At 36.6% G+C, this 132658-nt stretch overlaps 26 protein-coding genes, 1 long non-coding RNA gene and 2 pseudogenes across 42 annotated transcripts; 17 read left to right on the top strand and 12 right to left on the bottom strand.

Moving 5' to 3' along the window:
• Nucleotides 1-409: 409 nt before the first annotated feature.
• On the bottom strand, nucleotides 410-1272 carry LOC147289419 (uncharacterized). Its single transcript, XR_015121509.1, has 2 exons — nucleotides 872-1272; nucleotides 410-767 (listed from the first exon to the last, which is right to left on the bottom strand). It is a non-coding gene; the product is annotated as an uncharacterized LOC147289419 (long non-coding RNA).
• A 5699-nt stretch (nucleotides 1273-6971) lies between these two features.
• LOC147289420 (PAR1 protein) lies at nucleotides 6972-8294 on the top strand. Its single transcript, XM_086237549.1, has 3 exons — nucleotides 6972-7140; nucleotides 7302-7631; nucleotides 7870-8294. The coding sequence occupies exons 1-3, from the start codon at nucleotides 7065-7067 to the stop codon at nucleotides 8067-8069; spliced, it is 606 nt and encodes a 201-aa protein (XP_086093675.1). The 5' UTR covers nucleotides 6972-7064; the 3' UTR covers nucleotides 8070-8294.
• A 632-nt stretch (nucleotides 8295-8926) lies between these two features.
• LOC147289421 (tubulin alpha chain pseudogene) lies at nucleotides 8927-9337 on the bottom strand (annotated as a pseudogene).
• Nucleotides 9338-11323: 1986 nt separating this feature from the next.
• On the bottom strand, nucleotides 11324-14455 carry LOC147289422 (tubulin beta-1 chain). Its single transcript, XM_086238587.1, has 3 exons — nucleotides 13807-14455; nucleotides 13287-13556; nucleotides 11324-12562 (listed from the first exon to the last, which is right to left on the bottom strand). The coding sequence occupies exons 1-3, from the start codon at nucleotides 14198-14200 to the stop codon at nucleotides 11883-11885; spliced, it is 1344 nt and encodes a 447-aa protein (XP_086094713.1). The 5' UTR covers nucleotides 14201-14455; the 3' UTR covers nucleotides 11324-11882.
• A 1737-nt stretch (nucleotides 14456-16192) lies between these two features.
• On the top strand, nucleotides 16193-18890 carry LOC147289423 (VASCULAR-RELATED NAC-DOMAIN 6). Of its 2 annotated transcripts, none has more exons than XM_086237388.1 (5): nucleotides 16193-16585; nucleotides 16995-17136; nucleotides 17953-18044; nucleotides 18211-18313; nucleotides 18526-18890. In XM_086237388.1, the coding sequence occupies exons 1-5, from the start codon at nucleotides 16283-16285 to the stop codon at nucleotides 18708-18710; spliced, it is 825 nt and encodes a 274-aa protein (XP_086093514.1). In that variant the 5' UTR covers nucleotides 16193-16282; the 3' UTR covers nucleotides 18711-18890. The 2 variants fall into 2 exon arrangements, with proteins under 2 accessions (XP_086093514.1, XP_086093515.1); XM_086237389.1 differs by having other exon boundaries at nucleotides 18535-18890.
• A 98-nt stretch (nucleotides 18891-18988) lies between these two features.
• On the top strand, nucleotides 18989-20488 carry ADF10 (actin depolymerizing factor 10). Its single transcript, XM_086237391.1, has 3 exons — nucleotides 18989-19006; nucleotides 19724-19974; nucleotides 20338-20488. Exons 1-3 carry the CDS (start codon nucleotides 18989-18991, stop codon nucleotides 20486-20488), a joined length of 420 nt encoding a protein of 139 aa, XP_086093517.1.
• An 889-nt stretch (nucleotides 20489-21377) lies between these two features.
• Nucleotides 21378-24823, bottom strand: LOC147289425 (uncharacterized). The gene is made up of 6 exons (XM_086237387.1): nucleotides 24244-24823; nucleotides 22898-23478; nucleotides 22509-22701; nucleotides 22352-22416; nucleotides 22035-22245; nucleotides 21378-21890 (listed from the first exon to the last, which is right to left on the bottom strand). The coding sequence occupies exons 1-6, from the start codon at nucleotides 24415-24417 to the stop codon at nucleotides 21528-21530; spliced, it is 1587 nt and encodes a 528-aa protein (XP_086093513.1). The 5' UTR covers nucleotides 24418-24823; the 3' UTR covers nucleotides 21378-21527.
• Nucleotides 24824-25248: 425 nt separating this feature from the next.
• Nucleotides 25249-29097, bottom strand: LOC147289426 (uncharacterized). Of its 2 annotated transcripts, none has more exons than XM_086237386.1 (6): nucleotides 28584-29097; nucleotides 26999-27576; nucleotides 26409-26601; nucleotides 26197-26261; nucleotides 25894-26104; nucleotides 25249-25756 (listed from the first exon to the last, which is right to left on the bottom strand). In XM_086237386.1, exons 1-6 carry the CDS (start codon nucleotides 28773-28775, stop codon nucleotides 25394-25396), a joined length of 1602 nt encoding a protein of 533 aa, XP_086093512.1. In that variant the 5' UTR covers nucleotides 28776-29097; the 3' UTR covers nucleotides 25249-25393. The 2 variants fall into 2 exon arrangements, with proteins under 2 accessions (XP_086093512.1, XP_086093511.1); XM_086237385.1 differs by having other exon boundaries at nucleotides 26999-27582; nucleotides 28584-29095.
• A 3368-nt stretch (nucleotides 29098-32465) lies between these two features.
• LOC147289427 (Heavy metal transport/detoxification superfamily protein) lies at nucleotides 32466-33507 on the top strand. Its single transcript, XM_086237390.1, has 3 exons — nucleotides 32466-32532; nucleotides 32630-32708; nucleotides 33092-33507. The coding sequence occupies exons 1-3, from the start codon at nucleotides 32527-32529 to the stop codon at nucleotides 33424-33426; spliced, it is 420 nt and encodes a 139-aa protein (XP_086093516.1). The 5' UTR covers nucleotides 32466-32526; the 3' UTR covers nucleotides 33427-33507.
• Nucleotides 33508-35656: 2149 nt separating this feature from the next.
• On the top strand, nucleotides 35657-36625 carry LOC147289428 (Copper transport protein family). 2 transcript variants are annotated; one of them, XM_086238116.1, is made up of 3 exons: nucleotides 35657-35788; nucleotides 35908-35986; nucleotides 36150-36625. In XM_086238116.1, exons 1-3 carry the CDS (start codon nucleotides 35777-35779, stop codon nucleotides 36365-36367), a joined length of 309 nt encoding a protein of 102 aa, XP_086094242.1. In that variant the 5' UTR covers nucleotides 35657-35776; the 3' UTR covers nucleotides 36368-36625. The 2 variants fall into 2 exon arrangements, with proteins under 2 accessions (XP_086094242.1, XP_086094241.1); XM_086238115.1 differs by having other exon boundaries at nucleotides 35698-35788; nucleotides 35905-35986.
• A 2317-nt stretch (nucleotides 36626-38942) lies between these two features.
• Nucleotides 38943-40954, bottom strand: LOC147289429 (pentatricopeptide repeat-containing protein At1g55630-like). Its single transcript, XM_086237866.1, has one exon. The coding sequence runs from the start codon at nucleotides 40623-40625 to the stop codon at nucleotides 39180-39182; it is 1446 nt and encodes a 481-aa protein (XP_086093992.1). The 5' UTR covers nucleotides 40626-40954; the 3' UTR covers nucleotides 38943-39179.
• A 1570-nt stretch (nucleotides 40955-42524) lies between these two features.
• Nucleotides 42525-45159, bottom strand: LTI65 (CAP160 protein). Of its 2 annotated transcripts, none has more exons than XM_086236577.1 (4): nucleotides 45023-45159; nucleotides 44756-44932; nucleotides 44191-44652; nucleotides 42525-44099 (listed from the first exon to the last, which is right to left on the bottom strand). In XM_086236577.1, exons 1-4 carry the CDS (start codon nucleotides 45060-45062, stop codon nucleotides 42715-42717), a joined length of 2064 nt encoding a protein of 687 aa, XP_086092703.1. In that variant the 5' UTR covers nucleotides 45063-45159; the 3' UTR covers nucleotides 42525-42714. The 2 variants fall into 2 exon arrangements, with proteins under 2 accessions (XP_086092703.1, XP_086092702.1); XM_086236576.1 differs by having other exon boundaries at nucleotides 44756-44935; nucleotides 45023-45136.
• A 2319-nt stretch (nucleotides 45160-47478) lies between these two features.
• Nucleotides 47479-58140, top strand: SHOC1 (shortage in chiasmata 1). 2 transcript variants are annotated; one of them, XM_086236604.1, is made up of 10 exons: nucleotides 47479-47823; nucleotides 48612-48695; nucleotides 48778-48864; nucleotides 48969-49040; nucleotides 49501-50742; nucleotides 50892-51410; nucleotides 52088-53752; nucleotides 53905-54021; nucleotides 54102-54217; nucleotides 58062-58140. In XM_086236604.1, exons 1-8 carry the CDS (start codon nucleotides 47503-47505, stop codon nucleotides 53998-54000), a joined length of 4086 nt encoding a protein of 1361 aa, XP_086092730.1. In that variant the 5' UTR covers nucleotides 47479-47502; the 3' UTR covers nucleotides 54001-54021; nucleotides 54102-54217; nucleotides 58062-58140. The 2 variants fall into 2 exon arrangements, with proteins under 2 accessions (XP_086092730.1, XP_086092729.1); XM_086236603.1 differs by having other exon boundaries at nucleotides 53905-54217.
• On the bottom strand, nucleotides 54486-59186 carry LOC147289432 (Myosin heavy chain-related protein). The gene is made up of 7 exons (XM_086236605.1): nucleotides 58332-59186; nucleotides 57962-58162; nucleotides 57751-57873; nucleotides 57583-57620; nucleotides 57342-57444; nucleotides 55169-57192; nucleotides 54486-55020 (listed from the first exon to the last, which is right to left on the bottom strand). Exons 1-7 carry the CDS (start codon nucleotides 58395-58397, stop codon nucleotides 54810-54812), a joined length of 2766 nt encoding a protein of 921 aa, XP_086092731.1. The 5' UTR covers nucleotides 58398-59186; the 3' UTR covers nucleotides 54486-54809.
• Nucleotides 59187-61001: 1815 nt separating this feature from the next.
• Nucleotides 61002-65157, top strand: ACYB-2 (Cytochrome b561/ferric reductase transmembrane protein family). The gene is made up of 4 exons (XM_086238349.1): nucleotides 61002-61434; nucleotides 64042-64090; nucleotides 64235-64434; nucleotides 64732-65157. Exons 1-4 carry the CDS (start codon nucleotides 61291-61293, stop codon nucleotides 65029-65031), a joined length of 693 nt encoding a protein of 230 aa, XP_086094475.1. The 5' UTR covers nucleotides 61002-61290; the 3' UTR covers nucleotides 65032-65157.
• A 5209-nt stretch (nucleotides 65158-70366) lies between these two features.
• Nucleotides 70367-72573, top strand: LOC147289434 (remorin-like). Its single transcript, XM_086235436.1, has 5 exons — nucleotides 70367-70728; nucleotides 71254-71304; nucleotides 71405-71492; nucleotides 71815-71896; nucleotides 72188-72573. The coding sequence occupies exons 1-5, from the start codon at nucleotides 70524-70526 to the stop codon at nucleotides 72386-72388; spliced, it is 627 nt and encodes a 208-aa protein (XP_086091562.1). The 5' UTR covers nucleotides 70367-70523; the 3' UTR covers nucleotides 72389-72573.
• A 371-nt stretch (nucleotides 72574-72944) lies between these two features.
• LOC147289435 (SNARE-like superfamily protein) lies at nucleotides 72945-74552 on the top strand. The gene is made up of 5 exons (XM_086238388.1): nucleotides 72945-73434; nucleotides 73590-73750; nucleotides 73884-74027; nucleotides 74147-74214; nucleotides 74315-74552. The coding sequence occupies exons 1-5, from the start codon at nucleotides 73244-73246 to the stop codon at nucleotides 74411-74413; spliced, it is 663 nt and encodes a 220-aa protein (XP_086094514.1). The 5' UTR covers nucleotides 72945-73243; the 3' UTR covers nucleotides 74414-74552.
• Nucleotides 74553-74778: 226 nt separating this feature from the next.
• On the bottom strand, nucleotides 74779-76352 carry MYB19 (myb domain protein 19). 2 transcript variants are annotated; one of them, XM_086236695.1, is made up of 4 exons: nucleotides 76211-76352; nucleotides 75504-75633; nucleotides 75075-75421; nucleotides 74779-75041 (listed from the first exon to the last, which is right to left on the bottom strand). In XM_086236695.1, the coding sequence occupies exons 1-4, from the start codon at nucleotides 76350-76352 to the stop codon at nucleotides 74779-74781; spliced, it is 882 nt and encodes a 293-aa protein (XP_086092821.1). The 2 variants fall into 2 exon arrangements, with proteins under 2 accessions (XP_086092821.1, XP_086092820.1); XM_086236694.1 differs by having other exon boundaries at nucleotides 74779-75421.
• A 3973-nt stretch (nucleotides 76353-80325) lies between these two features.
• On the top strand, nucleotides 80326-82179 carry LOC147289437 (pentatricopeptide repeat-containing protein At3g29230-like). Its single transcript, XM_086238343.1, has one exon. It carries the CDS (start codon nucleotides 80396-80398, stop codon nucleotides 82094-82096), a length of 1701 nt encoding a protein of 566 aa, XP_086094469.1. The 5' UTR covers nucleotides 80326-80395; the 3' UTR covers nucleotides 82097-82179.
• A 230-nt stretch (nucleotides 82180-82409) lies between these two features.
• On the bottom strand, nucleotides 82410-85355 carry LOC147289438 (Cleavage/polyadenylation specificity factor, 25kDa subunit). The gene is made up of 7 exons (XM_086236796.1): nucleotides 85058-85355; nucleotides 84888-84933; nucleotides 84149-84242; nucleotides 83958-84031; nucleotides 83493-83579; nucleotides 83239-83349; nucleotides 82410-83060 (listed from the first exon to the last, which is right to left on the bottom strand). Exons 1-7 carry the CDS (start codon nucleotides 85174-85176, stop codon nucleotides 82992-82994), a joined length of 600 nt encoding a protein of 199 aa, XP_086092922.1. The 5' UTR covers nucleotides 85177-85355; the 3' UTR covers nucleotides 82410-82991.
• Nucleotides 85356-87095: 1740 nt separating this feature from the next.
• On the bottom strand, nucleotides 87096-88634 carry RUP1 (Transducin/WD40 repeat-like superfamily protein). Its single transcript, XM_086237680.1, has one exon. It carries the CDS (start codon nucleotides 88472-88474, stop codon nucleotides 87209-87211), a length of 1266 nt encoding a protein of 421 aa, XP_086093806.1. The 5' UTR covers nucleotides 88475-88634; the 3' UTR covers nucleotides 87096-87208.
• A 4396-nt stretch (nucleotides 88635-93030) lies between these two features.
• Nucleotides 93031-99552, top strand: MSH3 (homolog of DNA mismatch repair protein MSH3). Of its 3 annotated transcripts, none has more exons than XM_086236467.1 (13): nucleotides 93031-94033; nucleotides 94291-94482; nucleotides 94819-94983; nucleotides 95582-95680; nucleotides 95771-96022; nucleotides 96286-96540; nucleotides 96648-96779; nucleotides 96884-97144; nucleotides 97439-97510; nucleotides 97914-98063; nucleotides 98310-98783; nucleotides 98863-99185; nucleotides 99309-99552. In XM_086236467.1, the coding sequence occupies exons 1-13, from the start codon at nucleotides 93053-93055 to the stop codon at nucleotides 99310-99312; spliced, it is 3360 nt and encodes a 1119-aa protein (XP_086092593.1). In that variant the 5' UTR covers nucleotides 93031-93052; the 3' UTR covers nucleotides 99313-99552. The 3 variants fall into 3 exon arrangements, with proteins under 3 accessions (XP_086092593.1, XP_086092592.1, XP_086092594.1); XM_086236466.1 differs by having other exon boundaries at nucleotides 98863-99181; XM_086236468.1 differs by lacking the exons at nucleotides 98863-99185; nucleotides 99309-99552 and having other exon boundaries at nucleotides 98329-98566.
• Nucleotides 99553-100678: 1126 nt separating this feature from the next.
• On the top strand, nucleotides 100679-103659 carry LOC147289441 (F-box/LRR-repeat protein At3g48880-like). 3 transcript variants are annotated; one of them, XM_086236876.1, is made up of 3 exons: nucleotides 100679-100815; nucleotides 102043-102450; nucleotides 102902-103659. In XM_086236876.1, the coding sequence occupies exons 1-3, from the start codon at nucleotides 100778-100780 to the stop codon at nucleotides 103458-103460; spliced, it is 1005 nt and encodes a 334-aa protein (XP_086093002.1). In that variant the 5' UTR covers nucleotides 100679-100777; the 3' UTR covers nucleotides 103461-103659. The 3 variants fall into 3 exon arrangements, with proteins under 3 accessions (XP_086093002.1, XP_086093003.1, XP_086093004.1); XM_086236877.1 differs by having other exon boundaries at nucleotides 100685-100815; nucleotides 102046-102450; XM_086236878.1 differs by having other exon boundaries at nucleotides 100796-100815; nucleotides 101950-102450.
• A 1676-nt stretch (nucleotides 103660-105335) lies between these two features.
• On the top strand, nucleotides 105336-107089 carry LOC147289442 (F-box/LRR-repeat protein At3g48880-like). Its single transcript, XM_086237818.1, has 2 exons — nucleotides 105336-105816; nucleotides 106260-107089. Exons 1-2 carry the CDS (start codon nucleotides 105428-105430, stop codon nucleotides 106846-106848), a joined length of 978 nt encoding a protein of 325 aa, XP_086093944.1. The 5' UTR covers nucleotides 105336-105427; the 3' UTR covers nucleotides 106849-107089.
• A 496-nt stretch (nucleotides 107090-107585) lies between these two features.
• On the top strand, nucleotides 107586-108575 carry LOC147289443 (F-box/LRR-repeat protein At3g48880 pseudogene; annotated as a pseudogene).
• Nucleotides 108576-109971: 1396 nt separating this feature from the next.
• MSBP1 (membrane steroid binding protein 1) lies at nucleotides 109972-112048 on the top strand. Its single transcript, XM_086236249.1, has 2 exons — nucleotides 109972-110353; nucleotides 111497-112048. Exons 1-2 carry the CDS (start codon nucleotides 110052-110054, stop codon nucleotides 111840-111842), a joined length of 648 nt encoding a protein of 215 aa, XP_086092375.1. The 5' UTR covers nucleotides 109972-110051; the 3' UTR covers nucleotides 111843-112048.
• A 6448-nt stretch (nucleotides 112049-118496) lies between these two features.
• Nucleotides 118497-122466, top strand: MBD13 (methyl-CPG-binding domain protein 13). Of its 4 annotated transcripts, none has more exons than XM_086237131.1 (6): nucleotides 118497-118758; nucleotides 119787-119918; nucleotides 120021-120116; nucleotides 120311-120451; nucleotides 120584-120734; nucleotides 120992-122466. In XM_086237131.1, exons 1-6 carry the CDS (start codon nucleotides 118675-118677, stop codon nucleotides 122176-122178), a joined length of 1791 nt encoding a protein of 596 aa, XP_086093257.1. In that variant the 5' UTR covers nucleotides 118497-118674; the 3' UTR covers nucleotides 122179-122466. The 4 variants fall into 4 exon arrangements, with proteins under 4 accessions (XP_086093257.1, XP_086093258.1, XP_086093259.1 ...); XM_086237132.1 differs by having other exon boundaries at nucleotides 120995-122466; XM_086237133.1 differs by having other exon boundaries at nucleotides 118498-118758; nucleotides 120590-120734.
• A 3116-nt stretch (nucleotides 122467-125582) lies between these two features.
• Nucleotides 125583-126289, top strand: LOC147289446 (chromosome transmission fidelity-like protein). Its single transcript, XM_086236869.1, has 2 exons — nucleotides 125583-125938; nucleotides 126039-126289. Exons 1-2 carry the CDS (start codon nucleotides 125599-125601, stop codon nucleotides 126083-126085), a joined length of 387 nt encoding a protein of 128 aa, XP_086092995.1. The 5' UTR covers nucleotides 125583-125598; the 3' UTR covers nucleotides 126086-126289.
• An 86-nt stretch (nucleotides 126290-126375) lies between these two features.
• Nucleotides 126376-129247, bottom strand: GB1 (GTP-binding protein 1). 3 transcript variants are annotated; one of them, XM_086236868.1, is made up of 7 exons: nucleotides 129091-129247; nucleotides 128174-128386; nucleotides 127914-128054; nucleotides 127611-127719; nucleotides 127394-127455; nucleotides 126882-126985; nucleotides 126376-126683 (listed from the first exon to the last, which is right to left on the bottom strand). In XM_086236868.1, the coding sequence occupies exons 2-7, from the start codon at nucleotides 128264-128266 to the stop codon at nucleotides 126575-126577; spliced, it is 618 nt and encodes a 205-aa protein (XP_086092994.1). In that variant the 5' UTR covers nucleotides 128267-128386; nucleotides 129091-129247; the 3' UTR covers nucleotides 126376-126574. The 3 variants fall into 3 exon arrangements, with proteins under 3 accessions (XP_086092994.1, XP_086092992.1, XP_086092993.1); XM_086236866.1 differs by having other exon boundaries at nucleotides 126882-126988; XM_086236867.1 differs by having other exon boundaries at nucleotides 126882-126988; nucleotides 129085-129238.
• Nucleotides 129248-132658: the final 3411 nt, after the last annotated feature.

Consider the following 132658-nt stretch of genomic DNA (forward strand, 5'->3'; position numbering starts at 1 on the left):
ATCAGCAACTAAAAATTAGTTTGAAAGATCAATAGCCACCCTGCAGTCACTCTTAAGCAGTAGGTTGCAGAGAAAGGGGTGGCAAAGTGGCTACCCAAACCAATTTTTTGGAATGGTGGAATTTGGAGACAAAAACTATCTAACACTGCTGACAATTTATTTCTCCACCAATGTTGCAGGTAGTTGCAAGTATAATAGTGGATAAAAGCAATTCTCCCACCAATGTTCAAATATTACAGTAGCATTTAGTTACAAAAGCAATTATATATGCATTCCATTAAATCTTGCAGTACTCACTGCATGATTATTGAGCTGCTATAATTAACCATCCTTTAATTTTCCTGTCTTGCATCTAATACATCTTAAACACTAGTGTTACACTTAATGATAAAATGGAAATTCAATAGCAGAACTTGGCAGAAAGCATCACATAAACTTCATTGATTACATCCAACCATCCATCTAACAACTGATTTACAAATACAAATGAAGATACCAACCTGTCATCTACATTACATCAACCATCACTAACATACCCACAATACAAAAGAGAGTTTCTCAACCAACTTTACAATGCGAAATCTATACTATACTATACAAAGAGAGTTTCTGAACAAATATTACATAGAAGTTAATTCCACAACCATGCTATAATCCGAAAATTGACTTGCACTAAACCCTAAAATAGATTTGTACAATTTGCAAATAACTAAAAAATATTACAAACACAACCATACCAAATCAAAAATCGATCTAGAGAGTGAGACCTGCAAATGAAAAAAAAAATTATAATGAAAACATAGAAGTTTAGAACAAAGAAAAATTATAAGGAAAAAAAAAATTATAATGAAAACAGAGGAGAGGAGTAAACCCCGATGAAGATCGCCGGAATCTGCCGCCTAGATCGCCAGAAACGACGGAGGAGGGTCAGGGCTGTTAGGGTTTCGAACCATCACGTACGGCGGCTGAACGGGCTGGGTGTTTACACCATTGAACTCAGCTCACCCAGGGGAAGATTTCGGGACCAACTCGACGGCAAAAGGTCGCCGGAATTAGTGACCCATCGGAGAAGAAGGCCGGTTCAGGTTCGGTTTAAATCCATGTTTTCATTGGGTTGTTGGGCAATCAAAAGGCAGGAATAGAGAGAGGAAGAAGAGACAAGTCGATTGGAGTCCATGTTGCCAGCGATGGCTGCCGGACGAGGAAGAGATGGCCGGAGAAAGCTCACGGCAGATTAGAGAGAAGAGATAGAGAGAGAAGGGGGGTGTGCGGCTGCTGAGGAGGAAAATGAGAAAAAAAAAGGGTGAAGTTAGGTTTTATAGTAAAACCCTAGCTGACGAATTTACAAAATTGTCCTTTAACTTAAAATACCCAAAACTTGATGGTTGTAGCTCCGTTTCACGTCTTTTTCGTGTCTACGCGCTCGTACTCCCGAGCCCTATCCAAGTAGATCAAAAGATCGTTTAAAATCTAAACATTTAATTTTGTCAAAATAAAACCTTAAACCAATTGACAAAAGCATCTCTTTTTAAAACAAACAATTTTATAAATTCATAGGAAAATAATTTCAAAATTTTCTATAATAAGTATTTAGAGTTTTTTTTTTTTTTTTTTTAATGGGAATGGGCTAGTGGTAGGGGTGTGATTTAGATTGGAAAATCCAAATCTGATTGATTCCAATTCGAAAATTTTCAATTTTGGAACGCTTGATTCAAATCTAAAAATGCCGAAATCCAAAAATTCAAAAGAAAAAAATTGGATTGGAATTGGAATGTTTCTATAAATTCCGATCCGAAATTTTCCTAAGGCATTCTGATCCGATATTTCATAAATTATGCCAAATTTATTTGTATTTATATTAAATATTTTATCATTTTTTTAGTTTTCTACTATATGTTTCAATAATTTTTTATTTGTTTCAAACATACACATACATATATATTAAAAAAATAATAATAATAATTAAGACAACTTTTTAATACCACATTTGCCTCTTTTAGTTGGAATTGTTGTGGGAAAGGAATAAATCTCCCACCAATTTTCAAGTTTGGTTACTATCTTTGTGTAGCTACTTCTTAGTCAACTATTGTACAAATTAGTGGATCATAAAATAACTATTAACTCCACTAAAATTTTTTAAAACAACTAAAGTATTAATTGGTGACTCAAAAAAATGTCATTGGTCACTAATTTCAATTTAGTTTCAATTCAAGGTGGCTTTAAGCCATATTTGTTGTAGTGTGATGATCAGGCCAGGGATTATAAAAGCAGCTTTAGTACGTAACAGTTGATTGGAAAAAGAAGCATCTCATAAATGACTATATGAGTCATATACAGACGTCTGATGATATCACATGCATTGTGCAAGCTAGCTAGCTAACTTCCTATCTCACACGAAATGTATGAACAATTAACATAAAAGAAGCCAAACGCAGCCAACCTTTGTTTTCTTTATATAAATACCAAGAACCCAACCCTCCAAAACCACTACTTAATTAATTCGATCTTGGACCACCAATATTCCATACCCCGGCCATATGCATGTATTATGCATATGTATGAGATATATGATCGATCGATTCATCAGCAGCAGCTGCTTCTTGAGAGATAGCTAGAGCAGGTGGAGGCTTCCAAAGGGATCGCATTGATCTAATTAATCAAATATATGGATCACCTCGATCCATCGCACGGTGGGTTTTTGTTTGCTATTGGATCATGCGATCTCTTGGGAATTTTCCATCGTGACCTCTAATCCTGCCATCCAATCCATTTATATTAATTTCCAGGTAAGAAATCGAAACAAAACCCTTGTTTCTGTGTGAACTAGCTAGAGAATTTGATAAATATATATATATATTTCACTCGATCTAGCCCTCTTGATTTTTTTGGTTACATATTCCATTTCAATATCTAGATTTGTTGTTATTTTTGGGGGCTTTGTTCAGCTTAATTCTGAGGAATTTGTGCAAATAATATGTTCACATAACTGCCTGATTAAGCATAGAACTGATCATGAATATATATGTCTCATTATTATGAAATTATATATGTAGGTTGATCGATCATATTCCTAAAAGCAAGAAAATAAAATGAAATTAAGCCTATAAATTACTACTTTTATTACTCCTAGTCCTGGTGCCGATTAATTGTTGTTGTTTGCTCTTGTTACTTCCTTATAATTGGCCTGGGTTGCTAAGATTTTCAGATCGAATTCAAGATATATGAAACTGCAGGAAGCACAAGAGATTCTCTCGCAGTCTCGCTCCATGTCTTATTTTACATGAGAAAGAGAGATATAACTATTTTTAAATTAATACTAATTTCCAAGTTAGAATTGTTATCTTGAACCCAGAAAAAAGAAAATTGTTATGATCATATAAAATTCCCATCACAGCTTTTGCAATCATGGAATTCTCTCTGTTACATAATCTTCAATTCCGCATAGTCGCATAAATTCAACATACATGCCCTGATCACTAGTCGGTGCTAAAGATCGATCGACCTACTCAATCCGATTTAAATTTGCTGAAAGGAAATATCTTACACAAGAAATCTTGCATGAGATTTTCTCTGACACAGATTGATGGAAGGCACAACAAGATAAACCAGCGTGAATGTTTTGATTGACAAATCCAGCACTAAAAACAGTCAATATTGTCGGATAATTTCAAACCCCATGGGCCATGGGCCATATATATGATAGCTGAACTACTTTAAAACTTAAAAGACATGCCAAGTGTGAAGCAAAACCCACGTGAATGAATACTCAATAATCATAATGTGTTCAATTGATATTCATGCACCTATAGTATTCACCATGTGTAACCTAGCTCGGTATTGTAATTATATATGTCCCAATATATATATATATATATGGGGAAGTTGATAAGAAGATTTAATTAGTTTCCTGCAACTACAGAAGAGTACTTTCACTGTGTCAATATATATATAAGTACTTTCAATATATATATAATTAAGAAACTAGCTACTTCATGTGCAAATTGACTAGAAATTACAATGACTAACTAAACTAGCTAATGTGTATATTATTGCAATTAGTTATAAAGAGAGGGAAGAGGCAGGCATGAGAAAATGAGAGCCACAGAGATGGCCTTTTCTGTCTCAACAACGTTAGAGAGAAAAGCTGAAGCCCAAACTATCTTGACGATAGCCCAATAGGTGAAACCCAAACTATCGTAGTTATAGCCCAATAGTCGAAGACCATGGATGCGGGCCAGCCCATCCAGTAAAATTCTGGGCTTTATAATTCATGTCTTCTAGATGATCTCATCGAAAGATTCAGACTAGGCTTTTTTTTTTTTTTTGAGGTCGAAATTCAGACTAGGGTAAGTCCAACAGAAAGTGACTGAAAGTAAAATAAGTAAATCCCATCCCACTGTTTCCATAGTTAATTTCAAAAGGTTGAAAAAATTCAAAGAATTGTGAAAAGCATGGTTTTTCCTCGTCTCTCATCATTTCATGTACAAAGATTGAGATTTGAAGTTGAAAGTCCAAAGTCCAAAGAGATGTCTCTGTCGATTGAAAACAAACTCTGCGCCGTACACCATGGCCCTAAAGTGTGTAACTAACTCAAGCATTGACTCCGCAAACAACGGAAGAGAAGAAGGATCCATATATGTTAGAATATTATTTTTAAGGACAAAAAATACAAAATTTTTAACTAAAAATTAAATTAAAAGCCATTATTTCCGCGTACAAATAAAAACTACGAAACAAATAAATTTTTTTTTTTTGACCCAGAATAAATTTAGATTTGAAATGAATGAACCTAAATAAATTAAAAATTAATTTTGAACACAAGGTGCACTGCAGTGGTCTTCCAGACTTCCGTATAGTAGAAGTCTAAACAGAAGCCGGTCTGCGTTTTTGCTTCCAGATTTTCTCTTGTAAATGCCAAAAGCAAACTTCCAGGAAAGTAGTAAACATTTGTCTTCATATGTGTTTCAATGTTTTAACGCATGCATATATAGACCGACTATTAGAGATGGCGAATTCCATCTGAAAATAGGAAAAAATTAATTAACCAAAGGACCACACAGAAACAAATTAACGGTATGATATGGACTAGCTATACAATAATACATAGAGTCCATTAATTATAAGGTACTGACAAAGCAAAATATTAACCAAAACCACTCAATCTATTTTTATTAACTTGCGGACACTATCTACCAGCCCCCCAAAATACAATATGCGGACACCTTCCAAAAGAAATGCATCATAAACAAACCAACTACACAAACAGCCCAAAACTGATATTTTTTTTTTTTTGCCAAATCGATCTCTTTCTTCAACTTTACCAAATCGCCAATTGTTCATCTTCACTCACAAGCATCGTTCTGCAACTGCAAGCCTGCAACTCCAAAAAAACTGCAGTTTCAGTTCGCTTTGCAGTTTCACTTGCAGTTAGTAATTGCAGCTCCAATAAACTGCAGTTTCAGTTCACTTGCAGTTTCAGAAACTGCAGTTTCACTTACACAGCAACTGCAAGCTTGCAACTCAAATAAACTGCAGTTTCAGTTCATTTGCAGTTTCTGAAACTACAGTTTCAATTCATTTGCAATTTCTGAAACTGCAGTTGCAACTCAAATAAACTGCAGTTTCAGAAACTGCAGTTACTAAAACTGCAAGTGAAACTGCAGATCCATTAGAAGGCTTCGATCAAGCACAGAGAGAGAGATAGAAAGAGGAAGTCGGTGGCATTACTCCCCTTTCTTGCATCGATTTGCTGCAGGTGGCGGCCAGCCGGCAGCGGGGAGGGTGGGTTGAGTCGGCGCCGGTGTAGGGAGCACACCGGTGGTCGCCATTCGTTGGGGGAAGGCCGGAGCAAGAAGCTTCGGTGTGGAGCAGTGTGGATCGCGAGAGAGAGAGAGAGAGAGAGAGAGAGAGAGAGAGAGAAAAAAAAAATAACATATTTTTTTAATAACATATTTTTTTAATATCATAACTTACAAATGTGACCTTATTGTTAAATTTGAACAATAGGTATAGTAGAAGTTAAATAAAATGTTTGTCATGTATCTTAGAGTAATTAATTCTAATACATATGCAATTTCGTGCACGTACAACTCTCTCCTTGGGAACTTGGATTCCTATTTTGGTTTTTCATCTGAATATATAGAAAGGGATCTCTCACACAATAAGGAATATATACAAGAATATTACTACCTTGTACTACTTCAGGCACAATTGTGAAACTTAACGCATCCCCTCTAACAAATTAAATCCCTAAATTAGTAATTAAAAAATTTAATCACTATTGGCCAAAAAATAAATTAATCACTAATGAAGACGATCAGTGATCTTCAATTAATTTTGTAAATAAAAGGTTCAAACATGAACAAATAATTAATTAACCTATTGTCACTTTGATCAGTTGATATCCAATAATCCAAAGTTGATACCTCTAGTATTACTAAAAGAATATAGAGTATAGTTAAGTATCAAATGCGCCGTATCCTTAATTAAGTGGGCCGGCGAACACTTGGACCAGCTTTGTTTTTTAGGTCTCATAAATATCTGATTCAATTAAAAATGTCTAATGATGCGGTTTACTGAAGTAATTGATAATTTATGATGGTTTTGAACCGAACTTGGAAGAAAATAAGTGCAGGGCAAGATTCGTAGCTAATAGATGGGTGTGGTGGCATCGTATTATACAGCGATCAGCGATGCATATCTACGCCGTTGATAGCGGGCAGACATGGCCACATTGACTAGTATGTTAATTACTTGCATTAAGGTCATAGAAACCCCTCCAGCAAGGCCCTTTCACGTGGGGTCATTTCTCCACTAAAATCCATTTTCCATGCACATTGCAAGTCCAACATGTCCATCCTAATATTAAGGAAACTAGCTTTCTATATGCTACAGTATAGTACCCCTCCAAATTAACGCCTATATAATGAGTCAGCCCACCCATGCATTTCCACAACACACACGCTCCTCCTAGCTTTCTAAACTCAGCTACCTTCTTCATTATACTATACTTTCACACCTTTTCTATTCCGTAATCACATTATTTGATCATTAGCTGTGCAGTCATGGCTTCCAACTTGTGCTTCAAGGCCCTGGCTGTGCTGGCTCTTGCACTTGTCATTTGTGTACAAGGCACTCTAGGTTTGCCAACGTTTAATCTACATAATTATCATTTACATAGAACATGTAGAAAATAGAATTTAAATCTTGCGTTCCAATATATAATGTCATATATATATATATATTGTTTTGTTTCTACTCGGGTTATAAATTTGTGGGTTATTTACTTTGGATGCGCGCAGGAGGAATCACATGTGAGAATCTAGAGCAGGGCACATGCGCATTCGCGGTGTCATCATCAGGCAAGCGTTGTGTGCTGGAGAAGCACGTGAGAAGGGGCACCGGAGAAGAAGCATACACATGCCGCACATCAGAAATCAAAGCGGAGAAGTTGAAGGACTGGATCGAGAGCGAACAGTGCATCAAATCTTGTGGGCTTGACCGCAAGTCATATGGAATCTCATCAGACTCTCTCCTCGAGTCTCGCTTCACACACAAGCTTTGCTCGCCCCAGTGCTATGACTCCTGCCCAAACATTGTTGACCTCTACTTCAATCTTGCAGCTGGTGAAGGTATAATATATAATAAATATGACCCTCGTTCAAATTTGAGGCGGTCAAGTCAACATTTTGTGTACTTTTTCTAATAAAAATGAGGTATAGATAGATAGATCTCACCTTTATTATTAGAGTATTATTAGAGAGGACGTTGAGTTGAAATGATGCAAATTGTAATACTCAAAATGTTAATATATAATAGTTGATTAGTATTAATGATAATAATTGTTGTGCATGTTTTGGTTATGTGTAGGTGTGTTTCTTCCAAAACTGTGTGAGGCTCAAGGAGTAAATGCTCGTCGAGGAATGTCTGAGATTCGCAGCTCTGGTTACGTTGCACCGGGACCAATAAACTCAGCCAACTTGGTAGCACCGGGACCAACGAACTCGGCCAATTTGGTAGCACGAGGTCGACCAGTTGTAGAAGTTGCTCCAGCACAGGCACCTTGCTGATCAATACACACACAGATCGATCGGGCTTGATTTACACCACTATCATAGAGGCTATAGCTAGCCGTGTGTTATTTGAATCAATAAGACATATGTATGTGTAACTCAGAAATAGTACTACATCGATTAGCTAGGCATGCTAAATTGCCATGTGTATGAAAACGTGTAGTATATACAAAGTTTGTGTTGTAGCAACCATAAAAATAGTTATATATCTAGCTTTAATTATATGCTTAGACATTATCGATTAAAAAAATAAGGTTATTCTACAGCCTTTACACTCAGACAAATTCAGCCTTTTTGATTCCCGTGATTATTGGAGGATAACAAAAGAAAAGAAAATCGGATCTATAATATTCACCTGGAGACTAATTAATTAATCATTTAATTTATTCTATCATAAAAACAAAAAATCAAGTCATGTGCAGCAAATACTATTTTCGTTTGACCAATAAGTTCGCCCACCTTAATAGTATGGTGGAAAAATGTTAGCAAAAGGACTATAAATATACCCCTATTTTTAGTTGAGGATCACGATTTCACTTTGATTCAATTAAGGACTATAATTTTCCAAATGGCTCAATCAAGTACATTCCGTCATGTCTGTCACATTTACTGTTAAAAACTGGTCACGTGACCAATTTATAAGGGCAAAAAAGTCTTTTCTCCCCTTCCCTCCCTTCCCCTCCCCTCCCCTCTATTTTCTCTTGTATCTCTGCGCGCCATCCCCCCTCCCCCACCCGTCCCAGCCTTGGCCCCATCCAGCTCCACCACCCCAACCTAGCCCTGGCCCCGTCGTAAAACCCAGTCACACCCAGCCCCAGCGCCATCTCTCATATCTCTACGCCTCATCCCTCCCCCTACACAGTGAATCCAAGCTGAGACTTCTTTCCGTAATCAACGAAGAGATCCTCCAGGAGAAGCGAGCCGAGACCCGACTCGGTTCCTCCACCGACAGCATTGAAGACGAGGAAACCCTGGAGACCGGTACAGTTGTCAGCGAGCTTATGAATGCGGTCGAGGCAGAGATCGACGATCTCTTTGCCGATGGTGTAGTGGCCGCGGGCGAAGTTGTTGGCGGCGTCGTCCTTGCCGCTGATGAGCTGCTCAGGGTAGAAGAGTTGGCGGTAGGTGCCCATGCGGACCTCGTCGATGACGGTGGGCTCGAGGTCGACGAAGATGGCGCAGGGGATGTGCTTGCCGGCGCCGGTCTCGCTGAAGAAGGTGTTGAAGGCGTCGTCGCCGCGGCCGATGGTTTTGTCGCTCGGCATCTAGCCGTTGGGCTGGATGCCGTGCTCCAAGCAGTAGAGCTCCCAGCAGGCATTGCCCACTTAGTGCTGATGGGTGTGGTGGACGGGGCTGGGTTTGACTGGGTTTTGCGACGGGGCCGGGGCTGGGTTGGGGTGGTGGAGCTGGATGGGGCCAGGGCTGGGCTAGGACTGGTGGGGGAGGGGGGAGGGATGGCGATGGTATAGGGGGAGGAGGGGACGGGGATGGGTGACTGTGACGGGGAAGGGGAGCTGGCTGGGGGGCAGAGAGAAAAGAGAGGGGGGAGGGGAGGGGAGGGGAGAAAAGACTTTTTTGCCCTTATAAATTGGTCACGTGAGGGTCACGTGACCAATTCTTCTCTCACGTGACCAATTCTTAACGGTAAATGTGACAGATATGACGGAATGTACTTAATTGAGCCATTTGAAAAATTATAGTTCTTAATTGAATCAAAGTGAAATCGGGATCCTCAACTAAAAATAGAGGTATATTTATAGTCCTTTTGCTAACATTTTCCCATAGTATGGTACCCAAGGCCCAAAATTGAAAGGTTAATTAAAATTGGAGGGCTATGAACCTTCATTAATTCCTTGTAGCTCAGGTAAGTGGATTGAGGATGAAGTACAATTCAAGTTTTGTGTGCTTGTTGTGCAAGCGACGGTATATAGGATTGTTTTGTTAAATATAGGTAAGGCCGTAAGGGACCCAATCCTTTTTTTTTTTTTTTGGTCTGATGACCCAATCTAAATTCCAAACTAGCCAAGTGGTACAATTTTTATGATTAATTGGTCCTTGTGGCTTATTGGTGTAGGATTGTAGGAAAGGTGTACCCTGGCCTCTCCCACAAAAGCAAAGGTCTCTCAGTGTTTTAGTGGTTGTATCAGTTAGTGTTGGCCGGTGGGAAACTGGGAATCAACCCCACAAAATAAGGAACAGCACCACATCGATTTCAATGGTAATTGGGTTAGGATGGGGTACTTAACTATTTCTTGATTGGCCCATTAAGTCAGAATTAAATATGTCCCAGAAATATTGCTTTCCGAACATTAAATAATTGAGACTGAATTCTCTGTTAAAATTTTTTGTACTGATATCGAAAACCTTTTTATTTTAGACTTATATCGAAGACTAATTTGGAAGCATTTATAGGCATTATCTGTTGGTGGTTTTGCCCCAGGGACCCAGATGATAGAGACATCTAACTGAAAGCAAAGAACAGTTGGGTGAATTTGATTTCAACTTACGGACCTGGATCCTCTACCAGTTTTTCTCAACCAGACTGGTACAAGGCTTCTAATTATAGCCATTCAAAATATCCAAGAGATAGGATTGTGCCACGTGTTAAAAAAATCTGAGTGCACTTCCCTCTCATTCTTTCCTCTTCGCCACTTTCTTCAGCCGCCTGCCACCGCCCTCACCCTCCCATTTTCTTCTCTCCTCCACCCTCTTCCCTTCATCTCCTTCCCCAAAATCTGAGGGCTCAAGGCCTCAAAATGGTATCAGCCGGAGCCACTTTCTCGCTAACCATACAAAACACAAAACACACATAGCAAAACAAACCCATTTAAACCCTCCCAATTCTAAGCCCCATCTGCCCACCATTACTTTACTACCATTTTTCAGATTATGAGGCCTTGAGCCCTCAGATTTTGGGAGAGGAGATGAAGGGAAGAGGGTGGAGGAGAGAAGAAAATGGGAGGGTAAGGGCGGTGGCAGGCGGCCAGAGGGAGTGGCGAAGAGGAAATGATAGGGAATTGAAGTGCACTCAGATTTTTTTAACACGTGGCACAATCCTATCTCTTGGATATTTTGAATGGCTATGATTAGAAGCCTTGTACCAGTCTAGTAGAGAAAAACTGGTAGAGGATCCAAGTCCTCAACGGACTTATTGCGTCACCTAAAGGACCACATATATCTAATTTCATTTTCATTTTCCAGTAACCCTTCAATTTATTAGGCAAGCACAAAATATAGGTGAAAAGTGATCGTGAAATGAATAATGCCATTGCTTTGCTCCATCAAAACCAATTGAGCTAAAATACAAATATAAAGGAATAAACATCGATAAAGTTTTGCAAGAAGAATCTTTGCAGCCTTCAACTCACAGCCAGCTTGTGGGCACATGCAAACAATTCACTTTGCCAGAAGTTCACATGTCATCTCTCAGTTTCTTTTGAACTTTCCAGCAATTCATCAATGAAAAGGAACGATCAACTATTTGCAAGTTGCAACTACATTCAACACCCAGAAACCAGAAACCATGCATAATCTACCATCAGAGATTCAAACAAAAGGGACATTTAATCATCCAAATCTTTACTGAACACCACCACTCTCTTATAATAGACATATCTATGAACATCTTACTACGCATATTTTCAGACTACTACAACCTAAACTACAGAAAAATAACCAAACATCCAATAAAGGCCGAAGGGACTAGCCTGCATCCAACAATCCAAATCCCAAATAAGGTATTAAGGAACAAAACCAGATTCACTCCACAACATAACCACAACAAAAAAGGAGAACAGACAAGAATCAAGATCAAGCCTCCTCTTGAACTTCCTCCTCATCTTCATAGTCATAGCCTTCCTCATCTGCTGTAGCATCCTGGTACTGCTGGTACTCAGAAACGAGGTCGTTCATGTTGCTCTCTGCCTCGGTGAACTCCATCTCGTCCATTCCCTCGCCTGTGTACCAATGCAAGAAAGCCTTTCTGCGGAACATGGCAGTGAACTGCTCACTCACCCTCCGGAACATTTCCTGAATGGATGTGGAGTTGCCAATGAATGTTGAGGCCATTTTCAGACCAGTTGGGGGGATATCACAAACAGTAGACTTGACGTTGTTCGGGATCCATTCAACAAAGTATGATGAGTTCTTGTTCTGCACATTGATCATCTGCTCATCAACTTCCTTGGTGCTCATCTTGCCACGGAACATTGCTGAAGCAGTCAAATACCGCCCATGTCGAGGATCAGCAGCGCACATCATGTTTTTGGCATCCCACATCTGTTGAGTGAGCTCTGGAACAGTAAGAGCTCTGTACTGCTGGGATCCACGGGATGTAAGTGGAGCAAACCCAACCATGAAGAAGTGCAACCGAGGAAATGGGATAAGATTAACAGCAAGCTTGCGGAGATCCGAGTTGAGCTGACCAGGGAAACGAAGGCAGCAAGTAACTCCACTCATGGTAGCAGAAATCAGGTGATTCAGGTCACCAACTGCAAACAAGTGAAATCACTGGTCAGCTTATGTCATGTCTACAATGTCAGCATTGTTTGTAACAAGGACTATAATATGAAAACCAGCATCTAAAGATCCCTGTTTCTGGAAAACATAAGCCTAAACCCTCAATTATGCCAATCTTACAAGACCAAAAAGAGTGTGCAGAAACAAATAATGAAACCAAAGAATGATTTGGTTATTCTCATGCACACAATCTATAAGATAATTTAAAAGGCCTTTGAATACTGGAGCAGCAAGCAGTGAAAACTAGGACCCCTGAGAGGCTACAGTCCCACATGTGTATGTACAGGTTTGTGCATGTGTTCCAAAAGTAAGACCAGCTAGTCCAATGGTAAAATTTATAAAATATATGGTAACCAAACTAAGGACAAAGTTGTCAGCAAGTGAACAGAAATATCAACGAGATGGATTTAATGATATTTTATCAAGACAGGACCCAAACAAAAATCATAAACTCAGAGACCATAGCTGAAAGTGTATATAGAATTTGATTGTCTGAACATTCACCACAAGTAAAAACAATACCCAAACCCCCCAAATCAAAATTTCAATATCATTTTACTAACATTCAGCATGGCAAATACAAGACCTAAATACTAAAACACAAAATCAATGCTGGACTAAAAGGGTGTATAACAAAAATCTTTTCTAAAATGAAATTGTAACAGGGCGGAAAATCAATAAGGAGAATGAACTCACAGCTTGGAGTGGTGAGCTTGAGTGTTCTGAAGCAAATGTCGTAGAGAGCCTCGTTGTCCAACACCATGCACTCATCTGCGTTTTCAACGAGCTGATGAACAGAGAGCGTTGCATTGTAAGGCTCAACGACAGTGTCGGACACCTTTGGGGATGGAAACACAGAGAATGTGAGCATCATCCTATCCGGATATTCCTCTCGGATCTTGGAAATGAGAAGGGTTCCCATTCCAGACCCAGTGCCACCTCCAAGAGAGTGACAAACCTGAAACCCTAAAATAATAGCAATACAGAACAATTAGCATACTCCACAACATAGACAGTGTAACAAAACAGAGAAATTGAAACGTATAATCAAAATTCCACGATATTTCACTTCAATTTCTAAGCAACATATCAGAAATGGACGCAGATCTAGCAATTCACTACAGTAAGGACCTCAAAACATGTAACTAGATTTCCGGAACACAAATATACAAAAAAAAAAAAAAAACAACAGAAAAAACAAATAATGCTTGAATACCTTGCAAGCAGTCGCAGTTCTCAGCCTCCTTCCGAACAACATCGAGAACCGAGTCAATCAACTCAGCGCCTTCAGTGTAGTGACCCTTGGCCCAGTTATTTCCAGCACCGGACTGTCCGAAGACGAAGTTGTCCGGGCGGAAGATCTGGCCGTACGGTCCAGATCTGACGCTGTCCATGGTGCCGGGCTCCAGATCCATGAGGACGGCGCGTGGGACGAACCTTCCGCAGCTGGCCTCGTTGTAGTAGACATTGACGCGCTCGAGCTGGAGCTCGTTGTCGCCCTGGTAGCGGCCGGTGGAGTCAATGCCATGCTCGGCGCAGACGACCTCCCAGAACTTGGCGCCGATCTGGTTGCCGCACTGGCCTCCCTGTATGTGAAGGATTTCACGCATTTTCGAGAGCGTTTGGGAGAGTAAGAGTTAGGGTTTTGAGGAGGAGATGAAGGTTCTCTCAGAGATGATTGAAATGCTCAGACAGATGAAGACGAAGGGTTTTGAGAGTGAGAGGGAGTGACGTGGGGGGTTTTATAGCGGGAGAGGTGACGGTGGAATTTGACGGCGCCGTTTGCTTCTAGTGGGAATTTGAATTTTGAAAAGCGAAAACGTCATTTTGAGTGGGGCTAGGGAGGATCGGGGGTGGCTACGGTAGGGTTTGTATGAGCTCTGAGGCGTTGATTGAGTTGGTTGTGTTCAAGTCAGTTTGGATGGCGGTTTAACGTTCGGGAACAGTTGGGAGATTTGACTCCACGCGCTGTCAATTGGCTGATGGTTACGCGCCAGCGGCGTAGTGGGTGTATTGGATTTGGATGAGGGACGGAGAGAGTGAGTCTGTAGAGTGCACATGAGGTTCGCACCGGTAACACGTGATTGGAAGAGAGGGTCATGTGACTAGAACTTTAAACATCTTTCTTTTTTAAGAAAACATTTTTTTTTTTAAGAAGCACTTACAACAAATTTAGTAAGCATATTCCCTAATTTTAATATGAGTATGGTTGTACCAAGTAAGTTATCAAATTTTGTTCACCAATTTATGTTTTTTTGTGTTGTTCATTTATTTACTTTTCAACTTATTCTTAATTACATTTATTTCTAACAAGATAGTAATATCTACATTAACACATGACATTTCAGTTATACACAAAAAAATTATATTTGATAACTCTAGCATTACTATTATTATTATAAAATTACTCTTTTTTCAACAATAATTCATACACTTACAAAAATTATAATCAAATAGTGTGTCAATACTCATATGAGTCATATTAATAAACCAACACATCATTTGGTGGGTATAGTTATAATTTTTTTTTTCCATTATGTCGATCCTCACCATTTGGGCTAGCTTGAAGACTTCCCCTTCCCCTTCCCATTCCCATTATATAGTTGAAGTTGGATTTTTTTTGTTGGAACTTGAAATTTGTATTAAGTACAAATGAGATCGTTACAAAAATATAATTTTAGATGTGTATATTAACACTCTTTACTGTAGAGTTGCAAATTCGGGTTGATGATTAAAAGGTTTCAAACTTTATGATCATGTTATGAAATATAAGTTTAGTTGTCACATATCAAACTCCTTATTTTCTTGTCCCAGAATTGAGATCCTTGGACCTATACCAACCGTACCTTTCACTCAATCTAACTTCTAACACTAGTGGAGTGGCCCCGTGATGGCTTAGATGAACAAAAGTAGAAAGAAGCAATGTTATCATCACCATAGTTTGACATCAATTGCGAGCAAATGTAGCCATCACTCAACCCTTGGGGACAAAGCTAAGAAAACCAAGATTTATTGGTAAGACTACCAAGATATGACATCCCTCGAATAAAGGACACCACAAAAATCTCTTATATCGTTAAAATTTTATTTGATTACATTCCCATTGCCTAACAATTTATGACAGTATCTGTTTGCAGCTTTAATGAGATGAAACTCAATAATTTAGCAACACAGAGTTAATCATTAAAAATAATCTTATAAGAAAATCATAAAAAATAACATATTATTAGAAAATAAAAAAGACAGCAAGAGGCCGCTGGCCAAGAGCTCAAAAGCTCTGACATTCTGTTCAGTGTGCCACACACTTACGCTTTAGTTTGCCTGCATATCAAGCAAACCTAACATTCATTTTGTAAAATGCCATGGTGTCAGATCAATTTGGAAGAAAAATCTGCTCATGGGATGGTTTTGGACTTGAGATTGTTATTGGGCTCAAGATTAAGGCCCATTTAGTGATCACTTCAGACCTTGATTAAAAAAATATTTCTCTTCGTATAACTGGACCTTTAGGCCCATCACGAAGAGTGGCGAGGTACATGGAACCGCAGTCCACAATGTTTTGACACCTAAGAAAATTACGATGGTTCTGAGCGCAGGTGATCCTCCTTCTTGAACCCTTTTGTGTCACGCACAGAGCTGCCAAAACCCTCTCAAACTCCCAAACTGTATTCTCTTCGCGTTTTCAGACAAAAATGGTGAACCAAAGACAGAGAGAGGCTCGCAAGAAATTCAGAGCTGAACACCCAGAACTGGTTCGAAAGCCAGAACCGAAACCTCGAAAAGACCCAATCAAGAAGAAGGAGGAGAAGAGCAAGTTCAAGCGCAAGAAGGCCCAATCTGGAGAACCCAATGACCCGAAACCAACCAAAAAAGTTCATGGAAAACACCCACTTAGAGTCCCTGGTATGAAGCCTGGTGAGAGCTGTTTCATTTGTAAAGCCCGAGACCACATTGCCAAGCTTTGCCCTCAGAAATCTCAGTGGGAGAAGAACAAGGTCTGGTTTCATGTACTAATTTTGATGTAGTTTGAGTTTTCTTTATCTGGGTAATTCCCCAATTGAAGAAATATTGAATAAGTTATCCAATTTTATGTAGGTTCTATATGGGATTGGTGAATCATGTACATTATGCTTTGTGAATGTGGCAGTAATTAATGAATAGTTAAAAAAATGGATTCTAAACGTATATATATTCGTAGGTCTGTTTTGTTTAGCATGTAGTATTGGAAATGCTGGGTGTGCGCTTGAACCAAATATGGTTTTTCGCTTTTTTTTTTTTGGTAAGATGGTTTTTGCTTTGTTATTTGTTGCAAAAGCTAATGGAGTTGAATTTTTATTGGAAAATGGGTAAGTCATGATGTGGAAACAACTTATGTTAAATTTTTTGCGTTTATGATGCTTGCAGATATGTTTATTATGTCGACAACGTGGGCATAGCTTGAAGAATTGCCCTAACAAGAACGACAGCACTATGGATATGAAGTTATGTTATAATTGTGGGGAAACTGGGCATTCACTTTCTAACTGCCCCAAACCTCTTGAAGATGGTAATTTACCCTTCGCTCCATTTAGATTACATCAAGTTGGTTAATCTTTGAATGATGAGTGCAGAAAATTATTAAGTGGCTTTATTTTAGTTTGCTTGTGAAGTGATGTATCCAACATCTCTGATCAAATGTTTTTTGTTCAACAAGACAGCATGCATATGATGTTTACATGAATAATACAAAGGTTTATAGCCTTACAAGATATACATAAGTGGCAAGAGCTAAGTTTGGACAATTTTCCAACTGAAATCATTTACCTTTCCTGAATTTAGTAATCTTTCTAAAATTTATATTTTTAGAATTGGCATTTCTATTGATTGATTATCCAATATTTTATCATGAAGGGACTTCAGAGTTGTTTGAATATAGCTTCTTAAAGATACACAAACTTGAATATTTAGAAAGTTTCGAAATAAAATTATTGTGATCTAGAACTACATGCTACTGAAAAATAAAAATAGAAAACAAGATAGTTGAGAAGGATTGTCCCCCTGTTCTCTTTGGCTGCTTCTTGTCTGTTATGCAAATTAATTTGTATGTGTTCCTCCATCTCTTCCCCGGTAGTTCCCCCCTAATTTTTCAGTTTGTATTTTTTTTTTTTGTTAATTCTATTGGGTAGTACACATGATTTAGATAATCATAAATGGGGTATTTATTTTGTGACAATCAAGTTTTAGATCATACGTTTTGAGTTGCATATGTGATGTTTGAGTATATATGAGCTTTCCAACCTATGTACTCAATCTGAAGATCAGGACTTGTTTACTCTATGGTTATGTCATTGCTATGCTCATATTTGTTTATCTGGTGATGCAGGAGGAACTAAATTTGCCAAGTGCTTCATTTGTAAGGAGTCTGGTCACTTGAGCAAGAACTGCCCTAAAAATACTCATGGGATTTATCCTAAGGTAAATTAATCAACATCTGTGATTTTGACTTTTGCACAACATCAATACTATAATCATAGCAGGGGAATCAAGTTTACAGGATATAAATGTTATTGATTCCTTTTTGAGCCTTCCAAGCAGATTTCCTCCATGAATTGAATCTTACATTTTTCCAATATGATCTTAGGGTGGTTCTTGTAAAATATGTGGAGGTGTAACACATTTAGCAAAAGATTGTCCTAACAAAAGCAGCAGAGATTCAGTAGCTGTTGGCAAAGCTTTTCAGTCATGTAAGTTTTTCATAGAAACTCCTTGGTTTGCATTTTCTTTGAGTTCTCAACATTTAGTGGGGTGAACAACATTTCGATTTACTTTGTTCAGACATCTAATCCTCTCACTATTATGAAGTATTCTCATTTATTTCAACTAATTTGTAAAAGGTGCTTTGATCATTTTATTTAGTGGCGTTGTACTAAGTTTACCTTTTTTTTTTCTTTTGCAGGGAAGGAAGATGAAAGACCAAGAGGAAAGGTCACCAAATTTGTGAGTGGAGATGATCTTGAGGACGATTTCAGTTTCATAGATGAGAAGGCAGCTGATATAGTTGGTTCTTCTTCTCAACCACAAGAAAGTAATGTAACATCAAGGAAGAAACATGGACCCAAAGTAGTGAATTTCGTTGGATGATGTTGAAATTCATGTGAATTTATCTGTCATTCCCTTTTATGGTACCATGCAATTGCATTGCCTTGGCACCATTCACAATTTTGCTGTAGTCCAAAATTCTCTCTGTCAGTCTTTAGATATATTTTTCTTAGTTCTAAATGTAACATTATTTTCTCAACATCATAATTTATTTTGTGTACACTTGCCTAAAGGAAATGACTGTTCCTACTCAGTCTTTAAGGTTGAAGAATTGTTGATCATTCAGATTCTGTTTCCTTTTGAAATTTTGGAGATAAAATATGGTGAAAGCAAGTATGGTTGGCCATGGCATGCAATGATATATAACGTAACAGGGTGATTGGTTAATTGTGGACATGATGAGCCATAGAAGCTTATAGAATTCTCAACCCTTGTTTTGTCCCTTAATATTCTCTCCGTTTCCGCATTTTTCTGACCCCTCATGCCTCCCCAAAAATAAGGATCTCTCCTTCTGCTATACTCTCAATCTCTCTCATTCTTTTCTTCTTTCTTCTTCATTTCGCACAACACTTCCTGTCTCTTTCGGACGACAAAATGGTATGTCTGATTTCTCTCTCTATCTCATCTTTTTCAACATTATTTTTGTGACAGCGGAATATCGAATAAAAACATTGATCTGAGCCCTGTTCTTTGTTTTTGGATCTGAATTGATTTTTTTGTTGTTGTTATATTGGAATGGAACAAACCTTCTACCTATCTTAATTCTAACAAATTTCTCCATCATTCCTCACTTTAGAACCGATTTACTCTTAGTTGAGAATGGTCGCGATCCATTGCATGTACAGCCATGCAATTATGCCATTTTGATTTGAATTTTTAAAATTCCCACTTCCGACAATTACCTATACAATTTGACATGAACTTTGGAATTAACTATTAGCTAAACTTTGTTGTTAAGCATATAATTACTTATTTATGAGGATTTTTGTTGTGAATTATGCGTACATATGGTTTTGTTTTGTTTTGGTGTTGCTTAAAATGGATGATTGGGGTAGGCGTCTGGCATGGCTGTGAGTGATGAATGCAAACTGAAGTTTTTGGAGCTAAAAGCAAAGAGAAACTATCGATTCATTACATTCAAGATTGACGGCCAAGAAGTGGTGGTAGACAAAGCAGGGAGCCCAGATGAAACTTACGACGATTTCGCGGCATCGCTGCCTGCCGATGAATGCCGCTACGCTGTCTTTGATTTTGATTTCACCACCCCTGAGAACTGCAACAAAAGCAAGATTTTCTTCATTGCATGGTAATTCATTCATTAATTTATTTCAAATTTTCTTCATTTCTTCATTGCTTTGCAACAAAAGCAAGATTTTAGAGTCTTAAAAATCAAGGGATCTTCAAGCCCTTCTCAAGTAGTGTTCGAAACCCCTCAAACAGAGCTCAAACCCATTGAACAATCATCTAGTCCATTTTTTGAAGGCTTAAAAATCGGGTGATGTTTGAACCCTTCTCGAGTAGTGCTTGAACCCCCTCAAGCAGTGATTGTTTGAGCATTAGTCGATGGGTTATCATATATAGCTCATAATTACTAATAATAATGTACATTATGTGCATGAAACTTGATTTTCTTTGTTGTGATAATTACTAATAATAATAATAATAATAGGTCACCTGATACATCAAGGGTGAGAATGAAGATGGTGTATGCTAGCTCCAAGGATAGATTCAAGAGGGAATTGGACGGCATTCAACTTGAGTTGCAAGCAACTGATCCTAGCGAAATGAGCCTTGACATTATAAAAGCGCGAGCTCTTTGAACTACTCATCAACCCCTTTACTTCACAAATAACAATTTTTTGAGCAGCAATTAATTAAATTCTCTTCTCTTCTCTTGTTGTTGTATGGGTTGCATACCAATCATGTAGTTTAATGTAATATTATGAATTCTTTTATCAATTTCAAACTTCTTACATCATGGTCTCTGATTTAGTCAATACAATAAGTCATCTTGTACGTTTCAAGGTCTACTAATACACTGCTGCTGCTGATTTAACCTCCTTTGAACTTCAGAAAATATATTTTCTTTTTCTTTTTTGGTTTGAAGAAACAAAAAACACACAACTTCAAGCAAAGTCTTCGGAATAATCAAAGTAGTGAGGATGGGTGCAGTTTGGTTAACCGAACTAGTAGGATCAAATCGGCAAACGAACCAATATTAATTAAGTTTGGTATGATAGATTTGACAACTGTATCCGAAACTGTTGGGATTTAATCGATAGGTTTGGTTAACTGAAATTCTCAATTTAATTAGGTGATCAGTTTAGATTGAAATTTAATTAGTCCATTAATTTTTTAAAGTCTTAATGTAAAAAGCCCAAATTCTGGGCTTTAACACGTAAAGACCAAAGTTAACTACAACCTGATAGTAAACACCAAATGCCGCCACACGTGTTAACCTATAAAATTTTAATTAATATTAATATAGTCTATTCCTAATTCCTATCGGTTTTATCCAGCGGCATGGAGTATTAAAACTAGATAACAAATCGGATCTTTTGATTTGGTTTGATACTTTGATATATAACCGAAACATATAAAAATATTCTTTCATTTTTTTGGCCTCGAGAAAGTATTCTTTCAAGCCTCAAATTAAGTATATACTCTCAAGTAATCATAAAGCACAACTTAAATCAAAATCAATAGAAAAAAAAAAAAAAAATCTTTATTTAGTGGAAAATGTGTCTGCTAATAATACGTACCCAGAAAGGAATTATACATAAAAAAAAAAAATAGTTGAGGTAGTACGTCTAAGTAGTCAACTAATTAATCGGTATCCATAAACCTACATAACCCTCTCTATGATTGCTTACTCTGCTTGTCCCAGTATTTCTTCTCCCATGTCTCTACTTGTCTAATTGAATTTTCTTTTCTCCTGAGTACTGCAAAAAGGGATTGAGGATCATAAGGAGGAGGCATGGTGCATGGGTTACTGACTGCAGGACCCTTCACCATAGATTCCATCATAAATTGCTTCACTGATCCTTGTGCTGGGCATGCCATTGCCTCCGAGCAGAGTTCTGTAGCATTTTCAGGTATGGTGGGCTTGAATTGTAAGAGCTTTGCGTATTCGTTTAAGAGATGGAACATGTAGTCATACACATAGTCCATCTTCAACTCCTCTTGAATTAATTTACTTGCTGCCTTTCCAATCGCTTGTGCCTGCATGATCAAATCCATGAAACCAATACAATAAGAAAAAGAATATATATGTAATAGATTTGAGCTTATAATATATATATTCTTGATTGATGACATGATCTGCATGCAAAAGAAGCCCACTTTCACGCACAGAGATTATATTACCTTTTTCTTGTGGCTGTTGCCCCAATTAACAGCAAACTTAATAGATCTGCACTTGTCATCTGCCTTTATGGGCCAGTAGTGGTGCAGTGGCATCAAACCTCTTGTGAAGAAATCATAGTAAAGGGGTTTTACTATTAAGGTAGGCGAATCACAAGCAAGAATGTATTTGTCACTGACAGACCAAGCAGACCCTTCTATGTAGATTTTATACCTGCAATATATATAGTTGTGCATGGAAGAAACTAAAGTCAGGCAATTAGTAACAGAAAGACAAATTAAGCAAATGAAAACTTGGATATATGGTGGGATCTTTCTACCTATGAATGCATTGGCTTGCCAAATCTGATTGCTTGAAACCTTCATTGTATTCTTTAGACCAATCCTGAAGAGATATTCAAGGAAATGGTCATTTGCAATTGTAATGTAAGAATAGAAGAGTTAAAAGAAGAAGGAGATGATCTTAATTAATGGTACCTGAGCATAAACGCGAGCATTCCAGTCGTGTTCGTTGGAAACATTGCATTTCATGAGGTCTTGCCTGGTTTCAGCAACATCAGGATTTCCCTTCCAATAAGCATAAGGTGCTCTGTCTAGCCAGCTACTCCTCTTGTTGCCTTCCTCCAGCTCCTTTAGCAAACTCTCCCATGGCTTTATATTGATTTCAGCCCTACGTACACAAATCAAAACGGCAAGCTGCATGTCATTTTCTGCATGCACGTTTAATAATGTATCATATGAAGCTATATTATGATAGTTTCCTTGTTTGATTTCCTTTAATGTTTATTTTTTTGATAAATCAATTTCCGCACCAATTACTTTTTTTTAGTTCAGGAAAAATAAAAAGTGAAGAGGTCTTTAATTACCATCCCCAAAAGGACCAATCAGGGAAGACAATATCAAGTGTGTGGTCATCCCCACAGTAGCGAAACAACGGTGGTGGGGCCGTGGCATTCTGTCCACTGTATTCGCTTGATGAAACGACTGGCCAGTCAACGCAGTCAAATATGAGCTCCAGATCAGGCACTTTTCCTGGGTACCTCCGTAACAACTGTAGGATCCCCCACAGCGTAAAATCGTCTCTGGTCTGAAACCCCTTCACATATTGCTCCACGTAAGCCTTGCCATTCACAATCACCAACTTGAAATTGGCCATACGCTGGGCCCTCTGCAGCATGTCCCTTGTGATCCCTGTGTGCGCCCATGGCCTTAGGTCTTCGTGTATCCAACGGAAGTGTTCCGGACACGTGGGTGGTGATGGACGGTCAGGATCTTGCTCTGGGTCGAAGGTGGTGGGGTAGTTTGAGGGGCAGGTACATGTGAGTTTGTAGGCAGTGCAGTTGAGTGGAATTTCCAATTGTTTTGGGGGATTTTTGGGAATATCAAGGGTTTTGTAAGGGTTTATCTGGGATGTTATGGTCGTTATTATCGGATCTTGAGTATGTGTCTGTCACATGCACAATAAGGTAAAAAACAGCTCATGTCACTAATTGTACCAAAAAAAGAAAATAGCTCATTTCAATAACGGCCAATAGCCTAATGCTAATGTAAATGCTATAATGTATAGCTCGTGTCAACTTCTAATGACGATTAAAAACTTTTTTTTTTTTTTGGAAGTAGTAAAGTTAAAGCTATAGTAATTAAATAGATTATGTGAAAAATAACATATATTGCCAAATTATGTGTCATATCACTTGGTGAGCAAAAGTTGGGATAAGTCTTTAATGCCCAATATTATTGACATGATACTTATGAGTAATGCTAGATTCACCAAATATCAAATGATGTGAGAATATTTCATTTATTCAATTTTAGATTAATTTTAGATATTATTTATTTTTAACAGGACATATATTGTAACACATCATTTAGTAAATTGGTGGCTCAAGTATTTTCCTTTCTTTTTCTTTTTTAAGAGAAGTCCGATTATCAATTACAAATGTACAATGTAGTTGATTAAAATAATTATTTAATGAAAATACAAATGAATGCAGGTGAATAGCATGCTAGGCCCATTAATCAACTTGCTGGACTTCCGTAGTCAGCATTGCTGGGCCTCGACATATGGCCCATCAAGGCCCACATAAACACGTTACCGACAGTCACGGGCCCCACGGCACATGTTAGGCCTAAGAATACTCTCCCGGGTCCCGGCATACGAAATCGACTTATGCTGTTTTAAGAAACGAGGTTGAGGAAGCGCGTCACTTACAGTGGAGTTGAGGAAGCGCGTGCAGACAAATGCACCGACGAGGAGGAAGAGGAAGACGAAGATAGCATAAAATCTTGCAGGCGACTTCATAAATGGTCGCAAGAATAAAATTGTGCGTGTGAAATGACTATAAAGCCCCGACGACACTAACCCATGGCTCTGCAAACTCTGCATATTACCCTTCTCGATCTATCATCGCTCTGCAACACTCTTTTCAACTGCTTTTTGTCGTTTCAAGTTCTCTGACAACAATGTTCCTGATTTTCAACAGCGGGAGATCAAATTCCACGATTTCAGCAACTGGGCACTTGTTTCTTTCCTCAAATGGAAATGACTTTGTTTCAGTTTTGGCTGGTTGAGGCTCTAAGTTCCTGCATTATTCTCTTTGATGCTCATATGAAGCTTCAAGCTTGCATTTTTCTTGGTTAATTCGGTTAGAATTTATGCAACAACAAGAAGCAAGACAAGGCAAAGAATACGATAGAATTTATGCCACAGAGCTGGTAAGAAAATTTGTGGCCTTAATAAAATGATATTTTAGGTACTTACTAAATCTGGCTGGTAGCGGATCAGAGACAGAGGAAAACAAAAAGAGGGGATTAAAAAGTTACATTGGAAAAAAATAAAAAGGAAACAGAGAGAGAAAGAAATAGATGAGAGGAGTGAAGAGAAAAGTTGGTGCACAATTGACAATACAATTACAATCTTTTGAGCAGCAATTGTTATTATTTTTTTAATTCTCATTTTCTTCTCTGGTTGTTGTACGGGTTGCATACCTATCTTGTAGTTTAAGCCTTTAAGGTAATATTTTGAATTCTTTTATAAATTTCAAACTCGATTCATCATTGTCTTTCATTTAGCCATTAGAAGATGTCATCTTTGTTTCAGGTAACAATATGTCATCTTTGTTTCAGGGGTCTGCTGCTGCTGCTGAATTAAGCTCCTTTGAACTTCTGAAAGTATACTTTAAAGTAGTCAAAAAGACACTAATGAAATCAAGATCAATAGGAAAAAAAATATTTTTTATTTAGTAGAAAATCTTTCTGCTAATAATACCCAGAAAATAATTATACATAAAAAATAAAAAAAATAGTTGAGCTCTAAGTACTCAAACTACTTAATCTGTATACATAAACCTATATAACCCTCACTAGGATTGCTTACTCTGATTGTCCCAGTAATTCTTCTCCCATGTTTCTACTTGTTTTATTGAATTGGCTTTTCTCCTAAGTACTGCAAAAAGAGATGGGGGATCATATGGCGGAGACATGGTGCATGGGTTACTGACTGCAGGACCCTTCACCATAGATTCCTTCATAAATTGCTTCACTAATCCTTGTGCTTTGCAAGCCATTGCCTCCGAGCAAAGTTCGATAGCTCTTCGAGGTATGGTGGGCTTGAATTGTAAGAGCTTTGCGTATTCATTTAGAAGATGAAACATGTAGTCATACACATAGTCCATCTTCAACTCCTCTTGAATTAATTTACTTGCTGCCTTTCCAATGGCTTGTGCCTGATGAAATCAATGAAAAGCAATGAAACAATTGAAAAGTGAGGCACTTCCAAATTTATATATGATTAGTAATGGCACCAGATTTGAATGAAATAAGACGACATGATCTGCAGAAGAAGCCTAAGTACTTATATTACCTTCTGCTTGTGGCTGTTACCCCAATCAACAGCAAATTTAATAGATCTGCACTTGTCATCATCCTTTATGGGCCAGTAGTGGTGCACTGGCATCAGACTTCTTGTGAAGAAATCATAGTAACGCGGTTTTACTATTAAGGTGAGTGAATCACAAGCAAGAATGTATTTGTTACTGACAGACCAAGCAGACCCTTCTATATAGATCTTGTACCTGCAAGGGTTGTGCGTGGAAGAAACTAAAGTCAGGCAATGAGCAACAGAAAGACAAAGCAAATGAACACTTTGACAGTGGGATCTTTCTACCTATGAATGCATTGGCTTGCCAAATCTGATTGCTTGTAACCTTGTTTTGATTCTTGAACCCAATCCTGCAGTTGATATTCAAGGGCATTGTCAGCTTCTATATTTTGCTACATTAATTTGACTCATTTCCAATTGTAAATTAAGAAGGGGGGTAAGGCAGAATATAGGTACAAATAGAACAGTTAAAGGCAGAAGGAGGTAAATAAGGGTACCTGAGCATAAACGCGAGCATTCCAGTCGTTTTGGTCAGAAACATTGCATTTGAGGAGGTCTTGCCTGGTTGCAGCAACAGCTGGATTTCCCTTCCAATAAGCATAAGGTTCTCGGTCTAGCCATCTGCTCCTCTTGTTGCCTTCCTCTAGATCCTTTAACAAACCCTCCCATGGCTTTATATTGATTTCAGCCCTACACAAGTAACAAGGTGAGGCTACAAGTCATTTTGGGATTGAAACGACAAATGCAATTATAAAAATGCACCTTCAACAATGTATTTTATGAATCAATATTCAGGACCATCAACCATGGTTTGTTTCAACCAGAATGCATGGGTGCACCATGCACCATCTGAGGGTAAGACTTCAACTCTGATTATTGAATATGATGATGATGATATGCTCAACCATGGGAGTTAGAAAGCCAAAAGCCAAATAAATTGAAAAAATTCATTAGCATTACTAGTTGTAGGTTCATAACTTCATTAATCCACAAAGGTTTGATGTTATGAATTACGATATGATATGTAAACATAATTTTTGAAAAGGAAAATTATGAATAAATTAAAAAAAAAGTGAAGAGGTCTTACCATCCCCAAAAGGACCAATCAGGGAAGACAATGTCGAGTGAGTGGTCATCCCCACAATAACGAAACAATGGTGGTGGGGCCGTGGCATTGTGGCCACTATACGCCCTTGATAAAACCACTGGCCAGTCAACGCAGTCAAACATGAGTTCCAGATCAGGCACTTTTCCTGGGTACCTCCGTAACAACTGTAGGATCCCCCACAGCGTAAAAACGTCTCTGCTCTGAAACGCCTTCTGATATTTCTCCACGTAAGCCTTGCCATTCACGATCACCAACTTGAAGTTGGCCGTACGCTTGGCCCTCTGTACCATGTCCCTAGTGATCCCTGTGTGGGCCCACGGCCTTAGGTCTTCGTGTATCCAACGAAAGTGTTCCGGACACGTGGGTGGTGATGGACGGTCAAGATCTTGCTCTGGGTCGAAGGTGGTGGGGTAGTTTGAGGGGCAGGTTCGTGTGTGGTCGTATGCAGTGCAGTTGAGTGGGATTTCCAATTGCTTTGGGGGCTTTTTGGGAATAGCAGGGATTTGGGATGTTCTGGTCGTTATTATAGGTTCTTCATCTGAGGAACCAACTAGAGTCTGTGGCTGTCGCGCGAAGCATAAGATCAAACAAAGTTAAGGGCCAATAGTAATATATATACACTACAAATTTTGAGTAGTACTGTTTGGACCATCTTAACTTCACAACTTTGTAGACTACCTTTTTAATAAAAGTGGGACGTGTTCCATTTTTATTCTAAGATCATAACTAGTGTTATACTCATCAATTTGTTTGGATTATTACTTATCTAAATTTGAATTTACTTGATTAACAACTAATAAATAAAATGATGACATATATAATGACACTTCATCTTATAAAATAATTTAGCAAGCAAATTTGGAATATTAATATGATTTAATTAGTATATTGACTAATGAAAAAAAAAAAGGGAAATATTTTTAACTCTATTCCCTAAACACAATGCCAAAAAAGTCGATGATTTCTTAGGTTAGCTAGTATGTCTGGAAATGTACATTTGAATTTACCATATTATTTTGTTAACAGAGGTCCAATTATCAATTGCAATGTAGTTTATCTGTTTATACCATGCTTACTGCTTACGGTTAAATAATTATTTAATGAAAACCTAATAAAATTATCAGTAATGTTACATTTATCATATTTTTATACTATAATTTTATACTATTTTACATAATATTAATTATTAGACATTAAAAAATAAAAAAATAAAAACATAAAAAAAAAAACATTTCAGTAAAATAATAACACATTAAATGAAATATAAATATAAAAAAAAATATAAATATAAATATGTGAAATAATTAACATTATTAATAATAGAGATGAATAGCATGCTAGGCCCATCAACCAACATGCCGGACCTGGACACATAGCCATCAATGACGATGACAATGACGATGCCCACAAAAACACGTTACCGACAGTCACGGCGCTTGTTAGGCCTGACAATACAGTGTAGTATTGTACTTTCTAGTTCTGGACACCACCATTTATTAAAAAATAAATAAAAAACGATTACTGGAACAGTGGAGTGTCAATGTAGTATGAGTGTATGACTTACAGTGGAGTTGAGGAAGCGCGTGCAGACAAACGCACCGATGAAGAGGGAGAGGAAGACGAAGAGAGCTGAAAATCTAGCAGGGGACTTCATAAATGGCCGCAAGAATATGATGGTGCGTGTGAAATGACTATAAAACCCCGACGACCCGTGGCCGTACCACAAGTAGTTCCTCTGGCTCTGCAACCTCTGCATATTACCCTTGTCGATCTCTCCTCTTCTCTCTGCAACACTCTTCTCAACTACTCTTTGCCCTTTCAAGTTCTCTGACAGCCATGTTCCTGATTTTCAACAGTGGTTGATCAAATTACACGACTTCAGCAACTGGGTACTTCGTTTCCTTCCTAGAATGGAAATGGGTTTGTTTCAGTTTTGTTCCTACATTATTCTCTTCGAAGCTCATGTGAAGCTTGCTTAATAAGATAGAATCTATCACCTGTGAATCTAGATCGTGCCACAGATCTTGCTTAATAGAAAGGTCTTTTAGGTAATTAATAAATTTGGTAAGGACTAGTGGTGGATCGGAGAATGAGAGAAAGAAAAGGTAGGGTTTAGAAAGTGACATCGGGAAGAGAGAGAGAGAGAGAGAGAGGTGGTAATTAAGTGTACAATTGATAATACTATTTCAAACTTTTTGAAGGAGGAATCTTCGTGACTACGCCGCTTCTTATTAATTCTTAGACTTATTTGCACATTTGCCCTCTAATTTTTAGATTTTTTTTTTATTTTGCCCCCTCATATTTATTTGTTTCATATAATCCTCTGAATTTTTATGTCGTTTCCCACATTACCCGATTCCGTTAACTCCGTCTACACCACCGTTACAAATGCTGACGTGGCGTCTACGTGGTGGGGCAATTTCGTCTTTTTAGCCACAGAGGACCAATCTTTGCCATGTGGTCATTTGTGGGACCCAATATGCCATGTTGGCAACCTTACCACATTTTTTTTAGGCTTATTTGCAAATTTCAGTTTTATGTTTTTAATTAAAAACATAAAACTGAAATTTTAATTAAAATAAATAAATCTTTGGATTGTGGGTTTGAGGTGAGGCTGGGGGAGGGGGTGTGGGACGGTGGGAGGTGCTGGGTGGAGGCGGGCGAGGGGGAGGGGTTGGGGGAAGGGCTGGGCCGAGCTGGGGCTGGTCGGGGAGGAGCTGGGTCGAGCTGAGGCTGGGCGGGGGAAGGCTCGACTGTGTGAGGCGGATCGGGGCAGAGCGAAGGTCGGGCTAGGCTGGGCTGCGTGCGACGAATCGGGACAGGGTGAGGCTGTGCAGGGCGGGGGAGGGGTTGGGTGGGGGTGGGCGGGGCGGGGGTTGAGTGAGGGTGGGGGTGGGCTGGGATGGGGCTGGGCTGGGCTGCATAGGGTAGATCGGGGCAGGGTGAGGCTGTGCGGGGCAAGGCTGGGCTGGGCGGGGCGAGGCGGGTCTAGGGCTGGGTGGTACGGGTCTTGTGGCATGTGCAGGGAGAGAGAGAGAGAGAGAGAGAGAGGGAAAAAGAATGGAGGAGGTTGTCGGCATATGCAGTGGATGGAGAAGGTGGGGTGGCCGGAATGTGCATAGTGTGGGAAGAGTGGGATGGCTGGCATGCGCAGTGGATGGGGAGGGAGTGGGGAGGGAGGGGTTTGGTCTTTTTTTGTTTTTTTAATTTAATTTAATATAATTTTAAAAGTTTTATTAGTTTGTTAATTTAAATATTGTTTTAAATATATTTTTCGAGTGAAATGACAAAATTACTCTTCCACGTCAGCATTTCTAACGGTGGTGTAGACGGAGTTGATGGAATCGGACAATGTGAGAAACGACATAAAGTTCAGGGGGTTATATGAGACAAATAAATGTGAGGGGCAAAATGAGAAAACACTTAAAAATCAGGGGACAAATGTGCAGATAAGCCTAATTCTTATTTATTTGTTTGATTATTTGTATATTTAGGTTTCAAATTTTTATTTTGAGTATGGGAAATTACAATGCTACACGACAAGGTGGGTCTTGGAAGTTGAAAGATGTTGCTTAAGCAATTTTCTATCGGATGCTGTTTTAACTTTTATCATAAATTGGGTCCTGTAACTCCTGTTTTAGGGATTTTAGTTATGTACTTATGTGTCTTTGTTTGGCAATTGGCACCTTCAGAATTTTTTGTTGTCATTTATTGCACAAATGAAAACGGACTTTCAGAAAGGTGATGTTATGGGCCTTTTGGCAATAATTATATTGCTCTTGAGGACTCCTTGAAGTTGATAGTTGATACCTGAATTGGATTTGAGTCCATTATATATAGAGCAAAAGGTCTACCGTATACAATTCTTTTTGAAGTCCAGTATATATAAAACCACTAGGGAATTATGCAGTCATTAAAATTCTGATATAATGCATTAATGCCTTCATTTAGATTTTAGACAATCAATTGGTGAAAGAAAGTAGGCAAGTTAGTTAATATCTCTTTGCTCTGTTTGACAGAAATAGCTGTGCATCTTAACTTGCGAATGTGTACAACCCAACATTTTTTGGTTTACTCACTATTTGTTCTTGAACAAAAATAAAATTGTGTACCTACCAACCTAACTAACTACAAAAATTGTAAGTGAAATAGGATATATAATACTTCTTTTACAATAATTAATCACATAATGGATGAATATGAGAGAAATGTTGTATGCAACCGCTACACTCAAGAATTTCTTCAACAAATGAGATATAAAATTTCAATGAGTAATGCAAAACAAATCAATCATGTTACATAAAACTTAAAGCATTTATACAAATACAAATACATAATTCAATTTTCTCATATCTGTTCTTAAATTTGGAATGCTTGAATGCCACCAACAAATCTTTTCCTCGAAAGAACTATTGCTATTATCATTATGCTCCAAAAGAAGCATTACAAATTATGACAGATTGACAGTGTTAGTTACACCAAAATTCAAAAATTGAAAGTTGGGCAAAATTAACCCGTTAACTGATTTTGAAAAGACAGAACAGAGAAGTGAATATTTCGTATTAGAAATCCAATTCCAACATATCATATACAATAGTTGTATTCTTTACCTCATAAATACACTTTGACTAGTGCTTGTCCAATTGCCAGCTTATGTCACGTACATATATAGCTTTGTAGTTTGTTCTAGGAACTTTTTCGTTTTTGTTTTTGTTCCCAAGTAAACTTAAAAAGCTGCAAATTCTGAGGTTCAGTAAAGTTGTGTTTAAAAGAAAAGCAGATTCTATAAATTAATATGATCATCATGATCAGTTCTTTGTAATTATGTCGTGAAATTCTTTTGGAAGTGCTAAAGCTGATGATGCAGTTGTGTTCTGTGTAAACAGTAGAGACAGAAAAACAAAAGCTGCTGATCAACTTCTGAGCGCAGTTGAGACATGGGCTTGACCTTGACGTGTATAATTCATAGATGGCTTTCTCTTTGATAAATGTAAAAGACCAAAGAGCATTAATCACAACAAACAATCACATTTAGACTAGAAAGTTTGGAAACCAGCTGCTAGCTAGAACTAATTGAATGTTGGAGCACCTCTTGGTTCATAATTAAGTATGAGGTGCATGGCCTACATGTCATATACAACTAGGGTTATAGCAATGATGGTTTTGATTTGTGACTTGTAATTGTGAGTGTGCTCCATCATTCCTCAAGAGCGTGTCATATTGGCAATTGAAAATTTACTGTATACTTAGTTTTTAAAAGTGATACAGAGGAAGAGGATTAGCTTTGGGGGTTGAGCTTGCACAAATCCACGCCTTTTCCATTCACGCGTGACCCCTCTTTCTCATGTTCTCTAATTTCAAAACCCAATATATATATATATAACCCTCTCTGTCTCTCTCTCTCTCTATAGCAGCTTGCATATAACATGCACTAGCTAGCTAGAGTAGTGGTCTCTTGCTTCCTTCATTAGGCAGGTCTTCATTTTGTAAACACATTACAGAAAAATATGTCTGTGAGTCTCTCTCTCTCTCTCACTCTCACACACACACACTCACTCACTCACTAAGGAAGTAATTAAGGCATTGACAATGTAAGTTTTGCTTTTACAGATGGTGGAGGTGAGAGTTCCAAACCTTGACTGTGAAGGATGTGCCTCCAAGTTAAAGAAAGCTCTCTTCAAGCTCAAAGGTACATATATGCCTTCTTTTGAGTGGCATACACAATTCATTCCTGCAAACGAACTGCATTTTGCAAGTTGACCAAAAAAAAAAGAACTGCAATTTGCAAGAGGCTCTGTTGAGCAATGAGCATTACATTTGAGGGATTCTTTGGTGACCCAAGAGTGTTCTTTGGACACCCACCTTAGGTGGGGAAGGTCCACTAAGGCAATACATACTTATTCATGTTGAGTTTTGGGCCTATAACTCAATGCTCCTATCATACAAGACTTGGGCCACCTTGAATGAAGCCCAGTCACAAATCATAACATGGGTATTCGAGTGGGTTGCCCAAAGTTTAATGATCAAACCCAAATCAGAAAAATGATTTATTTTTTTTATATTTGTTTACAGGTGTAGAAGAGGTGGAAATAGAAATGGAGATCCGAAAAATAAGCGTGAGAGGATATGGGTTGGAGGAAAAGAAGGTGGTGAAGGCAATTAAACGAGCTGGAAAAGCAGCAGAGCCATGGCCATTTCCTGGATACTCTCATTTTGCCTCATTTTACAAGTACCCCAACTACATCGTCAACCATTATTACGACACATACAATTACAAAAACGACACCGCATCTGGTGTCCACACCTTCTTCCACACCCCGGCACTTTACTCAGTCGCCGTCGCATCTGATGAGCCCATCGCCTCCCTTTTTAGCGACGACAACCCACATGCTTGCACCATCATGTGATCGTTTTTTTATTCTATTTTTCTTTAATTAATTTCTTATCTTATGTTTAGTTTCATGCTTTAATGTGTTTGAGTTGTTTATCTTTATAAACAGTTTACGAGGAAGTTTTGCACGTTGGAAATATTGAAATTTTTTTAGTGTGAATTGCTTCTTTTTTCTTAGTAAGATCCCTAACAAATTGAAGTTGAAAGAACGTCAAAACTGGTGAACCCCAAGTCTAGTGTGAATTGCTTGACTTATAGTATTGTGGTTGTCAATTTTTTTCTTGTACCACACAACTATATAATATACTATCAATGCTCTTTCTCATTTTAGTCAAGGGCCTATTTTGACTATATTAACTCTCTTAAGTTTAGGCTTTGGAAATTTAACAAACTATGATATGGCAAACATAATTATAACCTTCATCTTGGAAAGTTCACAATTGGACATCTCTCATTGTGGTGAAGTCATCATGGATTTCAGCAAGCTTAATAAGTCAATTACTTGGATATTGATCGAACTCCAAATTCAAATTTGTGCCTTTGTTGCAATTTAGGAAAATATAAAATCCATTAAGTTATCCATTATAGGAATACTCTTGAAAAAGTGGTCACGACTCATGACCATATTTACCAAAAATTCAACAGAATTAACAACATAAATGATGAAAATTGAAAAGGTTTATTTGCACATTTACCCTTTGAAATTATATTTTTGTCATACTTCATTCTCTTAAAGTTTATTGTTTCAATTTAGCTTTATAAGTTTTCTCCATGTATTTTCAAACAAACAAAAAATTTCCTATGTATCTCACATAACTCAAAAATTTTCTGTGTTTTGAATTATTGATGTAGCATCTATTTGTCATTTATGTGCCAGGAGATTAGTTGACGGATTTAACAATTTCAAATTATGTGAGATATGGACAAAACTTATAAGAGATAAACTGAAATAACAAACTTTGAATAAATAAAATAAGACGAAACTATAGTTTTAAAAAATAAATGTGAAAATAAGCCAATTGAAAAATGGTTATAATTTTGAAGACGTTGCTATAATTGAGCCCATCAAAATTTAATTCACAAGTAGAAAATAATAATATCCTAGGACCTACCATCACCACAACTCGCCAGTCCCCACTGTGGCACTGCCGTTGCTTTCAAAATATCTTCACCTCCTTTTATAACATGTCTCTTTTTCCTTTGCTTCTTTTTCTCTCTTTTCACCTCAGTCAAGTCACATGTACTACAAAGAGAAAAAAAGAGAGAATCAACGAGAAAGAGGAAGGAATGCCATGTCAGTGAAACTTGGTTTTGAGAAATTCTTCTCTTGTGCGATACATCGTTTTGAATGGAGAGAATCTTTTTTAGAGTAAACACAAGCCGTCCTCCTTTCCAATAGATGGCATGGCCCAGCCAACTAGCCTACCAAAGCACACCGACTCTTGTTTTCGACCATAATTATGAAAGAGAAACCCCAAAATGGAATTTGATTTAACATTTCATATACTTGCCACGTGGGAATAAAGCTTGAATTTTATTTTAATTTTCATAGGGGAACAAAGCTTGAATCTGGAAAATATGTGTTCAGTATCCACAAATTAGGGTGTGATGTTACATAATTAGTCTTGAAAGAGTGGTATTAGAGACATCAATTAATATCTTAATTTGGATCTTATTTATTTATTAATAGCAAGTAGAAAACCAACGTATCATCTCTGAGTCACACCAAAAATTGATGAAAGAGTTAGTGCCTCTAATATTATTGGTTTTGAAATTATTTAAACTAAACGTCTAAAATTCATCATGAAATTAAATTTTCTAGTGATATTTTGATGTTATTGTTGTATTTATATTTAAAATTATGTATATCAAGTGTTTATATAGAACTTGGGAAACATAGTATTAGGTTCTTAAATTACTAAACTCACAAATTTGCAGGTCTTATTCTACTTAACATCAGATTATGCAATAAACTTTGGAAATGTGTGTGTGTTTTTTTTTAAAGAGAGATAATTTAAATTTAAAACCTCTCTAATATTGCTGTACTTCTCTCCACGATAAAGAAAATTCCTACCATTCAAATGGTGCAAAACGGCACCACCATGCCAGACATTTGTCTAATGCAGTAAAACGATATTGCTATGTGGCCAAAGACTGTATTTAAAGAACCATCTGTTGGATGTGTAACTCTCACGCAACAACCCCACCCCCCAGTCCCCACACACACAAAACCCAAACCCAAACCCAAACCCAACACGCTACAAAATCACAAATTCTCTTGGTTTCATTCTCTCTCTCTCTCTCTCTCTCTCTCTCTCTCTCTCAAGATTCTTTTTCATTTGTGCTCTTAAGTTCTTCCTCTTAGCATGGCAGCTCAGGTGCTTTTCCAACTCTAACATGCTCTCTTCGATTCAATCTAGTGTCATGTTTACAACCTTGTCTAGTAACATAGACTGTAACCCATGTTTTAATTTGCTTTTAACTTAATTTGTAGCAGAAGGTGGTCTTGAAGGTCTTGACTATGACTGATGAAAAAACAAAGCAGAAAGCCATTGAAGCTGCCGCCGATATATATGGTATTGTTTTTTATCTTTTTAAGTTTTGCTTGCAGCTTCAAATATCCAAAGAATTCTCAAAAACTTCCTTGTTGCTAGTGCCATATCACAAGAGAATTTATAGATCATGTTTTAAACATTCTCTGTTTTTGTTTTCTTCATTTTTTGGTGATTTAATGAACAGGGATTGATTCAATCGCGGCGGATCTAAAGGACCAAAAGCTAACAGTGGTGGGAATGATGGATACAGTGGCAGTGGTAAAGAAGTTGAAGAAGGTAGGTAAAGTGGACATAATATCAGTTGGTCCAGCCAAGGAAGAGAAAAAAGAGGAGAAGAAAGAGGACAAAAAAGAGGACAAAAAAGAGGAGAAGAAAGAAGAAAAGAAGGAAGAGAAGAAGTAAAAATAAGAAAACCCAAATTTAATTTATATCTCTCATCTCATTGTAAAAGGCAAATGTTTATGATGCAATCATGCAATTTGGCAATGTATTAAGATTTATGAGTTTATTTTCTTGGCGATGTAAATAAAAAGTTGGGAATGGGTGTAATTTGAAACAGTGGAACTGTTCAGATTCAGAGGTATGAATGTATGATATGATATTATGCAAGCAAATGGCTTGCTTTGGTGAAGTGGTGATAAGATCGTCAATTTTGTCTTAGTTTTTTTTTTTTGGTCATGAATTTTGTCTTAGTTTGGAAAGTAAGAAAAGAGCAAAGAATATTATGTTGAACAATACTTGGGTCGCCCCTTAGGGTATCTCAAGATCACCCCAACTCCCCAAATTATGATTTCGGCAATGTTGGTGTATAATCGGAACCATTTAATTTTTAGATAACATATTAAAAATCATCTCTGCAAAAAAAATCAAATTAATTAGAAATTGTTTGGTTATATAACTGTTGTCAATTAAATAAAAAAAATCAACAGTTTGGTAAAAAAATCACTCTTTAATTGAAAATTATTTTTTTATTTATTTAATTGACAACAGTTATATAACCAAATGATTTCCGATTGATTTGATTTTTTGCAGAGATGATCTTTAATATGTTATCTAAAAAATGAACGATTCCAATTATGCACTGACATTGCCAAAATCACGATTTGAAAGGGATGGGGTGACCTTGAGGTACCCAAGGAGTGAACCAAGAATTGTTCTATTATGTTGCCATCATACATGCATTCTCAATTGAAAAGAGAAAAGAATATTATGCACGTATTTTATTATATTTTTGTAATTGTTGAGATGGGTACGGTTGAAATTAAGCATTGAATTATTAGACAATTTAGACTGTGCCGGAAATGATGACTCTGCTGAGTCATGGCTCATGTCCTGTCTTTGTGATCTGTTACTGTGTTTCAACTTTGATAGTGATTGCTGAGTAAGCATGATCTTGATTCATTGCACCAATATGCAATAGATTCGGCAACATGAAATTAGCTTAGGCAGCGATCCCAGCTCCCAAGTGGTGAGGAATTCTTAACAGTCCAGTATAATTTGTACATTGACATATCCAGGCAAATAGACCCTTCTGTTGGTTTGTCTTGATGCCCATAATGGTATTAAGAACCTTGAAAAACTAATGTAAACATTAGGTATTGGTTATATGACTTATATCCAATAGAGCAGGTGACAAAATGACATAATCTTGTTTCTACCAGATGGGTACAGCGTGCAGCATTGCGATTGAATTATTTATTAAAGATTGTTCAACAACTTTTTAGGCCATTATTTGTTTGTCTTGTTAGGCCGTCATGCTTAACCTGTAATAACTACAACACAAGGCCAGCCATGGCTAATGGCCCTATGCTACAGAATAAAAATCCTTGCTTAGCTGGGAACGACTAGAATGGGAAACGTACTATGACCTCAGTTTTCAACCCCTTGGCCAGCAAATTGCATTTGAACCAACTTTAAAAATTAAAAAATTCCCCGAAAGGGATGTTTATAGTAATATTACAAAATGATGACGATTGCAGAGAATAGAATATGGTTTCTGTTAAGTTCCAGCACTGCACGCAGCATATAAATACCTTAGACCTCAAGGAACTGTTAAAATGCAGAGCTCAAATATGTGAGAAAGCAACACAAACCAATTTACTCATTGCATGTCCTAAAGTGATAATGACAAAAGAACATAACTGAATTAGAAACAAGCATAGAGTCATTAACAATATAGGTAGAATCATATTGTTTGCACCCCTGTACCTTGGTAAAATTCTATTAAAAGGCACAACTTTGCTAGCATTTCAGTCTCCTTTAGCTAGGAGGCTTCAATAAAACTTGGTCAGGATAAGTTGAGCTAACTTCATGGCCTAAGGAAGAAGAAACCTTTCATCCTCAAAAGTTTGATTGATAAGGGGGAAAGTGTGTTAAGAAGAACATAGTTTCCCAATATAGTAGAACTTAAAAGTAAGTAAATCTCCTCTGTGAAAATCATGTAAGCTTACCACTGCATTGTGCCAAATGACAAAATAATACATGCCAAGGACAATAAAACAAGGTAATGCTTGCAGCACTCATAATTCAAAGCCACTAGTGTAATAAAGACAGCAATGTACTCCATTTGTATCCCCTAACTGATTTCCATTAAAACGGTGCCAAGAGTACCAAGCATGAAAATCTATCAAACTCTTCACCTTCTGCTTCACAGAACTAAAAACAAAAATGTCTGTAGTTATGCATATGTGCACCCATAATGCATACATGTGGGTGTGTGTGTGTACACATTATGTATGTATCTAAGAATGCTTACCCTAAAAGTGAAAATGAGAGACAGAAATAGAGAGATCGGGGAGAAAGAGAGGAAGAATCTAAGTGAAACCAGAATAGTATACTATTTAGTTCCTTTGACTTCACAAGGCCAGGAAAACAACAGTGACATTTCTGTATATGGGGGGCCAGAATATATGTTCTCGTGAGGGCATTGCCACTTTTTTGCAAACAATATAATGACAGCATCAGTGCGAAAAAACAATGAAGAAAACATGGACTAACTGCAGTTTATATATGTTAATCAGTTCACACTAGAAAATAAGCGACAAAAAAAACTTGTGCATACTTTACTTTTTCCCTCCCAAGACGACTGAAACAAGCTGTTGGTACATGGTGTAACGGAGATAGCCTGGAGCTACATAATGTTAATTGATCTAGATCAATTAGTTTCTTCTTATGAGATTGCAAGTAAATACTTCAAATAACAGAATCTACCACTTTAACATCTCCTATATCTCTTGAACTTTGAAAGCAGATGGGCATACTGTCCCTTATCCACCATATCTCTTATTACTTCATGAGCTTCAGAAAGCTTTCCAGCATTTCGCAAATAACTTACTAGTGTGTTGTACACAGTAAAATTTGGATTACAGCCTCTGGATTCCATATCCTTAAGCATGGAGCATGCTTCCTCAAATTTTCCAGCCATACAAAGCCCACGAATCATAGAATTGTATGTAAATACATTAGGAGCCTGCCCATTAGTGATCATCTCAACAAACATTCCTTGAGCCTTCTCAAGCTCCCCAGCCACAATATACCCGGTGATCATTACAGTGTAGCACACAACATCTGGCAAGCACTCATACTTTATCATCTCATCAAAAAAATACTTGCAAGCATCCAAATTTCCAGCCCTGCTCAGTCCATCTATCAATGTTGTGAAGTGAAGAACCTTTGGATCGAAACCCACTTCCTTCATGTGATTTAAAAGATTAAGAGCTGCAAGTGGTTTGTCTCCCTTACCAAGTACATGAAGAAGAATGTTATAAGTATGAAAATCTGGAGTGAATCCACTCCTACCCATTTCATCAAGCAGTCTGTGAAATTGATCCAACTTCCCCAATCTATATTTTGCACACATCAATATATTATAAGTTAGAATATTCGGGGAGTGACCCTCTGCCAACATCTGTTGATAAACCCACTCAATCAACTTGTACTGGTTCACCACGAGAAGGGAATGTAAAATTGCGTTGTATGAGTGTTCAAATGGCCTATAGTTAAACGTCTTTGATTTTATGAACCTTTCCACAACTTTTCTGGCCAAGCCTAACTCACCACAAGTACATATCAAAATGTAGAACGTCTGTGCTGTAGTTGGATACCCTTTTTCAATCATCTCATCAACTAGCCTCCACATTGCTTTAAACTCTTCACACTCAGCAAATATCTTCATCATTAAATGATATGTGCTTGTCGTGTGCCTGTAACTTTCCTGCTGACCACACCATACAAAAAACTTGTACCCTAATTTTGCACACCGCATTTTATTCGCATAATTTACTTTTTTCAAAATTTCGAAAAGAACTTCCCTCACAAGAGCCCCTGAAACATCTAAATGCAAGTCATCCAAAGCCACTTTTGCATCAGACCCAGGGCCATCTTGTTGAAGAACTTCAAGAACCCTAGTGGTATAAATCTTCACATCCTCCAAAAAATTCCGTCTTGCCGAGAAATGTTCCCGGGGGTGGCTCTCATACTCATTCAAAATTGAATCAAAACCTGAACTTCTCCGCATTCTCTTCAAGGGTTCCTCAATAAACTCATGCCCAGTATCCCCTTTATTGCCACTAAAGGGCCCATCGGACAATTTTCGTGCTACGACCACATAACACGAAATTTTGTGAATAACCCTTGGACCAAACAGAGATATAGAGTTCATGGTTGGTACCCATTATCTCTGCAACTTTGCACTACTTATTAAACCCAAGAAACCCACTAATAGACTGAGAATTAAAGGCACATAGAGCTTGAAAAGCTTTGTGTTCTCGAATTGAGAGATGCCCATTAAACTGGAGGGACCAAATTGCAGACAAAGTAGTGAATCGAGCAGAGACAGTTCATTGAGTTACCTATCTGAATCTCCAAAGTGTGAAAGAAGGCAGAGGAGGACTTACCTGGGTTGAGCAATCTGATAGGGCGATATGTCAGTATTTTGAAGCAGCTTGGGTTTCAAGTCCCGCCAGAGGTTTTAGTTGTCGTAAGGAGAGAAATCCGTACCCTTCCAGCGAGGGGGAACTGAAAAGGGATTTCGTATTTCCAACAGCAGATTCATCCTGTGGAATTCCAATTACTAAACGCCACCGTTGCATAGAGAGGTTTTTCTTTTTTATTTTAACATTAAAATCTTGATTGCTATAATTTGTCACTTTTTATTTTTTATGAAGGGACCTTTTTCGATTAAATTTCCCTAATTTTAATTCTTCCAAAAAATATCCTATAATTAATAGGAGTTGCAATCAAAGTTAAATTAGATATTTTATCATATTGCTCGTGTCTATATATATATATATATATATATATATGTAGTTAAAGAACACAAAATGGCCAATAATAGCCTTACATGCAAACAATATGTGTGTATTATATTAATTTAAAGGAGACTTAGAGTTTAGTTCATTTTATAAATCTTTTTTATACTAAAATCGGTAGTGATTTAGCGTTTTTAATTAAGTTCTTTTATTTTTCTTATTTGACGGATTTATGTTAGGTTTTAACTCTGAGATCCAAAATCTCAGAGTTAAAACCTAACATGCCCACTTTACAAAATCCACTCTACACCCTAGGAGGGAAAATACCTTTCAAATCGAGGAAGAACTTTATTATAAATTAAAAGAATTTTATTATAAATTAAAGAATTTTATTATGAATTAAAAAGATTCTCTTATAAATTATTATGTTTTAAAATGATTTTCTTATAAATTTTAAAACACCTCCACTTTTCATCTAAAAACTTTTTTTTTAAAGAACTTAAGTCTAATTATTTCTTAATTTAATTGACAGAAATTTTTAATTAAGATTTACAACTATTATTGACTATATAAACTTGATTGAAAAAATTAAAACTTCAAAAATCTAAGTGAAAAATGAAGCAAACTATACAGTGTGACATACACTATTATAGATTTTATATTAGAAGCATTGCTATATATTTGTTTGAATTCTTATTGTGTACGAATTTGTGTTGGTGAGTTGTACTTTGACTAGTGTTTTTTACAAGTTATAATTTCTATGGTGTTTATAAGTTATAATTTTGTACGAATTTTTATTGTGCACATATTAATTTCAATAATTACTCACATTGAATTATCTAAATTCAACTATATCCCATGTCATTCTTTAATATTTTCAAATCGTTTCTCACTATTGTTATTCATCTTACAATCACATTGTTGGTGTTGTAGCAAAGAAGGTCCTTGATGTAAATGTCTAGCTCTTTCATAAAAAGGGAAAATTCGGACTCTTGTCTACAGTACTTCATTCATCTTACAAAAGGGGAAAGTACCAACCCCCATTGTTGGCTTTGCTTTAATATGACGCAATAACGCTCTTATTTAAGATTTTAACGTCTAATCCCATTGCATAATTAATTAAAAATCCAAGTTCATGTTAATTGAAACACTTTCCAATTCAATACCAAGCAGGCAAGCACAAACCTCGAAGCTTAATCGATGCCGTATACCAGTTCTCCCTGTGCCACTCATTCATTTCGTAAATATGGTGACCATTTATAAATAATAGATCCACAATCACAGTAAGATGAAAGTATGAAACACTAGTCAAATTATAACACAAACTGTATAATAGTATAATACTAGTCAAACTGTATCTGACCAAACAAAAGGTAGAAAGTAGAAACTGTAAAACCCCATACAAAAAAAAAAAAAAACTTGACACAAGTAGAAATACCAAATACATTCCTCATCGCTTAATTTATTCACTAAAACACTTGAGCGGCGTCGTTTTCAGTTTCAGTTCCCCGACACCTGAGGTCTTCGGTCCTCAGCAACGTGGCTGCGGTTGGGCTCTGTTTCTCCAGCACCAGCAGAACCTTGCTGATCACCACTTTTCCCAAACCACGAACCAACAACGCCTTTAATCCTATCCACCACAAAATTCTCATTCCCTTCAGTATTACCCAAACGATTCTTGACCTCCTCCGACTCGGTGACCTTCCCCACAGGCTTAGCACTGGCCGCTGGCTCCTCCGGCTCATCCGCCTTTCGCTTATGCAACGAATTCGAAATCACCTCCGACAGCGCTTTGTCCTCCTCGCCAGGCTTCAATTTCTCAGCAAAATAGTCCTTCACAGTCGCTCCTTTCTCCTGCCCATCTTTATTAACCCCACTAGTACTATAATCCCGGGACTCTTTTCCAGTACCACCAACCTTCTCATCCTCCTTAACGGTGGCCCCAATTGTCTTACCCTGTTGATCATGTGCTGAATTAGTACCACTTTGATCACGCAATTGATCATGATCATCACCAGTCCCGCCATATCCTAGCTTCGAAGCAACAACGTTCTTAGCAGATATTGCCCTGTCAGTGATTGTAGAGGTCGCAGATGAAATTTTCTCAGTATAGCTGCTGCTCTGGTTCTGTTGATCAGGTGCTGATGATCCAGAGTTAACAGTACCACCAACTTTAACGTGATCCCCACTTTGATCATGCACTGGATCAAGCCCTCTTGACTGCTGATCATGATTCTGATCAGTCCCGCCATATCCAAGCTTTGAAGCAACAACGTTCTTCGCAGACACTGCACTGCCAGCGATGGCGGATGAAATTTGCCCAGTATAGCTGCTGCTCTGGTTTGATGGTTTCTCAGTGTCATGTGGGCCCTGAGAGAATTGGTCATGACTTCCGGTAGATAAATTGGAGACCTGGTTATGTTGTTGATCACTCTCGCCGCCATATCCTAGCTTGGAAGCAAGAACATTCTTTGCAGACGCTGCCTTGTCAGCGATTGCAGGGGTTGCAGACGAAGTTTTGTCAGTATTAGTAGTGCTCTGGTTTGATGGTCTCTCAGTTGCAGTGCTGTCATGTGGGCTTTGAGAGAATTGGTCATGGCTTCCAGCGGATAAACTGGGGACTTTGTCATGTTGTTGATCACTCTCGCCGCCATATCCTAGCTTGGAAGCAACAACGTTCTTTGCAGACGTTGCCTTGTCAGCGATTGCAGGGGTTGCAGATGAAATTTTGTCAGTATTAGTGCTCTGGTTTGATGGTCTCTCAGTTGCAGTGCTGTCATGTGGGCCATGAGAGGATTGATCGTGTGGTTTATGTTCTGCCACACCATGAAGGTTCATCTTACCAAATGAATGAAGAATTGGTGTGATTCCTACTCCCTCACTCCCTGTTACATGTTACCAAATTACAACAAAATTAAAAATTTATTTAACAATATTCTAAATAAATAAATCTGGGGTCTAATATTCAATAATTACCTTGGCTGGTTGGATCAGTGGCTTTGGTCTTTGAAGGAGTGTAAGCTTGAGGGTTGGCCCTAGGCGCGTGGGGATCCTCCTTGACCCTGGATTGTTCAAAATCATGTCCACCCTCCCCGGTAGTCTTCTGATTTGCAGGGGTATTCTGTGGCGCGTGAGGTTCCTCCCCCAAATTGATCTTAGGTTGCCCTGCAATTTCTTCTCCCGTTGTTGGGCCACTGAAATTGGGCTTCGGCCCAAGATTAAGATCCTCACGTCTGACTGCTGGTCTTCCAAAATCAGCATGCCCTGTACTTTGATTTTGCCCAGGTACATGGTCCCTTGGTGCTATAGGATCGTCACGCGCGGCTTTTGTATCGTCCGTTGGCGTCTTCAAAATGTCTCCTTGCCGAGTATCTCCAAAAGTGGCCGCTGGTGTCGTCGAATTGTGTCCTTGCCGAGGAAGACCAGTGTTCGTAATCACTGCAGAATCGTATACAGCCGGGCACATAAAATTTGATCAAATGTTTAATCACAAATTAAATAAATATGGTTATTATGTGAAAATTAAATCAAAGCAACTTACTTGGTGCATCATGCAGTTCTGGGTCGTCGTCCTCTTCATCAGCTTGATCATCGGGAACATGATCATCGTCTTGGCGGCCGTGCCCTTTGAACGTGTCCTTGATCTTCTTCGCCTTCGCCTTCACTTTCTTCAAAACCGACTTCTTCTCATGGTGGTCCTCATCTTGGTAAGCACCTTCTGCTAGAAACAGAGAGACTCACATTAATTAACAGATAGAGAAACAAAACAAAGATAGTAATCACATGAAAGAAATGAGGCTTTTCTTACCTGGGTTTTCCTCATGATGATGTACAATTTTGGATTCCATGATTCAAATCTGTGAAAAAACTTCTGAAATTGATTGAAAGAAAAAACTGCCTCTTTTTTTGTTATGCTTGAAGTTGCAGAACAGAGTGTGTGTGCGAAAACAGAGAGCAGAAACTGAAGGTTTATAGAGAATGGCATAACAGGGAGTTTTGCCACCTTGCATGCACTGTGGCTCTCTGTGAACGAGCCACGTTAGGAAATAACTGACCACGTCTCATTTGCTGCCACGTAGCCCGTAGCTGCTGCACACGTGGCTGAAATGGTATTCTGATGGGTTGTGGATAGGGACAGTGGACTTTCAGCGTTACAGCGTCACCAATCAAATTTACAACTATGTTTGGTGAAAGGAATCCCATAGGGCGGTGAGTTTGAGTTGTGGATACTGGATAGGTATGTCAGGAACACGCGTACACCGATCAATGATGCTATATATGAACTTAATCAAAATAATAATAATGCTATATATGCAATAACGGTGATGACTGATGACACATTGAAATTACTTTCTGTTAGCTGTAAATGTATGGACACTTTTGAGACATATATGCCCCTTTCAAAAAGCTGTGGTGCCGACTGCCGACAAATCTTTCTTTTATCAAATATCCAACACAATAGACTTTGGTATCAAATTCTTGTCTAATAATCTCATTATATATAAATAATCTATTTATTTATAATACTATTTGCAATGCATGAGTTTAGAAAACTCTAGCCTAAGTATAGCGTTCCTTTGTTCATTTTGGTGACGTATAGTGTTTCATTTGTTGATGATAGTTTATGTGTTAGGATATCAACCATTTATATTATAACAATTTTAACTTTCGAGATTAATGGTAAACTAACACATATATCATCATAATAAAGTAAAAGATTTTAGAAAATAAACAATTTAATAAACATGGTGAAAGCAAAGTGTAAAATCCACAAGATACACCAAATTTGGATTTACTTTTAAGGAGAGTAGTTTCATATCTTTAATTACTATTATAAAGCCAGAATAAGAATTTGGTGTTACAAACTTCACCAAAATTAAGATTGCCTAAAATATCTATTATTCAACAAAACATTCACATAAAAACACATAATAAATGATAATATAATTGTAAAATACAAACATTAAAATAAAATTTTAAAAATAACAAAAGACACCTCACCACTTTAAAACGTGAAAAGAATGATAATAAGTTATAAAATAATAATAATAAAATACAAAAATAAATAAAACATAGTGAAAATATCAATTGACACGTGTGAAGCGCTTGCCAATAGGTTAATTTTAACTAATATGAAGGAGATTACACTTACATATATTAGCTTAGGTAAAAACTAAAAACCATAAAACAAACAGTGAGATTAGATAGTCCGCTCTTATATATATATATATATATATATAGAAGTGCTATAAAGCTAATCAGTTATCAAGTTAATACGAAGCTAACCATGTTTTTGAGCCTACTACATAACTAATCTCATAATATGAGCCATCAATTACTTAGGCTCTACATCAAAGATCATCATTACAAAAAATTAACTAAATCGAAAATTATGTAGTCATCTAATTGAGATCAAATAAATAGACGATTAATATTTTCGATAAAACCATATAAATAGTTATTATTATAATCAAATAGCTAAATGACTTCCGATTTTGAAGATTTTTTACAGGGATGATATTTGAAGTAAGACCTAAAAAATAGACGGTTCAGATTTTGAGATTATATTGTACAGTGGGCCTAACATGGTGGGTAGCTTTGCATTAACTTATTAACCAATTAATTTTAGAGCATATATATATATATATATATGAGGTGAGCCTTCACTCTTGTATTTCTCAAATGTGGGAGGAAGAAGCCTTATATCATATTAAGGAGATATTTCTTCTTTTAATAATTTGATGTGGGATTTCAGCTTAGGCAAAGACCATATAAACAAATATCTACTTTTAAAGAGGAGTGTAAATTTAAAGATTTAAATAGAAACATCTAATAGAGTATGGTTTCTTAATTCTTAGTATATATATTGATTACATTAATTTTACTATGCCCATCAACACAACTAACAGTCTAACAATATGTGATTTAGTACGACAACAATGCATGACACCCAACACTATCGATCGGTTTAATCCATTTTTTTTTATAGGCCGAGCCGCCGAAGTATAGCTATTGCAGGGGTTACAAGAGCAAACGATTGTAGACAAGATCTTCCATTATGATCAAATCCATGCCGTTGAATGTGTGGACCTTCTTGATCCAGTCAAGGGTGAGCTACTGAGCTTCCACGTTCAAGTGCATGATGCGCACCACGGCGCAGTTTAGCAGAACCCAGCCCACCACCCCCTTTTATAAACGGCTGAAATTTATACCGCGAAATTTAATTCTTCCAAAACCAAACCAGTCCGTTGCCAATCACTGCCTCACAGTTTGATTTCTGAAGCTGAAATGCGAACTCGCTTCCTCAACATCGACTACTTCACCGCCACTCCAATTCAAGCCCTAGAATCGCTGACCTTCCTTCACCTCCCAATTCCTCATATTCCTAACTCTAATCTCTCCACCTTCGCTGGCCTCCATGTCCAGCACTTCGATTCCGTCCTCAAAGTCTCGCTCCAAGTCGAACAATTACCGATCGATGCCGCTCTCTCAATGTTTTTCTCCGGCGTTCTTCCTCAGAAAATCGTTGTCGATGTTGCAGACTTCGAGATCGCCGTTTCGTCTCCGACTCGTACAAGTTTCGGTAGCCATGGGTTTCAGTTTTCGGAGGTAATGCACTGAATCTATTAGAAATTTGGTGATTATTCATAATGTGTTGATTATGAAGTTGCTCTTGAATGAAACGTTCAATTATGCGATTGTTATGTACTTATGTTTCTTCTTCTGCAAAGAAAAAGCAGATTACGAGTTTGAACATTCAATGTAACTATAGGCTTTGTTTGGCTGCTAGCGTATTATGTATCAGAATAGGCTACCAGAGGAAAATTCAATCCAGAATTCTCATGAATTATTTTCCTATTTTTTCTTTTCCTTATTGTAGTTTGAAATTTAATTTGTTTAGCTAATATCATTTAAAAGAGCAAGGAAAATAACTAATGAAGCGATCATTGGTTAATTTCGATTTCTTACAGTATTTAAGAAATGAAGAAAGTTTATAATCGTTATTTTCCCCTTTATTTATCATTGCTCATGCTACAGACTGTTATTATATGTAGAATTATTCCGCTATCTATTATGTACAGACCAAGGACAATGAGGAATATTTACTTTTAGTCTTAATTTTCATGTTTGGAAATCTGAAATCAGCTTGAGCCTTGCATAATATATCTTTTCCCCTCTAGTTATTTCTACTTGAGGTTTCAGTTTGTGCTGTTTAGTTGACAACTTTCTAAGGCAGCTCTAACTTTGATGGCAAAGTTGATAAAGATTTCTGAAACTGAACTTATATGTTAAGTTGTTTAATTTGCTATATACGTTTCGAAGTAATTCTAAAATACCTGTGAATTGTGCCTAGTTGTGATTTGTATATTATTTTGGTTTGTGGTGACCTGCAGCAGAAAGCCGAGGTTCTCAGAGAAAAGAAGGAATTGGAGAATCAGATAACTGTTGGTTCTGAGTCTCTGGAGATTGAATTTCGAAAAGTATGACAATGGCACCCTCAGACTATAACAGCTTTATATCATGTTTATTTTGCTCTGAAAAGTGAAACTTATGTTACTGTAGAAGGATAATGGCAGAACAGATGGGGATAAAGATGCACTCCAATATGAAGTACTCCAATTTGAAACACAAGAGCTGGATGTATTCTTGGTAAAATGAATGTCTACGAACCAAGTTGGTAAATATACAAGTTAGTTCCACATCTACATGTGAATACTAAGCTTAAATAAATATGTTTTGTCTCTTATGTGCAGGAAAATGCTTACATTTATGAGAAAGATGAGATCCCGATTCTTTCTGAAGTTCCAGAGATTGAAACTAATTTAGTAATGTCTCTTATAAATTTATAATTCTGTTACTCTTCTATAATTCATTTTCCCTCATATACTTAACTTCAATCTTTCTGAGTAGCTGATGCATGACAAATTACACTGGCACTTTCCAACCTCTGGGTGAATTGTCTTTTTTATATTTGATATTAAATTTTACTGGTGAATTTAATTTTTGGAAGTTCTAATAATTATAACAGTAAAATTTTTTATGTCATTATTTGGATAGTCCTTTGACAAGGAAGGAGTGGATCTAGGAATAATTATTGGTATGAAAGGGGTTGGATTGACTAAGATCCGTTTTGATATGTGTTATATCAATTTTATTGTACAAATTTGTTCTTTTGCATTGGTTGTTAACAAGTTACTGATATTAAATTTTGTCTGAGGGTATGTGCTTCTGATCCTTAATTGTATAGTTTAAGGAGGGTTGTTAACGAAGTCGTCTTTCTTTCAGGAAACACTCAATGTTACAATGCAGTATCCTTGGGGAGTTCATGAATCAGTTCATACAGTTGAAGACTTTCATTCAGAGTATCCCATGGATCAAAAGGCTTATTTGCTCGAAGATGATGGCTCTTATCAGGACCAAATGCACTTTTATCAGATACCTTTCCCTCTACTAGAAGTAGATGAGATAACTCTGAAAACTTTGACAGGTTTGTCTGTAGAGGATGAACTCTCTTCTGTTTATGAGAATATTGAGCCCCAACATTGGGATGAAAAGGATAACCTTAATGGCAAGGAGCTTTTGGGTTCAAAGGACTACGGGATATTAGAGCGTCTTTCAGATAATTGTCTATCAAAGCAGTGTCTTGGATCTGATCTCGGTTCCCTCGACATTACCCCTGAAATGGACTTACTAAGTATGGTGGAAATGTCACCGATTCAGGGAAATATCACATGTCAAGGGACGTGCTTAGCTGCTTGTTTTCAATCGCCAAGCCCAGTTGTTTTTCAGGAATTTCAGATTCTTGATTTGGACTCCTCTCAAAATTTTGAAGTTCTCTTTAGTGCACAAACGGTGAATGAACCAGAAACGTGTGACTGGATGTTTAATGAAGACATGAACTACAAAAATTTCAACAATTTGATTGTTAGTCATGAGCTAGCCCTGGCTGATGACACATTCAAATCATTGCCTGTATCTGTTCTCTCTGAAAAGATAAGTTCATCATATGTTGTTATTGACGAAACACTAGCTGACTTAAAACCACAGCCCCTATCAGCATCGGATAGGATTTACTTGGATTGGCATTTTCTCGAGAAAGATAAATGCAATTGTCAAATTTATTCCTCCCATCAAAAAATGTTGGAGGATTTGAATTCACTCAGCACCAGTTTTGATTGGGATTCATTTGATGATGGAAAGTTGGTATATGACTTTGCTTTCTCCAATGATGCTGTAGATGGGTTAAACACAAAAGAAGACAAGGAATTGCAGGAGTTGCTTTCTGATATTCCTATGCTTACTGGTCTTCTTGGAGATGCTTCAAATGAACTGTCAAGCGACAGTTTTCGACAGCCAAAAAATGGAGAGAATACAGATAAAAAAAGTGCCGAGAGGGCTTCATTGTTTTTCAAGTCTATGTCACAATTCAATGATATTGACTTTTTCTTGAATCCTCGGAAGGCCTCTACAGTTGGAAATAGTAATTGTGCAGTTACGGCAGTTGATAATGTTGCTACATTTACCAAGGTTTTGCCCAGAAATTAATTGTTAATTATTTGGATTTACCTGTCTGTTTAACCTCATTATTTATTTATTTTTCTTTCATATATTGATTGCTTTATTAATTCACAACTAACCACTTTATACAAATATGCTAACACCAGTTGTATCCCCAGGGAGAACCGTCTTATTCTATACTTGCTTCAGTTAAGAATATGAATGAGCAGAAGTCAAAGGAACTCTTGGACATTTTTCCTGGTGAGGAAAAGTATGATATGAGATCTAAAGAAGATGCAGATGAAGTAAAAACTAGCAGAATGCCCCTACCTATTCCTTCTATGACATCTGCAATGCAAGCTGAGCGTTTTCAGCAGAGCATGGCGTCTTTCCCTGAGACAGTCATTATTGTAAACACCCAAAATTTTGATAAGGAAATGATAGTATCTAGAAGAAGTACCTACCGAAGAATTCTGGCAATGGAGAAACAAGGTGCACAAGTTGTAGAACGTGATTCAGATCTCCCTGTGGATATTATAATCAGTTCTGCAATTTGTCTAGTGTGGTATGACTGCAGAAACATTGGAAAGAAATCAACTGCTCTCGATGAAGCTTCTTCATGCTTACCTTTGTGCATTGAGAACATTGCCACAAATGTTTTGACTTTGCTGAGTTTTACTTTCAGTGGCTGCATTATGGTAATTACCGTAATCATGTTTGCAGTTATTACTTTTTTTGTTTATTTATTTTCTAAATCTTATTTTCAACTGATCTATGGAGAGAATGAAACAGTCAGAAGTTAGACCATAAGGGGATAGTCAAACAACCTCTTACTTAGCTGGTAGCATCATTAAATTCTAGATTCTAGTTGACTTGGTTTTTACTTTTATGAAGTCAAGCTGTGCATTCTCAACTTGAAATTGGCTAAACAGCAAGCTCACTAGGGGTTTGGTACAATTTACAAGACAAATGAAATAAGTTTCAGTAGCCTAATACTCAGCTGGATTAGCTTGTTTATAGCACTAAGTGAATTTTATGAATTGAAATCTTTTATCTGATTTCTGCGTAAGACATTCTTGTAAGCAAATTGAGGCTTAGTATACAGTTAAAAGATTTAAAACCTAGAGAAGGTGACTGAAGGAATTATTGCAGATTCATATTGAGTTGGTGGATCCTTTGTTCTCATTACTAATTTTGAAAGCCTGAGATATGAAAACTTTGCCATTTATACTATGCACACTAAAGAATGATTGGATTGCTATCAATATGTTCAATTGATTTGTAAAACTATTATTGTAATATTCTTGTCAGTTATAGTTTTTCCACACTGAACTTTATATGAATTCTTTTTATTCTTGTGTTTCTTTTTCAATAGGTCTTTGAGGGAGAAAACAGCTTCCTTTCCACTGTAATGGAGTCCTCAGATGGACTTTATGCTGCAGCAGCGAGCCTGGGAATTGATTTGCAGCTCTTCAACTCCTACTCATCTGAGTTGACTGATGAAATTATATTGCGCTGCATTGGATATGCCACAAAGTTGACTAGGGGTGTATATCCTCGAATGGCTGAATCAGAAACTCTTGCAGAATCATTCCTCACCAAGTTTCCTTCAGTTAATGCTTTGACAGCTCACGCAATACTATCTTCAGGAGGCTTTCTCATTGAGTTTCTTGAATGGTCCCATGAAACCAGGCTCCATGCCATCCAAAAATATCATGTTCCAGAAGAAAGTATCACACTGTTTAGTGCTTTATGCAGATATGGTGAAAAGGAAGATTCTAAATCAATAATGACAGACTGCTCCTCTTCAGTTTCTTCAGGTCCGGACTCAGGAAGATATAATCTAAATAGTGTTTCTGAAAGAACAAGACGAAAATACAACGGTAGCCCTGACAAATATGACATGCACATGAATGACTTCTTGCACCTGGAGCCGTTAAACCAATTCAGTAATGGCATCTTGGATCCTTCTACAGTTCCCAAGCTATATGATCTATGCAAGTCAAAAAGCCCCCAAATAATTGATGAGTTCAGAAAGCCTAAATTCTCTCATAATGATTTATTTGATGAAGAACAGGGTTTGGATACGACTAAGATGATGAATCCTTTTAGGGTTCCCGAGCCATATGATTCTCAGATTTCCAAAGGGCCTCAGATATTAAACGAGATGAAAACGCCCTGTTTATCTTTGAAGGATAAGCTGGCAGGTCTGAAACAGGGATCAGATACGGCTATGATGAACAATTTTGATTTGCATAATATCAAGAACTCAGAGAATCTGGATGACAACCTAAAAGGGGAAGTTATCGACCTAACAGATAGTCCTGTATTAGATGAGGACTTTTCTTCTATTGCCAACTCCATGAAACTCTCATCTTTGATGCCTGAGTTGGAAATAGATTCCACAAGAAAGTCTAAAGCTGCGAGAAAATTGTCATTCGGTTTAAGCAGTCACCGTGCTTTCCCAACTGCTGCTGAAATTAACTCAAGTTCAACTGTTTGGAGTTCTGCAAAGGACCTAAGAAAAAGTTCGCAAGTTGGAGCCAAAAATTACTCAGACAAGGATCTTGAAAACGATGTTTTTCCTTTAAGACACCATAACAGTCTCTTAGAGGAGAGTTTTCTGCAGAGGTCCAGTGGAAAATCCCAAGGGGTAGAGCTCCAAGAGAATGAGACATCACATTATGGAGGAACACCACTCTCAAATGCTCTCCGTTCAGACACGCCACAACGAAATAGTCCCTGGACAATGGAGTTTCTGAACAGAGTCAAGGAAAAGAGCAGGTTGCGTCAGCAGTCCCTTCCATGTGACTTAACTGTCCCTAGTTTGGGGTATTCAGGGAATATACCGAAAGTTACCAAGAGAAGAAGTCCGTCTATTATTGAATTTTTCAAGTACCAAGGTGGTAGCACTCCTAGAAAGTTACCAGAACGAAAAAGGCAGAAGCGACCTTTACAATCATCAAGCTCATCCAAAAATGAAAAAAGTTCAGAAGCTCTTCTTACTGAAAAGACACCTCTTGATAAGAGAGCAAGACAGGTGTGTCTTGTCTCCCTTTTGACATCTTGATAGTTTCAGTTTTGTTAATTTTATTATAATTTACATGCAAGGCATAGGACGATGTTCTATCATTGATAATTTAATAGTTTCATACTGTGATACTGAGTCCAATTTCACTCGATCAATTGCAGACACTGTCTTTTGCAATGAATGATGGTGGAAGGCAAACCAAGCTGGTCTGGAGTGATGGAACTTATGGTCTGAGCAGAAAGTTTCAGTTCCGTTGAAATATAATTGGTCTCTTATTGGTAAGCTTGAGAATCAGATTTTTAAATAAGTTACAGTGCCCATGTTAGACGTGTAATATCTGGCCAATATTATTGAACAGCAAGGCCGGGGCATTCTTGGCATTTACGTAAAGCTCGGGAAAACAGACTCAAATGGTCACTTTCCTATGTGTTTCTGAATTTTGAATGAAAATTAATGATTCCAGTGGTGTACTGTGTACGTAAATCTCTCTCTCTCTCTCTCTCTCTCTCTCTCTCTCTCTCTCTCTCTCTCTTTGTGTTAACGACGACAGATATCACCATATGGATCACTAATGCCAATTAACTGAACTCCAACTACTAGAAACAGTGTCCAGGTTCAATGATAGACATCTGTGTTTTCATCTGTCAAAATGGCATTTTTAAGAAATTGCGCCCAGACTTTCCATTCTTAATGTTGTTTCACTATCCAAATATGCACCTTACCCAATGTCAATTTCAGAAAATAGAAAAAGTTTTCTATTAAATAGAACAATATATAATGAATGAATGAGCAATGCTGGTACAGTATTCATGAAAGATCAGCTCACTTATGAATCCTGGATTATCATCTTTGGCACTTTCAGCTAGATAATTTTTTTGGTAATTTCTGTATTGATTATAATTGGAGAGCGATGAACAACCAAGTCATGAGGAAGAAATGTCTATTTCTCGACCTTTTGACAATCTGCGATGTAATAGTCCGACCCGGATGTTTACTCGAGTGCTCAGAAAATCCTGCTTCAGTATGCATTCTGTACAGTGTCCAAGGTTCAACGCCTTAGAGGATGCTAGTTCTTCTTACTGTTTCTGAGGTTACGCACAGTCATTACAAGTTGTTGCCTTTCACCTTCAACCTCTGCAAATCTGAGACTTATCTCTGAATATCTTTCTTGCATTTCCTTTAGTTCTTTGCCCATAGATTTGTTCCTTTCCTTCAGTAATGTCAATTCGGTCAGCATGTCTGTGTAATTTCGCTCATCCGTGCGATCTGCTGCTTTCCTGTGAAATAGAATGAAGTTAATAAAAGACCACTCTGAAAAGTCACACAAAGAAATAAATAAACCGCTGGTGTATGTTGGATAAAATGATATAATTACTCGAGATAAGCAGAGATTAAGTCGAAGTTTGCTTAATTGAATGCTTGTACCTTTGATTATTACTAGAAGGAATGCTCTTATCTGAAACCGCAGTTTGCCCATTGTAATTCTTGAGCTTCTTCTCTGTAGTCTTGATTTTTCCTGTCTTCTGTACCTCAGCCTGTAATTGAACTATCTGTTTCCTCGAGTTTTCTTTTTCCTCATTGTACTGGGTCCTCAGGTTTTCCACTTCTGACTTCAAACAAGTGATTGTCGTCTCCTTCTCATCTTTCAAAGACCTCATATTAGTAAGTTGTTCATGTGTTTTCTCCGCTTCCTGCTTTGCTGAAGCAAATCTTTTCTCCAAATTATACTTTTCAACATTCAAACTCTGGATCAGCATCTCATTTTCAGCAATTAATTTCTTCATTTGTTTCAAATCTCCTCTCAATTTCTCCTCCTGTTTTGTGAAGTTAGAATTCTCTTCTGTGAGCCTCTCTATCTCAGCTTTGAGCATTTGGTTTTCCATTGAGAGAGCTTCATGCTTTTCTTCCTTATGCATTTTTGCATATTCAAGCTGCTTGGATTTATTGTCTAGTTCCAATGACAGCTGCTCTATACGTTTTGCTTTCACATCAATCTGGTTCACAAGCTCTTGCAATTTTACTTCATTCTGGTCCTTAATCAACTCTAACTCTTCATTGGCTTTCTGGAGCCTCTCTTCCAGAATTCTGTTCTGCAGACCCAATTCATTAGCCTCTGTCCGTGCTTTAGTGGCCTGCTTCTCGTTCTCATCAACCTGAGATTCCATTTCCGCAGAAAGCCTTCTAAATTCCTCTTGAAGACGCTCAGCAGTAAAAGCATTATTCAACCTTGCCTTCCTCAACGCTTCCTCTGCTTGGGTGGCCCTCTGTTCATGCTCAACTTTGGCACGTGTCATGGCCTCCAGCTTATCTTCAAATCCTTTGGCCTGATCCTCCAGTTCTATCTCCAAAGATTTGACCTCATTTTCAAGTTCCTGAATGGACATCAAACATTCTGAGAATTCATGTGCTTGCTTCTCAATTGTTTTTTCTGACCTCTCTACCTGAGATTCAAGCTCTTTTATAGTCGCTATGTAACCTGCCCGTTCATTTTCCATCTCTGTTCGTAGGTTTTCTTGGTTTCGATTTAACTTCAAAGAGATGTCATAGTTGTCCTGCTTTAAAAGATCATACTCCAAGGTGAGCCGCTTTATATGCATATCTTGCTCTTCCCTCTTCTTCTTGTGGGTGTCTATTTCACTGAGAAGGTCTCTGATCTTAAGTTCCAGCGATTCTACTTCCTGGTTATCGCTGTGCTTCTTTGCCAGTTTTTCCACTGATTTTTGGTTTTCATTCTCATTTATTTTGCCTGTGGAATATTTTCCCATCACTTTGGCATTCTTCTCGGTTTCTAACTTGCTTGAAAGATCAGATATTTGCCTATTTTTCTTCTCCAGTGTATCTTTGAGATCCTTCACCACAAGGATTAACTCAGAATTTGTATCTTGTGTCCTCTGCAGTTGCATGCGAAGATTGGTTCTTGCTTTCTTTTCATGATTAAGCTCTTGCTTCATTGCTTCAAACTGAACTCTTGTATCCTTGGTCTCTGGCTGCAGGTTTTTGAAAGTTTGTTCCTCATCACTATGTCCCTGCAAAGACTTAAGCTGTTGACATTCTAATTTGAGTGCATCTCTCTCCTCTTTAAGGCTAGTAATCTGTCTTGACAGATTCTGTCCTTGTTTGCTCTCTTTCGCCATCTGTTTCCGAAGAGTCTGTAATTCCAGTTCCGATAGGTTTGCCTGTCTCACGAGCATAGCAATTTCATGTCTGAGTTTTTCAACGGAATCATCTGAAGCCTCTTGCCCCCTTTCTGTTGGAAGCTTGTCTTCAATTGGCGAGTCAATCAAGCTTCCATCTGAAGACCAATCCAAGCTCAGTCTTTGACGCATGGTGTTTCCCTTTGCAGCCGCACCAGCCTTTCCTGTTTGAGGCATGGAGTTTGGTCCGGCGGGGGGTGATAGGGAATTTATAGCATCCTGATGAACAGTAGTTGTTTTGTCATAGGCTCCATTCTGTTCAGCAATACGAAAATACACAAATTTAATTACGGCTTCCCAGAAATGGCGCTTGTTCTCTACTATTTGATATTTAGAAAGTTTAGGACGTCTCTGTTAAGTATATTGAAAGTATTAGAAAAATGCTAGTCTATAGAATACCGTACTTCATTAAAATTTAGGTGGTTGCTTCCATCTGTATCCGAATTGGTGTTTGGGTTGTCCATGCTGCTATGGCGTGAAAGACTCGGATCCTCATCATCAATTTCTCTGAGATTAGATTAAATTTTACTACTAACTTGAAGAAAAGGGGAAAGCTAAAGGAAAATTTACAAAAATAAAAAATTAGACAAGGAATGAAGGAAATAAGAATAGAACAGACTGAAACTGTTAGTGTTTGATTGTCACCTGTAATCAGCATCGTCCTGCATCCTGAGAATTGTCACCTGTCTCAATAATATAATTATGTATCAGATTCCATAGTCAATAACATTGAAGTCTTTGTTTTGTTCTGAGAATAGACAGAACTGGATGTGTTAAATCGTGAGAATTTTGAGAGAGAGAGAGAGGGCTGACATGTAAAACTACACCAGAGTTTGCAAATTTAAGGGGAAGAGTGACAGTTAACGGTTCAGTTTCCGCAGCAAAATCTGCAAAATCGACTGAAGCTTCTCCGAGATAACCAGATTTCGATGATCCCTGCAATAACCCATTAGAATTAGAACACACCCAAAAAATCCCATAAAAGCAAAATGAGAAAAAACCAAGAAACAGGACTGTTCCGTACAGTTGAAACAATGAAGTGGTAAATCTTCTCTTTGAGTTTTCCTGTTTTGGATTCCTCGATGAGCTTCACTGATTCATAAACTGGATTCTCCCAAGTGCAGGTTCCATCCTGAACTGCAGTTTTCTCCAGTTTCACTGTTGGCTTTCCGACGTCGTCCGGCACTAAAGATATCATCAAGGCAGGCTTTTTCAATTTCGGCACCTGAAGAAATGAAAATGGTGAGACCCAAAAACCAGGTATGAACTCTGTCTCTGTAGAGTCTATACATTACTAGATCACATTTCAGTGTAACTCAATATCAATGCAAACCCATTTCAAAATCAGTAACAAGGAAGAAGATGGTTTGGTCTTTGTGCGTCAAAAGTGATACCTGGGTTGCCTGAAACTGCAATTGGAATAGTGCTTTTATCTTCTTCTTCTTGCTCCATGTGAACATGTTTTCAGTCTTGGGTAGTTTCAGATCTCAGAAAATTTTCGTTCAAAGTCTCACTCCTCTCTTTGGGATTTTCAGCAATTAATGCCCTGCTTTTTTTGAGCTCCTTTGTAAAAGAATAAGTCTGATATGGTTAGAACCAAGTAAGGTATTTTTCTCAACTATTTTTTCAATACACATGAATATTCTGAAAGCAACTAAAAGGCTGTGCAGCTGTGAAACCTCATCTTCTAGCTGTAACTCTGTAAGTACTAGATACTGCATAGACTTTGAAATAACTAATAAGCACTTGAAAAGAAGACTCAGAAACAGATCAATAAAAAAATGTTGGTACGGAAACAAATAATAAGAAGGTTCGCTGTAATTGATGGATTATATCAATCATTATATGAAAAAAGATCTCTGAAACGCATTACAGCATACTTTTTGCTTTCAAAAGGCATTATACATGGACCTTTTTTTTGGCCAAAATACATGGACCTTAAATGACGAAAATGGCCCTGTTCTTTTTGGTAAGCAGTACGGCCCTGCTCTTTTTTTTTTTTTTTTGTATGAAAAATGGACCTGCTCTTTCCACCTTGATCACCCAAAGGATATCCTTCTTTTTCTGAACTTGAAATTCATGGTGCCTTTGGGATTGAGAGCAAGTCAGCCAAGAGCATATCAATGTTATTTGGCCAAGATTTTGCAATATGTGATTCGTCACAGTCCTAATTAGGGAGCCTCATATGAGTGAAAACCTGACTTGACCAAAATTGAAGGCCACTCAAAAAGTGATTTAAGCACACCAGAGGTTGATGGGTCACCTATGAAGAATTGATTGAAAAAATGGTGACCCAAAACTCGATCATCATCCACAGGTTTTTTGCCCCATGAGGAAAACAACCTGATAGTATCCCTTCCAGCAGTGCAAGATGCATGAAAGTTGCTACATTTATGTGAGTGCCTTGCCGGTTGTCTAACACTAGCCAAATTGCTCTCTTCTAATAAGTTAATTGAGGAGACACATGGCAAAGTATTATCGGCTTGGACTTGGGTAACACGTGCCCTCTCGCTGGATTTCACATGATTGTATCCATCTTTTTTTTTTTTTTTTCTATCTTCTGAAATTTGGAAATTGCAATTACCTTAATTAACATCTTTTTCTTTTTCTCTTTTTTTTTTTTTGGCCAGGAATTAACATCTTTTTCTTATTTTGGTTAAATAAGAGCTTTTTGTTGCATCCCATTGGTATCATATATGGATCAACCATGAATGCTAGTTAGATGCCTTTGGAGGGGGTTTCAAACTGGTCCAATTTTGTCTGTCGGATGTCGCTGTCTGTTCCCTTTCTAAGACTTTTGTGAACCACGTTTCTTCCCCAATCACTTCACCAATAAAATTGCCTAGACTTTGAATTGACAAATGATGTAGCATCAAGCATGAATATCACCGATGTCATTCTAGAGAAGTTTGCTCTTTCTAATATAATCTTGGACCAAAATATTAAAGGAATTGAATAACTAAACTTGGTTTTGTCATTGGCACTAATAACTAAGCATGTTTACATAATTTTTTAAGACAAAAACCACCGGCTGGCCTGTATCTGTGAGACTGTGATCAATATTTAGTTCCTTATTTTGCGGTGATTGTGCGATCTAATTTGACTAAATGCACTTGCTTATATATAATTCATTCTTGATTGGATTTAGAAGTCGCAACGATAGTGCACGAGATCACAGGTATAGTTAGCTTTGTCATCTAATTATGGATGAAATGTAAACTAATTAACAACTGTCGGTGATTTCAACTTTTCAAGTTTGGGTGTAGACATGGCTCTCATTCTCTCAAGTCTTAAGTTTAAGTATTGAACGGAGACAAACTACACTCAGCTGTGGACTGTGGAGGGCTGGAAGTGAAGACCATGTAAGTAGGCTTGGGATATGTTATTTTGTTATGACTCTTATGAGTTGGGTTTTGAGCTCTAAGGCCCCAAGTACTCGCTCAAGTCAACTTGGGCTTACATATGTTGGTTCACTTGGAGCTCAACTGCAATCACATTCAGGTCCTCATAATGCTTGGGCTGAAGATGGGCCTCTTTTTTGGTCAGAAAGTTGGGCCTCTAACATGGCCTACATACTTCTTTTTGTTGTCATACATGGCCCATATTGGTAGCTACATGTCACGTTAAAGTGACCATGATCCAATCCTGAATGCTAAGAAGTATGAACCTGGACGGATTCAGAATTTGCTTTGAATTCTAATGGGTCTCTCCTTCCTAGAGTATGATGTCACCAATGACTTCAGTTGCCAACTGGGGAGACTGAGACTAAATTGTGTATACGAAACGACGCCATTTTGAAAGTTCGAACAAGAATTTGACCATGAAAAAAACTAAATTGTCTACGTATATGTCCAAAACGAGGCCGTCTTGAAAAAGGTTGCACAAGAAGGGCATGGACTAGAAAGCACCCTAACTTTTCCCTTGATCCCATTCCCATACGGATATAAGAGTAAAAAGCCAATAATATTGGAACAATAATTACCCCAGTAGGCATAGTAGTGAATACTAGTAGTCCATTAGATCTTAGCAGAATCCACAAGTAGTAAAGAGCAGAGAGAGCCAGAAAAAAAGGAAACCCAAGGTACATACGAAAATAGAAAGCGACACAAGAAGTTGGGTACACGCACACCTAGGCACAACAGGTGTCCAATCAGAACGAGCCACGTGGCACCCATCCGAAGTTGATCAAGATCTCTCAATCCGACGGTCAAAGTCAGTTTCCATAAACTGGTGGAAAACCGATAAAAGGGGGATTCATATATTTGAGTGAGCAGGCAGCGTTTGAGAGAATTGAGAGAGGAATCGAAATTATAAAATTAATTGAAGAAGAAGATCAGGTAGGAGAGGAAGGAGATGGCGATAAGGGCACCAGCAATTCCATTCACGTTTGTAGTACACGCGCTTGGAGTTGTGGCTTTGGTTCTGGTGTTGGTTTGGACCATTCACTTCCGAGGTGGTTTGGCATGGGAAGCTACCAACAAGAACCTCATCTTCAACGTAAGCCTCTCATTCTCTCTCATATAAATTTCTGGGTTTATTTTGATTTTGGCTTAGAGACTTGGAGTTGTGCTTGTTTCTTTGGAAAATGTCTGTGGCTTTTGGTTCGGTGATTTGGGCAGCCACCTAATTTTCATATAAAATTAATGGGCTAGCTCATTCTATAGTGAAAATACAAGTTTTTCCAACGTACCCACCAAACTAATCAAAAGGCATAATGGTTTAGCCTTTAAGTTGTGCATTATTAATGGTTAAGCTTATACACGTACTAGATGGACATTTTAGTATATGTACGTCTTGATTCTCTTCTTATTGATGATATGGTATTGGATGCTCATAATGCCACTCTTTTTGTTTTTTTTTTGTTTCAATGTTTGTTTGTGAATATATGCTCAGGATATTAATTTTGATACCTCCCCTATACATGCTTTGACTGCTTTTTCTTTTTCTTTTTTTGTGGTGAGCTTGTATGAGGCAGTAAATCATTGACTATAGTAGGAAAAAGAAAACACTAATTAATAATTTCAGTCATACATATATATATTAATTCCAGTTGCATTGTAAGACATGATTAAGTGCAACTCTTTCTGTATATGGGTGTCTAATCTATTGAAGCGCATGGTTGACGCAAGTTGAAGTAGCTAGGGTTGTCTTTTGCTTGTGGGTGAAAGTGATGCACATATGGACCCCTAGCTCGAATTAATTGATTTCTAGCCAAAATTAAAAAGAGTAAAAATCAAGCTAGCTGTTTTATTGTTTTGAATATAACAACAGGTAAGTAATTAAGGTACGTATTTTTCACATGCTCACCTACCATTCTAACAACCAAACGAGTCTTTCCTGTAGTCTCTTTATTATATACATTTAGATTTTTGTTTGGCCACGGTATATGCTTAATTTGTTTTGTTGAAAAATTTAGACTAGGAACCCAGTTAGACTTGGAAAAATATAAACAGTCTAATACTTGTATTTTTTATTATTATTTTTTTACTTTCACTTTAATTGGTGCATCCAATTTTCCATAATAGTTTAGAATTTAATAATTAAGATCATTTAGACGATTAGAGAATTCAAATCCTTTTGAATAACCACTAGTTTTTTTTTTTTTTTAAATGCTCGTTATAAACTTTGTATACATACCATGTATTTTACGTAAATATAACTCTTGATCTTCAAGCAAAAAAGAACAAAGAAAATTCTTACTCCCTAATTTTATTTTTCTATAAATCATCATACAATTTGTAGTGAAATCATTGTGCTTAATTTAATTTTAACGGTCACTGGTAAATATCAAATTAATTTTCTCTAGAAGATTTTATTTTATTACCATAAATCATTGGAACACGTATATCACCTAGCTACCATATATGGGTTGGGGCTTAGAATCGATGAAATAAAATATATTGAAGTAATTAATAATGAATACGGTTGGACGTGGACCGTGGAGTGTGGACATTTATTCACGTACTTATCCCAGACTCCCAGTTTGGTGTTATCTGAGCTGATCGTACATTCACATTTATGTTGAATGTATATATGTGAATGTCACTTCTTCTGGTGATAATTAAATAAAAACATTGTACACATGACCCAGATGATATAATATTCTTAAATGATCAATTCAATTGTCTTATTGTACGTTTATAGTATTTTTTTTCTATTTTTTTTTTTATAAGTTTCTATTATTTTGTTTGCTTGCACTATATATATATATATGTTTCCCAAAACCTTGGATTTGCCAACTAGAGTTTTCGACTGTCTAACACCTAACACCTTGTTTTTCTCTCTTGTTGTACAGTTATATTTTTATTTAATATAGGAAGATTTTATATACCAATTTGGAGACAATACTATACTATTTTTCCTTAGTGTGCCATGTAATTTATCATCACATCATTTAATATTCAAATTTGAGTTTCCTAGCAATGCTCTATTTGAATATATATTTTTTTATATTTAAAATTATTGTTGTAAAAATAAAAAATACTGCATGATTCTCACGATATTGTTATAGTAATGTAATTTTGGAATAATATTTAAATTCTGATATTATTTATTTGGAGATGCTAAGAATCAAATCTTTCCTAGATAGGCCTGTTACCTGCAGCAGCCTGGCTCACGTGGTTCGCTTCAGTTCTTTTAAATAATGGGTCATTTAATTCTATTATTATTATACGACATTTTCTTTCAAAATTATTTAGGAAGGGTCCGTTGAAGTAATATTTCGCTTGGCCAAAAAAAAAATTAGGAGGGTCCGTTGAGTTTGAGACTTTGAGTGGCCTTTTCTATGCTAATAATAAAACAAAAACTTTATTTTTTTTGGCAAAAAATGGTGACGCTGACGCCATATATTTAGTGGGAAAAAAAAAACTACTTTCATTCTGTAACATTTATAAAATCTAGTTTTTAATTTCGATAAAAAAAAAATTAACTTCTTATGGCAAAAAATAGAAGGGGGAAAAGAGTATTACTTGCGACAAATATCATTATATCAGATAAAACAATGAAAACGTAGTGGTAGGCTGGTAGCTATGTTTCATCATCACATGCGTTTATGCTATAATTCTGAAATTCATAATTTTCTTTTTCTTTTTGAATTTTGTACAGCTCCATCCTTTTCTCATGGTTCTGGGCTTAATTGTCTTCGGTGGAGAAGGTAATCAAAACTAGTTAGTCATTTGGTAAAGTATGTTCGTGGTATATATGATGGTCGATGATCGATGCTCTTAAATATTTGTCATTTACATACTGATTCCTTTTTTTTCATTTTGTCACCCCCAAACAATAAAAATTGTTGCAGCCATTATTAGTTATAAATCACTTCCTTTGAGGAAGGAGGTGAAGAAGTTAATCCACCTGGTTCTTCATGCCATCGCATTGGGCCTGGGCATCATTGGTATCTATGCTGCATTCAAGAACCACAATGAGAGTGGGATTGCCAATCTCTACAGCTTGCACTCCTGGATTGGGATCGGGATCATTGTCCTCTACGGTATTCAGGTAATCCGGCCTTCATCCTAGTCAATTTCCCTAACCTGCTATTAATTAATTTTAATATAATTGGAAAACAAGCATTAAGTAAAAAAAAAGTTTTAGATCGATATGTAAAACCATGAAGTTTGTTCTAGATAGTTGTCCACAACACACGTGTGAATGTATTGTTATCCGTTAATACATATGAATCTCATTGTGAGAAGCATATACTTATGCATTAACGACTGCCGTTAGGGATTTTATTTAAAGTTTTATCTCCTAATTGTCTAAAATTGGGCATATATTAATATGATGACTTGGCAGTGGATATACGGGTTCTTGGTGTTCTTCTACCCTGGAGGGAGTGGTGGACTGAGGAGTGAGTCAGTTCCATGGCATGCGGTGTTTGGGCTTATTGTGTACGTATTGGCAGTTGGCAACTCTTCATTGGGCTTCTTAGAGAAGCTGACATTCCTCGAGAGCTCTGGAGTCGCTAAGTTCGGCACTGAGGCCTTTCTTGTCAACTTCACTGCCATTATCACAATATTGTTTGGAGCCTTCGTTGTCTTCTCAGTTATTGCTGAAGCTCCTCCTATAGTAGATGACAGCTATTCTTCTATATGATCATGACGATGATATATGCATGCATGCATGGAACCAATAAACTTGGATATCTCTCTCCCTTTTATGTGTATGTGTAGCCTATTCATATAAGATTTTTGATTACTAGCTTATCATTATTTATTGGCATGCTCATCTAATTTTTTACTTTATTGAAGGAAGGTAGGTGTCTAATGTGGGCTTTGTCTTGGCCCTTTTTCTAGCTGGGCAACCCAAACATCAGCTATATTAACCACTTGGATTCAAGTGGTTAATATGTGGATGGCTCATTTAAGCTTTTTTTTTTTTATTATTATTATTAGAGAAAATTGAATTTGAATCTATCATAATTCTAATTTATTAAGTACTTCATCCATCATCACCACTTAGGAGGCATATATAATTATTTTAAATGCTTAATAATTTAATTGACAAATGTTATATAATATATGGGAGTTATTTTTCAATTCTAAGCTAGATTAGTTTTTTTTTTTTTTTAATTTAGAGGGGAAATTGAACTTGGGTGTAGAGAGACAAACTCTACGCCTCTTTCAACTGAATTGCTCACCAACTGCAAGCTAGATTAATTCAAAACACATGGTTTGTTTATTTGAAATCTTAGTTAACATACAGATGCAAATGTAACGAATAAGGTAAATTGTATAAACTTTTTTTGACAGCTGAATTTTAATTTTTTATTAAAAAATATGGTGGATTGTATAAACTTTGGGCCCAAACTTTAACTAGAAAGAAGAAAGAAAATTGAGAATAAGGAAAAGGTGGCCAACTTGCTATGAAAAGGCATCTTAGTGGGCTGAAAATCACAAAATTATCATTTAAAAATTGCAGCTTTCATATAAAGAGGGCAAAATTGGCCAGCATTCATATATATATATATATATATATATATACACATGTCTTTATTGAAAATCTTTTCACATAAAGAATGTTTGTATGATATAGCCTTTGGAAAGATGATGATTATTGATTGGAAAATGCGTACATGGAGCACTAATATTAACTGTATGGATTTTCTAATTGCTTCTGGGTTCTATAAATTCAAGGAAGGATAAGAAGTTATGCGACCGCAAATTTTAATCAAGACTTTTAAAGACTTTTGTTAAATTTCAAAGTCAGGAGGTACTCAATCAAGACTTTTATATACTTTTAAAAAGTCTATGAAAGTCAGGAGGTACTCAATCAAGACTTTTTAAAAGTCTATGAAAGTCATACGGTACTCAAAATGTCAATGACTTTCACAGATTTCTCAAATTCATAGACTTTGAAAGACTTTTGGCATTAAAGTATACATACCAAATCTTCTTATTTCTCTTTCATTCCCCCCAAGACTTTGAAAGACTTTTGAAAAAAGGTTTCCCCTTTTCTCTCTCCGCCTTCTTTAGCATTGCATGCGCGCGTGTATGTCCCTTCCAACATTGATATACCTATTCCTTATATTGTCTCATCATTATGCCATTACATATAAATAGACCTGTCATATACGGTTCTAACTCCAGACTTCAGTGCTTCAGAAATTAGTTTTATGGGTTTACAACATATCAATTATAATATACTGTTCCACCCTTTTATTTTTTGTATGTTTACGTTGAGAGTTTCAAAGATGACTTGAGTTAGATTTATCTGTTAGATACAATAATAAAGAGATTAGTTCAACATTATTTAAATTTTTGACTTATATGTTAAGTACTAATACAACATTATTTCTTTCAAATTTTAAAACTTATATGCATTTTTCATTATGTATTATTTTATTTTTTAATTTAATTGTCTTCACACTTGGAAGCTCGTTTTCGTCAACGTTACTTGGATTTAACATTATCCATGTAACATTGAATAGTAAGTTTTGACAAATATTAAAGACCAGTTTTAGATCATTCAATATATTAGTAGGTTTCTTAACAATCTTGATTTCTTGAAGATTATTCTTTCATCAGCTTGTAATTTTTTGTTTGATTTCACTACTTTTTCATTGCCCTTCTGTTTGATTTCATTGTGTTTTTATTGCCCTTTGTGATATACAAATGCTATTATCTTACAATATTTCACAATGATATTTGTATCAAAAAGTCATTGAAAATCTATTAATGTCTATGAAAGTTTTTTAATAAAACTTCATGAAAGTTTATAAAACTCTTTGAAAGTCTACCATAATTTTGAAAGTCTATGAAAGTCTATGAAAGTCTATTACTTAAAAAGAGTCTTTAAAAATCTGGATTGAGTACACCCTCCTAAATAGTGAGAGCCAATTAGAGCAAGCACACGATGAAGAGTGTGACCAACAAGACCACGACATGTAGTCATGCACCAAGATTAAACAATTTTGTTTTTGGCAAAAAAGAAAAAGACAATTTTGTTTGAGGTGGAACACGTGTTCCGATTGTATGAGGACACGTCACTTACGCCGCAAGGGTCCACAACGTGGCAGCTGCTGCTTTAACGTTCTCCCACTGACGACAATACTTGGCTTTCTCGTTGGCCCACTGCTGAGAGTTTCGCGGTAAAAGGATAAGCTCTTCAATTTGACCGTGTTTTCTGGCCTGAAAGGATAAGCTACTTCCTTCCAGCTGGATAATGCCAATTAGCACATATATAAGATCTAAGTCGACTAAAAGGCTTGTTTGGGAGTGTTTTTGTAGAAAGCACTTTTATTAGAAGCGTTTTTGTTAAAAATTTATAGATTTTTTTGAAAAAATTCAAGTATTTTTTGTTAATATACTTTAAAGTGTTTTTGAGTGTTTTTAGAACCCAAAAGTACTTCTTATTTTTTTTTGTTAAATATAAGTAAAAACACTTTTGATTATTTAAAAGTGTTTTTAAGTCTTCTAAAAGCATTGTCAAACAAGCCTTATAGTAAGCTAGAACTTAACATGATCAACAAATAAGGAAAAATATATTTAATTAATAATTAAATTTAACACGATAATTTATATTAAGTCACTTAGATGAGTCATATGTAAAATAGTCACTCTTTGTTCCAATTTTCTGGTGAACAAGGTTAAGTTATATAAAAAAATAAAAACAATATAAACAAAAGATTTTGAGGTGTATATCTTGTTAAGTATCCTACGTATATTGTCAGATTATAGTTGATTTATATAATGTATAAATCTTGGGCAATCCTCTCCTCTCCTTACAAGATGGTTTTAAAAATGAGTTAGGTCCATAGAGTTTTGACATATCTATCATCAACTACTCTATACTACTCTATGTATGGCATGGATATCAAATCGATTTTTATTTTGTGGTAAAGTTGTAGTGATGCCACAGTACAAACACATATGCCATTCCCTAAAAAAACACATATGTGAAGGCAATTCATGAATTTTGGCACTCGCGTGCACTTGGAGTCATGGAGCTATAATTTATAGTGAGGCACTGGCATATGGGTCCTATATATTAATTTATTGGTTTATAGTTTATACACAATAATTAGGCTCCACAATATTTGATTTGATTACTTGATACGGTTACATTGTTAATCAAACTATCATATTCAATATGTTCGGTCTGTGTTCAACTGTTCTTCCTTCACAACACATATTTTGCAATACCAAATTAATAGGCAGATATCATATATAGCTTGTTGGTTTAGTAACACATATTCCATCATTTTAGATGCCCAATAGGTTAAGATATTACCCAATTAACTATTGATTTAATAATATTTTTGGTTTGTTAGAAAATGTCTCAAATTTAAATTTCTATTCTTAAAGAACAGAAAAACTCACTCAAGCAGGACTAGATGCAAAACCCACTTAGAGTCTTAGACATTAAGTATGAGTAATTGTATGTGTACAAAACTACAAACAATTGAATTGAAAATCAAACGTATGACCTTGTCTTGATGCGGAGGGGTATACTTGACATGTAAGTACATTAAATTCCTTGTGAAGTAATGATCATTTGATAACCGTAGGGAATAGGGATGTGTCTCGGACCAGCCTGGCAGCCTCTTTGGCCCTTTGTCTTGTCATAAGTTTAGAACTGATCATAATAAGTAAACAACATCACCACATTAATCAATTTAATAGCTTTCATTCCCATCAATACATAAAAATGGGAAAATATATGGAGGAACTCAGAAACTACTTTCTCTAGGCACCACAACGTGAAAACCTTTCCTTTTTTGTTTTTGTTTTTGTTTTTGTTATTGACATGGCTCTTTGAATCAAGATTACTCTTTTTTTTTTGGCAATTAATTAGATTGAGTAACACTCTAAATACAGTAAATTACACACAAAAATATTAACCGAAAAAAAAATTATGTGAATTAAATTTTTACAAAGATTCCATGGGGTGGATTGAGAGAGAGCCAGAGAGGTAACGTGTCACTTTACAGCTTGGCCCACAAAGATTCCGTCACCCACACAAAATTAGAGAATCTTGATGAGCTCCAGTAATTGTAATCTCGCCGTTCAAATGTCCATAACAGGAAAGAGAGGAAAAAGATATTTTTATCATTTTCTGAAATTCCGATGTTGTCTCTTATATGGAACCAAAAGTATCTTTTTTTTTAAGGTGAAAAAAAAAAAAGCATGAGCATCCCTCCCTAATTACTAAGGCGAAGCCAATAATGGCAGTCTGTTATGACGCATAAAATCTTGATTTGTCGAGGTATTTTTTTCTTTTTATAGAAATACGAAAACTCATCAATAGATGGAACCGGCAAATTCAAATCGCGAAAAAAATCCAATATTACTCGAATAGGAGTCAACTAAAATTATATATAACTAATTACTATATTTGTTCTTTTTTAATGAAAATTTAATAGGTTACTTTTTAAGGGAGAAAACCATTAGATCAATGTGTTTACCATAGGGCATAGGATGCTATCAAACCATGCAAAATGAATAATGAACAATCATCGTATACATAGGATACGTACAACCCTTATATGCATGTAGTACTTTGGAAACAATTTCAATTGTCATAACGGAGAGTTGTTGAATAATTTTATCTTGTTAAATAATTTGATATGTTTAATTTTTTATAATAATGTATCAACATACTATATTGTCACACTATTAATTTGAATTATTGATTATGTAAAATATCATTTAAATGTATAGTTTAGATTATTAATCCAACAACATAACATATAAGATATCTGATAAAAGAAATCTTATACATACTTTGTTTGCTCATGCATTCCTAGGTGTACAAGGGTGCGACATTGCTTATGCGAATGGTAATAACATTTTCTTATGTTCATCACTTAATAATACCTATGATTGATTGTATTTGTGTTACACTCTCTCTTTCTTACCAAGAAAGTATGCCAACTCATAATAGGCCGCTTGTACCTACCATCCAGCTAATGTTTCAAATAACAGTTACCTTCCTCCAACTATAGTATCTCAACCATCTCTTTTTCTCTCTCAATCTCTTTCTCTGTTGCTTTATAATCTTCTTACTAAACACCACAGTGAGCTTCCCTTTTGAAAACTTGAAGGTTTTTCCTTCCATCTCTAAGTCTAAGCTTAATTAGTTACAATATGGCAGAGGCAGAGCAACCCAAAAAGCTAGAATCCTATTCTCCCTCGGAGCCTCCACCAGCTCCGGCTCCGGCAGTGGAAGAGAAGAATCCCCTTCTAGAAGCTCCCAAAGATGACTCCAAGAAGAAATCCGAAATTCCACCACCCCCTCCTGAAAACTACAAGGCTGAGCCTGATGATTCCAAAGCTCTTGCCATAGTTGAGAGTATATTTTCTCTCTCTTTATCCTCCACTTTATCATTGTTTTTTTTTTTTTTTTGTCAAAGCTGAGCTTAACTTTTCCTGCTTGGTTGGTGAGAAAAGCAAATCTCAGACTCATATATCACTTTTTCCATAAAGAATTTGATTTTCTTATTCTTGATGCTCTGGGATCGCTTGTCTGACATATATGCATGTACCATGTTCTGTTTATAATTTTGAGATTTTATTTCTTTTACTGATTTTATTTTTGTGCTTTGCTATTTCCTTTTCTTTTAAAGTTATTTTGCTCACGGTTTCTGACCAATAATTATTTTCTTGTGTCCTCTTTCTGGATCCTGATTGCTTTCTCTTTTTATCCTTTTTCCATAGAAGGCTCTTCTTCTTTTTTGAGGGACTTTAGAACTGAGTATAACAGTAATTTGATATTTTCCTAAGAAAAAGTTGAAATCTTTGTTAAACACTTCAGAATTTAAACTTAAGAATTTAATCTTTGTAAAGGCTGAATCTTTGTACTATTTTGCATCAACAGAGCCTTCTGAATCAGGTGAAGAGAAAAGTAAGGAGGGTTCAGTGAATCGAGGTGAGTGATGTTTTATTCTGAGGTCCACTTAATTAATCATGCTTGTTTGTGCACGTTATAATAAGTAGGTTTAACCTCCTCCTATCTTATTCTTCTTCAGATGCTGTGCTTGCAAGAGTCGCAACAGAGAAAAGGCTGTCACTTATCAGAGCATGGGAAGAAAGTGAAAAATCAAAGGCAGAGAACAAGTAAGAGCTTTCTTGAGTAATCACTACATGCATTTTGCAAGAGTTTATAGCTAGACAAATTCTATATTTCTATATCTGATGCTTGTGGGTACATGAACAAGACTAAACATTTAGAGTAAATGATTCATATGGTGTGTCATGTTAGTTTGCACAGTGATCATGTTATGGAGTCCCATAGTTTGGAGTCAAAGTTCTGTATTTTCTTCGTCCCTTCTTTTCTCAAAAGAGAAGTATATGCATGACACATGTATATTCAAGTAAAATTTGGTTCTTTGATGTAATTTGATACTGAACTGATGAAGTTATTGATGTTGGTGAACAGAGCTCATAAAAAGCTGTCTGCCATTGGGGCATGGGAGAACAGCAAGAAGGCAAATGTGGAGGCTGAGCTGAAACAGATTGAGGTAACAACTAACAACGCATTCATTTCCTCTATGATCTTTAAAGTTTGCTTGTGAGGGAATTGCATCACATCCAGTGCTTACATTACTCATTATTACTCTTGGTTTCCCTTGTAACTTTTAACCACATACATGAAAGTGATTCATTTGTGCTTTGCCTATGGTATTAAGTGTGTCTTTCCTTTTAATTGCCTATTTGGTAAATCTCTTAAGTTCAGGAAACAAGAATAAGGGTGTTGCCTTTTACACTGGTGTTTTCGATTCTAACATTTTCAATCACTTGAGCATGAGCAGGAAAAATTGGAGAAGAAAAAGGCAGAATATGTGGAACAGATGAAAAACAAGGTAGCTTTAATCCACAAAGCTGCAGAAGAAAAGAGGGCAACCATTGAAGCGAAACGTGGGGAAGATCTTCTTAAGGCAGAGGAAACTGCTGCAAAATACCGTGCCACAGGAAATGCCCCAAAGAAGCTTTTTGGTTGTTTTACAGGCTAATATTTATTCAGGTCCGATTGACAACAGCATTTGATTCATGCGTTTGTTTCTTATAGTGGAGTATTGATCAATGCCACTTGTTGTGTGTGTGTGGTGTAGGGACAAGTATTTGTGTGTGTGTATACTCTTTAATTTGGAGAAAAAATCAACTTAGTTTATCTGTAAGAAACTTTTTTATTTATTTCTTTCTGGTTTTTTGGTAGTTTGGATTCATGTAAAACCAACATGTTAGAAAATCACATAGGTGATTGTCCTGCTTTAAGCCAAACACATATTACCTTAGTCAAGCACCCATTGCATAAAAGAACAGAGGAACCACACATCTCTGATTCAATACCATTTCCATCATTGTATGGTGAAACTTTTAACTATGAACACAGGAACCCCAGTTCTGTGTAGTGCACACTCTTATATATATATATATATATATATATATCTTCTTAGTGATGGAGCAGTATTAGGAAATTGACAGCCAGATCCACGAAAGCCAAACAAAAGAGTTAGAGCAAACAAAAAGAAGAAGAGGACATTACATTGCTTGTCTTTTTATGTCCAATTAAGGTAGTGTTCATACATATGACAGAGATTGACCAAAAGACAAGGACAAAGGAAAAGAATATTCTTTTGGGGCTGGAACTGTTTTGTCTTTCAATATATATAGCTCCTTTTCCATCATCCATGGCTTCTAATTTTGCAGACCCATGTCACCCAAGGAATAACTTCATCTCCAAGTTCTTTCATTGACCTTCCCTCCTGGCTAAAAAAGACCCTTTGATTTCTTTCCCTATATATCAAACCACACCATTATAATCTTCTGAAACTCATTCAATTGGGGTGACCTGGGGACATATACATATGGTAAAGCTTACAATTGTTGGAAGGGTAAGTGATGGTTTGGGTCTTGCACAAGGACCTGTTTATACAAATGAACAACATGAAAACTTTTCGTTTTACAAGCAGCAGGCAGAGTTCATACTCAAAGAAATCTCAAGAGGAGCCTTGCCACCTCCCAAGATGACCATTCGTGTTGATCATCATTGCTTCAAGTATCCTTAATTTTTTTCTGTTTTGTAAATTCTTTTTTCCTTTCTGTTTTGATAGAAGTTATTCTTCATCCCAAAAACATTGTAACAAATTAAAAAGAAGGATGAATGGGATTTCTATATGTTTAATTTTGACTTATCAATCTTTCTTAAACAAGCTACTTGGTCGAGAATGGAATCACCTTCATCACGTTGTGCGAATCTTCATATCCAAGAAAACTAGCTTTCCATTATCTTCAAGATTTGCAAAAGGAATTTGACAAGTTTGATAGTGGCCTCATTAACAAAATCACAAGACCATACTCCTTTGTCAAATTCGGTAATGTAAATTTCATCAGCTTTACTAAAATTTGATACCCATTTTGGCTCTAAAATTAGAAGGTAGAACAAATAATGAATTTGTTTGGCAATGATTTGCACAACCACATGCATATCACCACTTCGGTTTGCAGATGGTGTAATTGGGAATATTAGAAAGCAATACATTGATACAAGAACACAAGTGAACCTATCAAAACTTAATGCCAACCGGAAACAAGATTTAGATATTCCCACTGAAAATATTTCCGAAATAGTCGAGAGACGGAGAAATTCAGGTAAACTTTTGTTCTGTTTCATATTTATGGCAATTACTTTCATTAATTATCAAGCCATGCATGAACACATAAAAGCTTGTTTTGTTTTCTTATTCCAAATTTTCTTCTTAAATTTACAGAGATATTTGAAAGACCATCGACTATTCCTCAACCTGTTTCATCAATATGGGGTTCACCACGCCTTGAGGTACATATAAATACTCAAAACTACTCAATGCATAAGGGAAAGACTAGCTTATTTTATTCACTAAATTAATTTTTTTACTTAAAATAAATTTTATCTGTAGGTGATTGCACTGAAATGGACGCCTATTACAGTCATCGTTGTTGTTGCTTCTGTTCTTCTTTGGGCCACCATAATCCTCACAGACGACGATTTCTCATAATTATAAACTAATTAATTGGGAATCAATTTTAATTGCACACAAACACTGAAACTGATCAAGTTGTCTTGGTTCCAATGTACTTTACAATTCAGTAATTTAATTACCAAGTGGTTTGATGTGTTTTGTATGGAATATTTGTCCAGACCCATAACAAATTAATGAAGCAATTAAAACAACAAATTTTGGTCTTTGCAGCCATATATTGTTCGATTCCATATATATGTACTCTGAAAGAAATAATGAAGAGTCCTCTATCCAAAAGCAACTCCATGAAAGAAGAACAACCACTGATTCAGCATAATTAGAGGTTGTTCTTTCTTTCTCACAGTTTCCTTGGAAATCAAGCAATTTGCCCCTTTATTAATTCATATATACATTACATCGTTATGCAAGTTGAAATCACTACACATATCACCCCCAGATATAAAATCAACAAACCCAGTTCCTGAAATTTGATCCTCAAACTTAAACTGAGATGAGTTGAGCATCTCAGTACCTGAACCATGATGGCTGCTTAGCCCATTATGAAAATTACCACTACCAAATGTTCCTTCATTCATTAAAAAACCATGCCCTAGATGATGAGCATCAGCTGCTTGGAGATTACTAGAATTGTGATGGTCAAAGCCTTCCCTGGAAATTACCGAAGTAGCCTCAGTACCGATATTGTTTGCAAAGCACCCACCATGAACATGGTCAAGGGAGAGCCACTCAGCAAACAAAATCTTTGGTAAGGGGCTAATATTTCTGTGATCAATGTGTGGAATCAATGGTGGTGATGTTTCCACTGTATTAATATTATTATGGGTTGTGGGCTTTTGGGGAGATATTGGTGAAGACTTATCTAAGTTGTTGTCTGAGCTTGAAGTAGTACTTGTATACTGAGATTTGCTTTGAGCTTCCATTGCTTCTTCAGCTTTGGCCAATTTCTTCTTCAAATAAGAATGCCAGTAGTTTTTTATCTCATTGTCTGTCCTTCCAGGCAAATGCTGTGCAATTTGAGACCACCTAAGATCATCATCATTGAACAATTAGTGGATTAAATAAACAAATGAAAAATAATAGAATTATTAATCAACTGGTGGCTTACTTGTTGCCTAACATATGATGAAGGGTCAGGATTGTCTCCTCCTCTTGTTCGCTAAAGGTCCCTCGCTTTAACCCTGGCCTTAAGTAATTTATCCACCTTAATCTACAGCTCTTTCCATTCCTTTGTAAACCTGCACATATATATATATATATTATATAACTAATTATGAATATATTACGTATTGAGGGGGAATATAAGTCAAATTGAGGGGATGTTTAAGCCAATTTTAAAGATAAGTCACCATCAATCTCTTTGCAGAGTTTACCACAAACTTTGTTGTTGTTGACTCAAAGAGCCATCTTACTAACCTCCAAAACATTAAATGAATAAATTAATCATGAAATGTCTCTTAATCTTAATTATATATATGGAGTCATTTTTAATGAACTATAGCACACAGTAATCATGCCACATAATTTACATAAACAATAGATAGGAGATTGGCCATTTTTATAGTTATCATTATGGGAAAGGATTCTTCAAAAAAATGAGAAAGGAATATAAGAATCAAACGGCTAGAAATTCTTGATCATCATAATCATCTTAGATGGAATGATAAGGGATACATACATTCATTAACTAATAACAGGCAATGCTCTGAACAGCCTACAAATTTGGTGCACATTTGAAACATTTGGTAAACTGGGTAGGCAATATATACACATATATATGCTGGAGTTGGTATAGGAGTTTAGCTAAAAACTCACCTGCGTTTATGGGAACAGAGCTCCAGCAGCCATGGCCATGTCTGAGGATGTGGTTTCGAAGCCTTTGGTCTTCTTCAGGAGACCACAATCCCTTTCTGTGCTTTGGCTTTGGGTTTGGCTTATCTGATGACTTGAAGCCCATTTTGCCACCATGAGAGACAGAGAGAGACAAGGAGGGAGCTAATTAAGGGGTTTTAGATTAAAGAGCAATGAACAGCTGACCTCTAAAGCCTCTGGTACTTAAAGCAATGATTAGTTGAAGTCTGCTCCATAAAAGAATTTAAAAACCATGAACCTTTTTATTATTTTTTTGTTTCTAACAAGTATATTATACTTACATAAATATTTTATGCTTGTTTGTATTTTCATATACCATCATGAGGTAACCCAATTGCAAACATAACCAAACCCATATGTAATTGACTTCAAAGGTATTAACTTGGGGAAAGAGGTAATCTACCTTGTACCCATGTGGGATTCATAGTGCTATATTGATGAATTGGTTGACACCACCTCTGCTTGAAGCTCAGTTTATAAATTAATTACTCTATAAATAAATCAATGTTTACATGACCCTAAAATTGTAGAGGCATGTATATTTCATGGGGGCACAGCTAGTTGATAAAAGTCTAATGGTCTAGCAACTTCTAGTGCTTATGAAGAGCCAGCCACCATCTTAAAAATGGAGGACAAAAATTGTACAGTTTTGAGAAAACTCTCTGTTTCTGCTGGTTAATTATTACGCAAGCTTATGATGCTCTTGGGGAAATAGCTGACATACACTAAATCAAATATCATGGTGTATTATTATTTTAATGACTTCTCTAACCTACCGACATTTTTTTTCTCTTGAAAAGGAAATTTGTTAAAGGGGGTCACTTTGATCATCATCAATTCATCATTATAGTTAATGCCAAATCGATTCCTTTGAAATTGATTTCAAAAATTGAAACCCTTGTATACATTGGTAAGGTAATAATAAAGAAATGCAAAAGGGACAAATGGACAACAGGTACAAAGATCCAAAGCAGACAGTATTTGATCAGTTGGATTATTCTGAAATATGCCTTTGTCCCAATTGTCAAGCTTGGAGTTGGACAACAATTATTCAACAATCATTGTTTTGAGAATGACCAATTCAATTGATTCACTCATTTATTAAGATAGACAAATACATAGTAGTTGAAAGTGAAACAGTTTGACAGATTGTATTTTTCATTTTAAATAGTGATGGGAATATCGTTTTGATATGAAAAGGGAAAAAAATATATCGCGCATGGCTCTATTTCCATGGCGATACACATAAAAATAGTGTCGTTTTGTCAACCCCACCTCCCCATTTGAATGCGAGAAATTAACAAAGTTTTTCCTTTTAAACTAATCGATATTCTGCTTATTGACAAGAATTCTTAATTATAATTCTCCTAATGAACAGTTGAAAATGTATGCCAAGCCTTTTCTATTTCACAATACACATTACGCATTATGCATCAAATATACTAATAATATATGTGGGTTATTTATATTATAATTATGTTCTTCTTATGTGTCGGTTTCTTACCTAATCATAGAGTCCAACTCGTGGAATTCAATATAAACTAGGTAATGAAATTCGATTAATATCATGATAAGATTTGTTGATTTATCATACTCATTAAATCACTCTTTTGTTAAAGCTATATATTTATATTTATATATGCTTAATTATGCACCAACTTTTGGCCAATACTGTGAGAAAGAAAAGCAGAAGACCTTTATTAATCTTAATACAACCTATGTTAAGTTGTATAATTGTGATTTCAAGTGGATCAAGTTGAAACTTATTAACATGATCACATTGAAAGTAGATAATAATAAAAGTATCATTGCATATCACATTGCAATTCTAAAATGCTATGTTCAGACAGAAGGACCACTCAGTAATCAGCACTTTGGTTTGAGAATTTTCTTTATTATATATAACCCCCCAAAAACATATATAGAATAAGATTAAAAGGGGTTAACTTTTTGTAGTTTTCCTGTTAGTCAAAGTCACTGCTTAAGTTAAAAGAATATATAATATGGCTTGTGGTTATGTACAGGTTATATATAGTACTAGTATCAAAATCAAATGGTCTGTCATAATGACTCATTCCTTAATTTCCCCTTAGTTACAATACAATATTTTTCAAATATTGACTTCATCAAAAGTCCCCATCAGCTAGATTAAACTGCCTTTTATTACTCAACATTTCATTTGCTTATCTCAAATCATATATTTTATCTGCTTCATCTTGTCCATGAAAGAAAGTGATTGTTGTCTGTTGAAACCCCATTCAACTTCAGTCAAAAAAAACCTTCAGCAGAGCCTTATTCAACACATTCTAATGGTTTCTACCTTGTGACAAGTGATTGATTGTTGATTAACTGCTCCCAAAAATTCTTTAGAAGCAAATTATACTTGAAGTAGCATTATATATATGATAGCTAGTGACTACTTTGGAGCAAGGATACATGTAAAAAGGAAATTATAGTTCAATCTAAAAAGGGATGGTTCTGTAGAAAGTGATGAACTTCTCAAAGCTTCATTTTGATAAATACTAACCTTTTCTCAGAGTTCAGATTGTGTATTGATTCAGTACTTAATTTCTACCCCATCTGCACTCTGTTTTTTCAGCACTAATTATCTGCAGTAAATCACAAATATTAATTATTCAATTCACATATTTTAACACAATCCAGAATCAGAAGGGTACTCCGTTTTAAGCAGATTGTCTTGTTCCCCTTGTCTTTAAAATGGGTTGAGGGTGAGGGCTAAATTTCTTATTGCATGTACGTACATATTAAAGTAAGAACTTAATATATTTATGTATGCTCCTGCTGAATTATGTCTTTAATTCATGGCCGGATACATTGGCCTGATGATCCTGTCTTTTTGGAAGCTCCACATACATGGTGCACTTGATTAATCTTGATGCATATTTGACTCATGTTTTAATGTATTTGGGTGGTTTAAAATTCATGAACTAAAGATGGATCATGAATTCATTTAATTGGGGTATATGCTTGATACTCTCTTCTCTCTCTCTTAGTCCACATACGGTGACAAATAACTTGCCTACTTAATCACTATTAATGATAGTGATGGTTTATTAAGTAATTGGTGCTAAGCCATGTGCTTCTTCTATATGATACAAACCAAATTGACAGCAAGCAAATCATTACATTCGTTAGTTCTTTACATTAAACTCATTGGCTATCCTTAAACAATGACTTAGAGTATGAGAACAGACAACAGAAGCTATGACACATTAAAACCCGCCACACCATTAATTAACCATAATTTTTTTAATAATAATAGCTTTGCACAATAATTAAATACCAATCATTTTGCATTTTGCTGCAGTAGAAGCTTTATTCTAATTCCTCCAAAACCGATAATTATTTGTGCTGAAGCCAAAATTTGACCTCCATGATTCCATCAATATGCTGTGCCCTATAGAGGGGTAGGTGTATATGTTGAAGGTTCTAAGGTTCTGACTTTATTATAGAACTTCTTTTTGTTGGTTGTTATGGAACTTTTAAATTGTTATTATGAAAAATATATATGGAATATTAACTAGGGAAGAAGCAAGAATCTGGTTTTCATAGAATTGAATTGATTCCATGAATGAAGTCAAAGACTTGTGTATTGGCCGGGTTGGGGGAACTTGGCCAAACACAAAGTTGTCCATCTTTTGCATATATTACCACTTTTATGTCAATCTCCTTCATACTAATAATGCAATTTCCTGGTTTTTAATTATGAAAATTATTAGTATTAAACTGAATTCTAAATTTGATTTGCTAAGATCCCTTTTTGTCAACAAAACCAACGTGATCAAGCAAATACAAGGATCATCATGAATGGCTATTAAATAATGGGAAGACTATTATCATCAAGTTGTAGAGGACTTTGGATTCTAAATTCCTAACTAATAAGAAATTAAGCTGTTTGGATTCTACATATTTTTCGTATCTCCAATGGAATATTTCTCATTGTTTTTTATGAATTCTGATAAACACTCCCTAATCTCGTAGACCAGGGACTCACTAGTCATTGTTGTTGTTGTTGTTGTTGTTACTGTTGCTTTTAACCCAAAACAAACAATTCATTTAAAAAAGAAGGGGTTAGTGAATTAGTAGTATTCGAGAGTATTCTCCAATATGCATGGCATGGCTTATTCGTTAGAGCTCAAGCTCTCAAAAATATTGCCACAATGCACACTCAAACAGTTGAAGCAAATACATGCCCTAATTGTCACAACCTTTCTCAACCAAAATATCCAAATTTTCTCAAAATTTCTTCGGCGGAGCACCGAGTTTGGGACTATGAAATATCCCAATCTCATATTTTCCCGACTGGGTCCTCAATTCAGAAACGATATCATGCTTCAAAATGCCATGATCAGAGGATATGATGCCAATGGTCCCTTTGAGAAATGTGTCTCACTGTTTGATGAAATGCCTCAGAGAGGACTCAAACCCCATAACTTCACATACCCATATGTGTTGAACTCGTGCTCTAAAATGGGTTGGTACAGAAAAGGGAAACAAGTGCATTGCCAGATTGTAAAGCATGGGTTTGAGTCAAATCTAGCGGTTGCTAATGCGCTTTTCAATATGTATGTTAAAATGTTGGATTCTTGTGACCTGGGTGTTGTAAATTTTGGGAATTTGAATGATGCCCGCAAGGTATTTGATGTTATGTGTGTGAAACCTATAGAATTATGGAACCGCATTATTTCACATTATGTGAGCGTTTGTGATGTTCAGAGTGCAAGAAACTTGTTTGATGTTATGCCTGAAAGGGATGCTGTTTCGTGGAATTCAATGATTTCTGGCTACGCCGAAGTAAGGGATGCGGGTAATGCAAGAGATTTGTTTGAGCGGATGCCAGAAAGGGATGTCGTCTCTTGGACATTGATGATCGGAGTGCATGCCGATGCAAGAGACCTAATGACAGCAAGAAAGTATTTCGACATAATGCCATGGAAGAATGTGGTTTCTTGGAACTCTATGATTTCAAGTTACACCCAGCATGGACGGTATGAAGAAGCATTGGACCTTTTTGTCCAAATGCAATCGGATTGTGTAGTTCCAGATAAATATACATTCGTTTCTGTTCTGAAGGCTTGTTCCCGCTTGGGTGCTCTAGAGTTTGGGAAGTGGACACACTACTTGATAGAAGATTGGTCTCATTTTGGAACCATTTTGGGGACTGCACTTATAGATATGTATGCCAAGTGCGGGGACATTAATAGAGCTTTTACTCTTTTCATCAAGATGGGAAAGAGGGATGTATTTTGTTGGAATGTTATGATTAGATCGGTAGCCATCCATGGAAGAACAGAAGATGCCATCAAGATATACTCATTGATGCAAAAGGAAGGGCTGAGGCCGAATGACTTCACGTTCACCGCTGCTCTCTTTGCTTGTAGCCATGGAGGCTTGGTAGAAGAAGGAGAAAGAATCTTCTATGCTATGGAGAAAGAATATGGGGTTGAACCAAAGCTTGAACATTTTGGCTGCCTAGTTGATTTACTAAGCCGAAATGGTCGGGTGGAGGAAGCACTACGCGTAGTAAAGGAATTGCCGTATAAGCCTGATATTGCTATTTGGGGAGCCTTGCTTGGGGGTTGCAGAGTAAGAAGTCAGGTTAAGTTGGCAGAGGAAGTGATAGAGAGGGCTACTGAGTTGAAAGCAAATGAATCAGGAGTTTATGTGCTTTTGTCTAATATGCATGCCTCCGTAGGCCAATGGCCACAGGCTCAGAGTGCAAGAGAGAAAATGGAAGAAAAGAAAATTTGGAAGAAAACAGGGAGTAGTAATGTATATGCTTCTAATAGAGAGGAGAAGCTAGAATAACGCATCACTTGTCTCCCCTATGAATTTTTGGCTCTTTAAACATGTATCCAAGCGTTTAAATGTGAATGTCCAAAAGAATAGAAGCTCGCACCTTATTTGAAATTAAATATAGATATAATTCTCTTTCAATTTGGAAAAATACTAATTCATTAAATAAGCCCAAAATTTGTGTTCAATGTTCACCACTTCTATCAGCAAGGCAATGAACCATCAAGCTGGCATTTTGTGGGCATAGATATTTAGCATGACTCAGAGCTACACGGAACTAGGAGAACAAAAAGCACCATAACCTTATCGTAAAAAAACCCCTTCTTGATAATAGAAAGAATTTTATTGATCAAAGGTGAATTCTACAAAGGTGATTACATGTCACAAGGCTTCATCAACATGAAACTGATAAGAATGCTGTGAATGCATCCATCTCCTACCCATTACACAGTTAAGAAGCTTCCAGATACACCCTAAATACATTCATCTCCTACCCACCATTACATGGAAGCATAATTAGTTCTGCTACGAAATCTTAAATTAAAAGAATCTCAAAGAAACCAACATATCTTTTCTAGCTGGGAAGAAACAAGAACATCTTAATTTTAAGACTAAGGACTACAAGGACTTGCATAACACAACACTGTTTGAACAAAGTTTCAAGAGTAATGCAAAACACATTTAGTTTAGAAGATTAATGACCAAACATAGATGGACAGACCATATCATAAGATATGCTTCAGTCATCTGGATAAATTGAAGGATCTCATACTAACCAACTTAAGTTCTGTAACGAAATAATATCCAGGTCTTGAATTCTAGCAGTCCATGCAATGTTATCAAGATATAATCTTCAGTGAACTGGTCCACTCCTATCAGGGTAACTTCAAATTCCATGCTACATTCACTAACTGATCATGTTGAATTGGAATCTGGAAAGCTGCTGTGGAATGGTAGAAATAACAGGCCCATACCTCTGCAATTAAGAGATGTATATCATGAGAAAAAACAGGTGAAATAAAGATAATATTTAGAAAAAAGGATAAATTTAGTGAGAGGAAGAAAACTTTAAGTTTGTTATCTTATAGATTACAGAATTAGGGCGATGGGTAAACGGGGTAAATCAAAATCGGAATGCCATATAATCACCATACCTGAACATTATCATAGAGTTCAAACAATGGAACAGCAAGAAGTTTTAGGTTCTTTGGCACTGCAAAGTACTCCCTCTCAGATAAGTGAACAAGGAAAAGCTTCTTACACTCCTGCATTACCAAAATTGGGTAAATAAAAAATTGTGTACATGTAAAATCAGTGCGTGGAAAAGAGGGGAAGGAGGAATCATGTGCAGCCCAAGAAGCAATCAACAGAAACAATATTCCAGGATTTGTCTTTTGATAGAAATAACCTTGGGTTTTGTTATGTGAGGAGGGCAATATGGATACATTATGGTTTCAAAGTTTGGCCTCCACCAAATAGCCACGCACTCTCCTATCTGCAACAAAGAGACAAGGTAAGTAATGAGCATTGACAAAATAAAACATGCAGTAGCCTTTCAAGCTAACACTAAGGTTATAGGATAGATGGCCTTAACCAGATTTTCAAATACAAGTGGTGGCATAGCGAACTTCTCATAAACCAAGGTAACTTTTATGAAACATATCACCAAAGAAGCACCTAAAAGAGGCTTATCTGTCTAACTATATTGCATTTTGGTTGCCCTGGAAATTCCATTCATCTTTTATTACCTTTTCACACTTGCAGTCAACTCACTTCCAAGTTATATTTTTCACGTGTTTTCCACTATCCCTATAAGCTTCTAACATCTCTCTTACATCTATACTCAGGTAAATAGTAAATCAGAAAGTAGTACCTGCCAGTCTGGAACAAGGGCAGCTGAATTAGCGCCAAGCTTGCTCGTCAGCTTTCTCTTCAGCCCCTCAATTTCTGCAACGTAACAAGACCCACCCCAAAAAGAAATGAAAAGGAAAAAAAGGGTCAGTCCTTGACGGTATCAATTAGGAAAAATGCATTCACCATATGGAGCGCAGGGTAAGGTCATACCATTCTCTCCTGGCTTCAGTCGTCCACCAGGAAGTTTGCAGAATGTGTTTCCAATCTGCAGAAGAAGTATGTGAGGATGATTATGTTCCTGTACCTGCACAGTGAAGACAGATGTTGAGCCCAGAGAAAGAATGGAAGCCTAGCCTCTAGACATGTGTATCAAATTAAGTTCATGCATTATACCAAAACATTTATCAGAACTTGAATTATACTTGCATTATACCAAAACATTTATCAAAACTTGAATTAGACTTGCATTATACCAAAACATGAACTAATCAAGCTAAAAGGACAGTTAAACCCCATTACAAAGTATATGTGGAACCTTATCAAAAACCATGAAACAAACAAACTAGATTTGCCTTTGTGGATGTTCTCCATTGAAAAGAGAAAAATAAAGAACAGGTTCTATGAAACAGGAATTCCTCATCCAACGATGTACGAGGTATTTTAACCCAAAAAATCCATCATATAATGGAAGAGCAAAGATTCCCCTTTTGAGAGTTGCTAACAAAAATGGCATCGAGAACAATGATTTGTTCTAATCTGGTTAATCATTCAAAATTTCTCTTTGGAAAAGAAGTGTTTAGGCATTAAATATAGTAATATTAATGGAAAACTTGAGTCACCCAACCCACTTACGAAATTGTACAATTTGCTTTTATAAACTTGAAAAACAAATAACAATGCACAGGCAAATGATCCTATAACAAAATTATGAATGCCCTTGAGCACATACCAGTAAAATAGCTTCGACGCTGGTCCTCATTCCCTCTTTCATATAGCTGCCGATTCAGAAACCAAAATCAAAAACTAGGGTTTTGAATTTTTAAACAACCTTCACAAATACTATAAAGTTTAAAAACTAGATAGAAAAAATCAAAAGGGGAAAAAGAAAAAGAGGCATACTTGACTTTCATGCGAGCGAGGCGATCAGCGACGGAGGTATCCTTCTCCATCTTGGGCTCTTTGGTCCCGAACGTGTAGCTCGACAGTGGGTACGTGTTCACCACCGCCGACGTCACCATTTTTTTTTTTCTCTCTCTCTCTCTCTAAAACCGTGCTCTTTCTAAGATTTAGCTGAGAACCTGGGACTGGAAGAGAGTCAGTCAGAGCAGAGAGGGAGAGATTCAAACCCAAACCCAGAAACCCAAAGGAAAGGGTTTATTAGTTTAAACTTTAATTGGAATGGAGGTTTCTACTTCCACACTTCTTGTACTCGCGTTTAACACTAAACCTGTGAAACTAAAATCCAACATCACAGACTCGTCTTCTCCCGTTGGATTTCACACAGCACTTCCACGTGTCCATTTAATCCAATCTAACGGTGCTTTTGACTTTTGACCATTATTATAGTCACACGAGACTGATTATTATCGCCATTTTTTTATACAAATTATCTAGTAAACTTTTTCAAGAAAAATGATCAAATTCATTAAAAACATATCATCCTTTAAATTAAACATTGTCAACATGTTCATAATATCTCGCTTGTGGGATTGACGGGTTATTCAACCATAGTGGCCAATGTAAATATTTAAATTTGATATTTACTAGTAAAATGTTATGAATTGATCAGTGCATGTTTTGTTTGCAATACACTTTTTTTTTTTTTTTTTTGAGAGATTTGCAATATAAATTCTAGTACGTATAAATTTTCAATATAATAAAATGATTGATGATTAATGTATCAAACTCAAACAAAAAATTAAAACGCAATTCAATGTTCTAATTAATGTTCACTATTTAATTTTATAGAGAATTTCATAAATTATTATGTTCTAATATAATATAAATTATTATATTATTACAAAAGACTAAGGATATAAACAATTATTATTTAGCCTCATGCATTCTAAGATAAATATTTTATAATCTTTTTATACTCAAATTTGATGAAGTACTTCATCGTGTGAGTAAACATTTTAGCTTTATATTACATATTTACATCAAGCTAAAATGTAGAGCAATTAGAGTTTTTGTTTTCACATAATTAAACATATATTTTTATGCAATAATTTTTAAACTTTTAAGAAAGAAGGTCAAATAAGCTAGCTAACAAACAATGGGCATCAACCAAAATCTTTAATCATCTTGTATACATATAAATATATATATATATAAAGTATTCTCACATGCAACATTTAAATGAGTGCAGGATATAAAAAAACGTTCGAATACTCACAATCGTTCTAACGTTGGGTGTTTGAACACTCGTACAAATCCTGAGCATTTTAATGTAGAGATTTACTAATTATACACTATTACTATTTAAAAAACAAAAAACCTTTAGCTTGAATACATGGTCATGTATTCAAACTAAACTTAAATAAAAATATATGAACTTAATTATACGTATAGTAGAGCTATTTTTAGAGTTTAGTACATGAAGAAGTAACAAATATATATACAACTACAAGTCTACAAGCTAATAAAGTCTAAAAAATCATTTCATTTATTAAGAGCAAATTAATTTCTTACATTTATAATATTTATAAATATATGCAACAATGTATAAACAATTATTGATTCAGTGAAAATTAAAGAGACATGCATACATGTTCAGATGTTTTCTGGCTTTTATCTGGTTTGCAAAGGACAACATGCATGCAACTATCTATGCCAAACTTAATTTCGATGCAAAGTTCCAAACTATGCATCATTGTGAGCCTAAAGCCATAAAATGCCAGAGTCCGATGTCCAATGCATTATTACATAAGGATATTATACAATATTTCAATAAATATCCATATTAAATAAATAAGAATAATATTGTTTCTCTCTAAAACTTGAAGAAGAAATTAAATACATGAGATTTCAGTAATGCCATTCAATATATATATGCATGCGCAGAGGCGGCACAGCTAGCGCACTACATGTTCATGATCAGATTAATATAGCTAGCTGCATATATGGATATAATTAAGTTATAAACTTCCATAGAATCTCAACAAAATGGCCTCGATCTATATTTGTCTTTCTGCTAATTACATTCTCTAGCTCGTACCTAGTCTCTAATTAATGTAATTAAATGAATAATTTCCAGCAAATATTACTGTTTTAATTTGCAGTAGGATAATGGGAGAGAGATGTCGTTTCTAAATTCTTATCAGACATGAATGGCTTCTTTCTGCCCACAAAAACCTGCAAAACCCCATCGGATCCACCCGCCACTAGTGTGCACTGCTCCTCCCCAACTTGCCTCCAGCACACACTACTCACAAACCCATCCGCTCCGCTACCCATACCCATACCCATTAATGGCCCAAACCCATGCACCCATATGGGCTCACCCCACCTCTTATCATACACAAACACCTCGTTACTTTCCGACCCGCACCCGAACAAACCCCCATTCCTCCACACCGATAACCCGACAAAGCTCCGACTGTTCGTGTGACCCTTATATGTCCGAATTGCACGCGGTTCAAAATCACCACCATCCGTATTCCACAGCTTCAAACACCCATCCGTCCCAGCAGACACCATCGTACGGCTCTCTAGAAATCTCACGTAAGTCACGGTCTTCCTGTGCCCCTCGAAAATCAAAACGGGGCCCACCATTTTCCGGACATCATACGCGTACGCCTTCCGGTCTGCGCATCCAACGGCCACCAACGCGCCACCGAAAGGGTTGAACTCCACGCAGCAGACCGGGTTGCGCGCCTCGCTGGGCTGCACCACAGCCACGCATTCCCCGCCGTCGCAGCGCGGGTCCCACATTTGGAGGGTCCCGTCGTCGGAGCCGGATGCCCCGAGAACCGGATCCGAGTGCGAGTAGTCGACACTCCAGACCCGGCGCCCGCCGTGTTCGTCGCGCTCGAAGACGGGCAGCCTCGTTTCGAGATCGTACTCCGTGACGACCCCGTCGTAGTCTCCGGAGCCAAGGACCCGACCCGACGATCCGGGTCTCCAGCGGAGGCTGCTGAGCTTAGCTGGCGTGCACATGTAGTAGTCGCATACAGTTGCGTGGTCTAATAACATCAAATTGGCCATATCGTGCTGATCATCATAATCAAGATCATGTGGTAGCAGAGACTTGAAGCTGTAAATTCTGATCTTTCTTGCAATGCCACCAGTCGCCACGACCGTATCGGACGGGTCGAATTCGACTACGCCGAGGGTGTTGGACACGGCGGCGCCTCCTGTGGCGCCGCTGCTTGAAGAGACAATTGTTGAGAGACTGAAATCCCATTCACATCTAGCTGCAGCAGATATTTCTTCTTTTTCTTCTTCTTTGTTTTCTCTTTGGCTTTCCTTTTTTGATGGTGTTATTCTTTGTTGGGTTGGAAAATGGGATCCTGTGGCTGAGGAGAAGCTTTTCATTTCCCATTCATATGAAATAGTGGTATATGGTGGTGTTTAATTTGGAGGTTTATGGGAGGGGGCTCTTACTTTCGGAACCAACCAAAGGCTCCCATGAACCTTGCGTATGACGACTTGGGTCACTTCATAGAGGATGTGGATAATTCATAAACAGCTAGCTTTCAGCTAGATGGGGTCCTTATTCTGAAATTTCATTTTTTCTTTCTTTTTGATGTCTACTTCCTTTTTTTGCTTGATAGAATCATTCTTCATGTTTCTTCAAATTACAACAATGCCATTCGTTCAACAAATAATAGTTAACAAACTTACCTATATATTTATTGTGTTTACTTAGTACGTAGTACGAGAGAAATAGACATAATGATCGATAAGACCTTATTTAGTTTGCGAATTAATAACTATTCTGGATAAATTTTTTCTAAAAGTGTTCTAAACTCTGATTTGTTTTGCCACCATATATAAGAGCCCTTGTAGTGAAATGGGCAATTAGGGCATTTCACAGCAAATATAATTAATTCTGAAATAGACTGCAACTCAAACTATAGTTGTCTGAAATATGAATTGGTTTATAGATTCTAGGAGGGGGGAGGGGGGAGGGGGGTGTATTTATTGTATATTAATATTTTCGTGGCGAAGGTGGAGAAGGGCAGAAGAGGACTAAATGGAGGAGTGTTGGTTGGTTTTGTGCCTCAATTTTTTGTATGGGAGATGCCGAGATGGTGTGGACACAGGCTGCTTGTCCCCTCAGCATTACGTGGTTTAAGCAATGCCTTTTATCCCCGGACCTCATAAAACTGCACTTGACTCCCCGTTCATTAATTGAATTCTCAACCTTACTCAAATTCTATGTATGCCATCTAAAGCTCCTAAATTTCGAAACGACTTTAAATATCAAAAGTAGGTACGTTTCAAAAATTGGAAACCTTGCTCTATATATGTAATATGCAAATTTAAACATTATAGTTTCTGATAGAGTAGGACTGTAGGACAGTCATTTTAATTTATTGAAGAACTACTGTCAAAAGAAAGCGGTATAGATTTATTGTATCTCCTTCTTCTTTTTCTTTTTTATCTATAGAATATATGTGTATGGGCCAGCATGCAACAAGTTTATTCATGGATGGTACAGTGTAAGAGATAATTAATGAGAAAAATAAAGAAAATATATTGATTCATTTCCTTAGCATCTTAAAAAGATTTTCTCTGTTTTATTAAGGATAACGATTTTAAATGTCCAGTTAGCTATGACTAGGTGAAGGCAGTAATTTTCTGCTCTGGCAGTCTAGCCAGCCCTGTGGATTCATTCAATTGTATATTATTATTCCTCACAAGTCACAACTTATTAACACGAACACTATTTCTCCAATTGGTCAAAAAAAAAAAAACACGAACACTATTTCTCATTTAATTTATTCCTACTCTCTATACCCAACAACACCACCACCAGGATCTGCGCAGATGGCACAGATACTCCTCAAAGAGAAACCATCATTACTGTTGGAACCCAGCAGTCTCTCTCCTCCAAAAGAGAAATCCAACGGTCTCTTTTGGTTTGATTGGGCTGGACTAAGTTATATTAATAGGAAAATATTTGAGTCACCCTTGGGTACCCCAACGTCACCCCTTCCCTCAAAATAACAATTTTGGTAATATCGGCGCATGATCGGAATCATTCACTTTTTAGATCACCTATTATAGATCATCTCTGCAAAAAATCAAATCAATCGGAAATCGTTTGGTTATATAACTATTGTCAATTAAGTAGAAAAAATTGATGGTTTTCAATTAAAGAGTGATTTTTTGACCAAACCGTTGACTTTTTCTATTTAATCAACAACAGTTATATAATCAAACGATTTCCGATTGAGTTGATTTTTTGCAGAGATAATCTATAATAGGTAATCTAAAAAGTGAACGGTTCCGATCATGCGTCGGCATTACCGAAATTGTTATTTTTGGGGGAGAAGTGACATTGGGGTACCCCCAAAGGGTGACCCAAGTAGTGTTCATATTAATAAGCCCAGGGTCGGCGTATAGGCCAAATTATGTACACAACTCTATTAAACAATGGTTAAATGAAAATTTGCAAAAACAATTACACAGTGTACGTAAAATAATATATCTTAATATGATAAGCCCAACAGTAATAATATTGTGGGTGCCGCTCTATTCAATGGAGGAGAGGGTGCTGCCGGTATCGCTGGCGGGGAGGTGACAGGATGGATCAGGCTGTTGGCAGACTAGAGGGAGGTGATGGGGGGCTAGGTTGCTGCTAGTGGGGGCCGACGATGGGTTGGTTGAAATTAAGTTTTTTTTTGGTTTATTTCATATTTAGTACCTAAACTTTGACCCTTGTCTTAATGTGTTACCTAAACTTTTATTTGTCCCAATTGAGTACCTAAACTTTTATTTTGTGTCTAATAGGTACCAAAATGAATTTTTGTTAAAATTGTCAATAAAAATTAGGGGCAATATAGTCAAAGTATATTTTAATTATTTTCTTTATATGTTTAAAATTATTTAAAAAAAACACACAACAAACAAAAAAAATTAAAAATTAAAATTAAAAAATAAATTTTTTGAAGTGACTATATTGCCCCTAACTTTTGTTGATAATTTTAACAGAAATTCATTTTGGTACCTATTAGACACAAAATAAAAGTTTAGGTACTCAATTGGGACAAATAAAAGTTTAGGTACCACATTAAAACAATGGTCAAAGTTCAGATACTAAATATGAAAAAAAACCCTTTTTTTTTTTTTTAATTAGTGTGTTCTCATTGGCCAATTTACATTATGAAAAAAAATATGTATTTTTATATTTTATTAAATTATTGGAGTTACTAATAAAAAAATTAAATCTGAATAACGGCACTTTACAATATATCTATAGGCTTTTTTACCTAAATACCACATGAACTACATGAGGTGTGCTCTCATACCACCCAATCTTTTTTTCTTGTCAATTTACCATTGAAATTATCAATATGTGCTAATTTACCACCTAACATCCATTTTTCTGTTAAATCATAAAAAAATTTCCCAAACTTCCCATTTTGTCCTTGAATACAATAAAAAAAAAATATTATTTTAAAAACTTTTTTTAAAATATAATTATAAAAAAAACTTAAAAACTAAAAAATAGAAAATGGAAAGACCCTTTTTTTTTAGGGGGTTTACTTAGATTTTTTTTAATATTTAAAATGCTTTTATTATATAAATTGACGAAAATACTCTTGAAATAAACATAAAATTTAACTAAAGTGACGGTAGGTGATAAATTGGCCAATATGTGAAAGTTCAGGTGGTAAATTAACAAAAAAAAAAAATTTGGGTGGTATTTAAACACACTCTCTATAGTTCATGTGGTATTTGAGTAAAAAAGCCTATATCTATATAATATATATACAAGTATTATTATAAAAGAAATGAAAATTTTAGGCCGAGTCTAATAGCGTGAGTTTGGGATTATGTAGGGCATTAAAAGCTTTTATCAATATTATTTGATTTAATAGATGATACTCAAATTTTTATTATGAAAAAAATCATGAATTCAAATCTCAAAAATAACAATTAATTAATAAATAATAATAAAAAATCTTACTTATATAGTTATATATGCATGCTAATTTCTTCAGAGTTTTTAATTATATAATAAGTTCCCACATGCTGCCTTTGTTCGTTGGAACCAAGCATTTTCATGTGTATCACTAGCAACTAATTAAGCTCATGTTGCATCACCCATCAATAATTAATATCGTGCTCATTGCTCAACCAGTACCGACAATGATAGATAAATGTGTTCATTCATTACAGTACATAGGCTATAATCAATCAAACAATTGCTTTAATTTCCGGTTTTCTTCCGTGAACGATAACACATATATGAAGGTATAAAATAAAATTTAACTTTAAAGGTATAAATATGACATAAATACAATACTAAAATGGAATCCCTAAAATGATATAAGAATCGTAGTGCTTATTACACCCGTACACACCATAGCGTAGATAGCCATTACACTTAAATATTTGTAAATAAAAAAAAAAAAATATATGTAACGAGTGTATATACCAATTCTCTTACAACATATACTCACATGATAATTATGTAACCATTATAAAATTTAAGATATATACATATATATATGAGTTAGACGATTAAACAGTTTAATATGTTATGTATTTAAACTATTCGTATAAGATATTAATCAATTAGGGTTGAAGTTGAGATTTTAAAAACTCAGCAAACCATAAAAATGAGGCACTTGATCCTCAACATATATTGACTTGATTTTTTGAGGCCAGCGCCGGCTCCGCCCTGCAATCAACTAAAATTATATCTAAATATATGAGTGATGAACACATCGTTTGAATTTGTACAGAAATATATGACACGTCAAAAATCCCACCATAGCCATAGAATTAGCCATAAAACTTCGATGTTTTGTAAATAAACGACATGTCGTAAAATGGTACGACCTGAGATGAGCGCGCCAAATCAACAAACCCCAGTCTATTAGACTAAGTTGTCTTCAGTCGTCACTGCTAAAAGCCCAAACCAGCGGTGGCACCACCATGGGAAAGCAAAAGCAGCAAGTCATATCGCGCTTCTTTGCTCCCAAATCCAAACCCACAAACCTTTCCTCTTCTTCATCATCCTCAACACCCTTAAACCCATCCTCATCATCATCTCCATACCCACCTCCCAAAATCACAGCCACAGTCACTTTCTCACCCTCCAAACGTAGCCTCCTCTCCTCCCATCTCACCTCCCCATCTCCCAAACCTCCCAAACTCCCCAAACTCTCTCCCCACACCCACAACCCTATTCCCACTCAACCCAATCCCTCCCTCCACCAGAAGTTCCTCCAGAAACTTCTAGAACCCTCCCCCGACATTCCAGAACCTTCTCCTTCTTCTTCTAACCCACCAATCAAGTACACCCCCTTGGAGCAACAAGTCGTGGACCTCAAAAAGAGATACCCAGATGTTCTTTTGATGGTAGAAGTCGGTTACAAGTACCGGTTTTTCGGCGAGGATGCCGAAATTGCTGCACGGATTCTGGGGATTTATGCCCACATGGATCACAATTTCTTGACTGCTAGTGTACCCACTTTCCGGTTGAATGTACACGTCAGGAGGCTGGTGAGTGTTGGGTATAAGGTCGGCGTGGTGAAGCAGACCGAAACCGCTGCGATTAAGGCCCATGGGTCGAACCGGTCCGGCCCATTTGGCAGGGGATTGTCGGCATTGTATACAAAGGCGACGCTGGAGGCGGCCGAGGATGTGGGGGGTGGGGAAGAGGGGTGTGGTGGGGATAGTAATTATTTGGCTTGTGTGGTGGATAAGAGTGTTTTGATAGAAAATGTGGATTGTGGAGTTGAGAGTGGGACTGAAGTGAAAGTTGGGGTTGTTGCGGTGGAGATATCGACCGGAGACGTTGTTTATGGAGAATTCAATGATAATTTTATGAGGAGTGGGCTTGAGGCTGTGGTTCTGAGCTTGTCTCCGTCTGAGTTGCTTCTTGGGGACCCACTCTCCAGACAAACAGAGAAGGTATGTGGTATTTTCTATTTTCAACTTGCAATGAAATGAAAAATGCTTTTAATTTTGTTAGAAAATTGAGTTACACCCAAAGCTTTTGTCTTTAGACATGTTAGTTCGGTATATGTAACTGTTATCTTGCTTATTCCAGAATATGGGCGTTCCATTAACCTCTATTACGTTGTTAATAACACTTGCAAAAAGCTTTTTCAGCTTGCATTCTCTTCAATGCATTTCCAAGTCATTATTTTGTTAATTCTTGTCATTAGATGTTGCTTGCGTTTGCTGGACCTGCTTCAAGTGTGCGCGTCGAGCGTGCCTCACGAGATTGCTTCAACGATGGCGGTGCTCTTGCTGAAGTAATGTCTTTGTATGAAAACATGGATGAAGATAGTTTAGCAGAGCATCCAAAGGGAAATACAGAGGTGACTGAACAGGGTATTTCTCGTTTGGCAATTGAGGTATAATATTTTTGGTATTTTATCCTCATTAATAACCCTACTTTTTCTTTTTGTTTCTATTAAAATGTCATGTATTTTACCCTTGGCCGGTATGTTTGCCCCATGCTACTATCTTGCATTATTTGACCATGCCTCTGGATTTATTTATCCTTATGGATCAGTGGACTATTTCTGTTCTGTGTGATCTGTCAATGGCAAAATTTCTTTTGTTAGAAGATCGTCATTTTCTTGTTTAACTTTATTTTCCTGTTCACTTATTGATTTGATGTATTTATTGTTATTGCACTTCTAGTCATCTGCCTTTTTCTTTACTCTATTCTTTACTTTGTTTTAAAGGGAATCATGAACATGCCAAATTTGGCAGTCCAAGCATTGGCCCTAATGATTCGTCATCTGAAACAATTTGGTTTTGAAAGGATCCTGCACCTAGGAGCTTCTTTTAGGCCCTTCTCAAGCAACGTGGAGATGACTCTCTCGGCCAATGCACTTCAACAATTGGAGGTATCTGATTCTATTCATGTGTTTTGCTGAAGAGAGGTTTGCTCTGGAATTTTGATAACTAATATGTTGTAATGCCGACCGATATCCATGCATGACTCTTCTTTTGCCACCTAACTGGGGGTTGATATTAGGATAAGTGGATAACCAACAACAATGCAATTTTCTCAAAGATTGGTGTAATTTACTTAACTACTTATACCTAGCTACAGATATTTGGTTCAGGTTTACTGACTCTAAATCCAAAACCAGCATGGATTTGGTAGTGGTAATTCTGTGTCATTTTTTCATTATTCAAAAATTGCATATATGATTAAGTATTAAGTTGAATTTATTAATCAATATTGAGAAAAGAATGTTGAGAGCTTTTACCATGATAACTAAGTCTTGCAGGGAAAATATTAAATGCTGCATGCTTAGTTGGCAGATTGAGAAACTTCCCATTATTAATTTGGAGCTTTTCCTTATTCTTGTATAATATTATAATCATGATGGAAATCATGCTTTTCCTATATGCTGAAAGATGCAACAGTTATCCTTTTAAAAATTTCTGGGTTTATACTTTATTTTGACACCGGGTAAACATGCCCAATGCTTTTAGGTATTGAAGAACAACACTGATGGGTCCGAGTCTGGCTCCTTGCTGCAGTCTATGAATCATACTCTTACTATATATGGTTCAAGGCTTCTTAGACACTGGGTATGAGCTGCATGTAAACGTTTTATTTTTTCTCTTGAGATTTTAGTTTTTCATTTTTCCATCAGTTGATTGTTCCCTTGCATGTTACAGGTAACTCACCCTTTATGTGATAGAAACATGATTTCCGCTCGTCTTGATGCCGTTTCTGAGATTGCAGAATCCATGGGGTCTTCAAAAGCTTCTCAGAATATTGAAGGTCGAAATGCGGAAGATTCGTATGTAACAGTTTTGAGACCAGAGTTTAATTATATACTTTCTTCAGTTCTGACGACTTTGGGAAGGTCACCAGATATTCAACGCGGGATAACAAGAATCTTTCATCGGACTGCCACTCCATCTGAGGTGATGCATGGGTTCTCCTCCAACCTGCTATTTTGAATAGCTGTATGTTTGTAAATCATTAATTTGTCATCTTCTGGGTCAAGTTGATTGTATCTTTTTCTTTTTTAAATTAAAAAAAAAAAAGGGATAAGACCTAATGAAGTAATAGATAGATAATATCTACTGATATGTGCTCAGGGGCTGTTTGTTTCATTTGGGCTTGGTGCAACTAAATAGTTTGCCTCACCTAGGTGATTGAGTTTCTCAATAATGGGAATGTACAGTTCATTGCAGTTGTTCAAGCTATTCTATATGCTGGAAAAGAACTTCAGCAACTTCAAATTGAAGAAGGTGAAATCGAAAAAAATTTGAGAGGAAAGACAGTGTGCTCTGAACTGTTGAGGAAGTTGATTTTGACTGCTTCATCATCCAGTGTAATTGGAAATGCTGCAAAGCTGTTGTCTACCCTTAACAAGGAAGCAGCTGACCAACAGGATCTACCAAACTTAATCATCATTTCTAATGGCCAGTTTCCTGAGGTATGTACTACGAGTTCAATAGTCTGAATTTCACATCTATTTTTGGGTACTGTTTGCTGCCTTTTTTATTCACACTCCTACCTTGTTTGTGAAACTTGTTTGATTAGGTTGCTAAAGCACGGAAAGAGGTTCAATTTGCACAGGAGAAATTGGATTCTCTCATCAGTTTGTATCGCAAACAGCTTGGAATCCGCAAGTTGGAATTTATGAGTGTGTCTGGAACAACACACTTGATAGAGGTAGGTTGTTGAAGTTCATCCTGGGAATATTCTTATGTGTATGGACATTCCAAGTGCAAGTTACATATGCTGTTGTATCTAATTAAATGTAGCATTGCCTGCAGTTGCCCTTAGATGTTAAGGTACCTTCGAATTGGGTTAAGATCAATAGTACCAAAAAAACAGTCCGGTATCACCCACCCGATGTCTTGGCTGCTTTAGACCAGCTAGCCCTTGCAAATGAGGAACTCACTGTTGCCTGTCGTGCTGCTTGGGATAGCTTTCTAAGTGGTTTCGGTAAATATTATGCCGAGTTCCAAGCTTCCGTTCAAGCACTGGCCAGTTTAGATTGTCTTTATTCACTTGCTGTACTTTCAAGAAATAAGGTATGCACTGGAGGTTAAATTATAATATCTTGCTTCAATCTGCGACTTATTTTGATGTTATATTGTCATGTAAATATGGGGACACATATAAAAACACAGATTTTTGCACAAGCTTTCAACATTTAGATAATTCAATATCTAACAGTTAAGATGCATTTAAAAAAAAAAAAAACAAATTCATATAATGCTTTTTTGTAAACATAATTAATTTTCTCTCTCCAAATCTATTTTATAGAAACAAATTCACTTAATGCGTTTTTTGGAAACAAACTCACGTATCACTTATTCTTGCAGAACTATGTTCGTCCAGTGTTTGTATATGATGATGAACCTGTTCAGATACGCATCTCTTCTGGCCGTCATCCGGTACTTATATAATGCATTTTAGGTTTAAGAAGTTATGAATGCTTAAAGTTTTATTACTGGTTTCTTCACAACTTGCATGTCAAGTCAATATCTTTTTCATCTGATGGGAAATGTATGCTATCTTGATATTTTGATTGATATTCTGAAACGTTAAGTTTCAAATCTCTATTGGCAATTCCACTTTCTTCTGCTGAATTTAGCCACGACACTTGGTTTGCCTGAGTTTTGAAGAAATCAGATTAGAGCCGTATCAAAATTGAATACTCCTGCATTTTCCATTAAAATTCTTGTAGGCACGCAATGTTATGGCTCATTTCAAGTTGTCCATAGCTGCTATACTAAGACATGACTATTTTTTATGTGTCATTCTGGGCTTCTCTTTAATGATAACAATTTCTTACAGGTTTTCGAGACTACATTACAAGAAAATTTTGTTCCAAATGACACAGATTTACATGCAGATGGAGAGTATTGTCAGATTATTACTGGACCCAACATGGGTGGAAAAAGTTGCTACATTCGCCAAGTTGCTCTGATTGCTATCATGGCTCAGGTAAAATGAGAGCTTCAACTAATATATTGTGTTATGACTGTTGCATTCTCTTATAATTTTGCATGGTACTAGTTGTTTTTTTAATCGACATATTTGGAGGTATGATACTGTTTCAATTGTCTTAAGCTGTAATTAATGGTAAAATAATTCTCATAATGTTCAACATTTTTCTAGTTGCTGCTTTGGTTTGATAATTGAATCTCTTAACAGCCGTTGCTTTATAAAAGCGTGTTCTCATTCTTCTAGGTTGGTTCCTTTGTACCAGCATCATCGGCAAAACTGCATATGCTGGATGGCATCTATACTCGAATGGGTGCTTCTGACAGTATCCAACAAGGGCGAAGCACCTTTCTTGAAGAACTGAGTGAGGCTTCACATATACTCCACAATTGCACAGCACGCTCACTGGTCATCATTGATGAGCTTGGGAGGGGCACAAGTACACATGATGGCGTGGCTATTGCTTACGCCACATTACATCATCTACTACAGCAGAAAAGATGCATGATCCTCTTTGTCACGCACTATCCAAAAATTGCTTATATCAAAACTGAATTCCCAGGCTCAGTGGGGGCATACCATGTTTCTTATCTGACTTCAAATAGAGATATGGGTAAGATGGACAAGACATCTGGAAATGAAGATGTCACTTACTTATATAAGCTTGTGTCTGGTGTTTCAGAGAGGAGTTTTGGATTTAAGGTTGCGGAGCTTGCACAGGTAGTCCTCTACCCTCTCTCCCTTCCCATCATGGGGCACTCTATCATGTAATTTAAGTTGGGCACTTTATGTTTTGCAGCTACCATCCTCATGCATCAGCCGAGCAACTGCCATGGCTGCTAGGTTGGAGGCAGTGGTAAGCAGCCGAGCAAGAAATAGATATGGCCTAAAGTGGTGGTTAAGATCACTGGCGATAGATAAAAAACAAGAAGCACAAGAGGAAATGCTGGAATCTCCTGAGTACTCTTGTGCAGGATGGAGTCAGAATCTAGGGGAAATAAATGGTGGTGCGTACAAGGAATTCCTTATGAATTTGAAAGCTGCTATAGTCGATGATGACCTTGCAAAAAGCTTTCGGTATCTGAATGATGCAAGAAGGATTGCAAGAGAATTAATAGGCGGGTAAAGATGAAATTTATTAGTTTTTGTTGGTTTTCGTAGACTAGTAGTAGTTGATCATGGTAGTTTATATTACATTGCATCATAAACTGCTGATATCTTCATTCATCCTCGTGTAATTCCCAGATAACGAGCCATTGCTGAAAGTTGGTTGGCATCTTTACTGCTGGGAAGACAGCAACAGTAAGTGATGGAGACAGATTTAAAGCAATGAATTTCATCAGTTTTGTAGATAGTAAAAGTGTAGGGAATTTTGTATTTCTTGATGTCTCCCAACTTTATCTATTGTAATTAACAGTAAATATGTTTGCATGAGGCTGGAGAAAAGAAGAAAAATCATGGAATGACACTGAATTATTATGATAAATGGCAATAGAACTATTCTAGCAATTTTTCTTCACTGTTCACGATGGGCAAGTGGTGAATCCATGTTTTTGTATTGCATCTAAAACTGTTTGGTAACCAAGGTCGGGAGGTTTTCACTGCTAGAGTTATACGATTGTCATACAAGTATAACATCTATGCGGGTATGAAATTCAGAATATTCTTCCTTGGTTGTATATATATATATTTTTTAACTGATAATATCATAATAGTATGTGATATAAAATAACTTGTCTGTCCCAGTAATAGGGACACACTGGTGTCACGAGAGAGAGAGAGAGAGAGAGAGAGAGAGAGAGAGAGAGAGAGAGAAGTGAAAGAGCCAATGGGAAGAAATCAGGATGCCACCTTTCCTTATCTTAGTGATAGGAAAGTTTTTTTTGCAAATGATATGTCAAGTCAAGGAAGGGATGCCACCTTTCCTTATCCTAGTGATAGGAAAGTTTTTCTCGCACATGATATGTCAAGGAATTTATCCAATACGATCATTATTATCTATATATTAATCGCTCTACATGTGTTATGACTTATGAGTTAATTAAATTTATATCGAATGTTATCGTTACACTTGTAATAATTTTAAGATATTTTAGCATAAACTTGTCATGTTATATATCTTTTCCTGCCTGTTATTTTTTCCACCCATATAAATAGCAGATCCAATCATGTTGCATAAAAATCTCAAGATAAAATTAATTATTTAATTGATCTGAATTATTTAGTTTTATATTTCACCAAACATCGTATAGTGCTAAAACTATCTTATTTAATTGAATCCAATCTTGAAAATAATCTAATGGAGTCAAATTGTACACGCCAAACGAGGCTTAAGTGTCTTAAAGACTAAAGACCAGTCAGGTTATGTTTGCCAAGACTTGAACAGGGAGTGGTAGTGTTAGAGAAAGTTTTCACGTGATTTGAGCACGTGGCCGAGAAGATAGGTAAAGTAGTAGCTAAGTACAACTGTACACTTGTACAGGGGCAAAACTGAGCGGTTCGAGTCTTCCAGAGTTTAGAAGGGAAGTAGCTGTAAAAGGAAAACACCCTTTTGGTAATTTCCACAACGGGAATCCGCTTCCTTCTTTGCTCAGTTTACTTGTTTTGGCAGAACCGCAGAACCAAAGAATAATCTCCTTAACCAAAAAAAAAAACAAGAATAATCTCAACACATTTCTTACATTATTGCAGGCCAAGGCCCAACAATCAAGCACATGACTGATAAACCTTCCTCAAGAACCAGAACAGAGAAGTGATCACTCTCTCTCGCTCTCTCTCTCTCTCTCTCTCTCTCTCCCTACACATCTAATTGCTTGTGTCTTGTATGTTTTCTGTGAGTTTTATTAGTGTGAGCTGTGGAGTGAAAATGAATTCAAGTTTGGTAGGTAGATAGATCTGATTAATATGATTAGACACCAAAATCTTGTACCACTAAAACATGATTTTAGGTTTTGGGTTTGTGTTTCATGTTAAAGATTGGAGCTTTCAGCGGAAATGAACTTGAATTATTCCAACTTAGAATTGGGTTTGGAATTTCAAGATCTAGCAGTGCCTGGAGTCTAGGAGAGGGTTGATCTCTTCATTTGGGTCGGGGCAATTTTGGTTTTTGGTATTTGAATTTTTACATGAGCTAGAAATGGGATAATGCGCCAAGCAAATTAGCATTTCTTGGCTCAAACCGAGGACTGGTCTTACACTTATTACTTATTATAATTGTTATTATTTTGTTTTAGAACAAAGATGACTGTTAAATTTGATACAAACCCAGTTGCTCTGAATGTTTTGTTATCATCGTGTGTATGCTCTGTTCTGATCACTATGCAACTTGTTGTCAATAATGTTTGCCCTTCATCCATTGTTTTCATTGCTGCTACTCCTTCGTTTCAACCCATATCTCTGTCTAGTCTGAGCTCTGTGCAAAGCTTACTGCTGTCTTTTGCCTTTTGCTAAGCCTGTAATTTATTCCCCCCACATTGCCTTGTCCCCCCAATTATAAAATTTAACTGATAGAGTTCAGTTCTTACAAGTTTATTCTCACCAAAGGAGAGAAAATGGGGAACAACTTCATAAAGTTTCTCAGAAAATTTGTTTTTTCTCTTTTTCTTTTAATGGTGAGACACCTTTAAAATAACTCAAGGTGAGTGAGTCAAATTCAACCCTGATTCTGTTTAGAACTCGTGCACACTCATTGATCTTAGACAACCCGATTTTGAGGGCTGTCCTACATGATTAATTGCATTAACCAATTTAACCTGCTCTCTGTTTGCTTATTTGAGAATTATAAAACCGCTTGTTGTGGTGCTTGAACAATCTTATTGTTATATGAAGGAACTATAAAATCACTAATAGTGGTACTTAATGTGGTTCTTCTTATTTGTTTATGTAGACGCCATGATGTAGTAAATATTCTTTTTTGTGGAGAAGTTTGGAAAGCTGGCAAAATGGAATTCTTATAGTGTTTCCTTTTATTTGTGCTTAGAAGTTATGATGCAGTAAATGTGTTTGGAGAAGTTTGGAAAGCTGGTGAAATGGAAGACAGTGACTCCCCTGGGAGAAGATGGGAAGACCTGGATACAGACATATTGGTGAAGATTTTTCAGACTTTTGACATCTTTCAATTAACTTCAGGAATTGCTCACGTTTGTAGTGCATGGCGTTTGGCTTGCTGTGATCCCCTGCTTTGGAAAACACTGGATTTGTCAATGCTGAGATCTAATTTCATCAAAATCCCATTAGAGCCCTATGTTTATGTTGATGGCCGGTCTGATAGGTTATTGACTCGTCTTTTGAAGATTTCCTTGAGTCTCAGCCGGGGAAACATAATGACCTTGAGTTTCCATTTCAACTTGTATGTGAGTGACGATCAGCTGACCTATACTGCTGAAAGGTAACTCATTAAATTCTCATTTATGATCCTTTAAGAATCACATAGTGTCGCTCATGTTTCGTTTTTTGTCAAATTTCTCTTTATCGAATTATATATATTGTTAAATCATGGAGGAATAAACTCAAAAGATTTATTACTAAGAATGAAAAGGATAGCTTGGGTTTTTTGTATGCAGATCCTCAGCTTCGTATTAATGATACTTATTTCTCCTTGCTTTTCAATATGGATGGTCCATTTAGAATCTTTTCTTAACTCATGCTAACATGGCGTAGCTTTAGCCATTGGATTCTAAATGTACCCTCCAAATTGAAAGGCAAGGAAAATCAAACATCATTAATACCACGCAGAGGATCTTCATCTGGGTTTTTTCTTTTTTTAATTATATTTTTCCATGATATATGTGTTATCTTTAGATGCAAGATATATATGAGGTTGTTCCTCTTAATCACAGGTGCCCACAGCTGAAGAAACTAGTTTTGCCAGCTTGGAACAGATTGAAAAAGACTGGAATCTGCAAGGCCATTCGCTGCTGGAAAGATCTCGAATCACTGACAATGCCTAGCATAGCAAATCCCCCATATTTGATGGAGGAGATTTCCAAGAACTGCAAAAATTTCAGTGAACTAAAGGTCATGGGTCCTTGTGATATTTTCTTTGCTTCAACAATAGTTGCATATCTTCCAAAACTGAAGGTCTTAAGCCTCCGGTGCTCAATGCTCTTAAAGGATACTGTGATCATGATCTTGGATGGCTTACCACACCTAGAAGTCCTCAATATATCACATTGCCTTCTGATTGAAGTCCCTCCGCCTCCTGCACCTAGAAGATTTCTTAGAGAACTTGATCCATTAATTCTTGAGAAGGCTTCTCGGTTACACAGATTTATGGCATGCATGCAAGACTCATGCACCATGTGCCAGAAGACCAAAAATGATGAGGGGCTCCTGAGGTGGTATAAATATGAAGAAGGGCTATGGAAAGAAGATGAGGTGAGCTCCCTTGCTTATTGATTAGAGCATGAGAATGAGACTGTAATTTAGTGGGTTAGAAGCTATATATATAGCTTATCTATGTATGTGTAACCTTTAATTTTGTTGATTGTTCTGCCTTAATAAAACTCTCGACACATAAAATGCCTGACCAAGTGAGAGGTCTTTGTTAAATAATATCTGTATTAATTCTATACATAATCGAATTTCTCTTTCTGTAGTCAAACTCAAAGTGTTTTGCGGGATGTTTAATTTGTGCATACAAGTGTTTCGACCTTTCGAGCAAATCCTTACTCTGCTGATATTAAAGCTCATGTTTAAATCTAAATATGTTTTGGAAAGGCCTAATAAAGTTGATCTCCCAACAATAATTGGACAATGCGGCAAGCAAAGTTGAAGTTTCTTCATTTCTGATAAAAAAAAGAAGGGTTTTCAAGTCAAACCTAGGACTGGTCTTGGGCTTACTATTCTTTCTAGTACCTGCCTCAAGACTAGATTTGTTTTTGTTATGTTTCCAATTATGATTAGATATTGGTGTGTGTGCATTGTATAACGTTTGTTTAGACTTTTTACATTAAGCGTTATAGACTCCTCTCTCTCTCTCTCTCTCTCTCTCTCTCTCTCTCTCTCTCTCTCTCTCTCTCTCTCTCTCTCTCTCTCTCTCTCTCTCTCTCTATGGCTTAGCTTGAAGTTGTTTGGAGGAATGGAAGTCTGCTTTGGAATACACTTGATTTGTCAACAATGGAATCTGATTTCATCATAACCATTATGGAGTCCCTTGGTTTATGTTAGCAGCCATTCGGATTTAAAATTGAGAAATGTTGTGAAGGCTTCATTGAGTCTGAGTAGGGGAAACATAACCACTTGCTTTTCCATTTCAACTTGTTTCTCCCTGACCAACTCTTCACTTATATGGCTGAAAGGTAAGCAACTCATTCAACTCTCTATGAACAAGGGCTATGGAAACAAGATGAGGTGGACTCCCTTGCTCTCTGATCTATCATAAGAGCATCCGAATAATAAGACTACTTTAAATAAATTTGTGGGTTATATTTATATGTAGCCTTGCTATTTGCTTTCTAGTCTGCACTTTTGGTGATTGTATTGTCTTGTGGTGGAATAAAACAGCCCAAATTTGAGAGTATTAAAGACATATTGATTGTAGACTCAAACTAAGATTCCTCTTAAACCTCACCCAAATTGATTGAAGACAACCCTCTATAGTCTATACTATAAAAAGGCCCGATCAATTAATTTCCTACAAGATTATTCAGCCCTATGTTTATGACACATTGACTCGTTCCGATGACACATTGACTCGTCTTTTGAAGATTTCCTCCGTTCTCAGCCGGGGAAACATATTCACCTTCATTTTCAACATCAACTTATATGTCACTGATCATCAGCTCACCTACATCCTAACTCTTCAATATTTAATCTAAAACGCACTGTTTGTAAGATAATTAGATGAGTTGTCCTTATAATAGGGTTCAACACTATTTGAGTTTTAGATTATTTTTAGTTACATTAAAGAAGATTCAACTTTACATCTAGTCTAATTTTAACTCTTATCTTACAAGACTAACTCCAATAGCTTAGTTTTAGATTGTTCTTTAAATAACATAAATACTGTCAGTCCAAAAAAAAAAAAATCAAAGTGTTTTGGCTATGCTTGAGCTTCAGCAACAAGCTCAAAATTTGTACATAAAAAGTGTACCAATCGAAAGAAATCCAAAGTCAATTGGTAATAAATAGAAGAGTACAACTAAAACCCAAAAAAAAATAGAAGAGTACAACACCTTGTAAATTACCAATAACCCCAAGTACAGTACTTGACAAGTACCATCTACAGTTTCGCTTAGCCTTTTCTCTCTCTTTTCGTACCCAAATCTCACTGTCAATATAAAAAGGCTTTAAGCCAAACCGAAAAAAAAATAAAAATAAAAACCCTTATATCGGTGCTTGAAGAATTCCCTGTTTCTGGAGAAATGGCAGACGGCGAATCCCCTGCGTTTGTGCGAAGGAGAAGAGGATGGGAAGAGCTGGACATTGACATATTCCGCAAGATTTTTGAGTGTTTCGACGTCACTGATTCAACTTCAGCCATTGCTAGGGTTCACTGCAGTGCCGTTTGTAGGGCATGGCGTTCGATCGTCTGTGACCCTGTGGTTTGGGAAACACTCGATTTGTCGACGATGGAATCCAACCACATCAAAACCAAAGAAAAGCCCTATGTTTACGTTCATAGCAACTCCGATTTGCAATTGACAAATGTTTTGAAGGCTTCATTGAGTCTCAGTCTGCGAAACATTTCGACTTTGATTTTCCAACCCAAATTGTTTGTCCCTGACCAACTCTTCACTTATACGGCTGAAAGGTAAGTAATTGCTTCAGCTCTCTATCATTATTGTTATGCTTGAATCACCTTGTTCTAAGATTCAGGTTCAACGCTTTGAATTTAGTATTTAGGGTTTGTATTTGGATTTGAAGTATATAATTACATTGAAATTAAGTTTCGGGAACTACATAAAGGGACTTTATTTTGAGTTAAACAAAATAAATTGATTAATTGGTTCGTCATGACTAATTTTGAAAATTACAGCTGCGTTCAAAATTCTTTCCGAAAACTGTTTTTTGTTTCCATATGTGGTATCTATAGATGATGAAATATGCAAGAAAATTTTGGAAACAGTTTTTGAGTAGGATACCAAACGCAGCCTACATATCAGTACATGCTTACCTTTAAACGCAACATAGAAAATATAAGCATGGGATTAATGGGTTGATCATGACTAATTATTTCTCTTAATTCAATGACAGATGCCCAAAGCTGAAACGACTAGTTATGCCATCTTGGAACAGAATAATAGCGACTGGAATTAGCAAAGCCATTCAGTGTTGGAAAGACCTTGAATCGTTGACAATAGGTGACATAGCAAGTTCCTCGTACCCCATCCTCATGAAGGAGATTGCCAACAACTGCAGAAATTTCAGAGAACTAAAGTTGATGGGTACTTGTGATATTTACTTTGCTTCAGCACTAGTTGAATATCTTCCAAAACTGGAGGTCTTTAGCCTCCGGTGCACAAAGCTCTTTAAGAGCGATTTAATGGTTATATTAGATGGATTACAACTCCTGCAAGTCCTCAATATATCACATTGCCTTTTGCTTGAAACCCCTCAGCCTCCTGCAACTGGTCCTGTAAGAGTTCTTAAAGAGTTTGATCCATTTATTCTTGGGAAGGCTTCTCGGTTAAGCAGGTTTATAACATGCATGCAAATGCAAGATTCCTGCATCATGTCCTGCATCATGTGTCGAAGGACCAGAAACCACTTTGGGATCATGAGGTGGGATAAATATGAAGAAGGGCTATGGAAACAAGATGAGGTGAGCTCCCTTGCTCTTTGATTATAAGAGCATGAAAATGAGACTGTAATTAATTTATTTAGTGGGTTAATAAAAAGCTATATATAGCTTAATTATGTAGCCTTTAATTATGTGCAGCTCTAGATTTGTAATGTCTGATTTGGTTTTGATGTTTGGTTCTTTTGGGGTTTTTTCGTTTTGTCTGTAAGGCTGCCGTTTTGGCTTTTTAATGAAATTAGTTTTACCTGGCCAAAGAAAAAAAAAATTGATCAAATTTGATCTGGGGCTGTGAAACTTTTCTTTAACTTTTTTTTTTTTTTTTTCATAATTAAGGTTTCGAAGATTCATAACAAAAGTTAAAAATAGTCGACTGGTAAATGAATTATGAGGTGGATTTAAGAATGGTAAATGTTTTAAAGAACATGGAATCCCATCTCATTAAGGCACTATAACATTTTCCTTTAAGAATATGTGAAAAGTAAAAAAGAAAAAAAATTGATTCATAACACTTTTAAAAGATGGGTGGGATTTAAATCCATGAACTTATGAGTTTATAATAAATAAAGAAAATTAAAACAAGTAAAATAAGTAGAGCAGAGAATGGTTATCCTTTCCTAGTCCACTAAAGGAGACTTTAACTTGTAAAGTTGGGACTACGACATTGCATTCCTAATCCTACCGAGAATAGGACTCTTCCAACGTTCCAATTCCTATAAGTACTCTATTCTCCACTTGGCTATGCATACTTAGGCAGCATCAACAAAGCTAAGCTATTGGAGATGGAGATGGACACCAAACACGGTGACTCCCATACTGTGAGAAGATGGGAAGACCTGGATTCCAACTTGTTGTTGAAGATTGCTCAGTCTTTTGACCCCTCTGATTTAACTTCAGCCATTGCTGTTTGTAAAGAATGGCGTTCGGTTCTTTGTGATCCTCTGCTTTGGATCACAATTGATTTGTCAATGATGAAACCTACTTTCATCAAAATCCCAACAGAGCCCTATGTTTATGTTCATAGTCAGTCGGATTTAAAAATGCATTGTGTTTTGAAGGTTTCCTTGAGTGTCAGCCGAGGAAACATAACCACTTTGATTTTCCATCTCAACTCTTATGTCCCTAACGATCTCTTCATTTATACTGCTGAAAGGTGCCCAAAACTGAAACGGCTAGTTTTGCCAGCTTGGAACAGAATAGAAACAACTGGAATCTGCAAGGCCATTCAATGTTGGAAAGACCTTGAATCACTGTCAATAGGGAACATTGAAATGCCCTCATACCTCACACTCATGGAGCAGATTTCCAACAACTGCAAAAATCTCATTGAACTCAAGTTGATGGGTACTTGTGATAGTTCCTTTGCTTCAACCCTTGTTGCAGATCTTCCGAAACTGAAGGTCTTAAGCCTCCGGTGCTCGATGCTCTCAACGGACGATTTGATCGTTTTATTGGATGGATTACAAGACCTGCAAGTCCTCAATATATCACATTGCCTTATCATGGAAACCCCTCAGCCTCCTGCACCTGCATATCCCAGAAGAATTCTTAAAGAGCTTGATCCATTCGTTCTTGGGAAGGCTTCTCGGTTATGCATATTCATAACATGCATGCGATTAGACTCGTGTGTCAAGTGCCAAAGGACCAAAAACGACCAGGGGATCATGAGGTGGTTTAAATATGAAGAAGGGCTGTGGAAAGAAGATGAGGTGAGCTCTCTTGATCTTTTTGGTTGTAGTGGAGCTCCCTTGCTCTTTGGTAATAAGAGCTAGCATCAACATTGTAGTTAATTTAGTGCACGTAGGTCAATTAGAAGCTATATATAGCTTAATTAATTATGTAGCCTTAAGCCTTGACTTTTGGTGATTGTACGTATTGCCTTAATATAAATTTTCACATGACTGATCGATCAGAGTTCCAACGGGAACTGATTCTTATATACCATAGTGAATTAACAAATTTTGAAGTCATATATGTTTGGAGTTGAGAATAGGTTTTTACCAATTTGAGTGAGCATATCTGCATAAATATAACTTAATGAGATTGTTGCAGAATGTAGACCTTTGGAGTTAATTAATAATATTATGTAGTCTTACCATTTGGTTGCGAGGAAAAATCAGAAGAAATCAAATAAAAATAAGGTCCCCACTCCCCAGTCGTTGTTCTGCAAATATAGTAACTTATACTTCCATTTCCTGATTTCCACGTGATATGCCTGGTAGGTGTATGCGCTTCAATTTATACATTAAATTTGGTTCATGCTCTCCAATATTGTATTCAGCTTTTGCATCTTCATTCAACTTGCAAGAAATTTGGTCCAACCTTGACATTGAGGAGAGCAATTGCACATTTGGTCACCACTCTAAACTATACAATATACTCTACATATTTTGTTGGTCTTGAAATTATACTCTACATATTCAATTATGACTACAGTAGGTTGTTTAAACCTAATTTCTTTTACCAAATAAAATATGCTCTTATGTCATATTCTTATACTAATATTACTTTCTTTTTTTTTGGTAACACACACAAAGAAAACTACACTACACTCCTTAGTCACCTGATCCCAACAATATCCTCCCAAACAAAATGAACAATAAGCAGGAGAGTAAAACTACTCAGAGCCACATCAAGAGAGAATCCCAAGTCAGCTAGTTATACTAATATTACTTTATATTCAATAATGAATAAAATAGGTAGTTAAATCCCAAGTAAAACAATGTTTGGTTGGTGTATATTGTATTATTGTGTTCATCTTATGCTATGTTTTCTAATTAAAACCAATTTAGTAATTCATAATTACATTCCTTATTTGTATTCTTGCACTTATTTGGAGAAAAGTATTTACAATAAAAGGAAGTCTCAAAATTTTTGTTTATGTGAGGGTAATATATGATTTTTCTCTAACCATATGTAAAACCCACGTGTTTGTTAAGAGAGGAAAATCAAATATAAGTAAATAAAATTTCCTCACTCAGTCCACTCCAGTAAATATAAGTAAACTGTAAAAGTAAATTTTAATATTTAAATTAAAAAGAATTAGAGAGATAGTAGGTGCGATCCGGTGGGTGGTGGTGGGCCAGTGGTGCGAATTAAGACTAAACCAAACATTACCCCTATGACTCTGTGTTGATAAAACTCTCACCGCCTCTTCGCATCTTCTTCTCTCTCTCTCTCTCTCTATCTCTCTCTCTCTCTCTCTCTCTCTCTTACAGAGCTGAAACCAAAAGGTCCAAAACCCCCAAATGGCTCTGCAACTCTGGGAAACACTAAAAGATGCAATCGTAGCCTACACAGGCCTCTCTCCTGCGACCTTCTTCACACTGCTGGCTCTGCTTGTGGCCGTGTACCAAGTGGTCTCGTTGCTGTTCGGGTCGTCTGATCACCATCAGACGCCCAGGAACTTAGAGGAGATGCAGCCTCTCCCTCCTCCTGTCCAGCTCGGCGAGATCACTGAAGACGAGCTCAAGCACTACGATGGCTCCGATCCCAAGAAGCCTTTGCTCATGGCTATCAAGGGTCAGATCTATGACGTGTCCCAGAGCAGGTACCATATGGGTTTTCTGTTTTTTTATTGTTTTATTTTTGTGGGTTTTAGGTTTTGGCTTCTGGGTTTGTGAAATTTATGGTTTAGTTTTACAGGTGTGTGTCGCTTTTAACCCTTTTTGTGTGGTCAACGGATGCTTTAGCTTCAAAGTGCATGAAATTTGTGGTACTTTAGCTCCTGGTTGTTAATCATATGTGAAATTTCGTGGGGTTAATTTGCACTGTTTTGTGGCTTTGTAATCCTCGAAAAGTGGCTCACTTTAAAACCTTGGAATTCTACATGTGTGTTTTTGTAATTATTTAATTCTGAGATGATAAAATTCTGTAGTTAGAGCAACAATTTATTATCTCTGTGGTGTTATCTATTTGAGTTTGAATTTACGATGATCAGTCATGTGCTAGCAACTCGATGTTACATGAAGATGCTGAATCTTAATGATCATATGATTAACCATGTAATTTTCTTATCAAACAATAGACCTGATAAGAAAGTGATTTCTAGGTTGTTTATTTTGGAAGAGCACTGGCTTGAAGGATGGGGGCATTCGGGGGTTCAACAAATGATGTCTTTCCACGCAAAATAAGTGTTTGGAATAGTTTTGCACACTGCTTTTTGATATTGTCCAACCCTTTTGTACATGCTTTTGTTTAGCCATGCGTTAATCCATCTCCAATTTTCAGTTCAAGCTGGTTTTTGTAGAGTTATGTTCATAGTTTCTAAAACTATGTGCTTGACCTCTTGCAAACCTCATCAAGTGGGATATTGGGAACCAACCACACCAGTTCTACTGATTGTTTTGGTGCCATAGAGCATTTGAAATAAGCTACTCTGTTTTGTTTGTTATATGTTCATTTTAGGATTTTGATCATATCTTTCTTTTGTGACTTGTCAAATGATTTGGAGGTTTATTAGCTTGAAGTGCTTCTTCTACTTGATTTTCTAATTTTTTTGAGTGGGGTCAGATGGAGTAAATATGAATGAAGTATATTCTCTGCTGTTGCGTAGCTATCCATGTCATTATATGTGATGTGCATCAAATAGTTAGACAGCTACCAGTACTTTACCTATTATTCTTAATAGATTTCTTTCCATATTAGTCTCTAATAAGGTTTTGATTTGTTCACTTCTAAACCATCCTTGCAGGATGTTTTATGGACCAGGTGGGCCTTATGCACTGTTTGCAGGAAAAGATGCTAGCAGAGCTCTTGCAAAAATGTCTTTTGAAGACAAAGATCTGACTGGTGATGTCTCTGGTCTTGGTCCATTTGAACTTGAGGCCTTGCAGGATTGGGAATACAAGTTCATGAGCAAGTATGTCAAGGTTGGAACTGTTAAGAATACAGTTCCAGTAACTGGTGGGGAATCCACAGGTGAAACCACTAAAGCTGCTGATCATGATGCTACTAAGCCTGCTGAAGATGTTCCATCGGAAAGCCCAGCTGTTAAATCTGAGGAAACCTCATCTAGTGCCGATGCTAAGATAGAGTAATATGTCGGATACCTGAAGCGCCTCTTGGTGAGGTTGACATTTGGCTGTGCATCTTTGGTGAATCATATAAGTTATTGCATTCATAGCCTAGGATACTCTTGTTATAATCAGATTTTCTTGGCTGTTTAATATGTGATGTAATAAATCAACAATGGTATACTTTCGGGATTCAGAGGTGCAACTTTCTTACCATAATTTCTTGTGAATACTTTGCGGTTAAGGAGTTATATAGAGATATGTGAAACAGCTTTTTGGGCTCCAAAACAATTTATTTTCTCATAAAAAAAAATATATGCGCTCAATTGACTTAAGTTTTTGGTACTTACTGCTCTATTTGTTAGGAAGATGTGAGATCTATTTTAAGGGTTTCAATTATTTGGCAACTTTTGTTGGATGGTGGTAAAGAAAAAGGCTTCGAGAGAAGTGATAAGGTAAAAAAGGATGAGTGATGATCTGACTAAGTTTATGGTAAGATAAGATCCCATCCTGGGGTCGTTCGAGAATGTTTTATATGAAAACTGAGGTGAAGAACAAATACGTTTGACAAAAAAAAATGAAGAATAAATAGGAGTCATGAGAGGCAAAAGAACAAATAAAAGAAACTGTACAAAAAGTTGAAACTAAAAACTATATCAATTTTCTCTTCTTTTTAATTTCAAAGATAAGATTCTTCTTTCTCCCTCAAGGCAAGATCTAATTACCAAAAAAAAAAAAAAAAGGAAAAAGAAGAAAGGACGATCTTGAGCTGGAGTGATTCCCTTCTTTTACTCTGATTAGGGTAGAAGAGCTTATGGGCCCAGAGGAATTGGCCTATTCCATCTCAAATCATATCAAGTAACTTGAAAATTGAAATCAAATAGATGTTCTTAATTTCATAACATCTCCAACATAAATGATTCAGTAAAGATTCTTAACTGTCATGTTTTTTTGAATAAAAAAAGGCCAAAGGTTGAGGGGAATGTACAAGTTCTGGTATCTTTTTCTTGATGTCTTTTCTTTCCCATCGTTTTTGAACATGGAATCAAATCCCATCTATATAAGAGGGATTTGGGGGTGTTTTAAGATAGGAGAAACAAACATGTTTTGTAACCCCTTGGTTCTAAGTTTTCTACCTTCATGTCACTTGAAAATCAATGTCTCCATTTTTCTTTGGTGGTCAAAATCATTGTCTCCTTTGCAGCAAGCATAAGCTATATCTTGCAAATAGAAGATACCTAAAGATTTTTTGAAAATTGTTTATGAGTAGTTTGGAAGGCAAATATGCATGCCATACTCTATTCTATATAAGCACAAATTCACAACTGGATGAGTAGTTCAAAAAACTTCTTGCAATAGAATGAATGACACTATCAAACCAAAGAAAAAAAGGTAAAACCCAGAATTTTTCTTTTCAGTCTTCAACCTGAGGAGACAGTTCCTATATGAGAATAGCAAGCCCCCATATAAAGAGATTTTTTTTATATTGCAGGCACTTCTACCTCTTGTGTATTTCATATTCGTACTCTCTGTTATCTCTGAATACCCAAATATTGCTAATGCAAGATTGACCTGTCTATAATTGGACCACAAGGCCAAGGACAAGTTCTAAAGCTGCACCTTTCACTGTCTCTTGCTGGTAGTTGGATTTGGGCCATTGAGATATCTTTTCATTGTACTGTGTATATCAACGTGTACACTTAATTAAATGTTGGTCCCTTAGCTACTTCAACTTCTTTGATTTTCCTTGAACTTTTCCTATAGTACTTTGTAAACACATGTCTGGCCGACTAAGCTAGTCTAAAAGCCTAGAACCAACTTCTTATGAGTCGTGCTACATCAGAAAGCTATGTTGATGCATACATATCATATTGACTCAATTGTAGATTAGATGCTGCACTATACCAAACGGTCCTTATATATCAGCATCATGTGTGCTATCCATCTCAAATCAGCTTCTTCATCAACTGCTTGGCTTGTTTCTAATGTTTTGTCCTTTATGAATGGATTATTATTGATTTCATTTAGACCTAACAATGATTAGAAATTGAGTGTTCAGGCATTGTGATATAATTGATTGATTGTGAACTTTGGCTCTATCTTACCAGAGGTTGCTTGATCCCCCTTCCTTTAAAAAAAGATATTGAAAAAACAATTCAAAAGTGTCTGAGCCTCTGATCCTTCCTTATAAATAAACCTCCAAGTCCAAACCTGCTAACACATACAAACAACTCAAAAGATCCATTTCCTCTGCTTTAAACTCCTTTTACATGCACTTGTATCTGTGTTTTGAGTCATGAGAATTCAGAAACCCTCTTCTGTATTTATGTTCTTTGTTGTTATACTAGCACTGGTTCATGTTTCAAGTTGCCGGCACATCAGCTGGTGTTGGCCTAGCAGTGAAGAAAAGGAACAAAGAGTCAGAGCCAAGTTTTCTTTTCTATTTACTCAGCATCTCAGTGCTGGTTCTCATTCTGCAGGATCCGGATATAAGAAGATTGACCAAATAAATACTGTTGCTCATAAAGCTGTCCCTGGTGGACCAAACCCACTTCACAACTAAGTGGATTTTCCAGAGACCAATCTGTTTTCAGGAAACATATATATATATATATATATATATTCTGCTTCCTTCTCAACTCTGAAGGCTGACCGATACACTAGTTCTTGGGAAGAACAAGAAGGAAAATGTCAAAAGCAGCTCCCCAACTCGAGGATTCGATGAAATTTTCTTCTCTTATTTGTTCTTTTCATGAACCCTTTTGGTGATTTAGCTTGTGTTTGAATTGTGATCATATCATAATGTTGTAAATCAAAGATGTAAAACAGTCAAACCCTTTTTGGAATGTCTGATCATTTTGGCAAGAACAGATTACGGTTGTGCACCCATCATACTCGGAACATATAATTCATAAATTAAGCCTATCAGAAGGTGTTGGTTTTTGGCTTGGAATATAGTAAGTAAGGTTCTCTAATGTATTAATAATTGCAGCATGATCTTCATACTACTAAAAGCAGAACCACTGTTCTGAATGACTATCTTACCCAATTTTTGGATGAGCATTTGATTATGTGCTAGAAGGGGTTGGAAAAGAATATATCTCAAAGCTTCAGATATAGGTAGAATTAAAAGTGGAAATTCCCTAATTCCAATCCCTTACAGCTTCTCTACATACATCCAAATTACATTGATTGGATGTTTTTTGCATGACTGTTGCTGATGCAGAACAAATTAAAAAGGTCATTTCTAAATGGGGTTAACCGTGTCTGTCATGACATCTGAACAGCTTAGTTGTCGGAATGTCTTTTTCTCCTCTCCTTCATTTTGGAGAAGTTCTTACATACAACGAATGAAAACAAGGCCCTTCTCATAATAAACAGTCACGTGATTTCGATGTGAGGGATTTATTATGAGAGGAGTGTTGTATACACCCGTTGTATCTAAGATTTTTTGCCCGTGTCAAAGACTATTATTGATCGATGTGCTTGTACCACTAATAAAATTGGATTATCTTCCTCCTGCTTGGTCAAGATTCCAAACTAGTCATTACTCACCAGTGCATGCCTCTTGAGTTCTGAATCTGGTGAGATGGGGGAGTTGCGTTTTAATTCTTTTATCTTTCAATGGTCAATCCATGCAAGTATATGCATAACATGAATAGTACCAGGCTGCAGTTTAGTCAACCGCAAAAGTTGAACAATAAAAGCTATAAGCATTATAAAAACATGGAATAAGTCAAATCTCATACAAATACAATAATAAATTAATGGCTAATTGTCCAGATCATCAATCTTAGACATTTTCATGTTAGTTTACTGAATGAAGCAGCCTGCTTGCTGACAACATGAATTTGGCTGTACTGTACTAAATTTAAATATATTCAGTATATTGCTAAATTATAGTGGCCCTTTTAGTTTTAATCTATTTTATGTTTATGAGGTGCAATGAATGAATGTTAGAAATTTTGCATGATGTCTTCATGTGAGAAAACAGTAGAAAATGCATCTTCTATTCTATGAATTGGTGGCCGCTCAGAGTTCAGACAGTACTGCACACCAGTTGCTATGCCGACCATTCCAGCTAAACATGGAAACAAGTTTAGATTAATGCATTTTAAAATTAAAGGTCTAGAAGGATAAGTCAACGGTTTTCTTAGTCCAAAACCATGAAATTAAAGCTCTCTCTATATTAATATATAAGTTACACATGTTGCCAGCTTATTCTTCAGAGAGCGACTTCCTAAAATCAACTTAATTTTGTCATTTGAGAACTCTGACTCGGTATTATTTTTATATAATTTTGAGTTTAGAAAAATCTTCTTCAATGCAAGCCGGCATTGCAGGCAGAGAGAGCCCCTTTATTAATGGAGAAGTTTCATTGTTAATTCAAGCAATTGTGGACAAACACCAACAACAGAAACATCCAATTTTCTCTGCTCTGCTATAAGCCACCCTTCTTTAATTTGTAGCTGAACACTTCTTATCATAAGAATCATGCAAGCTCAAAAGTACATAACTGTCCCAATTCTAATTGTCATTGTTTTGTTAGCAATAATTCAAAGTTCCACTTGCCGATCTATTACTACTGCTCAAGCAGCTTCCAATGCAGTCTATGCAGATACAGAACAAAGGTTAAGATACAGCAGCAAGTACTCTTCCATGTTTCGACGAAGCTCTATGGAGTCCATGAAAAACAAGATCAACCCAATTCACGCAGTTTCGCGACGACTTGTCCCTCAAGGACCCAATCGACTCCACAATTAACTTCATGCAATAAGTGTGTCCAATCTGTTTTCACTTCATGGCATATCAGTTCACCATATATACAGATTACAGACTTGTTTGGGTTGTAGAATGCACACTACTTGTCATTTCCTTATAATTATATACAATGTATAATACATAATTTGGAGATTCCCCCAACTTTACCATTAGCAAAATCAATTATATAAGCTCAAAGTTGTTCACTGTATTGAATTCAACCGTTGAGTGCAATAAATACTCACTTGGTGCTCAAAATTTGTTCCTTGTGAAAACAGTACTGTATATAAGCTTTACAATGTGTAACACAAATACTTCATTGTTATAGTACTAAAAAGTTCTATAAATTGCAAACAAAATGTGCTCAAAAGACTGTTAGGCTAAATTTTCGCAGGAAAGAAGCAGAAAAAGGAAAGGTAAATTCTAAATCGAAGCCATTAAGCTGGTTGGAGGGCTCTGATACCATGAGGTAAATCACAGTAATTTCCATTAATCAAAGAAATGGTACATAAGCTCAATTTATAGAAAGGGAAAGCAAAGCCAACACAGATTGTTGGAACTAAAATACAGCTGTTAAAACTGAAATACAACAGAAAATGCAGTGTGATTAAGACACGTGGCTTGGAACAGGTTTGCCTCTAAAGAAGAGACCCCTTTATAAATAGAGAAGTTTCATTGTTAATTTCAAGCAATTGTGAACGACCAACAACACAAACATCCCATTTTCTCTTTTCTGCTATAAGCTTCAGTCAGCTACCCTTCTCAAATTTGTAGCTCAACACTTGTTATCATAAGAATCATGCGAGCTCGAAAGAACGTTACCATCCCAATTCTAATTGTCATTGTTTTGTTAGCGATGATTCAAAGTTCCACTTGTCGATCTATTGCTGCTACTCAAGCAGCTTCCATTAATGCAAATGCAGATACAGAACAAAGGCTAAAATACAGCACCAACTACTCTTCCATGTTTCTGCGAAGCTCTATGGAGTCCATGAAAAACAAGATCAACCCAATTCACGCAGTTTCGCGCCGACGTGTCCCAACCGCACCCGATCCACTCCACAATTAAGTGGATGCAACAAGTTTCCAATAGTATGTTTTCACTTCATGGCAGATCAGAATCATCAGATTCACTATATATATACATATTACAGACCAATTTGGGTTGTAAAATGCGCATTACTTTTCATTTCTTTACAATTATATACGTGTATAATACATAGTTTGGAGATTTCCCAACTTCCCCATTCGCAAAATCAATTATATAAGCTCAAAGTTCAATCATTGAGTGTATTAACTGTTCATCAAGAGAGCAGTATTATAATCTTAACAATGTATAAACAGTAAAAGTTATAGTAAAAAAAAGTTTTATAAACTTGCAAACAAAATGTAATAAAATTCATAAAGGGAAATTCTATTTATAAATTTGCATACAAAGTGGATGATGATTGATGGATCGTTCCATACAGCTAAATATGGAACAGTTAAGGGGTATTTTAGAAAAATCCCATATATCAGTCACAGATTCACAGTACATTGGCATCAGACGCCATTATCCAATTCCATGTCAAAAAAAGAGTAATGATCCAGTGGTCCTGGCGTCAGTAAAGAGCAATCATAAAACGTATCATTGACCACGTGTCGTTAATTAACTGGATGTGTTAGATTAACACTTAACTGATCGTACACTCGCTGCTAGAATAGTGGACTCTCCGTTACAATCCAGTTGATAAGATTTAATCCTCTGAGGTCCCATTCAATCCTTTATATTTTAAACATTGTACGAAAGGTTAAATGAGTCTTTTAGAAAAAACACGAGGGTAGTATGATTCTTAAGGTACAACTCAAACAAGCAGGTTTTGAATCCGTACTAAAAGGAGCGTAGTAGACGATTAACGACGATGTTGGACACGTTCTCGGCCTCCACACTCCGCAGAGAGTTTGGGGCAACACGTGGGTCTTTCAGAAGACCTTTTGTCCGAGTACTCTAAAGTTTGAAGCTTTTGACTCACGGAGAGAGAAAGGGACGAGATTCAGTGATACTCTGAGAGTCATATTCCGGCGACTGTCGCCGGGAAATTCAGTTTCCGGCAAGATGACGGACCAAGTATCCGAGGACTGGCTCCCAAATGGTTGGATCGTCGAGGTCAAAGTTAGAAATAACGGTAGAAGAGACAAGGTACAAAATTACACCTCTTATAATCCTTCTTTCTTTTTCTTTTCCCCTTTATATTCAAAGTTTGTTAAACCTTATTTTTAGGGTCAGAGCTTCACAACTCTAACATCTTTGAAGTAATTTTCCATTTGGAAGTTAAAATTTGGCTTTATGTTACTTTTCTCTAAGTGGGTTGCACCAATTTTTGTGCTGGAAAAAGTTAAAAGAGTTTTACACACTGATTAGAAGTTTAGTTTTAATGTTTAGTAGCTGTGCTTTAGGTGTGAGCTAGCTTCATGGGTTGCATGTTAAGTAGTTTTTATGTTGAGTAGTTGTGCATTAGATGTTAGATGGGTTCATAGGGTTGTGATTGTTATGCTCATTAGAGATGTTATCTAATAACTTGTATGCCCTAGAAGGTAACATATCAAAAATCATGCCAAAAAAGAAAGCTGATTTTTGTGATTTTGGATTATACAACAGTAATGCAACATGAAGGAAATTTGTCAAAAAGGTTAATTTTAAGTTAAACTTTGAATTGTTAGTTAATGTGTTCAAATGTGTTTCATGTACCGTTTTCCCTTGGAAACCAATTTTCTGAAATGTAATCAATACCCTTCCTGATTCTGAGGATCTGTTGTTTGATCACCTCTTCATTTGTACATGGAGTAGTTACAAGTTGATTATATTAGTGAATTTTATGAGTTCCTTTGTAAATCTGTTATATATCAATCTGTTGTCATTGCATGACATTCTTGGACTAAATTGTTAAGCTTTTTTATCTAATGCTTAACCCTTTAATATTCCTTATTTATTGGTAATACTATACTTCCAACTTCATTTGTAATAGCATGTAACTTAAAAGGTATTTTTATTCCAATACCTTCAATCAGTTTGAGTTCAGCTTAGCATTTTTCTAAATTCTGCTTGACTATTAATTATGAGTTGAAAGTTACAATGAACGACAAAAAATGATCATACGGGGGAGAGAGGTCTTGGTTTCTTTCAGATAGATAATTAGTTCAGATATTTATAGTATGTGCTTATTGCAGTATTATACCGATCCCTCAAGTGGAAATAAATTCAATTCAAGGGCAGAGGTATCTCGCTTTCTCACTGCCAAACAGATCAGCAATGAAGTCCAACAGAAAAACAATGTGACTCTCAAGCGATCTGCAAATGATGTCCGTTGACTCAAACTGCTCTTTATTATTTACATTTAGATGTATAATTTATCAGATTTTATTGATTTAGTTATGGAAATTTCAATTATTCAAGCAATTTAGGTTGTGGTTGAGAAGACTTTAGCAGAAGGACTACCCCCAGGATGGATCAAAGAAATCCGGATGACAAAAAAGGCTCATAAGATCAGGAGAGATTCGGTAATCAACACTCTCTCTTTCAATTGCAAGCTCACCCAGTCACCCCACTGAGTCTCTTTTTTTATGGGCCATCTTCAAAGTTTTCCCTGTTTCCATTTGCTTGGCTGAATCACAGAGGATTTCCATGATATTTGTGCTCTAAATTGACCACTGAAACATCAGTACATTCTTTGACCAGTATTCAATCTATGCAGTACTATATTGATCCTGTAAGTGAAAAAGTCTTCCGCTCCATGAAGGATGTACTTCGCTATCTTGAGAATGAGGAGTCAGGAAGGCTAACGCTGAAGCTGAGTGGTAGCAATGATAAGGAATCAGAAGATGAAAAAGCCTCTGTAAGTGTACTAAAACTTGGATTTTCTGGGTTTATACCTTATTATGCCTACTATAAATTTTGATTGTTAGAGACAATATCACTAATTTTTCTTTAATATATTTCCTTATTTGGGTTGTCTGCTGTTACCAAGAAACAGAAATTAGATGTTAGCAGAACAAAGAGACAGACTAACTTCAATCAAAACCCGAACTTGAATGAGATCATAATGAAGGATGGACAGATACTTAATAGTGCATGTAATGGAGAAGGCCCACCCCTCCCGGAACATACTTCTGATCAGAGTACTGTTCAACTTTCATCTCTTTTTTACATTGGCTTGGTACTGTTATTTCGTCCTCTCATAGATATATAATATATTCATTGTTCTTTTGTCTATCTGTTTCTTTTCTGTGGGAATGAGATTTGAGACTCTGAAAATAGACATGAAGCTTTCCTTTTCTTTTTTAATGTAGGAAGCTGGATTGATTTCCCAAGGCCAACCTTTAATCTACTTTACTATGTTCATATCTTGTATCTAATATGAATTTACGACATGCAGCAGGTGAGGTGGGCACTGAATCGAGCAGCTTAAATTTACCGGAAGCCAAAGATTCTGAGCAAAAAGAACAAGATGGTGATTCTGCTAAAAGTGCATGTATTTCAGTTCCTGAAGTTGGAAGCCTGCTAGATAAGCAATCTCTGGAAAGTGGGGTTGTAAAACATGAAAGTAAAAAGACCCAACTTGGCCTGTGCAAATCCAAGAACAAGAAAGAGCTTAACTTGCCTCGTCGTGCTTCAAAGCGACTAGCTGGACTTGAAGTTGATCCAGTGCCTGAACTGAAAACAAGTACTCGAGCACGTCGAGTTGCAATTAAACAGTCAGGGGAGCGAGTACCCAGCACGACTGAAGGTTCTTCCCCTGGCAATGCAGCTGGTTGTGCATTCCAACAGCCTGATCATCTCAAGACTGAGCCAGAAAAGCATGCCCAAAATGTGGAACCAGTGATTAATGGTGATGAGAAGCAAGGGTGTGCTCCTGGTTCCCCTTCACGGAGCCAAAATACTCCAGAAGAGCAGGCAGAAAAGGTTGAAACTGATTTTAAGGCTGAAGAGAAGCCAGGACTTCCGGACTTACCTCTCGGGGATTTCTTGACAGACCCATGCATTGCATTTGCAATAAAGACTCTCACTGGAATACCGTTTGACAATTCCAGGAGCAATATGGAGCATTCTTCAGGGGACTTGGCTACTCCAAAATATCGTTCTCGGAACGTAGAAACAGACAATAAGAGCAACAAGAAGCAGGAATGCAATGTTCTTTTGCCTCCGGGCAACCATGATATACTAGAACATGGCAGAAAAGTTGGAACGGATGATAAGGCTGAACAGAAGTCAGGATCCCCTACTGAATTGCCTTTCGGGAATTCATGGCCAGACCCATGCATTGAATTTGCTATAAAAACTCTCACAGGTGCAATCCCACTGGACTATGATCCGCATATTGAGGAGTACTTTCAGCAGCAACTAAGCTCATCAAGAACCCAAAGTAGTGACTTGACCTTGAAAAATGTTGGTTTAGATAACTTCTGCCAAACAGATATTTTGTGCCAACAATTTTGTGATGTGGATAGCCCTGTGCTTAAGAAACAAGCACTGTCAGGGCCTGCAGACACCAGGAATGCAAGTTTACATAGTTCTGGGGGATCAGATCTAAACGAAAAGTGCAGAGATAGAGAATCAATGTGAAACATGCACAGTTGCACTGACTTCAATCATTGTACAGCTTATAGAACTTTGTACCAAGATACTTCCACGGCCCTAACCTTTTTTCTTTTTTTGTGTCAGTTTATGACAATGCTGTAAGGACTCTCTTAGAAAAGAGATTGCCCGGGCAAAGTTTTCTCCTACTGTTTAACATCTCTCTGTCTATCTTTAACTTTAGTGTATGTATTAGCAGTGTATGTTGTAATATTTATGTCCTGTGCACTGCGATTTTGCTCACTTTTGCTCTCGAGTTCCATGGCCCTCCCTCTATTTTGTTCTTATTGCTCTTTTGGACCAAAAAATGTTTTTATTTTTATTTTTAATATAAGACCAAAAAAGGTTAATTACCTTATTTGGTCAAAACTTAGTTACCTTCATTGTTTTTGGTCAAAGGAGATCACTTTCAGCATGCTACATGTATAGCTCCAAGCTAGCCCTAATGGAAATTAACCAAAGCAAGGAAACGCCAACTGCAACAGCAATCTGAAACAATAAATAGCAAATCCAAAACAGAACACCAACTGCACCACCAAAACTAAAACTGAACACTGCTGCAAGTCCAATCCAACTTAATAAAACTTGGACTAGCTAGCTTGCTCAAGCCTCTCAAGGTATAAATAGAAGATTTCTGCTTTATTTGATAAGCGGTGCATATATAAATGATCCAGAATTAATTAAATTCTCAGTACTGCTCCTACACACATATATATAACAATAACTAAGAAACAGTTTATCAAAATAAATAATAAAAAAAAAACAATTAATAAAGACCGCCGCAAATACAAGTGGACTGCTGAACTAGCAGCTGCTGCTAGTTCCTCCACCATGGACTAGCTGACATGGGCGGCGGGCTTGTTGTGGTAGTCTAGGAACTGGTGTCGGCCAGCATGGGAGCACATATGGGAACCACTTATCACCGACATCATATGTAATCTTGTCTGCAGCTAACTTTGACCACTCTCTTGTACGAATGTTGCACTTGACAAGATCTCCATCAATATATACATAAAAAATAGCAGCATTGCCCGGATCAAAAGCTAATGGCTCAAGCACCAATTGATCATTTTCTGGAACCATATTTGGGTCTAGTGAATAAGTCTTCGCATCTTTCAAACAAAATTTTCCAGTTCCATGGACGACCATATGATTATCATCGTCTTCTTGTAATTCTTCCTTCAACTCCCAAACATATAGAGTCAATGACACACTTGAGTAGGTGTAGTCACACATCTGCACACAACCTCCGTGCACACCAAGGCACTGAATCGCAATTTCGCCGTCTTCCTCTACAGCTACAGCTAGTTCATCAACAACGCGACATTTATAATGATTAATAATATCATCACCATTACCAGTACTATTAGCAATGTTGTACATTATGAACGGATCCAAGCCTAAAAGATGGCCACTCATATCACCCAACCAATACAACATTCCATTGTAAGCAAGGCTTTTGTGGTCCATTATTTGAAGACTCAGATCGGATGATACAACTAACATTCTCCATTTACCAGTCTCAAAAGAAAACAACTCCACGAGAAATTTGAAGGAATCAGATGTCTTATAATATGGTCCAGGACGAAGAATTCTCACAACCATGCACCTGTACTCAGCATTAACCTGGACCACATTATACGATCCTTTCTGATCATTGTAGGGACCACAGTAGGGAGTGTCACAGATGAGTCCCACTGGTACTGAATATTTCCATCTACTAGGGGCGGGCGGAAGAGCAACCCATTGCATGGTGTAGGGATTGCAGATGTAGTAATCGCGTTGGTATTCCTTGCTTGCACAACACAAAACTAAGTCATTGTAGGTCCCTACCACAACTGGCGTTTCTTTCAAACCATGGAACCTCATGAGTCTTTTGAACACAGGATACGAGATTCCAGTAGGGATATTCTCCCCTTTGGGGTTTATCAGACTGCTCCCCATTATCGTCTTTTGCTTATCAAATTGGAGACGCAGAAAGCGGCCAATGAAATAAGGATCGCAGATGAGAGTGCACCAGTGCTTGGACACACACTTACATTGAAAAACCAATTTATTGCAAGGAAGTCGACAAAGGATTTCAACCAATAAGTAGCAATGGAGATCATCAATATTATTCATAATATACATACATTCTGATTCTGATGATGTTCTTCTTGATCTTTTTAAGTGAGACGGTGCTTCAAGGGACAACTCAAGCGATCTACCCCTTCTTTTGGTATCTCCTTTCATGGCGGCACAAACCTCTAGGGTTCTTTTTTTCTTTACAAAGAGCAGAAGAGGCGCGTATATATACTTTACGTACCAAATTATATATCAAGGTGTCTACTTCTTTTGCGGCTCACAGTCCTGTAATTACCACAACCAATGGTAGCCAGACACGTAAAATCTTTTATTTTTTATTTTGTTTGTAAATGGGGGGGGCCAAAGGCCCAAAAACAAGAAACTACAAAACAAAACGAGGCCTGGCAACACCAGCCAATTAAAATGCAAGCGCAACATTCTTGTCAATATCTAAATCTCTCAAATCATATATATGTGTAGTAGAGGAAGTCCCTGAAAAGTTTGAAGCCAAGAAAGATACTGATTGATGAATTCATCAAACAAAGCCTCATCTTCAATCCTTTTGACGTCAACATGTTGAATTTACGGTATTTACCAACTTATAGACCATAATTAAAGCTCTAGCTAGTACTTCCGAATGAAACCATCTTCCTAGCTACGACGACAGGGCTTCAATCTTCTTAAACTACCGATCTAAAACACTACAATATAACAATTATGAAAGGAAGAACCAGCATGGCCAAAGAAAAAAGAAAGGAAGAAAGCACTGAAAAGAATAAAAGGAAGAACCAAACTAGTACTGAACAAAAGGAGGAAGAACCAGAGAACAAACAAGGACAAAAACAAGAAAACAAGAAAACAGACAATTATAAAAGGAAGAACCATAGTATTGGAAAAATGGAGGAACAAAAACAATAAAACAAGAATGCGCAACATTATAAGAAGTGACCTTTTTCTCACCAAAAAAACAAGAAAACTGACAGCTATAAAAGGAAGAACCAATGGAGCATCATAAGAAAGGAGGAGCAAAAACAAGAAAATAAGAATGCGAGACATTATAAGAAGTGGCCTTTTTCTGACCAAAAACAAAGAGAAGTAGCCTATTTCCTATCCTATCCTCACTAGGACACGGGCTTCCCTCTACTTTTCTCTTGGTGCTGTGAGTTTGGGCATCAATACCTGTGAAGGCCCATTTCCCAAATAATGGGCTGCAGGAACTGAGGCCCAAAACAGAAAGCGGGAATTGTTAGCGCCAATTCTCCACATTACAATTCACAAATAAAAAGGCATTGAAAAAGGGAAGAGCAACAAGTTTGAGATGAGTTGAAAAGTGAAGAGCACAGAATGCAGATTCGGGTGAAGTGCAGTTGCGGAGAGAGCTGCCGAGAATGGGCGATGGTGGAATTGCAAGGGGTGGTGGAGGTTCAGACCCAATTCCAAGATCGCCTCCATAACCTCGAAATCGGCCTCCTCTGCCGCCCTTCATCTCAGGAAACCTACACATTCACCGTTGGGTATCACGAATTGACGGGGACCAAGCTGGCCTTGAAGAACCCGTTCTTGGTGTTGAAGAAAGTGAAGCACTCCGACTGTGATGGCCATTCTGCAACTGTTCAATTGCTAGTCATTGGAATCATTCGCCACCGGATTCTCTTCAAGACAAGGCCTAAGGCCCTCATTTCCAGTAAGCTTTCATTACTTATTTTTACATTAAATTTGTATTTTGGATTTTGGGTGCGATTACAATTTTGAAAACTGACTATTTTTTCTTTTGTTTGACAAAGAACCCCAACCAGCAGTGAAGGATAGAGTCAAACAGATAGCTGCATAGCACAGTACCTTGGACTGGTGAAGAAGCTTCAACTCTTCAAGCAAAGATGGGTTTTAAGTTCATACCTTCAGTTTCTTGCCTGGGGTGGTGGCTTTTATTGTCCCTTGCTTTCTTTACTGTATTATGTATGTGACTTATTGCAAACAAGCCAGCTTTGTTATAAATAAACTAATGTACTTGGACCTTTGAGTATGAGCTTCTTAGCTTTTCTTATTCATGATTCCTGAATTGTAATCTTCCCTTCAGACTCAGTTTAAAATGGATGCCGAAAAATTTGTGACAACGAAACAGAAGATGAAATCAAGTGCTATTATCTTACATTCTGAATTTCCAGTTGAAAAGTGAACAATAAGCAGCAGCACTAAGCAATTCGATTTTGGATTTGAATCATGTTGTAATGAATGAACATTCAAAAACCCTGGTTTATTTACACAATTGTTACAGAAGCAGGGCAAGACAACTGCATATTGATAGATACAACAGGCCATTCTAGGCAGTAGCTGTGCCTGCTACTCCTGCTCGAGCTCTCAACATTTCAGTTCTCTTGCTTCTCTCCATTACCTCCACCAACCACTCTACACTTTCCTTAATACCCATCCTGCAATCAAATATCAAAGTGTAAGCATTTGCATTTTTATATGTTAACTGCATAACAGTGCCGAGAAGATGTAGAAGAAGAAAGTAGAATTTGATAGTGTACAGGTGCCAAATTTCCCTTCCCATATTAATTTTTTGGGAGCAAATGAAGGATTAGCTATTTGGCATAGCACTGGAACTTCAAAAACGATCCACTTACCCGTCATATGCTGAAACAGCTTCAAACATGTAAACCCTTTCGTCCAGCTTTTTTAGATCTAGATATCGAGCAAGTTCCTCAGCTGATACGGCATCAGAAAGATCCTGCTAATGCAAAAATATTTCAATAAGATGATCACAAGTATGGACCAGGTTAGCATAAAACAATGTATGCAGTAATTTCAATCAGCAGTCAGCACCTAAGGTTCGTCACAGGCACACAAAAGTTAGATTCCAAGTGCAACAAGCATAAGGGGAAAGATATCCGTATAGTAAAGAAATAAGATAGAATCATTGAATTACAACTCTATATAGTCGAGCTGTTACGCAAGAACAACCTATGCATATGGATTTGTGTGCGCGCACATTTTTGAGGAAAAAAGCATAAACAAATTGTCAGTATTCTGGTTCTGTAACTTAATATGCAAGACTTGATGTAAATTTATAATTAGGTTTTTTAAAATTTTCTATCAAATACACTTTGGGTCTGAGAGAGGCGTCAGTTAGCCTCACCTGCTTGTTGGCCAATATCAACAGAGGAGCTCCTTGCAAATCCTCATGCCGAAGAACTTTTTCTGGTTTAACAAGTTGAAAGTAATAGTATTAGCGTATCATGTATTTTGTTATTTCTCAATTTTAATTAGTATACTATCATAGAAAAAAAAAAAAGCATAGTTACAAACCCAGCACAATATATGTTCACAAGATTCAGCAGTTGAAAATAACCTACCCAATGCAGATTTTGAATCTTCAAAACGAGATGGACTGGTGGCATCAATTACATAGACCACAGCATGTGCTTCTTCATAATATTTCTCCCAGATTGAGCGAAGACCAGGCTGACAGGAAAAACAAAAAAATCTTGCATCAATAATTGCAACACCCCATCCAAAAATAAAACTGATACTACCAAAGAGTTTGATTTGCAACAGTTGGAGAGTATAACGATACTCATATGTAATAACAAACACTACCCAAAAAAACCTTAAAAAGTAAAAAATTGAGATAAATTGCATGGATGAATTTCACAAACCTGACCACCCAGGTCCCAGAACACAAGTTTTGTATTTGACACTTCAATACGACCAATATTAAGTCCCACAGTGGGAACAATTCGGTCAGGAGGGAGGCCTTCCAAGTTTGAGTATTGTGACTTCAACTTCTCCAGCAAAGTCTACAAATTAAGAAGAAAATAAGAATTCAAAATAAAATCCATCAATGGAGTCAAAGATAAAGCATTTCAAAACCAAAATCAGAGCCCAATCAATAAAAGAAGATACAAAGGTGCATTACCGTTTTCCCAGACTTGTCGATTCCAAGAATGAGAACATGAAACTCCGTCTTACTAAACATATATTTCCAGAGTCCATAAAACAACGAAAACATCTCTGTCTTGTTTAATCTCTTTATTAATTACTATTGTATCCCTTCTGAATCTTCAAGTGCAAAAAGAAAAGAACTTCATAATATCAAACTTGATCTTCCTCAACTTAACGAATCTACACTCTGTAAACAAAATAAAAATGGTCAATGTTGGTACAAATTCGAAACACCTCGAAACATTTGCCAATCTGAACGGAATTAGCATACACTCAGTACATTTTGCTACTTAACTGTCTCATTGTCCTCGTCAACAGGAGTTCTATGCTTTTGTCAATTATAAACTCCTTGTAAGTAATTATCATTAAAATGCACATAAACCTCCCTTTTCATTTATTTAGTAGCTCAACCATGAAGTTTTAATCTTCTCACTAGATCTACAGGACCACACTCCATTCCACACCACATTCATAACATATTAACATGTTCTAATTTCCTTTCTCACAATGCTGGAATCAACCACTCTTAAAATGATTTTAGTATCAGCAGGACAACAACCAAATCCAAATCACAAACTATTGACATCATACATGAATTATCAATTCTTCGATGAGAACAGCAAGTGAAGATTAAAATACCATAATTTTATAGAAAAAAGGGGGGATGTCCTATAAACATCATGAAATAAGTAGACCCAGAAAGCTATATGATACAAAAAATGAAAATTAACAAGACCCAGTTTTCTTTCAGCACTAAATTCACAGCCGCAACAGTAAAAGACACAGATCAAGAAGAATTTTCAAGTACGAAGAGAAAGCAAAGTTGGATCCGTACTATATTGATCGAGTATAATATATGTAAAATATAGTTGTAAAAATTCATACTCTTACTCTTGAGGGATGCTGGTGATGCCTTGAAAATTGACGAAGAGCTGATGCTAGTCCCTATTAAGCAAGCAATGAAGCTCTTCCTCACTCTCCCCTCTCTCTATGAGATTTCTAATTTGCCATCAACGATTTCATTCTCTCGCCCAGATATCCCTTGGCGAAATTTTCCGGTCCATGCGCTGGGACTACGGGTCTAAAACGGGTCGGGTCGGACTGATAAGTCCAAAAGTTCGGGCTTTGCTTCGATGATGAAATTTGCCTCAATGGCCCAAGCCCATGAAAGTCGCTGGCCTCTGGGAATTTCAGTAGTATTCATTTTGCGGTAAGAGAGAAAAATGCTCACACAATAATTACCCGGAGTACAAGAGATTTAGAATTTAGTATATTTTATGAGTTTTTTTTAAATTAACACCGATAGTGATTTAGGATTTTTAATTAAGTCATTTTATTTTTATTTTTTGACAACTTTATGCAACTTTTACAAAGTTTACTCTACACTCTACGAGGGAAAATACCCTTTAATCGAGAAAAGACTTTATTATAAATTAAAAGAATTTTCTTATAAATTTTAAAACACTTCCGGTCTCCATCTAAAAACTGTTTTTCGAAAAAGGACCTAACCCTAATTATCTCGTTACTTAATTTACTTCACTATCCTAAATTTTTTTAGGGGGGGGGGGGGGGGTTGGTTAAATCTAAGAATTTTCCCTATAACCTGAATAATTGCAAAATAACATACATTGAACACTAAAAATTTAAAAATAAAACCTAAAAAAGAAATAGAAAATTAGGATTAAATACCAAATTTCAATAATTTTTTGGTATAGCATGAAGACGATATAATATTTCAATTGAACTACCAAATTTAAATGTAGTTTTTTAGATTGGGTCACAAATATGTTAGCTCCTTTAATTTGAGCCTTTTCTATTTGACATTTTTATCCTTTGGCCCACATATGATGAGTGTTAGTTAAAATTTATAAGGTTTTGACAAAATTGCCCTTGAGGCTTTTATATTATCTGGACAATTTGCTAATGTAGTCTTAACTTCACATTTAGTTGTGACTGTACGACACTCACAACTTCAAATTTAGTTGTGACTGAACGACAGTCACATCTAAGTTGTAAGACAGTCACAGTTAAGTTGTGACTTCATTGAATTTTTTTTTTAGAGAAATTATATTACAATATAGTATAAATAGAGGTTAAAACAATACTTTTACTCAAAATAATATATAGTATAGTGGTGTTAGTTGTCTCTTTCAATTTACCAAGACAGTCACAGTTAAGTTGTAACTGGATTGATTTTTTTTTTTTTAATACAATATAGTATAAATTAATGTAATATTTGTGATGTAATATTTTATTTATTTTTTTTATTGTAGTGGCATGTGATGTAATATTTGTAAATTCTAATACCTTTTACTTTATTAATTTGTTTGACTTTTCAATTAGTACATAATCTTAAATGCTATTTAATTTTGTTACCTAAACTAAAAAGTTATTGAAATTTAGTAGTTTAAATCAATGGACCTAAAAAGAAAAAGAAAATATCTTTCCAATAAAGTAATGACACATCAAGTGAGATACAAATGTGGGAAAAAAAATGTGGTACAATTAGCATTATTGTTTTGTTATACCACAGTCCCACCAAATGTATTTGGTCAATACCCACAAATAAATGTTTTCTAGTTCCTGAAGAGAGAATAAATTTGCAGCGAATGAAAAAGTTTAGGACCATTCCTAAAAGCTAGTTAAAATTCAGAAGAAGGCTGATTCACTATATATGGTTTAGGACCACCTACAGCATAAGTATCATATATTCATGAGTTCCTTACTTAATAGGCAATTAAGACTTTAATTAAGAACTGGTGTCTCAATCCTTCAGACATGCCAAAGAATTTAGCACTCACAAAGCTGCCGTAAGATGTGCCTATTATTCCCTTAAACCACAATGAGTTCCTTTTGTTTAATTTTCTTCATGTGGCTAGAGAGAATATATAAAAACAAGTCATTTTATTCAACTACTCCAAATGTGAGAGTTAATATCCTAAATTATAATACTGGGTGAATCCTATACACATCCCAATAATTTGAGGGTTTTGATAAATTAAGTGATGGGAAATAACTCAAGGACCTTTCTCTCTAACATTGTGCAGAATGTTAAAGAGAAATTATAATATGATCAGGGTATAGCAGCAGAACCCATCAATTTTTTGGTTTTGATGAAATATATGATCTGTGTGTTTTATTTTGTCGTGTTCTAAAGTACTTGGGAGTTGGGATAGTAAAGTTTCTTCCTTGAGTTTCAATCTTCTTTCATTAAAGATTATCACTGTTTAGAGCTAAGAAAGAAGAGATGACTAAACTAGCAGAGTGGCATGAATTTGAGCCTTAAGATAAGACCAGCTCTTAGAACCAACTAGTAATTATACATTGCATGTTTAAAGCCCATATAAAATATTCATCCCAATTTCAGTTTCAATGTAGTGACTGTATACCCAAAACCCCAATTTCTTTTTCTGTTTTGGGATTATAAGCACAAGAGCTGGTTCGCCTCTTTATGTTTTCAAGAATCTACCTACGTATATGCCAGGAGGCAAATATGGTACACAAGCAGAAACAAGTAGAAGTACAAGCACACTTTAGTAGAGAACACAAGGAATATTGGTATTGGTGCCTTGGTGGAGAACCACTCACTCTTCAGTCAATGCAAAACTAGTGACTACTTACTCTCCACAGACATGACAGTAAACACAAGGAATCAAATGCAAAATTCGTGACTCCTCAAGTACGATGCAAACCACTCTCGGTGAGGGACAAGAATGTAAATTGGATTCAGCTCTTCCAGAGGTTGTGACTTGTGAGGTACCAAATTCATCTTTTGTACTTTAGTACTTCCAAGGCTTCATATATTTTTGTCTATATAGCATGCAATATGATGCTCTAAACCAAGGGCACTTGCTCAATTGTTGCTCGGTTATTTCCTCTTCCATATTGAAAATACCCATACCAATGTTTTTATTACCTACAATTTGGATACATTCATCACAATCAATCGTGAAGTATTTGCAATTTACCTTATAACCAGAGTCGTTTAATGCCTCAATGGAGTAGGAAGAAGTTTGACCTCCCAAGAACAAGGTCCTATTCCCCAAGTTCTTTACCCGCATGTTTGACCAATTCCAAAAATTTCCACTTCTAAGTGGCCCCTTATAAACGTTAAATTGATCATATTAACTTCTTAAAATGCAAAACCATCAGTAAGTCTCCTGCTGACTCTACAAGATACCAATTTGTAACAGAAGAATGTCTGTTTCTTATTTGTATGTTTGGACGAAGAACCTCAATATGTGCTTGCATAGGGTCTTTAATTTCACAAACCAAAATATTGCCTCTACAGTCCACCACATAAAATTGGCCCTTATAATAAGTTGCATCTATTATTTCTCTTGAAAATACAATTGTCCAATAATTTATTCCTGGCCTCCAAAATCCCAAACTTCCATATTCATAAATAACCATGACTATGTAATTTGATGTGCATAAAGGATTTGATGATAAAACAAAC

Source organism: Dryas octopetala, chromosome 3 (assembly GCF_963921425.1).
Source record: "Dryas octopetala chromosome 3, drDryOcto1.1, whole genome shotgun sequence".
NCBI lineage: Eukaryota > Viridiplantae > Streptophyta > Magnoliopsida > Rosales > Rosaceae > Dryas > Dryas octopetala.

What these genes read in the sequence shown, in the direction of transcription:
- LOC147289420 (XM_086237549.1), top strand. Translation starts at nt 7,065, where the DNA reads ATGGCTTCCAACTTGTGCTTCAAGGCCCTGGCTGTGCTGGCTCTTGCA. An exon ending in TTGTGTACAAGGCACTCTAG is followed by an intron (nt 7,141 to 7,301) that starts GTTTGCCAACGT and finishes GGATGCGCGCAG; the next exon opens with GAGGAATCACATGTGAGAAT. An exon ending in CAATCTTGCAGCTGGTGAAG is followed by an intron (nt 7,632 to 7,869) that starts GTATAATATATA and finishes GGTTATGTGTAG; the next exon opens with GTGTGTTTCTTCCAAAACTG.
- LOC147289422 (XM_086238587.1), bottom strand. Translation starts at nt 14,200, where the DNA reads ATGCGTGAAATCCTTCACATACAGGGAGGCCAGTGCGGCAACCAGATC. An exon ending in GAACTGCGACTGCTTGCAAG is followed by an intron (nt 13,557 to 13,806) that starts GTATTCAAGCAT and finishes CTATTATTTTAG; the next exon opens with GGTTTCAGGTTTGTCACTCT. An exon ending in CAAGCTCACCACTCCAAGCT is followed by an intron (nt 12,563 to 13,286) that starts GTGAGTTCATTC and finishes ACTTGTTTGCAG; the next exon opens with TTGGTGACCTGAATCACCTG.
- LOC147289423 (XM_086237388.1), top strand. Translation starts at nt 16,283, where the DNA reads ATGGTGAACCAAAGACAGAGAGAGGCTCGCAAGAAATTCAGAGCTGAA. An exon ending in CCCCAAACCTCTTGAAGATG is followed by an intron (nt 17,137 to 17,952) that starts GTAATTTACCCT and finishes CTGGTGATGCAG; the next exon opens with GAGGAACTAAATTTGCCAAG. An exon ending in TGGCAAAGCTTTTCAGTCAT is followed by an intron (nt 18,314 to 18,525) that starts GTAAGTTTTTCA and finishes TTTCTTTTGCAG; the next exon opens with GGAAGGAAGATGAAAGACCA.
- ADF10 (XM_086237391.1), top strand. An exon ending in AAGATTTTCTTCATTGCATG is followed by an intron (nt 19,975 to 20,337) that starts GTAATTCATTCA and finishes TAATAATAATAG; the next exon opens with GTCACCTGATACATCAAGGG.
- LOC147289425 (XM_086237387.1), bottom strand. Translation starts at nt 24,417, where the DNA reads ATGCAGAGTTTGCAGAGCCATGGGTTAGTGTCGTCGGGGCTTTATAGT. An exon ending in GATTGGTCCTTTTGGGGATG is followed by an intron (nt 22,702 to 22,897) that starts GTAATTAAAGAC and finishes TTGTGTACGTAG; the next exon opens with GGCTGAAATCAATATAAAGC. An exon ending in GCAAGCCAATGCATTCATAG is followed by an intron (nt 22,246 to 22,351) that starts GTAGAAAGATCC and finishes TATATATTGCAG; the next exon opens with GTATAAAATCTACATAGAAG.
- LOC147289426 (XM_086237385.1), bottom strand. Translation starts at nt 28,775, where the DNA reads ATGCAGAGGTTGCAGAGCCAGAGGAACTACTTGTGGTACGGCCACGGG. An exon ending in ATGCTCGCGTTTATGCTCAG is followed by an intron (nt 26,262 to 26,408) that starts GTACCCTTATTT and finishes TATCAACTGCAG; the next exon opens with GATTGGGTTCAAGAATCAAA. An exon ending in GTAACAGCCACAAGCAGAAG is followed by an intron (nt 25,757 to 25,893) that starts GTAATATAAGTA and finishes TGATTTCATCAG; the next exon opens with GCACAAGCCATTGGAAAGGC.
- LOC147289427 (XM_086237390.1), top strand. An exon ending in AGCTCTCTTCAAGCTCAAAG is followed by an intron (nt 32,709 to 33,091) that starts GTACATATATGC and finishes ATTTGTTTACAG; the next exon opens with GTGTAGAAGAGGTGGAAATA.
- LOC147289428 (XM_086238115.1), top strand. An exon ending in AGCTGCCGCCGATATATATG is followed by an intron (nt 35,987 to 36,149) that starts GTATTGTTTTTT and finishes TTTAATGAACAG; the next exon opens with GGATTGATTCAATCGCGGCG.
- LOC147289429 (XM_086237866.1), bottom strand. Translation starts at nt 40,625, where the DNA reads ATGAACTCTATATCTCTGTTTGGTCCAAGGGTTATTCACAAAATTTCG.
- LTI65 (XM_086236576.1), bottom strand. Translation starts at nt 45,062, where the DNA reads ATGGAATCCAAAATTGTACATCATCATGAGGAAAACCCAG. An exon ending in AGAACTGCATGATGCACCAA is followed by an intron (nt 44,653 to 44,755) that starts GTAAGTTGCTTT and finishes ACGATTCTGCAG; the next exon opens with TGATTACGAACACTGGTCTT. An exon ending in CACTGATCCAACCAGCCAAG is followed by an intron (nt 44,100 to 44,190) that starts GTAATTATTGAA and finishes AACATGTAACAG; the next exon opens with GGAGTGAGGGAGTAGGAATC.
- SHOC1 (XM_086236603.1), top strand. Translation starts at nt 47,503, where the DNA reads ATGCGAACTCGCTTCCTCAACATCGACTACTTCACCGCCACTCCAATT. An exon ending in ATGGGTTTCAGTTTTCGGAG is followed by an intron (nt 47,824 to 48,611) that starts GTAATGCACTGA and finishes GACCTGCAGCAG; the next exon opens with AAAGCCGAGGTTCTCAGAGA. An exon ending in TTGATAAGAGAGCAAGACAG is followed by an intron (nt 53,753 to 53,904) that starts GTGTGTCTTGTC and finishes GATCAATTGCAG; the next exon opens with ACACTGTCTTTTGCAATGAA.
- LOC147289432 (XM_086236605.1), bottom strand. Translation starts at nt 58,397, where the DNA reads ATGTTCACATGGAGCAAGAAGAAGAAGATAAAAGCACTATTCCAATTG. An exon ending in ACCACTTCATTGTTTCAACT is followed by an intron (nt 57,874 to 57,961) that starts GTACGGAACAGT and finishes GGGTTATTGCAG; the next exon opens with GGATCATCGAAATCTGGTTA. An exon ending in ACCACCTAAATTTTAATGAA is followed by an intron (nt 57,193 to 57,341) that starts GTACGGTATTCT and finishes ATTGCTGAACAG; the next exon opens with AATGGAGCCTATGACAAAAC.
- ACYB-2 (XM_086238349.1), top strand. Translation starts at nt 61,291, where the DNA reads ATGGCGATAAGGGCACCAGCAATTCCATTCACGTTTGTAGTACACGCG. An exon ending in AATTGTCTTCGGTGGAGAAG is followed by an intron (nt 64,091 to 64,234) that starts GTAATCAAAACT and finishes AAATTGTTGCAG; the next exon opens with CCATTATTAGTTATAAATCA. An exon ending in TTGTCCTCTACGGTATTCAG is followed by an intron (nt 64,435 to 64,731) that starts GTAATCCGGCCT and finishes ATGACTTGGCAG; the next exon opens with TGGATATACGGGTTCTTGGT.
- LOC147289434 (XM_086235436.1), top strand. Translation starts at nt 70,524, where the DNA reads ATGGCAGAGGCAGAGCAACCCAAAAAGCTAGAATCCTATTCTCCCTCG. An exon ending in AGCTCTTGCCATAGTTGAGA is followed by an intron (nt 70,729 to 71,253) that starts GTATATTTTCTC and finishes TTGCATCAACAG; the next exon opens with AGCCTTCTGAATCAGGTGAA. An exon ending in CTGAGCTGAAACAGATTGAG is followed by an intron (nt 71,897 to 72,187) that starts GTAACAACTAAC and finishes GAGCATGAGCAG; the next exon opens with GAAAAATTGGAGAAGAAAAA.
- LOC147289435 (XM_086238388.1), top strand. Translation starts at nt 73,244, where the DNA reads ATGGTAAAGCTTACAATTGTTGGAAGGGTAAGTGATGGTTTGGGTCTT. An exon ending in ATACTCCTTTGTCAAATTCG is followed by an intron (nt 73,751 to 73,883) that starts GTAATGTAAATT and finishes TTCGGTTTGCAG; the next exon opens with ATGGTGTAATTGGGAATATT. An exon ending in GGGGTTCACCACGCCTTGAG is followed by an intron (nt 74,215 to 74,314) that starts GTACATATAAAT and finishes TTTTATCTGTAG; the next exon opens with GTGATTGCACTGAAATGGAC.
- MYB19 (XM_086236694.1), bottom strand. Translation starts at nt 76,352, where the DNA reads ATGGGCTTCAAGTCATCAGATAAGCCAAACCCAAAGCCAAAGCACAGA. An exon ending in CTCTGTTCCCATAAACGCAG is followed by an intron (nt 75,634 to 76,210) that starts GTGAGTTTTTAG and finishes ATATATGTGCAG; the next exon opens with GTTTACAAAGGAATGGAAAG. An exon ending in CATCATATGTTAGGCAACAA is followed by an intron (nt 75,422 to 75,503) that starts GTAAGCCACCAG and finishes TGATGATCTTAG; the next exon opens with GTGGTCTCAAATTGCACAGC.
- LOC147289437 (XM_086238343.1), top strand. Translation starts at nt 80,396, where the DNA reads ATGCATGGCATGGCTTATTCGTTAGAGCTCAAGCTCTCAAAAATATTG.
- LOC147289438 (XM_086236796.1), bottom strand. Translation starts at nt 85,176, where the DNA reads ATGGTGACGTCGGCGGTGGTGAACACGTACCCACTGTCGAGCTACACG. An exon ending in CTCGCTCGCATGAAAGTCAA is followed by an intron (nt 84,934 to 85,057) that starts GTATGCCTCTTT and finishes CTGAATCGGCAG; the next exon opens with CTATATGAAAGAGGGAATGA. An exon ending in CTCACATAACAAAACCCAAG is followed by an intron (nt 83,350 to 83,492) that starts GTTATTTCTATC and finishes TTGGTAATGCAG; the next exon opens with GAGTGTAAGAAGCTTTTCCT.
- RUP1 (XM_086237680.1), bottom strand. Translation starts at nt 88,474, where the DNA reads ATGAAAAGCTTCTCCTCAGCCACAGGATCCCATTTTCCAACCCAACAA.
- MSH3 (XM_086236466.1), top strand. Translation starts at nt 93,053, where the DNA reads ATGGGAAAGCAAAAGCAGCAAGTCATATCGCGCTTCTTTGCTCCCAAA. An exon ending in TTTCTCGTTTGGCAATTGAG is followed by an intron (nt 94,483 to 94,818) that starts GTATAATATTTT and finishes TTTGTTTTAAAG; the next exon opens with GGAATCATGAACATGCCAAA. An exon ending in TGATTGCTATCATGGCTCAG is followed by an intron (nt 98,064 to 98,309) that starts GTAAAATGAGAG and finishes TCATTCTTCTAG; the next exon opens with GTTGGTTCCTTTGTACCAGC.
- LOC147289441 (XM_086236876.1), top strand. Translation starts at nt 100,778, where the DNA reads ATGACTGATAAACCTTCCTCAAGAACCAGAACAGAGAA. An exon ending in TCAAGAACCAGAACAGAGAA is followed by an intron (nt 100,816 to 102,042) that starts GTGATCACTCTC and finishes ATTTGTGCTTAG; the next exon opens with AAGTTATGATGCAGTAAATG. An exon ending in CTGACCTATACTGCTGAAAG is followed by an intron (nt 102,451 to 102,901) that starts GTAACTCATTAA and finishes TCTTAATCACAG; the next exon opens with GTGCCCACAGCTGAAGAAAC.
- LOC147289442 (XM_086237818.1), top strand. Translation starts at nt 105,428, where the DNA reads ATGGCAGACGGCGAATCCCCTGCGTTTGTGCGAAGGAGAAGAGGATGG. An exon ending in TTCACTTATACGGCTGAAAG is followed by an intron (nt 105,817 to 106,259) that starts GTAAGTAATTGC and finishes ATTCAATGACAG; the next exon opens with ATGCCCAAAGCTGAAACGAC.
- MSBP1 (XM_086236249.1), top strand. Translation starts at nt 110,052, where the DNA reads ATGGCTCTGCAACTCTGGGAAACACTAAAAGATGCAATCGTAGCCTAC. An exon ending in TATGACGTGTCCCAGAGCAG is followed by an intron (nt 110,354 to 111,496) that starts GTACCATATGGG and finishes CCATCCTTGCAG; the next exon opens with GATGTTTTATGGACCAGGTG.
- MBD13 (XM_086237131.1), top strand. Translation starts at nt 118,675, where the DNA reads ATGACGGACCAAGTATCCGAGGACTGGCTCCCAAATGGTTGGATCGTC. An exon ending in CAGAAGATGAAAAAGCCTCT is followed by an intron (nt 120,452 to 120,583) that starts GTAAGTGTACTA and finishes GCTGTTACCAAG; the next exon opens with AAACAGAAATTAGATGTTAG. An exon ending in GGAACATACTTCTGATCAGA is followed by an intron (nt 120,735 to 120,991) that starts GTACTGTTCAAC and finishes TACGACATGCAG; the next exon opens with CAGGTGAGGTGGGCACTGAA.
- LOC147289446 (XM_086236869.1), top strand. Translation starts at nt 125,599, where the DNA reads ATGCAGATTCGGGTGAAGTGCAGTTGCGGAGAGAGCTGCCGAGAATGG. An exon ending in GCCTAAGGCCCTCATTTCCA is followed by an intron (nt 125,939 to 126,038) that starts GTAAGCTTTCAT and finishes TGTTTGACAAAG; the next exon opens with AACCCCAACCAGCAGTGAAG.
- GB1 (XM_086236866.1), bottom strand. Translation starts at nt 128,266, where the DNA reads ATGTTTTCGTTGTTTTATGGACTCTGGAAATATATGTTTAGTAAGACG. An exon ending in TCGACAAGTCTGGGAAAACG is followed by an intron (nt 128,055 to 128,173) that starts GTAATGCACCTT and finishes CTTAATTTGTAG; the next exon opens with ACTTTGCTGGAGAAGTTGAA. An exon ending in GCTGTTTCAGCATATGACGG is followed by an intron (nt 126,684 to 126,881) that starts GTAAGTGGATCG and finishes ATTTGATTGCAG; the next exon opens with GATGGGTATTAAGGAAAGTG.